Source organism: Callorhinchus milii, unplaced genomic scaffold (genome assembly GCF_018977255.1).
Source record: "Callorhinchus milii isolate IMCB2004 unplaced genomic scaffold, IMCB_Cmil_1.0 Scaffold3, whole genome shotgun sequence".
Taxonomy (NCBI): domain Eukaryota; kingdom Metazoa; phylum Chordata; class Chondrichthyes; order Chimaeriformes; family Callorhinchidae; genus Callorhinchus; species Callorhinchus milii.
In genome coordinates, this window is record NW_024704744.1 from 73,057,557 (window position 1) to 73,201,735 (window position 144,179).

General features: G+C 40.0%; 1 protein-coding gene, 1 long non-coding RNA gene and 1 other non-coding gene across 5 annotated transcripts; all 3 read left to right on the forward strand.

Moving 5' to 3' along the window:
• The first annotated feature begins 19,755 nt into the window (after nt 1–19,755).
• Nucleotides 19,756–23,095, forward strand: foxa2 (forkhead box A2). Of its 2 annotated transcripts, none has more exons than XM_007898355.2 (2): nt 19,756–20,272; nt 21,075–23,095. In XM_007898355.2, the coding sequence occupies exons 1-2, from the start codon at nt 20,186–20,188 to the stop codon at nt 22,278–22,280; spliced, it is 1,293 nt and encodes a 430-aa protein (XP_007896546.1). In that variant the 5' UTR covers nt 19,756–20,185; the 3' UTR covers nt 22,281–23,095. The 2 variants fall into 2 exon arrangements, with proteins under 2 accessions (XP_007896546.1, XP_007896547.1); XM_007898356.2 differs by lacking the exon at nt 19,756–20,272 and adding an exon at nt 20,782–20,920.
• A 3,425-nt stretch (nt 23,096–26,520) lies between these two features.
• On the forward strand, nt 26,521–84,087 carry LOC103181696. 2 transcript variants are annotated; one of them, XR_488232.2, is made up of 3 exons: nt 26,521–26,650; nt 82,643–82,747; nt 82,870–84,087. It is a non-coding gene; the product is annotated as an uncharacterized LOC103181696 (long non-coding RNA). The 2 variants fall into 2 exon arrangements; XR_488233.2 differs by lacking the exon at nt 26,521–26,650 and adding an exon at nt 82,021–82,200.
• trnag-ucc lies at nt 35,177–35,248 on the forward strand. The gene has a single exon. It is a non-coding gene; the product is annotated as a tRNA-Gly (tRNA).
• Nucleotides 84,088–144,179: the final 60,092 nt, after the last annotated feature.

Consider the following 144,179-nt stretch of genomic DNA (forward strand, 5'->3'; position numbering starts at 1 on the left):
CATGATCTTATCGAATGGCGGGGCAGACTCAAGGGGCCGAATGGCCTACTCCTGCTGCTAATTCGTATGTTCTTATGTTCTTATGTTGACATAATAAATAATAATCCTAGCATTTTGAAATAATGCTTATCACATTATTGAGACATAACTAAACGCTTCACTGGATTTACTGTGAAGTGTAGTGACTGTGTTTTTAAAGGCGAACATTAATGCCAGTGTGCACACAATATTGTCCCACAAACATGAGGTGAATGATCAATTTTACTTTGAGGAATTGTTGTCCAAGACACCTTAGAGTATCTCCCTTCTCTTTTTGAATCGTGCCACAGGATCTTTAACCTCCAATTGAACAGGCAGATGGGGCTTCAATTAGGAGCTACCCATCTTTTTCAGATAATAATAATAATAATCCTTGCATTTGATATAGCGCTTTTCACGTCTTCTGGACGTCCCAAAGCGCTTCACAGAATATACTGTAAAGTGAATTGACTGTAATAATAATAATCCTTGCATTTGATATAGCGCTTTTCACGTCGGGAGGACGTCCCAAAGCGCTTCACAGAACACACCGTAAAGTGAATTGACTGTATATTTGTGGGCGAACGCGGCAGCCAATTGCGCACAGCAATGTCCCACAAACAGTCGTACATTGAAAATGACCAATTTTTATTATTGTTTTTGGTTTTGGAGGGATTATTATTAGGCGTGTGGAGTATGGAAACTTGCCCAAGGTTTCGCCCTTTGCCTGGAATTGAAGGGCGCTCGCTTGCAAAGCGAGTGCTCTAACCACTGAGCTACAGGACTCCACAAATATATTAATTCACTCTAATGATTCTGTTTCCAATTCTGAATCCAATTGCTAGACCCACATTGCAAGTGTTTTCAGGATCCAGAGATAGAAATGAGTAACTATCGTAGAAACATCACAAAAACTTACAGAAAATATAAAATGCACCTTACGACCCCTAAGAAAAAAAGCAGTTCCACATGTAAACCCAGTCTCCTAGACTCTCCATCCCCTCCTGGTAACCCATTCTAAAGAAATATTGACTGGTGTCTGTCTTGAATACAGTTGAAAACATGTTGGTAGCCAAGGTCAATTTGCCTGTGATAGGAGAATTACTGCCTGTATTTTTATTTTGTAGTCCATCCTTTCCCCCCGAAGCATTCTTTACACGCGGTACAATGATACAGTTTCAATTGCTGTTATACGTGCAGAGCATCACAGAGCCAGCTCAGTCTAGGCTTTGATTAGCAGTTGAGCATTCTGAATGTGTGCAGTTGGCTTCTATGTAATAGGCCTCCACCTAAGTCTCCAGGACTATATTCCGTTTGCTTCATCCATGTCAATTCAGTGCATCTCCAGGTGCAAAAGGTAACATTGAGCACGATTATGGCATTTTCTTTGACTTAGCTCTGAGGCCAACCGTCCAGATAAACAGGAGAACATATTTGCTTTGCACTTAGCATGATACCAACTGTTTGTAAAAGCCCAATTTAATTAGTAATTACCCCCTTTGTGGGTCCCTTAAGCCATATAATTTCAGTTTTAAGCATCTTAGTAAATAGCATTCCTCCATACTGACAACTTTGTGTCTTGTTTCTTTCATTATATATTTGTCAAGTAAAATAATTCCGAAGTAGCGAGCAGTGTGTGACAAAACTGCCCTCTAACCTCTAGGAAGATTCCAGTCTCACAAAGAAAAAAAGAGCGAGAGACAGGCAGACAGAATTTTTGAAGAGATATGAGCATAGGGAATTTCAATTCAGCTCTCACTAAATTACAAATCCATAGAACAAAAGGATTCTAATGCTATCATACTTTAAGACTGTGTCTACATAATATTCTACATTAAGCACAAATTGTCCAGAATATCATCCCATATTTTGATTGTGTTATTAGTTTAGATTCTGCCTGTCTTGTGATTCAGGCTGTTTGAATTAGCAAATAGCTGTCACTATTTCAAGAAACAATAGTCATTCGGGTTTGCTTGAATTATGCTCCATCCTCATCCAGATTCATTGGCTTCCACAATTGCCTACATAGCAACATTATCTTTCATTTGTAACCTTAACTTTATTTGAAAAGGTGCTTAGAGACATTTATTTTACATGATGCCACAATATAAATGCAAGTTATTATTATTATTATAGGAGCTATGCAACAGCACTAATCTCTGTCCAAATAAGCATCCTTCTAACAGTGATCCCCATTGGAGATGTGTAAAATAGACACGGGTGAAGCAAATGAAAGCTAGTCTCAAAGGCATAGACTAGGCCCATTCATTGAGAGCCAATGTGGGACACTTAATGAGAAATTCCATGACTGATACATTAGGTACCTCTAAACGGTATTAAAGAAAGGAAATGTGTTGGAAATCCTTGCAGCCGCTTCTGCTCCATTCTTTAAATGCAGCAGTTTTGTCCATTATAAATAATTGAAATGAAATGTTGAATTATAAATAAAATGAAATTCTAAGCATAAGCTGCATTTGCCATTATCAATAAGTGCACAGTGAGCAATTTGTGAAGTCTAGAAACTAGAAATTAGTCCAATGCACATCGACAAATGTGTTGCATTTATCAAGTGGAACATCTTATAGCAAATAATGTGCCATCCTTCTTTATCTCATATAAAGTGGTGTTTATGTTTTTTGCAAGTCTTTTTCTCCTTTAATTACCTCCACTCTTTAAAGGTGCTGACAAATAATAAGGTACAGTTCCCACAGTCACCTAATACCAACAAATGTTATTGTTATTATTATTATGCGGTTTGTACAATTACGATCTAAAACTCTACAAATTTCTACATTTTATAATCATACTCTTCAATCCAATTCTTCACCAATACTGATCTAATTCCCTCTTGAAATTGTGACACAATCTGCCTCCATCGTCCCCCCTACGATCTATTCCTTATATTCACCCCTCTCCCTCTCTGAGTAAAATAATCAGATCTGTCTTTCTTGGTTTCACTATGACCCAGGAATCTCATGTAAAACTGGAGTTGTTAACTCTGGAATTTCCCTGACAATAAGTCGTGTCACATCCTGCTGGGGTATGTTTGCTCTTTTCTCAATGTGCAGATCAATGATCCAGAAGGATGGTAAGTCCATTGACATAAACATTCTCCTTGCATTTTATTAATAGTAGTTATAGGAACATGGTAATGTGCGTGACTGGTAAATGCCAACACAGTCCATCTGGTTAAACTCAAAACTAACTAAAAAAATCATCTTACACTAGTCCATTTCTCATGGCCCTCAATTAAGTGATTCATCAAATAGCTATCTAATTCCCTCTTCAGTTTGCTGTCACAATCTGCTTCCATGGCTACTCTAGTCCATAATTACCACTCACTGAGTAAAACAATTACATCTGAATTGTCTGTTTACCTTCCCTCCATTGAATTTCAGTCCATATACTCTTGTTCGCGATGGTAAACCAAGTTAAACTTGTTTCAGTGTATCTATTCCCTTTAGGATTTTAAATATGATCTCCCCTGAGACATCTCTTCTGTGGTGTGAACCTTCCAGTTTCCGTCAACTCTCTGTACAAATCACAAGTGCCTAATTGCAGCTATCAATCTTGTTGCCCTTTGCTATACCCACTACAATGCCAAAATGTCATTATTGCATAACAGCAATTGGAAATGTATGTAATGCTACAGTTGAGGTCTGACCAATGCTCTGTATAAATTCAGTATAATTTCCTCTGGTTTACTTATGCTCCAGAATATACCTCAAGCTATACTTTTCTAACTATGCACATCAAGCTATATTTCTCTAGTTATATGCCTCAAAATTGTTTTACTTTCTTCATTGCCATCACAACAACAACAAATTACATTTTTATACAGCCTTTCATATCAATGGCTTCAACAATCTATCCATCAGTATCCTTAAATCACCTCTCCTTAGTCATTTTCTGTAGATTAATGCCATTTATTGTTTACTCCCTATTTGGTGGAGTCCTGTAGCTCAGTTGTTAGAGCACTTGCCTCGCAAGCGAGAGACCTAGGTTCGATTCCCAGCAGGGCAAAACCTTGGGCAAGTTTCCTTACTCCACACGCCTGATAATAATCCCTCAAGAGGAAAAAACAATAATAAATTGGTCACTTCAATCCACGACTGTTTGTGGGACACTATTTCAAGAAATAAATATTCTAAAACTGTATTTGAGCTGCTAAACGCCTTAGGACGTCCTCCCGACGTGAAAGGCGCTCTATAAATGGAATCTTGTTGTTGTTGTTGTTGTTGTAAACATCACTTTGTGACGATCAGCATGGGAGATTCATGATGAGATCGATGGTTTGAAAAAAGTCTGACCAGCAAAACGTGGACCTGGAAAACATTCCCGGGCTTTTCTTCGGATTTTGCTGTCATGATATTCATAAACCAGAAGTCATACTCGAGCCTGGTTTGCAAACATCACATTTTCAACCCCAATGTAAAGGTGATGTGAATTGTCACTAGGGATCTAAATTGCAATATTCCTTGGTAAAGAATCCAAGGAATTCCTTACTAGCACAAATTACACCCAATATGGCTGGGAAGTGGGAGCAGATTATATTTTAATTATTTCTTCCCAAGACAGAACATGTTATTTGCTGAGAGTGAGTTTTTCTTTAAACTGTGGACCAGACACTGTGACACGGGGATAATGCCAACACAAGTGTGCAAAATGATAACATACTTCTCAGCATCTTGGCAAAACCAAGTTTTGCTGAGAGAAAAAAAGAAAACCTGGTCTGAAAGGGGAATCATAGGGCACGAGCTGTATTTGTGTTTGAAATGTAAAACCTTGCTTACATCTGTTGTAAACAGTGTATTTGCACCCCACCACATTTATAAATATTCATCAACCTTTGAAAGCATTTGGTTTGAGGGTGCCCTTTTAGCGAAGTCATCCCATTCTCATCTGGACAAACAGCTGAGGCCCACTACTTAACCATTAAAGTGTCTTTAAAATCTTTATTCCTGCCTTAAGTTGACCCAGGTGCACTCAGCACCCATGTGATCAAGATAGTGGGGACTTAGTCAAGACACAGACACTTTGAAGAGTGCGCAGAAGGAGACAATAGCTGTGGAGAAAAGGGTCCTTATCTCAGCCAAGCTGAAAGAAGTATCCATTCCTAAATGTTGCCTGCGTGTTATAAATCACATGAGAAGTAGCCAGAAGTCAATGGATAACATATCTGTGACTTTTGTGAAACATATCTGGAATGCTTAATATGCTTCAGACCAGTTTCCATGTGATCACTTTGGAGCAGGATGAGCTAATGACTACCAAATACAGCCCTAAAGTGAATCAATCATTATTGATTCTTTCTGTCTTATACCCTGAAAAGATATTAAAGAGGAAACTTATTGACCAAGTGGCGGTGTTTTACTATTGTCTTTATCTCAGTTAAGGGAATTTTCTGGAGGAATGCTACACTTAGCAGAAGTATGTACTATACTAGATGTCATTTAAAGTTTCACTTCACCAGTCTTTTGTCTCAATTTATCTCCTTAATGTACATTCCTCGACTGCACATAGTCACCGACTTATTCTTTACTCTTCCTCATATTCTTCCCTGAAATGTCCATTCCTCACATGTAAGTTGTGATAGTGAATATCAGCAATTTTTTTTGACCATCGAGGACATCAAAGTCAGGCCTGTTGGTCACGTCCATAGCTCACATCCACACTTGCTTCCCAGCCTAGATCATGGGAGAGCAATCATAAATAGGGGCCCTGACTAACCCAGAAACTTTGGGGACAATTACTGCATCCAGATTGCCACCTTATTAAGTTTGAGAGCCAACTCAGAACAAACCAATAGCTGAACTTTGGACCTTCCTGATCTACATATCTCAGTATCACTTTGGGCAGTATATTTACTGATCCACATCAGGGAAACCTAATCACCAAAGCATTTACACAAATTAAAATGCTTTTTTAGGTTTATTGTAAAGAGGAGGGCAAACATTAGACCCCATTGGATTAATATTCTGTTCTAATTTCTTATCAGACAAAACATACAGTGGGTTTCTAAACTTGATGTATTGACCAGAAGAGTTACAAGTAAACTCTCCATGAACCTGAATATCCTCAGTCTTCAGACTTTAAACTTCCCACTTTGTTTGTTTCTCAGACAAGGAACAATAATTGCCTTAATCTCCTTGTTTCTGCTCATTGGCTCTACTTTGCTTCCATGTCAACACTAACACTAGTGCAAAAAATCTCTCACCTACTTTCTAAGTGAACTTTATTTCTGTGCTGCAGTGTGACATTCACTAAAACTAATGTTTATAAATACTGCACTAAACTGGCATGTTTTAACCTATCATTTTACAAAAACACTGATATTAAGTTTTTATTATATTTACATTGTAAGTATCACAAAATTGTTTCAGCCATCTTAAATTTGATTTCAAGTTTGAACGCTACATTATTAAATTATTAAATATATTTTATGCTTTTATTTGCAACTTTGCAAGATGCAGTTGTTAAGTGGTTTGATAGCAGTTTTAATCTGATAAGAGTGGCCTATGATTAAAATGTCACTATAGTTAACTCTTAAACGTGTGGCTTGTTGATTCATGTGGTTGCCTACCAACTAAAAGGTTGTGAGTTTTGAATTCCAGGTTTGATGGTCAGTCAGACTTGTTTGCTAAGTTGAACGAGGTTTTTGTTTTTGTCAACATTTGGACACAGAAAAGTGCCTCCCAAAAGTATGACATTCCATTTTGAGTGGATGGAAGATTAACATTGCCTGCCTTGTTTGCATGTTGAATTACTATTCCAGGGAAGGAACAAGGAAGGAGAGAAGCAAAGAATCAGAATTCAACACTTCTTTTCCTTTTCACCAACTTTTCTCTTCTGATTGGGGGAGAGGGGTGGGTGATGTAGGTGAACATCATAGGAGAGCCCAATCTTGGCCACGCTGACTGTCCACAATTTCCATCACAGACATCAATTACTTGGCTCATATTCTCCCCCTTTTCCTTGAGGTAAATTGTAGCTCCCAACAACTGAGTTTTTGCTTTACCTAATTAGTTTTAGAAATGCATATGTTTTTCAAAGCAGTCACTTTGTCAACCCCAATGTCTGCTTCCAGGCTTGATCTATCCAAGGCAACAGAGCAGAGCAAAATATGGGAGTCCACTGTTATCTCAGTTAATAGCATTCAGCACTATGGTGAAATTTAGGAAAACTTACTTCCCTTTATGTTTATTGCAAACTTGTCCACTTCCTGGTAACTGTTGATACAACATGTTTGCAAATACCCTCAATGCAAATTGTTGGCTGCCCTCTGAGCAGAACACTGTACTTGGCACAGACAAAGCACAGAGAGGAGAAAATGGAAAATGCCTTATTATTGAACTTGATTTGGTTTACACTTTGGGTTCGTTAGTCCTTCCTTGATGTCAGTCCGTTATTAGTCTTACAATTAATAACTTGTTAAAGTATTTCAATCTTGGCATTAGGGACAGTGTAGCAAAGAGCAACCATGTAATAAATATTATTCGCCTTATCACACTGTCAAAATTTCTCAAAGTGCTTCACAGGTTATACTGTGAAGTGTAGTCACTGTGCGTTTGTAGGCAAATATGACAGCCAACTTGGGTGCAGCAGTGCCCCACAAATGACAAGAATGTTCAATAGCTGGAAGTAGGTATCTAAGTAGTGAGGTTTGGCTACAGAAGCCGTGAATGGTCACACTAAGAATAGAAAGTTTAGCAGAGATCTCTTTCAAAATATTCAAGATCCTAATATATAAAATGAACCCTACCTAGCAGTCATAACAAGGGGACACAAACATAAACTTAGAAAAGGGAAATGAATTAATAATTTAGAATCAACCACTTTAAGCAGAATGTTGAATATTTGGAATGAGTATCTAGAGAGATAGTCAGGCAATTTTGTCAACAAATTCAAGAAGGAATTAGACAATAATAAGAAGAATCCTTCCAAATGATATAGCGCCTTTCACATCTGAAGGAAATTTCAAAGGCACTTCACAGGATTCACAGTAAAGTGCAGTGATTGTGTATTTTGTAGGTGAAAGCTATTTGTTGAAGAAACCTCTTGAAAGGATTTGAGAAAATGAGTAGTGTGTATTAGTTTATTTTGGGACCAGCCAGATGGACCACAATGAACCTTCCAGTCTGAACATTCCCATGTTCCTACAGAATTTATTTTCCATTTGGACTTGAGTTATCAAACATACTATGTTGCTAAATCAATTTTGATTGCACAATGAGCTGATCTGAATCTTTCTTGAATGCATTTTGTATTATCCAGGACAGATTAGTTTGAAATTGAAGGGATTAGGAGAGTAGAATTTCAGTAGTATTCCTGTGTTTCTTAGCTCCTTCCTTCCTGTGATAGTTCTAATGTATGCCCACAAGCAGGTGATTAATTTGTACTGTTTACTAGTTGCCAGCGGGAAGTTGGAGCAAATCAATGTGCCCATCATTAAGTGTGTGTGGCGTAAAATGCCCAACAATGGGGGCCTGCCTGCTTGACACTTTGAGTATGCAATCCTTGTTTACGCAGCCTAGAACCCCCTCAGATCACACTCATTGCAGGCTGTGGATTGCACTGTTGTTGGGCACTGACAGCTTGTCAAAGTAATAGAATTACTTTAATATTCAGCAGATTAGCACCTCATCAGCTCCCTGCGGTCACAGCCAAAGTTGGCTTTCCTCACGTTGGAAATGATGTGGTTGTTGTGATGCATAGACGCTCAGCGGGGGCATTCGAAACTTCCTGTTTCTATCATAGTGCAGCTGCCTGCTTTTCTCCCTCACATAATCATTTTTCACACAACAGAGTTTGTGAATTGCCAGCCCACACCCCATGGCTGTAATGGATATATTATTTTCAATAAACTCAAGAACAAATCGCATTTATATAGCGCCCTTCAGTCGGGGTAGCATCTCAAAGCATTTAAATTAACCTCCACTTGAAGATATTCCTAAAGAATCTTTTAACCCAAAGAAAGAATTGTTGATAGTTTGAAAGTTCTCCTATAATGTGAACTGTCTGCCTTTGTCAAATCACTTATTAGAGGCCGGAGTGTTAAGAGGGCCAGAAAGTTTCACTGAAGATGTGAAGCTTGTTGCACAGAAATTATACATTTTTGCACTTTGAGTCTAATTTGCGCCTTTTTTTTAACAGAATCCATGTTGTGCAATTGGGAACTCCTCTCTGTAACAGAACATGCATCACACTGACTTGCGAGGACTCCACTATATCCAAATTAAACCCTATTGTAGGAGTGTGTCTCTGTATGATGTTTTTCGTTACTTTCGCTTTGCAGTGGGGCACCCTGCAGGGGCTATATTAAAAGATCCATGTCCTCCAGAGTAAGAGGTATTTTAAAGAAGTCAAATTTGCATCATGCGAGAAGGAGAACAAGATTATAACAGATAAGCTTGTCAGCACATGACTGGTTGTGCAGATGCATATTCACATTAATGTCCCAGTTATGTTGCAGGTGGTTATTAAATGGACCATTCATTCCAATTTGGGATTTGGGTTATCAATTTCACAGCCATCATTCATACATTACCCATTCTTCTTGACTAATCTCTACCTGTCTCTTTGTATTAGCATGTGCTCATGATCTGTAACTGGGTGGATTTTAATACTAAAGAGAATTCTGGGGGAGATACAATTGCATTTTGCAAGATTCTAAAGGGCATAGCTTAACCTTAAATATTTTTACAATCTAAAACAGGATATGTATTCAACCTCAGCAAAGGGAATGTGAACAGATATGTGAATTTTAGATGCACTGTAACCCTTCACAAGTATATGGAAAGGATTGCATCGGGTGACAGATTATGCCAGCAAGTGCAAAAGGGAATTAGATAATAATAATAATAATAATAATGCTTATATTGGGTGCAATGCCATTAAAACAACAATAACTTGCATTTAAATAGCTCCCTTCATGTAGGATAACATCTCGAAGCACTGCATAGTGGCGGGGTTTCGGACAGGTGAAATAATTGAGGCAGAGTTCCAGAGGTTAGCAGTGTAGTATCCCAAGGTGGAAATATCTCAAATTGTTTTTATAAGTAATTGCTGTCCAGTGTAGTGACTATGCAATCATAGATAGCTATTTGGCAAATAAATTGAGTGACATTAAAGATAGATTGGTGAAGGAATATTTATTTAATTTTACCTTGGAACCATCAGCTATTTTATTTCTGGTCCTGTATATCCATATGTTCCTAATAATCCAGTTCCAATTGGGACGGAGAGCTATAGAACAGTCGACCATTTATGCATCGACACCCAGGCTCAGAGCACTTTGACCTGGTCTCAATGGCAATTCAAAAAAAGTCTGAACATTTTAGTGTTAGCAAAGTCACAGCAACCAGCAGCACTGATGTTCACCAACAAAAAAATCTAAAAACAACAATCGAGAGGATTACTTTCAGATGTTTCCAGTTTTGTATTGACAGTGTGAAAAGCTTCCTCTTCAGTTACACTGCAGCCAATGACCAGTTGAACTAATGTGAGACCACCTACCTTAAACTGTCTCACACCAATTAAGGATTTAATTGCACCAAATAAATCTTGTAAATCCAGGTGTAAGCAGCTTTAACGTCAACTTAACTTCAAAATCCACACTGCATTAATAAAATAGTTATAATGTCAGTAGGAACCTGGTTGTTAATTGATTGGCAGATTGCTTTCTGGTGGTAATAATCCCTCCAAAAAAATAATTTGGTCACTCAGTCCATGAGTGTTTGTGAGACACTGCTGTGCGCAACTAGCTGCCACATTTCACTCACAAAATATACAGTCATCCACTTTGCAATATATTCTGTGAAGCGCTTTGAGGCATCTCAAGGATTTGATAAGGCGCTATATTAAATGCAAGAATTATTATTACTGTATCATAAATGGCCTATAAATCAGGCTTCAGATCAATTCAAATCAGTTTAGGTGTCAACCTAGCTCAGTTGGTAGCATTCTCAACTCTGAGTCAGACGTATGAGGATTCAAATCCCACTTCAGGACTTTGAACTCACAGGCTAAGTTGACTCTCCATCAAAACTACATTGTTGGAGATGCCGTTCTTTGGATGGGACATTAAATCCAGGCCACATCTGAGTTCCCATTCAGGTGGCCATCAATAATCCCATGGCATTATTTGAAAAGAGAAGGATGTTTCTCCCAGTGTCCTAGCCAACAATCCCCCAGATAAAACTGGGCATTCACTTCATGACTGTTTGTGTGGACATTGCTGTGTGCAAAATTGGCTCCTGTGTTAGCCAACAAAATACATAATCATTATATTTTTCAATGAAACCTGTGAAGCACTTTGAGAGATCCTGCCAATGTGAAAACACTAGACCAAATGCAAGAATTATTAAAGAAATCTGTGATCTATTGGTTCAATTAGGTCTGAGTATTATCATTTTGATACTTTATTCAATTTACTTTGTTTTGTTTCCTTTCCTTGACTATTCTTGCATTGCTTCATTCTGAGCAGATATTCACAGGTGTCTTGAGGAGAGAAGCGTAGATAACAAGTGTAGGCATGCTGTTCATCTGTGGGAGGCATTGTAGCCAAATCTGATCCTTTTCTCACTTGATGTTCAAATACATGCATTTACCAGCATGGGTCATTGAATGACGATTAAGAACAGATTTTTTCCCTCCCTAGCCCAGTGGTGCTCAGGCAATTTGTAATAACAATCTATGCAATTGATTATTATCTCTTATTATTATCACTTTATTATCTCATCAAAATGTTTCACAGTACTTTAAACCACAAAATATACAAACAATTCACTTTGCAGTATATTCTGTGAAGCGCTTTGAGACGTCTTGAAGATGTGATAAGGCGTTATATCAAATGCAAGGATTATTATAACTAACAATGTTGATACCTGAGCTAAGCTCACTCCACCATGGCACTGACTGAAATCAACTCTCACTTTTGCCTTGTGGTTCTGAAATGTAGCAGAAAAGGAAAGGTAGTGTTTGATAGATAGCACGAGCTGCAGACTTCCAAAGACTCCCTTTGTTGTGTGTGGCTAACCCATAAGAATTTTATTTGTGATATCTGCAATCCAATATAAATTACCTCCTAAGGTAAGTTTGCCTAAAGTCAGGAGTCGAGACAAACTCACAGTGTAAAAGCAGTCTCATTCGACACAAATCAAAGATCATTCCTGGGACCTTCTTGATCTGCCTAATTCAGTTTCACACTAGACTAAAGCTTTACCAACTGAATCATCCAGAGAGCTTTTGTAGTACTGCACTAAACTCTATTAATATGAATGCTGATAATTAGGGTGCTCTATGCCATTGATGTATTATGATGAAGAAGAATAACTGTAGCATTGTTACTGGAAATGCATTTATTCAAAATGATGAGTAGATAATAACTAGGGAATTCAAAGTCCGTCAATTAGTATTTTTAAAGAAGAATTAGAATGCACTTCTCACTGTAATAAGAAGAGGAGATGCGTGAAAGAGATATAGTTGGTCTGGGAATGGAATGTATTCTGTTTACTTTGGAAATTGAAGAACTCTGCAGCACACCAAAGCTGAAAAGGGGAAGGCTACAGAAGCAATTACACAAAGCTTAATGGCATCATTTGCTCATAGAATGGGTCGGACATGCAAGGACAATATAGAAACAACTATTTAGGGAACCATATAGTTTGGTCCACATGCAAAGTATTTAGTTGCTCATCTGTCAGAATTGTAAACTTAACAATTTCTTCAATCGTGAATTGAGTAATAAATTTCAATCTATATGTCTGTCAATCTCAACCTTCACTTGGATGGATCTGTTTGAAGTAAAAACTCATTATTAACCCTATTGTTATCGCTATTTTGTTGTAATATGTCAATCCCTTTGATGCCTTCTCATGACATCTGGTTTCTTGTCAAGAAAACCAAGTAACGGGAAGCAGTCAGCCATGTGCCATGCCAATATCATCACACGAGTGCAACAAATGCAATAGTTACAACCTGTATTCACAGAGGATTTATAACATTGAAATCTTCCATGAACCAGATGTGCATCACATTGACTAATGGGAATTCCTCTCTAATATGATTTCCTTCAAGGGGTATTGGAGCAGAGTTTGCAGCGTGATGCATATCCAGTTAATAGCATGATTTAATATTTATGAACACTCTGTGAATCCTGTTGTCACTCCCTTTTTTACTCTCTTTTCGTTGGCTTACAAAACACAGTCACTACACTTCACAATAAATCCTGTGAAGCCCCTTGAGATGCTCTCTGAAATTAAAAATGTGATGTATCAACTGCAAGGATTATTATATATTAGTAAATGTATTGGTATTTATTAGTAATTCCATGTGTAATGTTGTGTATCAATAGGTACACACCAATACAATGTACAGCTCTTAAACAATCCAGTACATTGAATTACTTATTTGTTTTACAATGAGTGTTGAAACTTGATACAGCAAATAGTTGCTCAATGCAACTATATATAGTATTTAAATCTAAAGTGCTTGTTTTCACAAAATATATAAATGGTCATAAGAAAGCATTAGCTGAATCTCTGTGAACATCATGCCTTCTGCAAAGAGCAATAAGCAAGAAGCAGCCATTTGTCTGCATGTAATTCTAGAAACGTAAAGCAGAAGCATGAACAATAATGTCAATAATGTACAATCATTCTATTACTTTAACCAGTGAAAACATATATTTATATTTAAGTTTAAACAAGCTCTTGTCCTGATAGGTCTAACATGTTTTCCCCTTGCTCTTTTTATTCTCGGGTGAAATGACAACAGTTCACATGAGCAGGACATCTTATGACTAAGGTATGTGTGAAATCAAATAGGAACACAGGAATAATAATAATAATCCTTGCATTTGATATAACACCTTATCACATCTTCGAGACGTCTCAAGGCACTTCACTGAATATACTGTAAAGTGAATTGACTGTATATTTTGTGGGCAAAACACGGCAACCAATGATGCACAGCAGTGTTCCACAAACAGTCGTGGATTGAAGTGAGCAATTTATTATTATTATTTTGTTTGAAGGAATTATTACCCCCAGAAATCTGTCAATTGACTACCAGCTGGGTTCCTACTTACTGCTAGGTAAACAGAGGCGTGGAGAGCAAGGAAATTTGCCCAACATTTTGCCCTGCCAGGAATCAAACCCAGGTCTCTTACTTATGAGACGAGTGCTCTAATCAGTGAGCTATAGGATTCCGTATTTAGAAGAATGTAACACACCAGGAAAGTCCATCTGGCTGATGGGTCTCAAATTTGAAAAAAAAATTGTAAAATACTCTACCTCTCTCAACTGAATTCTTCACTAAATAACTATTACAAATAATTGAATATGAATGTCAATAAACTTACAAAATGATTGATGGGACTTTGAGCTTATAGTCTAGGCTGACACTCAGTGCAGGGCCAGGGGAAAGTTGCATTGTCTTCAAATGAGATGTTAAAATGAAGTCCACATCTGCCTGTTCAAGTGAGCATTTATATGACCATAGCACTATACCAAAAGTGAAGTGAATTTCTCCTGGTGTCCAAGCTAACAAACCCTCCAGGTAATGTTGATCATTCACTTTGTTGCTGTTTATGGGACATTACTGTGTGTAAATTGGCTGCAATATTGACCTACAAATACACAATCGCTACATGTTATAGTAAATTCTGTGCAGCACTTTGAGATGTCCTTTTTATGTGAAAGGTGCTCTATCAAATGTAAGGCTTTTTTTTTATTAAATGTGTCTCTCTCCAATGAAGCGCAATTTCGTGGAGGGTCTTGAGATGGATCTTGAAGGAGGCAAGGGAGGGGGCGAGGGCACTGCGTGATGGAATTCCAGAGGGTGAGGACAGAGTGGCTGAAGGCCCGCCCACCAATGGTGGAGTGGGTGAGGTGGGGGACGTGAAGCAGGCCCGCTGAGCGGAGGGAGCGGGCAGGTTGGTAGGGGATTAGGAGGTTGCAGAGGTAGTGTGGAACAAGGCCATGGAGGGCTTTGAAGGTGAGGACAAGGTTCTTGAACTGTATCCTCTGTGTGATGGGAAGCCAGTGGATTCGGGCGAGGATGGGGGTGATAGGGTCACGGAGCCTGGTGCGGGGGAGGACACGGGATATAGAGTTCTCGATGATCTGCAGCCTATGGAGGGAGAAGTTGGAGAGACCGACAAGCAAATATAGCACCAGGAACAATTTTTTTGCATATACTGGAAAGAAGAAAGAATGTTATTAAACTTGATGAAAGCAAACCTTTTCAATTTCAACTTCAATTTAACACTAATTCGGAGGCAAGTTTGTGAGAGATGAACCGCTAGAGGGAGCCGAAGGACCCAAAACCAAGTACAGTTCCTACGAAAAGTGAAAGCAGGCCATACTTAAGGAAATCAATTGCATTCAGCAGCTTCATAAACTCATTTTAACATAATACCTTGTGTGATAGAACAGGCACCAATAATTTGAAAAATCGTATGTTATTGCTAAGTCATGCTAACCATACTACAACATAGTTACTCCAAAATGTGTCATAATATTTGCTAATAAATAATTGCTAATAATAACACGGTTATTAACACATTTTTTATTACATTAGAAAGCAATGAGAAAGTAGACAGATCTGAAGAGCCAGACTAAATGTACAACTGAAGTCTGGCGCTTTCAGAATTCCCTTCCACAGTTACTGTGAATTTAATGCATCAGAACATCCATGCAGTAACAAAAAAACCTTTCAAAATTTGGCTGATGCGTTGTATCATTGTGGTGCAATGGAGAAATCTGTTGACAAACTTTTAAAAAATGAGGTTGGAAAATGTGACGCAAAATAATGTAAAACTGAAGTCCAGGGAATCAGATATAGAAGATTGAGTTAAAGAGGTATCAGGCTGACCAGAGCAGTGCAGGCACGTAATGCTATTGTACCTCATGATCATACATTGCATCGTCCAACAAACCTTCACACATAGATTCGACAAGAAGAAAGTTACAAGACCTTTAATGTTAGAAGGGAATCCTCTTAATAATAATAATAATAATAATCTTTGCATTTGATATAGCGCTTTTCATGTCAGGAGGACGTCCCAAAGCGCTTCACAGAATATACTGTAAAGTGAATTGACTGTATATTTGTGGGCGAACGCGGCAGCCAATTGCGCACAGCAATGTCCCACAAACAGTCATAGATTGAAAATGACCAATTTATTATTGGTTTTGGTTTTGGAGGGATTATTATTAGGTTCTGTGTGGAGTAAGGAAACTTGCCCAAGGTTTCGCCCTCTGCCTGGAATTGAACTCAGGTCTCTCACTTGCAAAGCGAGTGCTCTAACCACTGAGCTACAGGACTCTTCGGATCGTTAACCCATTGTCACTCTGAGGAAAATATAGTTCTGTTGTGTAAAATAATGAATTGAAGTTGCATGTTTGCATTCAACGTATTATGTATAACAATGAGTGTGTTCTATGCAATAAGATGTGCTGCGATTATGAGTTATTTCCATCTTTAGCGCTATCTGCAACTTACTGTAGGTTTTTTTTTACTGGGTGGCGTCTCATTCAACTCATATCAAGCGCTTTGGGGCGTCCCCCTGACGTGAAAGGCGCTATATAAGTGGAAATTGTATTCTTGTTGTTTCAGGAAAATCCACTGATGGATTTTGTTTTGGAAATGTCACCGCTTCAGAACAAGTGCAACAAAAGAGAATAGGAAATGCAGGAAAAATGCTTTTAGTAAAGGGGCGGTCAGTCAGCCCCCCAGCACAGGAGGTCCGGCATGCACAGTTGATCCAATGTTATGTTATGTTATAAAAGGTTTCTAACAGGAACTGGAGAAATTAAAAAAGGTTTGGGAGTTTTTAGATGCTGAGATCGGAAGGAATATTTGGGAAGTAGAGTGGATAGATTCAGTGGTCTAAAATTGTTACCATACTAAGTTACTGTGTTCCTACTAAATACAAGAGTTAAATCAGAAGTCAATTGATTATCCCAATGTGAGTGTGCATATTTACCCAAACCAAACCGTGTTACAATATTTAGAAATAAGAAGAAAATCTGGAAATCTAACAGAATCCAGAAAGGCTGGAAATCCACAGCATCTAAAAAGAAAAAAAAATATCGGCTAAGCTTTCCTGCTAACCTACCATTCTAATTCCTGCTGTTGCAATAAGCAGTTCAAAAAACTCCCTGTTTTAAAGATCGTGGGTAGTAACTTCAGCATTTATACGGGTTACATTTTAATAATGGAATCGTTTTTAAACTTGTCAAAATCCATCCAATATGCAGCACAGTCCAGGTCCATTAAAATAGTTCCTGCTCGGGACTCACACCTAAAAACGACGGCTCAACCTGTCCTTTTCGTTGGGTTTGAAAAGAAAATCTTTTTTTTTTGCAATCGCTCGGTACAGAAGGTATAGTTGATACCGAACATCTTTCTCTGACCATTGGTGGCTGCCCTTTAAAAGGCTGCGCCTGTGTGTGAGCCGGAGGCTGATCCAGTTTACAGACCAGTCATTAGGAGGAGCTCTTGGACAACTTTGTTCGTGGTTATTCAGCGATCAACATCACTGTAAACACCACACTCAACATAACTCAAACCAGCACCTTGATTTGTAATCCCCTTTACTAACTGAAGCACTGACATTTCATGAAATATCGTGTTGATTTTAATTCACGGTTACAACCGATCACCGTTGAGTAGATGCGGCGTCTCCCGTTGCAAAAAAAGATGCAAAGCTCCCCGAGAATCGTTTCTTTTTGAATTTCGCACAATTTTAGTTTTCCAAAGCAGCAATAACTAAAAATCGGTCAAGTAGAATCCACCCGCGGATCACTTGCAGTTGAGGGATACAGGGCTTGGCGATCAGACTGGGAGTATACTGTACAGCAAGTCACGTCTCTCTGGGTGGGGATGATAAATATTTACCTCCTGCAGTCACTATGCTATTGCAGTTACAATAGGTGTGAATAAAGTACGACCGATACTGAAATGCCACAGAATGGCACAGGCCAATCTAACACCCCAAACAAAACAGCAAGCTCGTTGTGTTATTGAAACCCCTGGTTACAATGCCATCAAATACTACCACCCGCATATAACCCCTCATCACGTTATAAAGCTCACATTAGTTTCATAGCACAGAAGTGTTCTCAGGTACACAAGACCACGAGACTTGGAGTCAATGTTATTTATTTCGAGGGCTTGCAGTGCTGTGATCGACGCCCCTAGATATTATTATTAACAATAACACCAGTTTCGTTTTATATTTATACTTGCTTTTTTTAATATATTGCATATGCTGGTGTCAGAATCACGTTAAAAGCCCGCACAAATGTAAATATTTTAAAAATCCAATAGCAGATGATAATTTGGGAGTCATATTAACAACGCCTTTCAACTAAAAAAAATAAGCACGCCAGGAAACGCTTGGCAAAAATATATAATAGGTCAGAAATAAAGTGGGGGTTGTGATATAAGCAAACAAGGCGGCTAATCCGCCTCAAGAATTGCACAGAAACAACAACGAGACGAGCAGCCAATTCGTTTGAATTCAAGGGTAAATTTGAATTGGGAAGGGAATATAAACCAGGATAACAAGGATACAGGCTCCACCTTTCATTGAAATAGCAGCAACACGGGCGGTCCCTTTATGCCCACCTGAATTACAAATTAGTGTATTACTTACAAATTAGTCACAATAATTGCTATTTTAAGCATTGCTAATATTTTGCAACTGCGGTTTGGAGTATGGGACGAGGCGATTGAACCATTAATCCCACATCAAAGAATGTAACGTTTCTGTCTGTGTGTGTGTGTGTGTTTGGGGGCATTTATGTACCAATACTCATTTAGTGAATCCTTCAAATCTCTGTTGATAAACACATACACGTGGGGGGGGGGGGGGGGGGGGGGTTGTTTAATATAAAGGTTACCTTACTTAATATATTTAAACAAGGACCACTGTTTTGAATAAATAAAAGGAATACTTGCTAGAGTCCAGAATATTTAAAAAAAAGCCAAACAAGAAAAAAAAACAATAATTATGTTGCGATATTCCAGCAATTGACCTCAGTGTTCACCGGAGAAATGAAACCTCGATTTTCTTCACCGGATTTTAAGTCTTCACTTTGAATTATTTGGACATTCTGATTATTTTTTGCGAGTTTTTTGTTTTGTTTCGTGTTTCAAAAAGAAAAGAAAAAAACCACACAAAGATAGGACGAGGCGGTAGTTAGAATCGGGCCAGTTTCATTTTCCAGCGAATTTTCTTTCTTATCCTTTTTGTTTGTTGGTTGGTTTGGGTTACGAAATTTTACAGAGAGATTTCAGCGATCGGGGGTAACCTTGGAACAGACTGCACTTGTGCTCCACACAGCGAGACCCAGCAAAGCCACCAGTCCCATCTTTTATATATATATATCTACTTTATCGGCTTAAAATGCTCCGCACACCTGAACCATCCGTACATGTCGGTTCAGGAAGTGGTGTGCGCGACCGCTTCAGCAAAATAATTCACACACTTTTCGTAACTAAACTTGATTGATCAAAACGGATCGATTTCATACCCAAAAAAAAAGGGCCAAAGTGGACTTGCCTTCTGCAGGTCATTTAAAAGCACCGCAGTGTCGTCAACGAAACGTAAAACCGCCGCGATAAAGCCCACTTGTGCTTAGAAGTGTCGGCGGTTATAAACGTGAAGGGCGAAGACTGGACTTTGGAGAGAGGGAGGGAGGGAGGGAGGGAGAGAGAGAGAGAGGTGGGGGGGGGGAAGGGGGGAGAAAAAAAAACTCGCTTCTATTGATGGAACAAATCAGAAATAATAAGGTTTTTAATGGATCTGTTTCAGACGCTCTCCTTTTTTTTTTGCAATACTTGTGGCAGGTGTGCAACGAGGGGGCAAAACTGAATGCTCTCACGCCGAGGTGTGAGATGATTATTCAAATAGGCAGTAAGGAAATTGGGATTGGAGGTTCGCCCTACGCGCACACAGCTATATCACCTTCCACCGCCCGCCACCAACGTCACTTTGACTCCTGTCATCATCAGACGCCTTAGATCGCTTCCAGCGGCAGTTTACAACAACCCGCAGACCCACCACTTCCCGAATAACCTATTCCGCAATCCGACACGGAGATCCATCGCCCACGATCTTCTCGGCAGGAACTTTTTTTTTTCCCAGAGCCCTATAATGCACGCTGCTCCCACCATGCTGGGCGCAGTGAAAATGGAAGGACACGAGCACACGGATTGGAGCTCCTACTATGGAGAGCCCGAGGTAGGTTTCGGCAAAGCAATCCTCTTTATGTACAAGATAATATTAGCCTTAAGATAATATTAACTTTGCGATCAAATATTGACTTGCGGCGCCTCCAATTCCTCCTCGATTTGCACGCAACAGTCTTTAAACAAAGTTTCTGTTTGACTTTTCAAAAAACTTCTGTGGCGCATTTAAACATTTCCAGACGCTTTTTTAGCTTTTTCGTGTTGTCCTTCCCGATGATGAGAACACAGCCTCGAGTATTATTTACGAAAAGCGAGAGGCCGTGTATTTGTTGGGCGGATTAAGTTAAGGCTTTCAGCTCTCCTCCACGCGATTGAACACTTTCCTTCCCTACCCCGGGGGTTGCTTTGGGCGGTGCGTTTGCTGAGGTCGTCTTTATATTTTTAACGATCTCCTCCGTGCTTTAGGATATATATTTTTTTAAAAAAAAAATAATTTCAAAAGTTCATCGACTCATACAGACAAATGTAATAACATGGATCGATAAAACAAGCAATGCGATGGCTCAGGCTGGCAATGAGAAGCCTCCTACGCTTTGGTGGATGGCTGTCTGGTTAGCTGGGTCTGTTAACACAAAAGGGTAACGTTTTCTTACCAAAAATAACAAATAAACCCCACAGAGGTCGACGAGCTTTGCTAGTGGTAAATATTGACGATATTTATTGAAAAATTGCAGTTGATAAGTTACATAACCGGCTGTCGATGCTAGATGTGAATTCTTTAAAAATCTAATGATTTTTAACACGTTTTTTTGCGAAAAACAATAACAGTGGATTTTTGGAATTTCTTTTTGAAGGGTTACCCCACTGTGAGCAATATGAATCCAGGGATTGGAATGAATAGCATGAACACCTATATGAGCATGTCTGCGATGAGTAACGCGGGCAACATGGCAGCAGGGTCCATGAACATGTCATATGTGAGCACCGGCATGAGCCCCTCAATGACTGGTATGTCTCCTGGTGCTGGGGCAATGAATGGCATGGGAGCTGGGGTAACGGGCATGGGCACTGGCCTTAGCCCCAACATGAGTCCGATGAGCGCCCAGGCTAGTTCCATGAATGCCTTGACTTCTTACACCAATATGAGCATGAGTCCCATGTACGGGCAATCCAACCTCAACAGATCCAGGGATCCCAAGACTTATCGCCGCAGTTACACTCACGCCAAGCCTCCTTACTCCTACATCTCGCTCATAACCATGGCTATCCAGCAATCTCCCAGCAAGATGCTGACCCTCAGTGAGATCTACCAATGGATAATGGACCTCTTCCCCTTCTACCGTCAGAATCAACAACGTTGGCAGAACTCCATCCGCCACTCTTTGTCATTCAACGACTGCTTCCTCAAAGTCCCCCGGTCGCCAGACAAGCCGGGCAAAGGGTCCTTCTGGACCCTACATCCCGACTCGGGCAACATGTTCGAGAACGGCTGCTACCTCAGGAGGCAGAAGCGCTTCAAGTGCGAAAAGAAGCAGGCGCTAAAGAGCGCCCAGGAAACGACCAGGAAAACGTCGGAGACGGGGTCAACGGGCAGCAACAGCAGCTCGGAGAGCACCAACGGGAATGAGTCCCCCCATTCCAGTGCTTCTCCAGGGCGTGAGCAGAAAAGGTCACTGGTGGACATGAAGTCAGCCTCAGCCCTCAGCCCCGAGCACAGCCACACCAGCTCCTCGGTGGCACAAGCCCAGCAACATCTGATGCATCAACACCACTCGGTCCTGTCTCACATCGCATCTGAAGCGCAGGCTCACCTGAAGCCGGACCACCACTATTCGTTCAACCACCCGTTCTCAATCAACAACCTAATGTCGTCCGAGCAGCAGCATCACAAAATGGACCTGAAAGCTTACGAACAAGTGATGCACTATTCTAACTATGGGTCCCCAATGACCGCTAACCTCCCCATGAGTTCCAAAACCGTCTTAGACACATCGGCCATTGCGAGCGACGCGTCTTACTATCAAGGTGTGTATTCTAGACCTATTATGAACTCCTCTTAAAAAGGCTTTGGACGCAGAAATGGACTTTGTCAGCTGTGTACATTTGTAAATGTTGATGCGTCCATCCATTCCAGATACTTGTTTTTAAATGTTTGAAATTGTTTAGATAACCCAGTTGTTGATCAGATTGACTGTATTGTGTTGGGAGCTCAATTTTCATGTTTTCCACGAAAAAAAAACACCCGAAAAGGCAACGTTTACTGTGTAAGATTAAAACGCTCTCCACGCGGCTTTCCGCATGGACCCGAACCAGTGCTGTTTCTTTTTTTCTCATATTAAAAAAAAAGGCGATGAGATGTTTGTTGCCGTTTTCTCTCCCACCCCCCCAAAAAAAAATCTACCAGTAATTTATCCTTTGTATATGCTTTATTTATGGCTTGTGAAACGTTCTCTTCTTGTAGTTTTACCGGGCTTTCAGAAACTATAATAAAAAGTATTATGTTTGTGTAGTAGATGTTCACAGATTTATCCTGTCAAGTGCAGTGGTTACATTATTCGCTATTTGGAGGGGATGCTGTCGGATGCCTTCTAGCCAGAGGTTAATTGTTCTTGAATTGTTGCACTTTTGGTAATTTCATAAACCCAGTTCCTTGGTAGCCCGGGATCGCAACTACATACGATTAAAAATCCCCCCCCCCCCCCCCCCCAGTGGCTATTTGGACTGAAAAAGTGATTTAATTTATTGTTAAAATTTTTAGATTTTAGTGTGAAGGATTCTTTCCGCTGTAAGAAATCGAAACCGTTTTCGTTGAAATGTTAACATTTTATAAAGATAAATGTAACAAAACACACACACAAAAAAAATAAAACGAACATATTTTGATCCAGTGAGACGCGCTGTGATATTTTTGTCAACGCTTTTTGTGTTGTGTCACTCGGTTGTTGGCATTTTAGACTCTCGTCGAACCATACAAGCAGAAATAAACTACATTTTCGACAAAGTGGTAGCATTCAGCGCATTCTACCTGGTCATGCGAAACCTCCGCAACTCGATCTATCTCTACAGGACATTCATTGGTGGGTGTTCCCAATCCCAATCAGTCGTTAAAGTATATCCGGCAAGTATTCCAATTTTATTTCTAATATATTATGGAGCTGCATTGATAAGGCAAACATTTCCTGCCTCGAATAGCATCGTCTTACTTTCGAAATGACGGCTTTAGCAATTACAGTACGTATCGTTGCGCTATATCAACTGAGGCGTCCTGGGGCGTTGCAGCTTGTAAACGTTTTGATGCAATGGATTTGAATACGCGGCGAGTGTCTGTTTGTCCCTTTTCCAAGTTAGCACTGCGCTGTGTGCACTTGTATTTTTTTAGTCATGGTACTGTTGCAACCACGTAAAGTGGCGCCAGGTAAAAAAAGCTGTCCAGTCTGCTGTCGTCTGCCTCTGGTTCTTGTTCGAAAGAAACGGTGTAGGTTTCCCATCTACGAAACGAATTACTGCAACTCCATTGAAAAGGTATTTAAGAGGAATGTCCAGCACGCAGCGTTCAGACGAGGCTCGGTGTTGATGGACATTTATTTCCCCTGTTAGGTCTCCCATTAGTTAGTGTAAATCTAAAAATGATCTAATTTTTGTTTGTTATTAATACTTAGCTCCCGGTACACCTAGATATGAATAAACACGTTCGTGTTCGCTTGAAAGGCAATGTGTGAAGGAGAAATAATAATAATAAACAAAATTACTATTTATAATATTTTACATATACAGTAAAATATAATTATTTCTGGTAGGTTCATGCATTGGTAGGACATCTGTGGTGGGATATTTCTGTGGCATTGGGTCATTTTTAATGAACAGCGGGATACCTGAGCCATTCTAGCAGTTAAATAAGATCATCCTTCAATCATCGTTTTATTCATTTACAAGACCACTTAACACCATTCATACGTTCAAAGTGTATCACCGCTGCCGAGAGTTGCAATACAATGACGAGTCAGCCTCCAAATCCGATTATAATTTTCACTATTATTCTTGCGGATTTTAATTTAATTACAAAATATGTCGGAGATTTGGCAAGTTTCCTGTTTAACCAACTGCCAGAGCCAAACAGGCAGCGCGATTTGTTTTGCGCTTCAATAATTTATAACTGTTCTTTCACTGACAGTGCAAAGCCCGGTGTTCATTTGAATTATTAAAATTGTCTTTTTTTTCCTCCTTTGAAATGATTAATATAATCCCGTTAGTATTGGTAATGTTATGATCTATGCAAAAACCGGGCCTAGATATGTCAGGATAAAGCTGATATCCTCTAAAATATTTTTTTTCCGATTGCACATTCGCTTTCGACGTTTGTTTCGGCTTTCTTGTGAGAATGGTCCTCTCCCCCTCTCTCTCTTTCTCTTATCTGCTTCGTTCAATCTCCTAAATCTCATCATTGTTCGGTGAGATAATGGGTCCATTAGCTATCATTTTGTTCTGCTCCTATCTAAACTGATGTGGTTAATACTGTAGTAAGTTAAAACAATCTCGGGTCATGTTAGTTTTAATATATAAAAGGTTAAAACCTGCCCCGTGCCATTTGAAAACCTTCGTGTTGAAAGCAGAATGCAACATGACCAGTCTGATAACTCAAACCACACACAAGAAATACGGTGCATCTAAATTGCTAAACGCAGCCATACGTGTAGAATAAATGACCTGTCTTAAATGCTCAATGCACTTTATAACGTGTCAAACAAAAACTTATTGGAACTCTGAAACCAGTTTCAATCAGATTATTTTCTTGTATTTTTCTTCATTAAAAAGCATATCCGCTTTCTATGACCACTTGAAATAGATATTGTTTTAAAATTAAACTTAAGAAACCAGGGACCGCAGTCAGCAAACTGGAGACTGCACTGTGTTGTCGTAGCAAATTGCATAAGGCTCGCTGCCTCTATATCCAACCTATGAATCCGGGTTAAAGATAGAGACAACCAAACCATTATCAGTTCTATAACGACATTAATTATGCAATGGATAAATCAAGCAACAAAACCTTCTACAAGTCTCGTTTCAACACGTGCTGTTTTTTTTTTGCCATCGCCAGGAATGGCAGGGGAAGGCGAGTCAAAATCGCATTGAAAGTTTAACCTGTCATAACATGCAGCGAGTGAGTTGGCTGTGTTTCCTCTCTGTATAGATATTTAAACGGAACTATTTTCCAAACTACAAAACCGCATACTCTTCTGCATAATGTTTTGCATAACGTTAGAGGTGACAGTCAAAAAGAAGCACAGCCATAATCTTTCAATACTTTATAATTTGCTGCATATAAATATATTCAATGTTCAGAAGTAGCTGATGGAAACTTAATCCAAAACTGGGGTAAAGAACATGATAATTTGAGGAAGATGGAACATATTGTTTTAAAAAATCCTTAGTTCAGTTGCTCGCCCTTCCCCCAGTTGGATATGTTTCCCACGCGTCAGCGAAGTAATAGAGTGCTGTTGAGCAAAATAACAACATTAAATCCTCTGTTAATTCCGCATTGTTCCAACACACCGTTCGCACTGCAGTTACCCAGGAATTACTTGTATCTCGACCCCCAAGGACACACACGTTGTGAACGAACCATGAAATTTGTTTCATTATCACATAAAAGGCTCCCGGAGCGAAGCAAAATGCAGCGAGAAATGAGCCAACTTTGCCAACAATAGCGTGTGAATGCGATGCTCTAACCTGCGTGTCCCAAATCACAGAGCCATTGCCGGAGGTTGGTTTTTAGTGTCTCTCACTTCAACAGTCCCACCAGAGAAGCTTTATCATCGCATCAAACCTTGCAATATATACATGTATATATATACATATATATTTATACATACATATAATATTGACTCGTAAGAACGTTTCTGTCATCGTTACTCAGTCATCACAATCTTAAAGGTCATGTTAAAACATGATCAGTGTTCAACTTTTGCCTCACGTTCAGATTATTTCTACATTTATTTCAAACTTCGATCCTTGTGAGCCGGTATATGCTTTCTGGAGCGGGTGGGGGTGGACAAAAACTCGCGATCTGCAAATAAACAGAATCAGTAAACAAGAAGATCTGGAATCAAATTCCAAGCTTTCAACAACACGTCACACTTCAGTCAATTTACGCAGATTTCTTTCCATACTGCAGATTTTTTTTTGCCATTATACTTAAAGGAATTTTGTAACGTAGATCGATATCTTGGTAAAATAATCATTTTTTTTTAACCTAGCTGGGCAGTGAAATCTTTGCTTTGTGCTAAAGTCAACACTGCCTGAGTTGAGCTCAAATAATCCTGCAATGCCTCGACTTCTTTACAGTCTGAGCGGCTTCAAAGATGGACTAACATCGCTGAAGAACCAAGAAGCATCGGGCATGCTGTTTTGGGGAAGGAAAATATAATTTAAGGTAAAACAAAATCAATAAGAACTGTATCAATACATATTAGGTAACATGGTAACATGATCCTAAATGGAGCGCTTGCATCTGACTCAGTCTAACTGTTAATGCCTCACCTGAGCAGATAACATAGTTACTACAGGTCATTTCAATCAAATACCGGACTGCTCTTGGATTAACATTCAGAAACCCGATGACAGGAACTGTGTATTTCTACGGTAGTCGTTAGATTCGATTTGAGGCGGAAATTGCATGGTTACCTTTCTCTTTGGTGCTTTGATGAACATTGCTAGTTTAAATCAGTTTGCCTGATATGTTTTTATATCATAAACGAGACACCAAGCATTCAATCGATATGTTTAATTTGTTTTGCTGCTCACGAAGTGCATGGTTTATTTTAAATGTCATCGGTGGCTGTAAGGTATTAGCATCTTTTGCCCTTTTAAACCCCAAATACTTCAGAGAACAAATGGTATTGGGGAAGTTTTATTTTAGACTAAGATTTATTTTGCTGCCTTTTGTGCAATGCTTAATTTGCGTTCCATTACATTGATGCAAATTGAAATATTATCTATTGCATGTAGTATAAAAAACCAGCTACATTAATTGACAATAAAGACATTATTGTTTTTGAGCGTTATAATAAATGAACGCTGAAAATGTGGTGCACTGACATAACAGATAGCAGATGGATATAGAGATAGTTAGATAGATGCATACATTTATAGAGATAAGATACGGGTATAGGTGATTGGGATAATACATTTCTGGGCTTCACTTGTTGGCTGAATCGAGAAATAATATTCTGCATATTCGTGGCATTGTGAGTAAACCAGTTTTATATTTAACAAACCTTTCGGTGAGCTGCGCATAAGTAAAATTAAGGGTTTTAATTGCAAAATGCACCCTGATGTTGAAGGGGTTTGTGGGGGAGGGGAGGGTATATAAACTTGATGAAATAAAGGTGAACAGAAACTAAAATAGACCAGCACAAAACGAGGCAAGAAGCTCGGCGACACGTCTTAGTCGAATCCGAGATTGTAGAAAATCAATTGATCCCACTGACCTCTAAATATATATATATTTGATGGAAACGAAGAAATAAGAATTATCTCTCGTCGGCGACAGCTTTGAAAATGAATGAATCATTGTCGGCGCTGTAAAACTTCGCAGTGAGCATCGACACAGTATCAGATCAGCAAGAAACGGGTTCCTCTGCTCTACTGAATCAAAATTCCAGCAGCGGTGAATATCGCTGTTGCTTCTCGTCACTCATTCAGGAACATCATACAATAAAGCAAAATCCGTCAATTAAGTAAAAAGTGTTATTCCTTCTTCTGTGAGGCTACTTTATTAAGCATACCCTATTGGAATGATGATGCAAGTATTGCTTGTTAATTAACCCCTTGTAATAAGATACCCATATGCTTACAGCTGTTCTTACCACATCTACAATACAGTGTATTAATGGTATTGTATCACTGTTTCAATAAAATAGAAAGGATCCCTTCTTGAACCAACCTTTTTTTTTAAGCCAAGGCTTTCTTGAAGTGCGGTTTTATATATTGACTTTGACGTGTTTGAGATATCACTTCAATTCAGTTCGTTTTTAATTGACCAAAGATACCATTGCATAGAATCGGTTGGGGACTTTTGGACCTTAAAGATTTCATGACAGATACAGAGAGTGCACATGCACCATTGCATTGTCAAGCTGTATCGGACACGACCAGGCCACTTAACTCAAAGAGACAAAAGATGTGATAGAGATTGGAAGGGATCAATCGATTCAACGCACAGGCGAACTACAGCTCCTCTAACAAAACTGGACGGGAGCATATAATGCCTTCCTTAACCACACTCATATATATATGTATATATATATATTACATACACACATGTATGTCATATATATTATATATGCATATGTAATATATTATATATGTGCGTGTTTGTGTGTATGATAATATATATAATAAGCAGTATATTTAAAACAACGACAATTATCTTTCAGGTTGTATCTATTTTATTTTACGTGGGTCTATCTCAGCGAAGCGGCGCTCTTTTGAACAAATAAAATGAAACGTTCAACCTTTAAAGGAGAAAACAATCAAAAAAAAACGAATAGAGGCATGATTTAGACTGAGAAACAAAACATGAAAAGGTATCGTTTAATATGTCGTCGGATTTGATAAATGCGAAAGCTCCAGAAAGCATTGATGTTTGATTATTTAACAGAAAGTGCAATAAAGAAAACATTTCATTTTGACTCGTTTCACACAGACAGCTTATATTTCTTAAAATGTAAATTAAAATTGTTGTGTGTATCAATTAGGTGCGGATGTGTTGCAATAAACAAAATCAATAGATTATTGAAAGCCTACGAGCATATCATTGTAAATGATTTTAAATCAATATTTTACGTCTTTCAATATTTTAGATTTCATTTGAATGTTATCCAGTTTTGCGGTTATGCCATATTTTGCCCTCCAGCTGGTCATATTTTCAGTACACGATCAGTTCTGTACAGCACAAGCTGAAAGGGTAATGGTTGTTAAATAATTAATACAGTTCTATTCCTCTAGTAATGCGAGTCTTCGGATTTGTCAATTACTTGTCATTAAATGAGTGTATACCCACGTACTTCATTTCACATTCTTTGATGGGAAATAACCTTTGTGAAGCCCACTCCAGTGCTGAATTAAATGCAACTGGCCTTTTGATATGTAGGTTCAAAGTAGCCGGCTTCTTCCACGATAAAGCCCCTCTCCAGTTAACGCCATAACATTAATGACTAAAACTTGCTCCGCTCAGGAGATTTAATTTTAAAGTCATATGGGATAATGAATGTAAAATACTGAAAGGTCATTTAGATTTCTGAAAGAAATCCACGATATATTTAAACCTAGGAAGCTGATAAAAGAAAGTAGCTCGGGAGAGTGGAGGAATAATGAAGCACTATAGCAATGAACTTGGGTTTATACTGTTGTAAAACTAAGCAACATTGCATTTTGTTTGATAGGAGACATTTTATTTAGCCTATATTGGGCAACCCTTCGGCCCCGTCCTTTAAACCGGTCAACACCAAAGGACTCCTAATACCTTTTGATGGGGATTGCATTAATTATCCCCCCAAAAAGGAACAGAATTGTCCACAGCCAACGAAAAGAACAAAGTAATACCTTCAAAAGCAGAACAGTTCTTTTTCCGCTCTCAATGCACTAAAAAGAAGAGGATTTCTGTACAGACATAACTCGCAGCCATGGTGCTAAGTGGAACAGAAAACTGTTCCAAATGCCCCAGATCAGAGTTTTTTTTTAAGAGAGAAAGTTTAATTAGGTTATAATGTGGCGGTGTTTGAATCGTGAGTTAACCCAGCAAAGAAAGTGCACTATTACCCCCCACCCCCCTCTCACCCCACCCTCTCTCCTCCCCAACCCCCAGCCCCAGGACCTACAACAAGTCACACGTAGGGATTCTCTCAGAAAGATTTAAATGGTCAGAAAAGGCTGCAAATGCCTTCAGTTAAGACCTGGTAGGTTACAGACTGTAAGCTTGGACGGTTTACTGTTGTTATGGCAACAGTACACAGCTACCGCCTATATGAAGGGGTTTGCTGATCCGTTTACTTCTGTGAGCCATTTTAATTATATTTTTTTTAACCATTTACGTTATTTGCATATGGGTAGTAAATATCGCCGGTCGCCACATTTTTGCACCGGTTGGTTGTGGGGCAATAAATTGCAGGGGTTTCTGGGGGGTGGGTGGGGTGGGGAGTGGGGGGGGAGAGGGGCAAGTACATGAGCCCCCCCCCAACCCAACCATCATCCACTGTAGACTCAACCTCTGTGACTCCTGTTCAGAAATTTGCTGCTAGTCCCAATGCCGATCTCAGCTCTCCTTCACTCTGGCTGTGATTGCCACTGAGCCTTGCAGACTGCCGCAAAGCTTGTGTGCCTAAACAAAAAAAAATATTTTTAAATCACCCGAAATGGGTTAATAAGAATCGTGGCCACCTAAATATAATTGACCAGCCCATAGAAACGTTCTCACATATTATGCTCCTATTTTGTCGAAGTGGAGATTTTCATCGATGCAAAATAATCCAGACACAGGGGTCGATTCTATTTTAAAGAAAACAAAGATAAACAATGCCTTCGAAATACCAGGCGTTAAAAAGTTGCACCGAGTTTAGAAAGTCAGGGATGGACACGGGGTTTAAGTAGTTAACTAAGGTCTGGAACACCCAAGTTGTGCAGTCTCCAGGGAGACTGATGGAGACGAAACTTACAAGCTGTAATTCTGCTTTAGCCTATTGCAGGGGTGGGACAGTTCACACTATACAGCATTAACTCTTCTTTCTTTTGAAATATTGCTAATCCTCTATCTGTGCCGGGGAAGCAGCCGGCGCGCAGTACATTAAAGCTTCAGGAGGAAGCTGGATGTGGTTGAGGGCAAAGAACGTTCTTCAAACTTGATATAAATATAACACCCACAACACACAAAAAAAGTGACACAACCCATCACTAACTACAATCAATGCCTTGCTGGGGTTTTTTTTCCCAAATGCATACACACATTTTAAGATGCGATGGTACGAAAATGTTTTCGTTAGGAAATATTACATTCCAATATTTCATGAACGCCACATTAGTGGAACGGGACATTGACGATATCCAGTGTTTTCTGAAATTATATTCATGTACTGCCTACAATTAAATAATATCTATTTTGTAAGGGCGCCTTGTAAACACACCATAAAAGAGAATCTATTTCAAAGATACGCTCTCTCAGACTGGCTGTGTATCCCCCGACCAGCTATACTTGACCTTCTCGTAATAAGGCAATTAAATAGCAATTTTTGTGTAGAATGATAAAGCGACCTATTACAAGTCGGGAGGAGAGAATGATAGCACAAAGGCAATGAAAACCCGTAGTGCCGGAGAGAGAGAGAGCGAGAGAGAGAAACAGACTGCTCGCTTTCAATCCGAAATAACTGATTATATCCTAAAACAGCTGAGCGAAGTTTACAAGAATCAAGGACTACTGGAGGGGAGGGGATGGGGTGGGGGGGGGGGGGGGGTCCCACCAGGGTGTACATTTACTCTATTTATGTAGCATTTTAGGGCGTTCGGAATTGGCAAATCGTCGGATTCAGTCTTAACTTCGAAGCCGATTTTCTGCAGCTCTTAAAATAACGTCTACGGATCACGGATGTGGATGTTGAGGGGTTCGATCCAAAACGGGAGAATATTCGCGGAAGAGCCTTACGCGTATGATTTCTCCAGCGCTGTCACGGCTATTTGGTGGAGAGCGTCGGTTCAGCTTTCAGAGTAGCAGTGAGATGCCCTGTCACCCGACGCCGTCTTTCCTCCATCCTCGTCTCTTGCAGTCACATTGCCAAGAAGATGTCTGTTGATGTCTTATGTTGTATTTTGGTTTAAGGTGAAACTGTCACCAAATGGGGCAGCTGTAACTCATTGCCGCTGTACGAAAACACGGGGCAGCGATCATTTCGTCCCAATTAAGGTGTTCGAGTATTATAATCTATAATTTTAGCAGACGTTGAACCAAGGTTATTTCAGAAATTCGTAGGGCGCACGGGATCTGGTTGCTCGTCAATACGAAAAGATCACTAACGAATCTGCGTTGGTTTAAAGGCAATCGCAGAACAGGGTCAATAATGGGAGAGCTCAGTGACTGTAACTGTCTACGGGCTTTGATGTTTAATATAATAGATCGGAAGCTATTAATATTCTCTTGATGAATTTATACTAAAATTCAAAAATTGATGCGGATCGCGAATTTAGTCATTGAATCGAAATCGACGATAGCAAGTAAAGCAGCCCCTCCTTATTAATTGTTATATTCCGCCAGGCATGTCATTTGCAGATGACTTTTTCCACTCGTTCTCATATTTAAGATGTTCTGAGTCTGCGAGAGGTTACTTCTGTAGGTAAAACAAAGTAGTTTCGTTCACTAAATTATGCCCGCGGATTATAAATATTTCTTCAATCTCCTGGTTCTTTAGCAGCCAACGTGCTGTGATTTTCCGTGGTGTCCATCGATATCATCTCAATATTTGGGACAATTCTTGCAAAACATTCAGCACGGAAAAAAAATGCTATCAAAAGGAGCCAATGTCATAATATTGTACAGGACTTGTACTGTCGGTTATCCAACATCCTCACGCGGTTAATACCGCCTATTTATGAGTTGTGAGAACGGCTATTTATTTTCTGTGTCCCTTCAAAGAGCAAACCTGTGTAGAGAAATATCCACTGAAACAACCCCTTATAGCTCGGGTTCATTGCAGATGCGGCTGCCAGCAACACCCTGCGCTGAGAAATTTATATCTAAAATACAATGAATGTGTCTCGATCCAGAACATAATAAAAATAACCGAATAATGTAAAAAATGGTACCACATCGTGTGTGCTTCTTAGAAATCTGTGCGTTTTGTTTTGAATTTCTAAAAAGGAAAACTTTTCATCCCAGTGGTTTTTGTGGCTCTTAAATTTAGTCAAATTTACGGTCGTTGTCGAATCCATTACTTGTGCTAATTAACACAACGAATGATTTCAGAAAGGACCGCAGATTTGACTCAATGCATATTGAAACCCACGCAAAGAGCCTTATTTTTCACGGAAATCTTTAGATGTTGTATTAATTGTTAGATGGGTTCTTCCGCGTGTGAGATGAATATTCAGCGTGTCCATAAGGCTCGGGCTTTTCAATTGGATTGATTTTAAGGATGTGGTGTTGCACTGAATTCGAAGACCGAGACGAGGAATTGTCTTATTTATTGCTTTTATTTAACAACTCGGCCCGTTTTGCACCTGGATTCGGCAAGATAACCTTCTCGGCCGTAATTGTATTTACAAGAAGTAACAGATTGGAGTCTGTCGGGTGTAACAGTCAAGTCCACGCACTGCACTATCGAGACAAGCATCGAGAAGTAGCTTCAGAAATGCGGGCAGCATTTTTGTTATTTCTATTTGCAACGCCCTGACTGTGGTTCAGCTTCAGCACTGAGCTTCTGTATCAAACCTGCAGCATACACGCATTGCAATAAATACAATTGCATCCAGAGCCACGCTGTATATGTGTGCCTGTCTGTACCCAAGTGTTTTTGTGTGTGTGTGTGTGTGCGCGCTATATAGATATGTACATACATGTTAGTATATGCGTGTGATTTTGTGTGAGTGTGTGTGTGTATATGTATGTATATATGTATGTATGATGGTGACAAAGTTAGTGGATTGTGCCTGTTTTACATGCATGGGACCTTTGTTCGTGCCTGTTGTATTAGTTTGTGTGTGCGTATGTAGGTATGTGTGGGAATGTGCGATGTACTTGTGAGAATGTGTATATATATTATACGAGAATTGACAGGCCCTCTGTCAGTGTGAATCTGAATATGGCTCAGACAGTCTGTGTATAATGGAGCAAATGGCATGGCAGACACCGATTTGCAGGTACTTTGTGCAAATGCTGACAAATTGGAGCGGTGCTGGTAGCTCTGTGTCACTCGCAAATGAAGCGGAGGTCTGGAATCACACACCCAAACACATGCAAAAAGCTCCACTGACCAGTTCAAACCTCCAGTTAATTGTTTAATCTATTTTAAAATAGGGGAGTCTTTCTCTCTGTCTAATGACGTTTAAACGCTCAAGAATGGGTCAAATAGAACGATCGACAATGTAACCCGTTTCAATTAAGTTTAAAAAGTCAGTTTTGCATTACAGACAATCGGATTTCCAGCCAAAGCAAAGAGGAAAAGGTGTGAAACTGTATCCCTGTGCACATCACTGGCATGAATCTTGGTACTTGGTTACTCTAACGTATGCTATAGAATTGAGTGATTTCAGCAAAAAAACATACCATATTAATGCAAACTGGGCACTCCAAACGCACTATAACTGTGCACATGTGTATGAGTGCGAACGTATGTAGTGTGCACTGTGGACGTAGGTGTATGATGGCATATATCACCTCATGGCTGTTTGCAGGAAATTGCCCACTGCAAATTGGCTGCCCCATTCTCCTACAAATACAGTCACCACTCTTCACAGAAACCTTGTGAAATGCTTTGAGACAGGCACAATATCAAATGCAAGTATTCTTCTTATTCTATTGGTGTGTGAGTTCTCAATTTCAATGTGTGTCAGCAGGTGTTTTCTGTGAGTGTGTGAATGTATATCACAAGATCAGAAGAGGGGGTTCAGATGAAGAAAGCTTTTCATCCTACTTAATCTCAATTTTCCAGAATACCAACCCTCCTACTTCACACCATCAAGAAGTTTCTTAAATGAGTCCAGTGTCCCGGCCTCTGCCATTCTTCCTGGTAATTTGTTTCACCTGTTGATCCCTCTATATAAAGAAATACATAGGTAGTCTCTAGTTCTAAAATTGTCTTTCATAACCACGCTGTACAGGTGAATGCATGTGTGTATTAATATGTTTGTGCGTGAATTTGTGTGTGTATGTGTGAATGGGTGAAAGTGACTTTGTGTGTGGGCGGGAGTGTTGTGGAGTTCTGTAGCTCAGTGGTTAGAGCACTCGCCTTCCAAGGGAGGGACCTGGGTTTGATTCCCAGCAGGGTGAAACCTTGGGCAAATTTCCTTACTCCGCACATCTGATAATAATCCCTCAAGAAAAAAANGCATGCGCAATTGGCTGCTGCATTTCCCCCACAAATATACAGTCAATTCACTTTACAGTATATTCTGTGAAGCGCTTTGAGACGTCTAGAAGACGTGAACAGTGCTATATTTCATTTATATTTTCCATGTACGAATAGGTTGGGGGTGGGTGCGGGAGGGAATGTGTGCATGTGAGAGTGATTTTGTGTGCATGTGATTGTGTGGGTGAAAAACCTGATACAGTGATTGATGGTGTAGGTGTGCTGCATACACAGTGAGTAAAGATGTGTAGGCTGTGTTGTTTTATCCTTGTGACGTGAACAGATGGAAGGCGCTCCTTTTGGTGAAAATATTCTGTCATTTACTCAAGTAATGCAAGGTGAAACAAGCCTGCCTTTGACCTCAAAGTGACCTTACCTGAAATACTCTGTAACCAATAGCCACCCGCCAACTATAGATGCTGCCAGAGTCAGATAAGTCAGTTTTAACTTGTAATTCCATTCCATGAAATGTCAGGGACAATGTATTAAGCAGAGAATGAGCAAACTGCAAGAATATAGGAAACTGTAAATGCAGTACCTTGGCTTCTGTTTACACAAAATTTGAGATTTTGATCCAATTTTCCTTGCTAATTGTTTGGTACAAAGTAGGGTTTTTTATGTAAAGATAAGCACAAAATCATTAATTTATATAATTACATAAATATATAATTTAAAGTTTTAACGTAAGAAACTCTTTCAATAAATAGTCTCTCCATTTTACAAAATATCATATGAAGCTTTGAGATGTCCACCTGATATGAAAGGTTCTATATCAGATATAAGAATTATTATTACTTTATTTCTTGACAGTTGCTGACAGGAGAACACCATCCTGAACTTGATTTGCTCTCTCTTGTCTCTGGTAGGTTTGAGTCCACCTATTTGCTCTGACAGCACCTGCTGGTACCATCTTCTTATTGTCTCCTCATGTTTAGTACAATTTGTCTCTGAGATTCTGCTGGTAGCACAAGCCTTTGAGAGGCAAGAATACTGACGTATCTTGGCCCATCTATTTGCAATCATTGAACATACAGCATATGAATAGTTGCCATCTTAGCTTGAAGCTTAATAACCCATCTTAGCATTGTGGATGGCAACAAGTAAAAATTACTTTCCCTTTAAACACTAAAAATGGTTATCATATAGTGAAGAATTCCATAAGGAAGAACTTCGCAATTATTGTCTTGTGGCAGCCAACAATCAGGGAGGGGCAATGCCCTATTATATTCATTTTCATTTTTGAACTGGTTTTGAGAGGTTAACAGAAAATAATCTTGGTATTTTTACAAAAACTATAGTTCTGAAAGTCCGCAGATCAGTGTTACGATAGATTCTATTTTCTCATTTCTTAATGATAGAAATAAAAATGAAAACAAATATCTTCACTGGTCCCATGTTAAAAGCAATTGTTTCTCATATGTCTAGTGTTTATTTGGTTCTGTGTGAATGATCTATTTGAAAGAATTGGCTGCTTTAGGTATAATTCAGAGTGTCACTTAACTGTATCTGTCATTATGTCTTTTGATTCTTGTTTCAAACAACAAATAATATTAACCCCTGCATCTTATATAGGTATCAGTCTTGCTCACTTGGTAGCACTCTCCCTCTGAGTCATAAGGTTATGGTTCAAACCCCATGTCTGGACTTTGAAATCACAGTCTAGGCTGATACTCCAATGCAGTGCTGGGTGTGCTCAGCGCTGCACCGGAGTATCGTAATACTCAAAAGAAAGGGAGTTTTTTCTGGTGTATTGACCAACAATTCTCCAGATAAAGTTCGCCATTCACTTTGTGGCTGTTGGTGGGACATTGCTGTGCGCAAATTAGTTGCCATGTTTGCTTACATAATAAAATACTGTGAAGTGCTTTAAACTGACTTAACAACATGATAATGCACTATACAGAATACAAGAATTATTATACAGTGGCATTAAGGTTGAAATGTTTCAAAATGTCTCACAGAGTTTTTTTATATATAAAGTGTAGTGACTGTGTAGGCAATAAACAAATGTTTTCCAAGTTCTCAGATGAAATAAACATGATCAAAGGCATCCATTCCGAGCTTTTAAAGTTATTTGCCGCGAGAGGAGGAAGCAAAATGAAATGATAATTAAATGTGAATGACTATAATAAAAGAAAACAAGGATTATGGTTTTTAGCACAAATGATAGATTCTAGAAATGAATCCATTCCAGAAATGCATTTAGAAATTATTCATATTATCATTTAAAGATGTATCCTAAAGTACAGAACATCTTCCCAATCAACTATAAACTAGTTCTCACTAGTTCTATAAATGTGCTTTAATTATATACAATTATAATCATTCGTAAAGCCTAATATTTCATCCAGTCCTAATTTGTAAGACCATTTTGCTTTAAAGTTTGAAATCAAGTGGAGTTGTGGGATATTTCTAAATTCAATCTTAAACTGGAATTTAATCTGTCTCAGTTAGCACCCTCACTTATGAGTCAGAAGATTGGGGGTTCAAGCTTTCCATTGGGATTTTGAGCTCACAGTCTCTACAACAACAACAACAAAATTACATTTACAGAGCGCCTTTCACGTCGGGAGGACGTCCCAAAGCGCTGAACAGTCAGATATCGGGGCCCGAGCATGGGGAAGGGGTGGTGTAGGGGTGAGGGAAGGCAGAGAGGTGGGAGGGAGACCAAAGACACGGTCGAAGAGAAGGGTCTTGAGACCGGCCTTGAAGGATGCGAGGGAGGAAGCGATGCGAAGGGACTGTGGGATGCAGTTTGAGTGTGGGGGCAAAGAGGCTGAAAGCCCGGCCACCGATGGTAGGGCGGGTTGGGCGGGAGAAATGGAGCAGGCCGGAGCCCACTGAACGGAGGGAGTGGGCAGGTTGGTAGGGAGTCAGCAGGTCAGAGATGTAGGAGAGGGCAAGGCCATGGATGGCCTTAAAGGTGAGAACGAGGATCTTGAACTCGATCCTCTGGGGGATGGGGAGCCAGTGGAGTTGGGCAAGGGTGGGAGTGATGGGGTCGAGGAGCCTGGTGCGTGAGAGTACACGAGCTGCAGAGTTTTGATTGGCAGCTTGTGAAGGGAAGAGATCGGAAGACTGACACTACAATGCTGGAAGAGATCTGCACTGTCAGAGGTGCCGTCTTTGATTGAAATGTTAAACTTAAGCCCTGTCTGTGTTAATGTGGAAGTTAAAGATCTTAGGGCACTATTTGGGAAAAAGACAAGAGTTTCTCCTGGCTAATAATCCCCCAAATAAAATGGGACATTGTTGTGTGAAAATTGTTTATACATTTGCCTACAAATATATAATCATTACACAGTAAAGTGTGAAGTGAAGCATTTCCTGTGCATGCTTTGAGAAGTTTTGATGATGTGATAAGGTGTTATATTGAATGCATGGATTATTATTATTATAAAGCAGTTTTTCAGAGTTCTTAAAAAAGAAACTGATTTTCATGTTAAGATTGAATTTAAGAATTTTCCACGATTATACATTATCTTAAACTTAAAGCCAAAATCATCCTACAGATGAGGAATAAGGGGAATTTGAAGCCTATAGAATCTTAGAAAGTACCACTTTACTCATTGACTATGATGGTAGTGGCTTCTCTACTGCATCTTATTCAGTATGAATGAAGATGGAGTCAATGTCAATAGAGAACACTAATTGTCAGTAACACTGATAGCCACTGATACCAGAAACTACTTTCAAAATGGAATGAAACTGTCCCGTAAAGTTCAGTGCATATAATAAAAAGTAGGAATTACTGTGGAGCGATTTTAAGAAACAAATCGAACCTCAGAGCTGTCCTGCTGGAACTTTGAACCTTTGAACCAGATTACTGCCTGAAATCACTCACGGGTGTCTATTATTCTTCAAATCTCATTCTTAAAAGATATTGCTGTTTTCGTTTCTGAGTCTATTCACTTCCCTCTGCAAGCCAGCATCCTGAGTAATGAATTGCAGAGAAGCAACTGAACTATATATTAAGCATTTGTCACTGCACAGAAATTGGACAGTTAAAACATCATGAAAAACTATCACTGAATAACTACAGTCCATTTAGTGATCATTTCCAAGTAGACTTTTCAGGCTCTCACTCCTGAATCAACACAGATGAACCAAGCAATAACACTTAGGCAATGGATTCCCATTACATTTTAATGTTGACGGAGCACTTTCTTTTACAGTAGCTTCTCATAATATTTGCTATGTTTATCTTGTAAGGCTTTAATACTGTGTGTAAGACTATATTTTTGTGTATTTTATTGGCTTCAGACATAATTGTATTGTAACATATTTAAAGCTCTTTTTGAACAAATTCCTGTGCATTGTGTTCTATAAAAATATTGTAAACTGCTTAATGAATGATCACTTCCAAGTGATACATTCTTGGAAATGAATTGCAACCAGTTGGTCAAAGACATATTATATAACAGTCTAAGACTAAGGCTTCCAGGCTTCTAACTGAGACAGCTAATGCTAATGCAGGTGGAGAAATTCCAATCAGGTTTAATTTTGTTTTATTTTCTTGACATTTCAAAGTGTCCAGAAATTGGCAAATTCTTAAATGCAGTTTTAATTTTGAAGCTGTTTTTATACAAGTTCTTTTGCAAAAACAAATAACTAATTTCAAACTTAAGACTAAATTCAACAATTTTCCAAATTCTGCATGTTCTGAAATGCTAAGAAAATAGAGTAAAACTAGACCAGGTTGAATTTCCTCCTCTTAGTGTTTTTCTGCACAGAATGCCAGGCCCAAACCTCAGGAATGATCTTCAAAAAGTTCACATCAATTTTATTAATCCAATCAAGGAAGAATACCATAGCAACCGACCAAACAAATGTCGCAGTGATCGACTGCTCTCTCAAAGGGACATGGAAAGAAAGATAGTGCAGAGCATATTGCAGGAATAATGCGGCATCTTGCTTTCAATGCAATTTGTAACAGCATTGTGTGCAGCAACACTTAAAACCATCTGTAATGCATTATTCAGAAAGACAGCAAAGACGTGAAGCGGCCGAGAACTTAACAACACCTTTTTTTAAGGACATTCCTGGATTTTATATGATAAAGAAAAAACAGACTTGTGCATTTTAAGTATATAATCGCATTGAAATGTCTCAGAGCTTTATAACAATTACTGTCAAGTATAGTGACTGATTTTAACGGGCAAATGTAATAATAGCCGTTTTGTGCACACCAATAGATGTCTGTGATGTGAATGGCCAATTTATCTGGAGGATTGTTGGCCTTAGCCTCCCCAATAATGCATTGCTTTCCCCAATACTGCACTGTAGTGTCAGCCTAGACTCTGAGCTCATGTCCCAATGTTGGGCTTGAACTCATGAGCTTTAACTTGCTGGTTTCACCCTGGGAACAATTGAATAGTGTTTGATGTGGCTCTGGAGTCTCTTGCAAAGATTTCCCCATCTACTTTGTGGGCCTTCCTCTGGGACTAAAATGTGTGATCTGAAGATTGCAATGTGCAAATATAGTATTGTGCATGTTTGTCCTGGAGAGTCAAGTCTCTGCCATGAATGGAAAGTACCAACTACAGTTCAGGCATTTCACCTAGGCAGAATGTGTCGTCTGAAAATCAGACATTCCCTGGAGTCACCTCTAAGTATAATAGTAATCCTTGTTTTTGATATAGTGTCTATTTTGCCAAAATGTCTCAAAGAGATTCACAGTGAATTGGTATCCAGTGTTGTGACTGTGTATTTGTAAGGAAATGTAGCAGCCATGAGGATTGCTTGCCAGGACATAATGAAGAAAGTGCTGTTCTATTGTACCTGATAGACAGTTTTAATCTCTCATCTGAAGGACTGCACATCCGAAAGTACAGCATTCCCTTAGTACTGCACTGGGGTGTCATCTTAAACTGCAAGCCCAGAGTAGCAACACATCAGAGTTTATTGGTGGAGCTATTTGGATCAGGAAGCCTGACTTTATCTTTTGACAGGTCAGGTACCTGACACAAGCAGAACTCCTTCACCTTAATGCTTAAGAGTATCCAAACTAGATAGAAAATTCCACATAAGCATGCCACCTATCCGTGGAAATTTCCTTGTGTCTGGAATGGAATGTGCACCCTTTCCTTGCATGGACGCATCCTGTTTACTTAATACTGCTTCAGAAAATGGCTTCTAATTGACAACATTCCCACCATCTGATTTTGTCTCTTGCAAGAATGCAGCATTCAGAAAGAGGAATGTGGCACCATTACTGTTTTAGCACCAAAACATATGCAAACACCTGACTCCTTTACAACAGCACTGTTTGTCGACCTGAACTTCTACATCACTGAGCCTTGCATGGGGGAATTTTCACATAAATGGAGGCGATTGAATCAAATCCTTTGTAGAATGAATCCATTCCAAGCAGTGCTTTCCAGACTGTAATTCTGTACACTCTAAGGGTTCCTGTGTGTAAAAACACATCAAAAAAGACGTTCATCATCTCGGGTCAGTGACATCAGGAGTGTTGCAAACACCAATACATCTATCAATGGAGTTTGGGATAGCTGGGCATCTTAAATGGAGAAAGTCTTTAGGAGGAATCCTATCAACCTATAGGAACTCCACACCAGAAGTAGATCTCGTAGCAGATTTCCTGATGTACTGCTGGTTCAAGGAATGAGTCTCTGTTTGCATGAGCCGGATTTCTTATTAAGAATTCCTATTACAAAATAAGCAAAGTCAACTCTGTTAGGTTGAATTGAACAAGTTACCACTTACCAAAGCAGCTTATTGCCAAAACAAGAACTACTTATTGTTGTAAAATCTGGCAGAGCAAACTTCTGTCAATATTGCATATGTCACTTTGTCCAGTCACGTACCACAGTGTACCCAGATGTAACACACATTGGTATAATGAATCACACTCCATCTTAAGACAAAACGGTACATTTATTGCGACATTCTGAATGGATTCAAACACACTTTAAGGACAAACTGGGGGCGAGGGGGGGTTGGGGGAGTGGGAGAACACAATTGCACACATTCAGCAAACATAGGCCTGGGATTGCTGTTTACAGATTGTCAGGTTTTATTTAAAATGTCGCGCTCAGTAACCTGAGCTTGTCTGATTTGCTTCTGATAGTTTAAAGTGACCAGGTGATTGTAACCTGTCCTCCCTCCATTGACAATGACAGATGGATTATCTGATTTTTTTTCTTATCTCTATGAAACTGACTTCTCTCTGCTTCCTTCTCGCTCCTTCACCCTCTTAGTAATCCCCCCCACCCCAAGCCAAGCACAGTGTGATCAGGTGTTGGCTTGGTATTTTCTGTGATCAGCAAAAGGTAAAGAGAGGCTACACATTCACATCAAGCAAATGACATACAATATGTCTTTGATTTGGGAAAAGAAAAAAAGCGTTAAAAGAATGGGAAGCAATGATGTAACTGTGCAGCTTATCGTTTGCTTGCGAGGGTCCTGTCTGATTCTCGTGTCATTATGGATTCAACTCAGCCTCTGTCGCCTGGGTGGCCGTCTTGCAGAGAGGTGCAAAATTCTCAGCTTCCCTCTTTCTTTTCCTTCTCTCCCAGGCACATCTCTTAACCAGGCGTGTAGATGAATTACGATGAAGGCTGTTGCCTTGTGGAGGTTTTTAGGAATAGGAAATGTGGCTCCCTGAATCGTATCCCTGTTCCTCAGAATTTAGTAACAATTGAAGGCTTCACTTTTAATGCCTCATGCTTCATGAGCTTGATTTTATTCTGGACAGAGTCACATGTAAGTGTGACAATTAACTTGGTAATTACTTTTCACCTAAAGCTGCAAAATCTGGCTGGTCCAGTAATGGTACTACAACGACAACTATATAAACTTAGATTTATATAGTGCCTCTCACATTGGATAACACCTTAAAGTGCTTTACAAGGACAATGTGGATCACTGGGTAGAGTGAGAAGGGTTGATGGTGGGGAGAATGTTAATCGAAGGTAAGATCAAAGTGATAGTTAATTAGGGGAGACCAGATTTGGGGAGATCATTTCTAGAGAGAAGCAGAATGGTGGCTGAAAACCTTGGCCACTGGTGGGATATAGGGGTTAGCGCCTGGATGAGAGCTAACCTTTTACAGTTGAACGTCAACAAGACCGAGGCCCTCCTGATTGGCTCCCGTCAGTGCCTCCACAGCTCAGGCGCTGACAGAACTCTGCAGCCCGTATACTCTCCTGCACCAGGCTCCGTGACCCTATCACCCTCATCCTCACCCGACTCCACTAACTTCCATCACACAGGGGATACAGTTCAAGTTCCTGGTCCTCACCTTCAAAGCCCTCCATGGTCTTGCTCCCCCCTACCTCTGCGACCTCCTAACCTCCTACTAACCTGCCCGACTTGGAATACTGGTTTTGGTGCACTTATTACCGATTGACTCCACATCCATCTACCTCAGATCGGTTGGACATGAACATATAAACTGAATATAAAAAAAAGTTATATTTATTTAGTGCGTTTCACATTGGGAGGACATCGCAAAGCACTTTACACAGCTGACTGGGAGTCTCAGCTGGGAGGGTGGGGGGAGTATATAATAATAATAATCCTTGCATTTGATATAGTGCCTTATCACGTCTTCAAGACATCTCAAAGTGCTTCACAAAATATACTTTAAGTATTTGTGGGCGAAATGCCATAAATGGTACTGTGCGATTAAAACTGGAAGAGAAATACTTTAGTCAGTTTCTGCAGGATTAGTAGGTAAATACACTGTCTGATATGGTCCTGAGCCATCAAGACCCAGTATGTGTTTTGATCTTAGCTTGAGCAGTGATAGATAGCATCAATACAATTGGTATTGTATTGGAGCATTTAGTCTAGGGACAGAAGTTGAATTAGCCGTGGCCTTGGCCAATAGAAAAGTGTGGACACTTTTGCAAAAAATTGCGGCACGCTTTGCACAGACTCACAGACAGACACACAGACAATCACAACAACAGGGACTCTGAGTGTAGACCATTTGCTGCTCGTGCTGCACTACGCAAGTGCGACCGGAGCCGCTCCACCCACAGTGACATCAGGTAAACAGCATGAGTGGCCCGTGGGCCACAAACTATATCCATGTCGGATTTGTAGCGGACGAGGGTCGTTGTAGTGTGGAAAAGGTGCGACCGCACATTTCTATTGGCCCAGGCCAGGCCATGACTTGCATTTCTAACCAATCGCCACTGCAACTACAGGCCTGAAATTCCACACAGTCTTAGCCTGCAAAACCATTTGGAGTGGAGTCCTGTAGCCCAGTGGTTAGAGCACTCGCCTTGCAAGTGAGACACCTGGGTTCAATTCCAGGCAGGGCAAAATCTTGAGCAAGTTTCCTTATTCCACACGCCTAATAATAATCCCTCCAAAACAAAACAACAATAAATTGGTCATTTTCAATCCACGACTGTTTGTGGGACACTGCTGTGCACAATTCGCTGCCGCGTTTCACCCAAAAATATACAGTCAATTCACTTTACAGCATATTCTGTGAAGCGCTTTGAGATCTCAAGAAGACGTGAAAAGCCCTATATCAAAATGCAAGGATTATTATTATTATTTTGTCTTAAAATGTAAAATTGTGGAGAATTGTGGAAAATTCTTATATAAATTTGGAAGCTGGTTTTCTGTAGGTCTTAACAAGAATGAACAGTATCCCAACACACACTGGGGATCCCAAGCCTTGGCTCTTGCCAACTGTTGTCTAATTTCCACATGTTTGCGGATGACACCCAACTCTATCTCTCTGCCTCCACCCTCAACTCCAGGATTACTGACATCCTGACCGACTGCCTGTCCGACATCAAGTCCTGGATGAGGGACAACTTTCTCCAACTCAACGTCAGCAAGACTGAGGCCCTCCTGATTGGCTCACGCCAGCGTTTCCGCACCTCAGGTGCTGGCAGCATCAGCTTCCACGGCTGCACACTCCACCTCACTAAGCCAGTCAGGAACCTGGGTATCTTGTTTGACCCTGAACTGTCCTTTCCTCCCACATCTGCGCCATGACCTGCACTGCCTACCACTACCACCGCAACATTGCCAGACTCTGCCACTGCCTCATCCCTCAGGCTGTCGAAACCCTCACCCACGCATTCGTCACATCAAGGCTCGATGACAGGAACTCCCTCCTCATCGGTCTTCCCAACTCTTCCCTTCACACGCTGCAGATCATCCAAAACTCTGCAGCTCGTGTACTCTCGCGCACCAGGCTCCGCGACCCCATCACTCCCACCCTCGCACGACTCCACTGGCTCCCCATCTCTCAGAGGATTGAATTCAAGATCCTCGTCCTCACTTTCAAGGCCATCCATGGCCTTGCCCCCTCCTACTTCTCTGACCTGCTGACTCCCTACAAACCTGCCCGCTCCCTCCGTTCATCGGGCACCAGCCTGCTCCATGTTTCCCGCGCTCTATAAATCTAATTTTGTTGTTGTTGTTGTTATAATACTCATGGTAATTAGGTGTGCAGGATCCATCCCTCCAGAGACATAATGCACTACATTCCAATAAATATTACTGGAATTTCCACCTGTAGGTGGGATGCACAGAGCTTTCAGTTTGGTTTGAAAACTCTTAAGCATGGTGAGATTCCACATGTCAGTCATCTGGATGATCATAAAAAAACAGCTTTTAAATCGAGACCGTTTTGAAGAACCTTACACAATTCTGCACATTCTTAAATTTGGAGACAAAACCGTCTTACTGGTTAAGAGTGGATGGAATTTCAAGCCTCGAATTCAGCTAAAGAGTGAAAATGATTCATTTAAAGTGGAAGCAGGTGACCATGGCTACCTGAAATCATTAAGAAGTCATAACAATACTGGCTGTCGTCACTGGCTGTTTGCAAGTAAAGTGAAATATTAAACTTTTACATAAGAGATGAAATAATTTAGCAAGCTTGACATGAAAGAACAATCATTGATTGAGAATATATTTTAATTCATACTAACCTGTTGTTTTGCCTTGTTGGTAAGCCACAAATAAATCTGAACCCATAACTTCTGACCGAGAAGTGAAAGTACTACCAACTGAGCCAAACTGACATGATGCCTTATTCTCAGGTGCACCCCTATTTAATGCTTGATTATTGCAAACCACTCTCACGAGCAGAACACCATCTACTTACATTAAATGGGAATTGAAACTCCCTTGATGTTTTGGGGTGCTGGCAGGGAACGGAAGGAATGCTATTACATTTATTGTGTATCTACCAACAATTGTGAGCCTTTTGGAAGAATGTGACTCAGTTTCTTGATTCTCCCCTTGAATGCTTATGTATAATACTGATTAATTTAGTATACTGAGAGATTCATTCCTTAGGACGTATCCTGCAATTAACTTCAACACCTTAGGCAAGAAGAGGAAATCTGCTCTTCCTGTCCCGATCCATGTCCAGAGATACTGGTTAGAAAGATTGGGCTTGGCTGTTATTACCCCCTACCCACCCCCCCACACATACACATATATACTTCCGATGCTCGAGCTTGCCAACTGGTTCAGAACTGGGTGAGATAACAGAGGACAAGAGGAAACTATGAATCGGTATTCAAATAGAAGAGGAAGGGATTCGTATGTGTTCAGACAAGGAGAGGAGAAAATTGGCACAGAAACAAAATCCAATGGTGAAAGAGGAACGTTTTACTACATCTGTCCATGTAGTCTGATCTTAGGCTGAACAATTCTCCCAATCTCTGTGTGGCCTTGTAACCTGTAACAGCCTAGCAAGCCTGTGTTAGCAAACAACACCCTGCCTCCAGAATCTGACTGTTGGAAAATAAGACAAGTCTCCTCTTTCTTATTCTCATCTGCAAAGCTGTTGCCCTCCCTCCCTCGCATACTGGTGCCAACATTTTGCAAGGTTCAAGAACTTCCTTCTTAGAAACTGATGACTCCCTTTTTGTCCACATCAAATACTTTGAGCTGTATAAGAAAACAAAGAATCTGCTTGTCTGTGTTCTTCTGAATGCAGTCTGCTATATGTGCAAGCAATCTATTAGAGGAGACTGTGTCAGAGTTAACGCCAATTTTAAATGAATGAGATGCTGATTCCTACTTATTACTGACTGCTATATTGTTACTTATGCTGGAACTTTTTGGAGGTGATTACAGCTCTGCTGTTATTTAGCATCTTGATAGATTTGTAATATATCAGGTTTCACCTGTGACAGACATAAAAGATGATTAAAGACACTTATCAAAATCTTATCAACTGAAAATGTAACGTATTATGGCCTTGATTTTCACACTTTAAAAAATATGTGAAAGATTCCTATCCATTTGAGGCAAATATGGAACATAATGTTTTGTTTTAGAATAATTTGCATTTCCAGCATGAGGAGTAGGCCATTCGGCTCCTTGAGCCTGCCCTGCCATTTAATAAGATCGTGGGTGATCTACTAACCTAATTTCATTCACCCGCCCTATCCCCACATCACTTAATCCCTTTAGTTTTTAAAAATCTATCGATCTCAGTCTTGAATATGTTCAATGACTGAGCATCCACAGCCTTCTGGGATAGAGAATTCCATAAATAACTCTTGGAGTTTAAAATGGGCCAATTTCAAAGGGGTTTGTGTGGAAAATTCCTTATTTCAAGAATTATTAAGGAATCCGGCTGTACATCACTCCAATTTGCAGGAGCTCCCTCTGATGCGAACTATTTGGAGCAGAGGACCTGTGAATCAGTGTGGCGTACTTGCTGCCAGAATAGAGAAAGTCTCATTCAGATCCCTTAACTTAGGAATCCAGTTTCAAATGTTTGTATTTTCAATTTCATTAAGCTGTATATCTGACTATGTGTATGTGCAATTCACATATATACATCCATACATCCATCCATACATCCATCCATCTAATAACAAGATAAAACTACCCAGGTTGATTTTGTAAATACTGTCTTGGAAACTTCCTGTTGCTTGTCCAGCAAGCACCATCCTGTTTATTTGGGCTTTCATTCACAGGATTAACAGGAGCCTGATGTGAACAATCTCTGTCCCAAGGGATTGGTCTGCTCCTTCAAGACCTGCTGACAAACCATGTTGATTGGTTTGTCATGAGGGATGCCTTCGAGAACTGTGGATCCACTTGGATCAGGAGGTGGACTACCAGCATTGGCATAGAGGGTCAACTCAATTTCGATATTCCATTGCAAAGGTACGCCACCTTGGAGCAACCTCAACAACAATAACTTCCATTTATATGCAAGTTCAACCATCAGGAGACTCTGCTTACCTCCCCTCCTCACAAAAGAGGATCAAACTGGTCAGGAACCTTCAACAGAGCTAAAGAGCAGCAGATATAAAAGGCCTATTGACCTCCTCTGTGTCTGTGCTGTAAACTCTATGACTGTGATATTGTGAGGTGAAAACTAGTATTCCTATATATATTCAATTGTACTTGGTGATAATTAAGGGAATGAATGTGTTTAGAAATTTATTACCTATATGGTTCAAACTAAACATATTTTTACGGCAATAGGGAGAGCTGTAAAACTAAATGCACAAGATATATTAGGTTGGGGCTGGTGCAGTTTAAGCAGAGCTTGCTGTTCAGTGGACAATGACAATCGTTTGGTGTTGTAGGTGGCATATTTGATAGAAAATGCAGTGATGGAATAGGAACAATGATAATAGGTTACAAAGTTTGCATTTGCAGCTGGAAGAATAAACGTGATATGATCTGAAAGGTAAGCAGAACAAATCTGGTGAAATTCAAGGAGCATTATTCTTATTGATTTGTATGCTGTGGATGCCCACATTGAAAATGCTGCCGCTGACAGGCCAGCAGCAGACTATCTTTACCTGCAATTAACTTACACATTGGGGGGCAATTCTCAAAGAGCTTCGCAAGATTTGCTGTAAAGTGACTGTATTTTGCAAGCGAATGGGACAACCAATTTGCACATATTAATTGAACAATTTAGAAGGAATTATGAATACATTTTTATTTACAATAGGAATGTGGATTGTATTATAATCAGAATAATAAATGTTATACAATCTATATCACAAATAGAGGAAAACATTTAAGATTCATTTGGATTGACCAAAGTCTTGGTTTGTTTTCTTGCCAATCTGCAACTACGATCACAGTTGTAAACTCCATACAATAATAATATCAATAATAATAGCAATCCTTGCATTTTATACAGCACTTTATCCCGCTATTGAGACATCTCAAAGTGCTTCACAGAATACTTTGTAAAATGGATTGACTGTGGTTTGTGGGCGAAACGCAGCAGCCAATTACATACAGCAATGTTTCACAAGCTTTGGTGGATTGAGTGACTACACCGTTTTGTTTTTTTGGAGGGATTATTACCCCCGGAAAGTGATCCACCAAACGTTCCTACTAACTGATAGGTAAACAAAGATGTGTGGAGTAAGGAAACTTGTCTAAGGTTTCGCCCCACCTGGGAATCAAACCTCCTTTAAAACTCCTTTACATGAGTTACAACTGTGTTCTCCACCAACTTCAGGAAATTGACTTTATAAAGTTGGTTTCCTGTGCTTCTTAAGTAACTAGAAGATGTCTGACTTTGGAATACAGCTATCAGGGAACAGATTGGTGCACCAATTGCAGGTAAGTTCTTCATTGGAATACTGGCACCAATTTTAACCAAAAGGAAGGAATTTGCAGGTTTTGTTAACTCATTCCTTGTGCTAATTACCATAAAGGATGTGTTGAGAGACTATTTCAAATTTTATTCCATATTTCTGCTCTAAAATTCCCATTCACACAGACTTGCTCCCTTTTATCCTCTGATGTGGCATATCTTCCAGGACTTCTAGGTGAGACCAGCTAAACCTGCACATAAAAAGAACAGAACCTTCCTGATCTGCATGGCTTTGTAACACACCACATGGTCAATTTACCTCATGAGCTATTAGGGAACTCACATGGGCGTTTTAATAATCATGATAAGGGTGTAATGACTATCCATAAAATATTGCACACAGCTTACTAAATAAATCAATAGTTTGTTATTTAACTTTGACATGTTTTTTACTGGGAATCAATTACCAAAGAAGTTATGCGAACAGTAAGAATGGTCCTTCTTAAAGCTTAAACCTATTCTCTCCATAGTTCAATGGGTTAAAGCCTCTAGTGGTACTGTACAAGGCCATGGAAATGCAAGTTTGAATCTACAAACTGGTGAATCTGTAAGTTTGAATCTGGTCTGTGCTGAGGTGATGGAAGAAAGTGAATAAGAAGAAGTAAGAAGTAAGTGAGTTCTGCTTGGAGCTGAACTGGCTTCAAGGTGACATGTCTGTCATGGAATATCGGAATCGATTCAATCTCTGTGACTGACTTATAAATCCAGTTCCTGAGGCACACAGATCTGCAGTACTCAAGGACATTGCTGATTAAAACCCAGCCAGCATGGTTCATTTTTAGGACTTGGAAGGGCAGACTAGTCACTGGGGGCCACTTCCACTCAGCTTCTGTTAATCCTGCTGGCAAAAGCCCTAATGGCTAGGTATACTAGCTGGACAACCAGCAGGAATCAGGAAAGCGTATTAGGTAGTACTTTCAATGGCAAACTATGTTGTTTCAGCTAGTTACACTTTAGCAGTACTCCAATGGACATTCTTGGCCCTCAGGGTGGCTTTTGCCAGCCTATGCCAAGTACTGTCTAGAATTAGGTAACCAGAATGCATCATTTCAAGGAGAGAGTGTGGATTCCATTTTAATAAATAGCTTGGGAATTTCCATGCGTAGGTGGGATGCATGGAACTTCCAGTTTGATTTGGATACTCCCCAACACGGCAATAGATTTCCACATGGGTCAGACACCCGGCTGACCAAATAAAGTTGCGTAGTGTGTACAGAATAAGTAACACACGGCTACGATCTCCCTGCAGTCAAAAAGTCTGCCAACGCTCTCTGTGAAGGTCACTAGTTAAGATACTGAAGGTTTACCCAAATCTGTAGAACAAATGCCTCCTTTTATAGAGAGGGGGAATTGGAGATTTTTTTTTAATAAAAACAACAAATAAAAATGTGAGTGCTCAGATGTAAAAGGAAAAGTAAAAACCCAATTCCTTTTTTATCAAACATCAGGCAATAAATATTTGACATTGGAACATAAACTTTCAAGCTGAAAACTCCTAGCATTGAACAGCAATTAATGGTTTATTTAATTATCGGCAAATATTCACACCACAGAGCAATCAAGTGCATTTAAATGACTTACACACCTCAGCAATGGCTACAAGTCCACTTTGTTCACAACAGAAAGTGGCCAATGACTGGAAAGCTCTTCATGTGGCTGACAGCGGGAGGTTGATGATTAACAGTCAACAGGTGATCACAGATACGGTGCCCAGCTGTCATCAAAAACTTTCAGTTAGTCAGTTCTGCAGCTACCAAGACCTTTTTTTTTCACAAACAAATGTAACCACAAATAAAAGAGTTTGGGCACAGCTTTTCATTATATCCCCAAAACTCACAGTACTGTGCATAAGTGCTTGACAAAAACTTGTACAACATAATAGCTTTATACCATACTGTGCATTGAACTTTTGAAATTAGCCATGTTGGAGCCAAAGTTTCAGAGTGCAATAAAGGATTAACATATTGACAACCCAAAGGGGTGACCCACTGGTTGACACACTGGAATTCCTCTCAGATGGCAATCTTTTTAGGGAGACAGGACGTAACTCGGCCTTGATATGCATTCACTGGTCTCTGCACCACCATAAGTGACTGGGCCTTGAGTTCCTACACTACTACCCTCCGGAACTCCCTCCTATCTCTTTATCCTGCACACTTGTTTTTTGCCTTTAAGTCCTGTGTCAAATCCAAACTCTTCAAACACAACTATAGCCACCTCCCTTCCCCTTCTCCCTTGCCTGGCATCCAACTCCATCATGAAGAGTACTGTATAAATGCAAGTTGTTGCTGTTGTTTGAAGAAAACTTTTTGGTCTAGTTGATCTCATCCTTCCAGAAAACTCATCCTACTGTCCTCCCATCAAGATCATGCAGTGTCCTAGCCGCAACCACTCTTCCTGGCAACTTGTTCCAGTAACTAACTAACTAACTGACTGACTGACTGACTAACTAACCCTAACCTTAAGGATAAAGAAATTCTTTCTTGTGTTTTGGAAATTCATAAATTCCAACATAATTTGGAAATCGGTTTAATGCAGTTAGTAGGATAATTGCGACAACAAAACCCTGCTATCATTGAAAACTGTGATACAGAAGTAGGATGTGTGACCTGGATTCATGGAAGTCAGGATTAAGAAAGTTGTCGGGAAGGCATGGGATAGGGAAGGACCTGGGGAAAGCATCAGCTATGGTACATCCAGATAATTATACACTGACATGCGAAACATTTCTACTATATACAGTATCAGGTCTTCAGCACCTGCGAGAGAAAGCATCTTTGTGTTTTAGTTGCAAACTGTTTTTCCTCGAGCTTCATTGTTGCAATGGTCAGAGGGTGTAACTCTAAAGCAGAGACCTGTGAGACACTTGGAAAATGTTAAATAATACTTGCAACTTACCCTTTACAGTCAATGATTTATTATCCTCTACCTAGCACACAGTGGCACAGAAATCCTTTGTCACCTCTACCACGGAGATTAAACTGACTCTGTTGTTCATTAGTAATGCAGGCAGCCTTGTGGTAGCATGGTCTGTGTTTAACAAGGATGGAAAACAAATAAAACTCTTCCCCTAAAAGATCATATTTGTACTTGATATCAATAAGAAAATGTGTTTGGAAATTAATGGAAGAACAATTTTACAATATAAATTTACATTTATGTTGTGCCTTCACATCGGGAGGATGTCTCAAAGTGCTTGACACTGTTAGCTAAGCATCGAAACTGGACATGGAAACCAAGGGTGTTGGGAAGGGGAAAGATGACTGAAAGCTCAATCATAGTGGTATGTCTCATATTTAAATTACTTTTGCCTTTTTCATGTATTCCCTTGGTAGCCACAAATTTCCCAAGTCTATTACCCAGAGAAAATTAATGACGGATCCCATGTGGTTCAATTAAATTTTCCAGCGACACTAAAGAGGAGCAGATTGTAAAGGTGACATATACTCAGGAGGAAAGACTGATTTCTTTGTTTTGCAATTTACACCATAAGGACCCCCAAAGGGGAGACTCTATTGTTAAGTGGAAGGCTGCATAAATCCATGACTTAATAAAGTTGCCTGTGTAAGGAGAATCTAGTAGAACATGTAAGAGTGAACAGCATGGCTCAATTGGTAACACTCTTGCTTCTGAGATTATAGGTGTTACATCAACTGCAAGAACTATTATTATAAAAACAATCATAATAATAATCCTTGCCTTTGACATAGCACCTTATCACATCTTCGAGACGTCTCAAAGCTCTTCACATCACATCATGTAAACTGAATTGGCTGTATACTTTGTGGGTGAAACCCAGCGGCCAATTGCACACAGCAGAGTCCCATAAACAGTCGTGGATTGAGTGACAAATTTATTATTTTTTTGTAGGATTTATTATCCCCAGAAAAGCGATCCGCCAATTGGCTAACAGGATAATATCCTCACTGAAGAAAGCAATAAATTAAGATGAATCCAGAGGCAGTTCTTCATATTATTTAAAGTAATTGGTGTCAAGGACAACAAAAGCATCACATTTAATTCAGCAATTAAAGTCATAACTGCTGTATTATGCAGACAATTGATCTGTAAACAGAAGCCCTCTCGAGCTTTCCTGGCTCGTGTTTGAGCAGTTTTCTTCACTGCCCAGTCCAACAGGTGAAAAATATCTCTCGCAACAGCTTCATAAAAATTCCACTTTCCTGTTTGCAGTTTGAATCAACTTCAGTGTTTCTAGGAAGTGAAATGTTGACATTTCTTCAAACCATCACCCACAGCCAGCATTCAGCAGCCTTCTAATTAGTATGAAATGGAAGCTTATCAGCAGCAAAAGTAATCACTGTTCAGCGTGACTATATAGATGCCCCTACGCAGATCTACGTGCAACAGACTAATGGAAACAGACCATCCTCAGCCCCAGAGCAAAATTTTCTTTGGGTTCACTGACTCCCTCCACCTCTCTCCCTTCCCCCACAGTTCCTTTGTATTTAGGCTGAAAAGTCACAGGAGAAGCATGTTTGCAAACATATTATAGAGCACACATACATTCATTGCTGGGAAAAAGAAAAGTGATTCTAACCTACAGATTCAAATAATTCTTCTGTTTGCAACCCACTGATATCTCCTCCACATCCTCTCCATCCCCAGCCACAGGTATTCTATGTTAAGAGTAAGAAAGCCAGCCAGGTTTCCTGTTCCTGCTCTTGATCCATTGCTGTTCAGGAAAAGACATTTCATTTTTTCACCTTAGGAACATGGAGGCCATACAGCTCCAAGCCTGAACCGGTTTATTAGATCATCACAGCAGATCTTTTTCACCCCTCATTAATCCATCTTGCTCAAAAAAATAATAAGTTGGTCACTCAATCCACAATTTTTGTGGGACACTGCTTTGTGTAATTGGCTGCCACGTTTTGCCACGAAGCACTTTGAGACATCTTGAAGACATGATAAGACGAGATATCAAATGCAAGGATTATTATTATTATTATCCATATTTCGCATTCATCTATGTTGCTTTTAAACATTCCAGTTGGTTCAGCCTCCTCCACCACCATCTGAGGCAATAGATTCTGAATATGGAGATCAAACTCTAAAGTGTGAGTTCTGGTTGCTCAGTATGCTGTAGTTTCATTAACACAGTGAACAGAGGAGCTTGGCTGGAGCATTTTATATAGTCCTTTTATTTACTTTTGTGAGACAAGTATTAAAAGATCATAAATATTAAAGTTGTGTGCTTGATCAGAATTTTAGATAATGAATTAATATACACAACCGTATTTATCAGTTTTCCCATGCAATCACATGCAGTATTTTATCTCCTTGGAGTCTGACTCTAACATTTTTGTTTTTAACTCCGGTATGCCTTTCCAAAACTTGTCAGTTTAATAAATTCAAAATCAGCCAACCAGTAATCTGTGTACTCGGGCAGATTTAAAAGTAGTTCTATCAGTGAGCAGATTGACTAAGCATTTAAATTACATTTTAAATGGAACAGCCAAGAGAATGCAAAGTAATTCTGGAATTTAAAAAAGGAACGATTTGTACTTTATATGTTACATGGTTAATGAAGGATACATAATATGGTAGTATAGAAAGAAGAAATAGAAGGACTTTATTTTTGTGAGCATTGTCACGTAGATACTAAAAATCCCATGACTTTATAAGAGATAACAGTTTCTCCTGGTGTCTTGGCCAAGAATCCTCCAGATCAGTTAGTCATTTACCTTACAGTTGTATTGACAAAAGCAGTCGCTACACTTGATGAGCAAGTACTTGGGATATACTGTGAGTCCACAGTTCACCTGTGATACAAATAGACCTCAAATTCTGCCTTTACATTATTCCTGTGAAGGATCCTTTCAAGTTTCCTTTCACACATTGCAGTTGCATGAAAAAAAATCTTTAACAGAAGTGATGTGTGGACTGAATTGATAGATTTTCCACACTTGTGCATGGTCTTAAAAATAGTTTAACCGTCTACACTGAAACAACAACAAGATTACATTTGTAGTGCCTTTCACATCGGGAGGACATCCCAAGGCGCTGGACAGCATTTCAGAAGCATCTTATAACAAAATCCAACAACACTTACAAATATATTAGCCCACGGCAGTATTTGAAAAGAGAAGGAAGATGGTTCCAGTGTCCTGGTCAACAAACCCCCAGATTAAAATTGGTCATTCACTTCAAGTCTGTTTTGGGGTATTGTGCGCAAAAATGATTGCTGTGTTCACTTATAAAATGCACAGTCACTACACTTTATCATATATCCTGTGAAGTGCTTTGAGGCACCCTCCAGAAGTGAAAGGCACAATATCGTTAGTGCTAAAATACACCTGGGTTAACAATGACTTTGGTATTTAGTCTTATAGCAAGTCTTGCAACTATAACTATGAAAATGGGAGTAGTTTTCACTTCCCATCCTCATGTCAACACCATTCATGACTGCCAAATTAGTTCCAATTGTGCCAACTTGGAGAGCAATGACATGTCCACTGGGAATATGATTTGAGTCTATCCAAACTCATTTTGCTTAGAAGCTTTAATAGCCCTCAGAAGCCCGATTAACATTGCAGCTGGACATTTGCATTTACTGTGATTTTTTTTACTGTAGCTGGTTTACCAAAAATTCCCATGTGTAAACAGCATGGGTTTATTTACTCCTGTCTTTGTTGAAAATAAAACTTCTGCTTACTAGAAATGGAATGTTGATCAGAGACATGAAGCAAGCCTATGCAACCTTGGAATCTCTAATGTGAATCTTGTATCAGACTGTTTGGGCTAATTCAACTCACAGTACATATCTGCTGCCTTGTCAGGCTGGTGCCTTAGGCATAAACTGAAATGGAGTGAATGGGGACAAGTAGACAGAGGAACAAGAATAAATCATTCAGCCCATTAAACTTCATCACAACTAATTTCCCTGCCTTTTCTCCATTTCCTTCATACCTTGCTTCCTAACCATCTATCCATCTCACTTTAAAAGATCTCAATTGATTCTATGTTGACAAACCTGTGCTTTCAGTCGCTGTGCACTTCTGCAACTCATTTCCAAAAAACTCTCTACCTCGCCTCCTCTCTCCTTGCCATCAGAACCCTCTTAAAAACACATTGTTTCCACCATTTTTTGATCAACATCCCTAATTCCTCTTCTTACCATCCTCAGTTAAATTCTTGAAGACGTGCATTCTATATGAAAGGCACTGTAAGTGCAAGTTCTTAAATAAAGAATATTTTCCAATCTGTTATACAGTATTGGATCATCATGAAATGGACCGAATGCAGTTAAGCACAGTTAGCTGTGCTTAAGAGTATCCAAACCAAACTGAGAGTTCCATGCATCCCATCTACATATGGAAATTCTCATGTAATGGAATGGCCCCAGCAACTAGTCTGCTGCTCTAAGCAACGCTGTTGAGGAAGTGTGGCTGATCTGTTATCAGAGGTGCTTTGAAGTGCTGCAGACCTACCTGGCTCAGGAACAGAGACTGCCACAGAGCCTTGACTCGATTTCAATGCTCTATTGGTAGGCACATCACCATGGAACTCCGTCGAAGCTCAGCCTACGTATACCACTCCACAAAGAGATTAGTAAAAAAAAATCAAATGGTGGTTTGTGTGTTGGTAAATATGGGGACATCATAGTGATAATTATACACAGAACATTGCCAGATACCCTCACTCCAACAATAACACTTTTCACTATCAAGCCTCATTTCTTAGATCCAGCGGCAACGGGAAATGTGGCAGGGCCAGTTGCTGGCAGATCCAGAGCTGGGAAAACTGGCAATTTGTAAACAATGTAGTTACCTTTGTAGACAAACTCATAGTGCAAAAGCAGTTTCAAATTCATTCTATATGGAAGTCCTGCAGCGTATTGTTAAGAGCGCTCGCCTCGCAAGCAAGAGGTGGTTCGATTCCTGAGCAGAGTAAGAACAACAACAACTTGGATTTATGTAGCGCCCTCCACGCCGGACGGCGTCTCAGTGCACTTCACAATAAGGATCCCGGGACTGAGCCAGGGGGAGAGGGAGGAAGGTAACCAAAGGCGCAGTCGAAAAGAAGACCTGAAAATAGGAAGGGAGGGAGCGAGGCAAAGGGAGCAAGGAATGGAGTTCCAGAGCCTCAGGACATAGTGGCTGAAGGCACGGCCGCCGAGGGTGGAGAGGAGGACTCAGGGGACAATGAGAAGGCCAGACCCAGAGGAACGAAGGCAACGAGTACTGTTTTGAGGAGAGAGGAGGTCAGAGAGGTAGGGGGGTGCAGAGGAGTGGAGAGATTTGAATACAAGAGTGAGGATCTTGAATTTGATCCTCTCTGGGACAGCCAACCAGTGCAAAGGACTGGGGTAATTGGGGAGTGGAGTTTGGTGCGGGTGAGAATGCGGGCGGCAGAGTTTTGAATCATCTGGATTTTATAGATGGTAGTGGATTGGAGGCCGGCAAGGAGGGCGTTAGAATAGTCCAGCCGAGAGGTGACAAAGGCATGGACCAGGGTTTCAGCGGCTTTCGGAGCGAGGTATTGGCAGAGACGGGCGATGCGTCGGAGGTAGAAGAAAGCGGTGCTGGTGAGGGACCGGACGTGGGGGAGGAAGGATAATTGGGGGTCAACCTGACATCTGATTACGTATAGATTCGGAGAGTTTTAGGGGGAGGTCAGATAGATGAAGGTGGTGAGAACTGTTAGATTTTAGAGGTTGACAAGAGCAAAGAGTATGGCTTCCATCTTGCCAACATTCAGCTGAAGGAAATTTGCGCTCATCCAGCCCCTGAGATCTGACAGGCAGGCTGACAGAACATCAGGGGACTGGGGGTCGCAAAGAGAGGTGGAAAAATAGAGTTGGGTGTCGTCCGCGTAAATGTGGAAATGTATCCCATGTCTGCGGATGACATCCCCAAGAGGGAGCATACAGATCAGAAAGAGGAGAGGGCCAAGGATGGATCCTCGGGTAACCCCGCAGGTAACCGGGTGAGAGCGGGAGGAGAAGCCGCTTGTGCAGATGTACTGCTGGCGGTTTGTGAGGTAGGACTCGAACCAGGCGCGTGCGGTCCCACTGATGTGGATGACGGAGGAAAGGCGGTGGAGGAGGATGGCGTGATCGACTGTGTCGAATGCGGCGGAGAGGTCCAGGAGGACAAGGAGGCAGAGGGAGCCCTGGTCACAGATAGAGAGGATGTCGTTTGTGACTTTCACAAGCGCAGTCACTGTACTCTGGGCAGGGCGTAAGCCGGACTGGAGGGGTTCGAAGAGGGAGTGGGAGGAGAGGTGTGTGTGGAGTTGATTGGCAACAACACGTTCTAGGACTTTTGCGAGGAAGGGCAGGTTAGAAATAGGGTGGAAGTGGCTGGGGTTTGAGGGATCCAGGGAAGGTGTTTTGAAGAGGGGGGTGATGACAGCAGTTTTGAGGGGGACAGGGACTGATCTGGTCTAAACGTTAGGCAAGTTTCCATACTCCACACTCTTCTGTTTACCTAGCAGTAAGTAGGAACCCGGTTGTTAGTCGATCGGTGGATCGCTTTTCCGGGAATAATAATCCCTCCTAAAATGTTCTTAAAATAATAATTTGGTCACTCAATCCACAACTGTTTGTGGGACTCTGCTGTGCACAATTCACTGCCGCGTTTCACCCAAAAAATATACAGTCAATTCACTTTACAATATATTCTGTGAAGTGTTTTGAGACGTCTCGAAGACGTGATACGGCGCTATATCAAATGCAAGGATTATTATAAGCAAAGTGGACCGCAATAATTTCAGATACACCTCATTGAAAGGCAGTCAGAATGGGACATTAATCATGTACCTGATGCTTGGTGACCCAACAAACAAAAGTAAAGGCAAAACCTGTATGAACCAGTTCAGCTAAACTAGGGCAATAGCACCGCTACCTCTCAACAGTTACTTATTAACTATCATTCATTTGACAGAATCAATATATCCAGCTAAGGAGTAAACACTCCACTCACACAGACTGCCTGTCCCCTTTTTTTTCAAATTTACGAAAGGTAATTTGTTTCAGAAATATCCCACTGGCAACAAAAGCACAGAAAGAAGCAGGATTCTTTTATCTGAAGGGTATGTAAAGCACTTTTAAAAAGGTTCTGCGTTTACCTCACCCTATTGTGTGATGATCCTGGCTGTACAGAAGCCCTGGCTTTATTCAGGTGGACAATGAAAAGTCAAGTGGAAACACACAATGGCATTTGGGAACTTCGTCTCATGGGTGGCTTTTCTATGCACACTGTGATTGGTATATCTGATTTCGCTGCAATCACCCACCCTGTACCCTGACATCATACAATAGCCATTGAAGTGTTTTTTTTTGAAGGGATTAATACAGCCCTGGCCTGTTTATTCACAACTTTGATCCCCTGCTTACCAGGGCTTGGAGTCCCATGTCTTATCGGAGGTGAAATCAGCTTTATCTCCTCCAGTAGCAGTGCTTTACAAATCCAGTTCTGGGATGAGTTGCCAAACATGAGCCATAAAGTTGCTGTGCTGTTCTTCACAGTGGGTTGTGCGCACGTAATATTGGGAACCAGGCAAACAGCTAATGTTGTTAAACAAATGTCAATTTTCCATGATAGGACTCAAAGGTGAGTGATACTCACAAAACATACCCCAAATAATTCAGTTGCCAAGTTCACTGTTACAGAACAGAAAGGTCCCTAGTTCAGTCGCTAATGGGTGCTGGGTTAGCTGATTTTGATGGAGGTGTTAGTCGGTGGTGCCTACTAATGATAGTACTAATAATCCTGCATTTGATATAGCACCCTCCGAATATAAAAGGTGCTATGTAAATGTGCATTTGTATTGCATTGTAAATGTGGCAACTAATTTGAGCACATCAATGTCCCATAAACAGCCATTAAATGAATGGCCAATTTTATTTGGGGGATTATTGGCTGGGACACCAGGAGAAACTCTCTTTTCAAATATTATCATGGGATCTTTAATGTCCACCTTAATAGGAAGACGGGAGCTCGGTTTAATATTTAATCTGAAAGACAGTGCCTCCAACAATGCAGCACAGCCCCCCACATTGACTGGAGTGTCAGCCTTGACTTGTAAGTTCAAAGTCCTGACGTGGGGCTTGAACACGTAACTGTCTGATTCAGGGATGACAGTGCTACCAACTGCACCAGGCTGAAACTTCAACTCAATAATGACTGCATGAAGCCATACGGATACGTATCAGTGTAAAGAACAAAAAAGCTAACACACCAAATATGATCATACAACAGTTAGAGGGGTGCAGAATATTCATTGAAAAACCATGGTAATATTATTGTTCCCTCCCATAGAATAAACAGGAAATCTCCATGGTGACAGTGAGCTTGAGATGTACTTTTATCTATGCAGCTTTCATGTTTAGGGCTCAATCACACCCATGAAAGAAAACCACTGGCGTTTGTGGCAGTCACTCCATTGCTGTTCACACTAAACAGGCACCTGAACGTAGTCTTCACTCTGCTTCTTGTAGAAGAGCAAAAGCTCACAGTGCAGGCTGACACCCCATTGCAGTGCTGGAGTGCCTTTTGGATGAGAGGTTAAGCTGAGATCCCGTCTGTCTGTTCAGGTGGACGTTAAAGATCCCATGGCGCTATTCGAAAAGAGAAGAGAGTTTCTCCGAGGGTCCTGGACAATAATCCTTCTGATAAATTGGTCGTTCACTTTATGGCTATTTGTGAGATTGTGGTATGTGCAAATTGGCTGTTGCATTTACCAAAAATACACAGTAATTTGTGTACAGCACATTGAGACATTTTAATGTTGTAAGCCCTATATAAAATACAAGGATTATTATTTTTATTATCAGTTTAAAGTCACGCACATGAGCAGTGTTTTAAAGAGATAGTGGTGGCTGGAGGAAAATTAGCAGGCATTTCACCCAGGCTGTTTATTCAAGGCTGAGTTGAACTACACTGATTCACAGCTGGTTTAAAACTGGCTGCTGGAAGTTGGCATCTTTACTCCACAGTTACAGTGTAGCAAACAAATCTGCACCCTTCGCGTGGTGCATCCTAATGTGGAGTAGCTACAAGCCAAGGATAAACTGAAATGAGCAGCTGCTGGGCCAATGAGGCTCACAGCACAAAGTGATCTGACACAAAGCAGCTCGAAATGATCGATACCAATATGCAAGCTAGGGGATGGCATCTTGAATTCGCTCCTGGGAAGCCAAATGAGAGAAATTGACCTTCTAACAAGCCTGAGCAATATATTTTTTAAAAATCATCACGACTACCAACGAGTTATGATACTCGAATGAATTAATAGAATTATAATTACATATTCTTTTTATTTGATGGCTAAAATATTTTATTTTCTTGCAATTCCCCAAATCAACAAGACTAGATATATTTTAGGTGTAACTTTACAGATTTAAGAGGGGCATCGTTGCAGGAGGAAAGCATTTGAGGGCCGAAACACCACAGTTTCAGCCCAAAAGACTGATCCCTGCTGTGTTACAATTTAAGACTGCAAGAAATTCTGGAAATGCCTTGGATTTAATCTTAATTTAGAAACCGGTTCCTTTCACACACTGCAGAAAACCACCTACTGAATTGTAAGAGTTTTCCACAATTCTGCACAATCTTCTATTTTCACACAAAGTTGTTTTACAGACAATAATTTTGGTTCTGCCAGAGTGCAATAAACTGTGCATTTTACCATTGACAGAGTCTCACTGCTTTCCAGAAATGTTTTCTGTCTGAAACATTTGCAATTGGTTTAAAAAGTGCAGAAGCTTTTCGGTAGGATTTTCTTAATTGTGAGCTTGCACATAAAAACAAGTTTAACTGAAGTAAACCTGTTCTCTTTTCAATTCGCACCAGCCAGGAAGCCCATCGCTACTCACAAAAGAAAAATCTGACTTTTCAAAACGCAGATCAGTGCATTACAAATGAATATCCAGCACCTTTTTAGCACCATGCTGGTTAGTAAGTTGCACACTATTGCTCGGGTAATAACTGAAACACACGGAGTTAGATAAAGCGTTGAAGTTTGGGGATTTTTTGTGGGATGGACGAATGTTTTGTGACAAATATAGTCTGTCGCTACTTAAGGCAATTAATTCAGGATACTGTCATAAACTCTTCAGCTCTCTGACAGCTTGAAGCTGAAATAAAAATGCTAGTTCTCCAGGGAACAGGGAGAAGATAGTTGGCTCTTTTCTGGACTGTTTGCTCACAGGCCCAGAGAGCAATCTCCCTCGCAGAATGAAATGCAAGGACACAAACAATGTACCAGAGAGAGAATAGAAGATGGGAATGAACAGTTTGAACTATTTGCTCAGCAGAAGGGCAGCCACAATGGTCGGCCAATGGCTTTCCCATGTATCAACTGGGGCTTTTTAGACCCTTTTGTTACCGAGCTTCTTCCTCTGGCCAGATAAGAGCACAGCTGCCAAGCTGCTGCGAGTAAGGCCTCATACTTCTCCCCCCACCCTTTTAATTCCCTTAATAACATTTACTGTATGACATTTTATTTATTCGGCCCTTTTCGCTATTCGTAGCTTTCAACTTTGTGTTTACCAGCCCAAAATAATGCCATTGATATCTTAATACCATTTAACTATCAGCTGGCAAACGGTATGTTTTCACCTGCATATATCGTCTTTATCCGATCAATTAAAATTTTTTGAAAATACAAAGATTTCTGGAACATGGATTTTCTACTTTTTCAATTACAAAACGATCGTGTCCATTTTTAAATCCAAAACAGGGAAAAGGGGATCTGGATATTGTTAGCATGCCGTGGTATGTAAGACCTTGTTTTGGTGAGACTATCTTGAGCTTTGTTTGCACTGCAACCCACCCCCCCTCCCACTCTGTCCGAGATTGCAATCAGTTCAGATAACAGTGATCCGAACTGAATGTGCTCTTGCACTGTCTACACTCACCTCTGCCCCGATTTGGATCATGTACCAGGTGGCATTAACTCTTGGAGTCCTGTAGCTCAGTGGTTAGAGCACTCGCCTCGCAAGCGGGAGACCTGGGTTTGATTCCCGGCAGGGCGAAACCTTGGGCAAGTTTCCTTACTCCACACGCCTAATAATAATCCCTCCAAAAAACAAAAACAATAATTAAATTGGTCATTTTCAATCTACGACTGTTTGTGGGACATTGCTGTGCGCAATTGGCTGCCGCAGGTTTCCTTATTACACACACCTCTGTTTACCTAGCAGTAAGTAGGAACCCGGTTGTTAGATGATTGGCGGATCACTTTTCCGGGGGTAATAATTCCTTCAAAAAAAAATTCTAAATTGGTCACTTCAATCCACGACTATTTATGGGACACTGCCGTGTGCAATTGGCTCCCACATTTCATCAATTCACTTTACAGTATATTCTGTGAAGCACTTTGTGACGAGTCTCGAAGATGTGATAAGGCGCTATATCAAAAAAATGCAAGGAATATTATTATTGGAGGATGAGAGAAGCAAGTCTCCCCTGAAAGGGACCTGTTTAAAGGAATGCTTCCTTCATTCATTAAAAAAATTGACAACTTTTTTTGTTTACAAGCACCTGATGCAACATTGGACATTGAAACGTGTTACCCCCAGTCACTTCCTGCATCAATACAGCAGATTCTCTGTCAGCTCCTCTTTCTCGCCAAAGAAAACAAAAAGTTTTGTCAAGCACACTTTTAATTTATTACCCTTATTAAGAGTAAAATATTTGCTGTGAGAATATTATAAAATATTATCATAGTGTCTTGCATTTCTCTTTAATTCTGCTTCAAAACAACTCAGAATTAATATGCAGAAAATGTTCATTGAATAGTGGTGCGGGGGGAGGAAGTAGGTTGGGGGTTAGTGGAAAACGAAAAGGCTTCAGATGTGCTGTGATTTGCAGCCCCCACACCCACACCTTTGAAGAAATTAATAGGATATTCACATCAGGCATCTCTTCTAGACATGAGGATTCAACTCCAAATAAAGAGGACAGCGAAGGATTCAGATCCAATTGCACTGACAAAGTTACTGTGAATAAACAGAACATTTACTCATAAGGAAAGAAAAAGATGGAGTATATTAAGTGGAGGGGAACATTGGAAACAGAAGAAGCTTTATCAGCTTCCATGCAACATTTTATGTTTTAGTTATGAATTTCCGTTCATATTTTTTCATTAATTACAAAATAAATAATTGAAGACGAGTTGTTTTGTAGCTGTTCAATGGGATTTCTGTTGTCCCCCCCTCGCCCCCCCCCAGCCTCCCCACCCCCCCAAGAAACAAAACCATAACCAATAACTCTGCTTCTAACAGGGGAAGTGTGACTTTATAGAACAAAGCTTAACTGAAGGCAAGACACATAAAATCTGTCTGAAAACCTGGCAAGGCTTCAAGTCAATAAAAATCTAATAAAAAGCCATTAAATTCTTGAAGACTTTTTTATACTCTGTCTTTGAACAGTGTCCCTGCATCAGTTTCTGGTTACAGGAATGCAGTGCTTGGGCACCTCTTTGAAAAGTTACAAAGTCAGCAAGTCAGTGCTCAATGATAGAAACTGAATACGATTCAATTAGATCACATTAAGCATTAAAATAAAAGAAAGGATCCATACACCTGCAGCACATAGGAAGATCAGACCATTTCCTTGGAGCTGCCTGAATCTTTACTTGAAAAAAAACTTCAGTATCTCTTTCCTGCTGGGTGGTCAAAGCTGAGCATGAAAAGCTAAAGGATTCACATTGTCTAAGTGTAGCCTTAAGAACTGACCTCGCGTGTCTCTAGAGAAGACAAGCACCTGTCTGTTTGTCCCTGATGATCCATTGCTCATCTTTGCTCATCACTGTCCCACAATCACCATTGCACAACACACACACGACTGTGTTTTCCTGACAAAACGGCAATGACATAAAGTTCTCTGTAAACCCTTGGCAGCCACATATTTTTCAATATTCCACCTTTGTGTTGAGCTTTCCCTTGGCCAATATCAGGACAGCAATTTTATTTTATGTGAAAGTAGGTCTGACGTAGGTCGAAAATAACATAATTGTTCTGCTTTTAGATTTAAAGTAGCAAAATGTCAATTAATTTTACCATTGAACAGTATTAAGCTAAATTTTCCCTGAATGTGACTAACACTGAAATGTATGAAGTCCGTGTAGAGCAGCTATGCATTTTTACACTTTAATATTAATACTAGTGAAAAAAATATTATTCTAATGACACAAATGCAGGTTTGGAATGCCTAAAGGATTTTTTTATATACAAAGCATGTATGTGTGGTTGCAGGAAAGGCTTTGGTCACAGGGCACTTCAGCAGGTATGCTCATTTCTTTTTAATATTCAATTTTTTTCCTCCTTCTGTCCTCAAGGGGATGACTTATATGAGGATATAAAGTTCCACAGCTTTTCTAATACAGGATCAAGGCAGCATTTGTGAGTTTAGCCATTGAAAGGGTATTGGGACGTGATCAGTAACGGAGTCCAATTGAGGCTTGCCTTCACCCATGTATGCTTTCCAGCAGGGGTCTCTGGATAGACATCAATAGCACAGAGTACCCTGGCTGATATTTTAAGTCCACTAGCTCAGAAAGACTGACTCCAATGTATGGGTCTGAAATTTGTGGAGTCCTGTAGCTCAGTGATTAGAGCACTCGCCTCGCAAGCGAGAGACCTGGGCTTGATTCCCGGCAGGGCAAAATATTGGGCAAGTTTCCTTACTCCACACTCCTCTGTTTACCTAGCAGTAAGTAGGAACCTGGTTGTTAGTCAATTGGCAGATCACTTTCCTGGGAGTAATAATTCCTTCAGAAAAATAATAACAATAAAATTGGACACTTCAATCCACGACTGTTTATGGGACCCTGCTTTGCCAATTGGCTGCTGCATTTCGCCCACAAAATATACAGTCGCTTCACTTTCCAATATATTCTGTGAAGTGTTTTGAGACATCTCGAATACGTGAGAAGGCTATATATACGTGCTATATCAAATACAAGGATTATCATTATTATAAATTGCATCAAATCTTTGTCTGTAGGATCGTTTCATCTTAAAACTTTTGATTGTGCAGGATTGTGGAAAATTCTTCAATTCAGTTATAATTTGGATACCAGTTTTTTTGAATTTCTTAAAAGATCTGCTTTCAACATTAAAACTGAATTAAAAAATTAGTTTTCAATTTTAAGTCTTATATTTTAAGGCAAAATTGTCTCACAGAATAAATCCAGGTGGAATTTCAGAGATATATTTCTCCCACCACTGCTCTGGCTGAGGTCAGCAAGCTTAGCACAGAACAAAAATGTTACCAAACTCAGGACTGTTCTGCTTAGTGCAGCTCAATACTGCAGCACAGAGTAAATTTACCTCATGGCTCAACAGAAGAGCTAATCAGCTGTGTTTTTTAAAGTGCGATAACATCAATACCTCAGTGTAAGTGATCTGGTAGGTTTTCAGACAAACTGGTTTCAGGTTATTTTTCCTGTGCGAAAAGTTGCGACAGAGTGGGAAGGCTATTACTGTGTTTCAGCAGACAACATCCACATTCAGTGCTTTGACAAGCAAACGGTCTGGTTTGAAATGCTGCTGGTTTCGGGATTACCAATAAAGAGTCTCACTGCAATGCTGCTACTGTAATAATAATAATCCTTGCTTTTGATATAGCGCCTTACCGTGGAGTCCTGTAGCTCAGTGGTTAGAGCACTCGCTTTGCAAGTGAGAGACCTGAGTTCAATTCCAGGCACAGGGCAAAACCTTGGGCAAGTTTCCTTACTCCACACGCCTAATAATAATCCCTTCAAAACAAAACAATAATAAATTGGTCATTTTAATCCACGACTGTTTGTGGGACACTGCTGTGTGCAATTGACTGCCGCGTTTCGCTTACAAATATACAGTCAATTCACTTTACAGTGTGTTCTGTGAAGCGCTTTGGGACATCCTCCCGACGTGAAAAGCGCTATATCAAATGCAAGGATTATTATTATTATTATTATTACCACGTCTTCGAGATGTCTCAAAGCGCTTCACAGAATATACTGTAAAGTGAATTGACTATAAACTACAATGATGAAGAGCACTACTATTACATGACGTGGACAGTGGCTAGTTCTAGGAATCCTTTCCTTTTGCTGGTTCGCTTATTTGTTCATTTTCTGCAGATGTTTCTTGAAATGTGCTGAATATTGACCTAGCATGAATATCCTTGGTTCTTCAGGCAATGTACTAATGTGGGACATTGCTGGGCACAAATTAGCTGCTGCATTCACCCACAAAAACACACAGTCACTCCACTTTACAGTATATCCTGTGAATTAATGCTTGATTAAGGATTCCAAACGGAATTCTTACTCAAGGAATCTGCTTTGAAATTTTTGGGTGTTCCACCTCTAACATCAATCTTTATTAGAATAAGCATAATAATATCGTAACTGGACCACTTCCTCAGAAACACTATGGGTGCTGGAATGCAGTTAATACACCAGCACAAACAGTACTTCAGCATACACTGTAGATTATATATATATATATAGATAAGAGCTACAAGACCAATGATTCACTAGAATAGATACAGTAACAATAACACCATATTGCAATTAATGGTTGAATAACAACAATATTAGTGCACATCTGGGACTCTGTAATGTGGATTGGATACTCTTAAGCATGGTAGTATGTCTTAAACAACAATTTACATTTATATAGCACCCTTCACGCGTAGTGGCATCTTGGAGCACTTAACAGTGGCGGAGCTGAGCCCGTTGTGTCAGATCCTCGACTGCCAAAAAAAAACAGGATTTCTTAGTAAGTAAGCTTATTAATAAATAAATATCACCAGGTATCTTCTGACTTGGGGATGGAGTCTGAGTGATGTAAGGCAGTGCAAGCCCAATACCAACCTTCCCTCTCTTACGTCCACATGGCCCAGCCCATCTCACTTCCATAGAGAATCTGAATAAGTGGAGTCCTGTAGCTTAGTGGTTAGAGCACTCGCCTCACTAGCGTGATTCCCGGGCAGGGCAAAACGTTAGGCATGTTTCCTTAATCCACACGTCTCTGTTTACCTAGCAGGAAGTAGAAACCCGGTTGTTGGTCAATTGGCGGATCGCTTTTCAGGGGGTAGCAAGCCCTTTAAAAAAATGTGGTCACTCAACCTACGACTGTTTGAGGGACACTGCTGTGTGCGCAATCGGCTGCTACGTTCTACCCACAAAATATACAGTCAATTCACTTTACAGTATATTCTTTGAAGCGTTTTGAGACACTCAAAGACGTGATAAGGCGCTATATTAAATGCAAGGATTATTATTATTAGTAGTATAATAAAAAGTCTGAATGAAACGTAGGTGGTCACATTTTCATGTTTGTGCTCAGGAATACAAAATGCCTTCAGGCAACACACGGGTAAAAGTATAAGAATTATAAAAATGGCAGTGCTCACTTTCAGATTAGATACCTGATAGGTGAAGTTATTGAAATGCTTGGCTAAACTGGAGAACTATACAAGATTAGCTTGTGTTGAAAGAAGTGGCAGTTGAAAAAGAAAGCTCAGGATTTGATGATACAAAGAAGAAGCTACAGCATGTTAAGTGACTCGCTGCTTGCCTCAAGATAATGTCATGTTAATACAACCACTCCAACAGTTATCTTCAAACGTCAAAGAGCGAACAGCAACATTTCAATTAGAATTATTTATTAAAATTGGAAACATTGTAGATTAGCAGAAGACAGTGTCACTACAAATATTTTTTCAAAACAAAAAGTTCCAAAAACCTTCATTGTGAAAGTTAGAGAAATAAACTCTGAGGTTTGACCCAAGGTTTTCGCTGAAATTACTGATCTCAGCGAAGGCAATCATAATGGTGTTATGATTGGCCTGGGGACAGGGATTCTTCCCATTCAGCTCTTGTCATCCTCTCAGCCAAAGCCCTAGTAGGTAGGGTGGTCCTTGCTAGACAAGCAGTGTGGAGCTTGCCAGACAGTGACAGGTTATGAGATTTTAGCTGACTAAACTTCAGCAGTACCCCAACGCACAAGTTGAGGTTCTTAAGCCTTGGCTCTTGCCAATCTGTGCCTAATACTCTCTGGAGTTAGGTAAACAAGGTGCAACCTCCCGGGAAAGAGTGTGATTCCATTCGAGATACAGGGAAATTTCCTTGTGTAGGTGGCATTCCGGTACATTTCTACACTATAATAAAAATCTTTGCATTCGATAGAGCACTTTACCACAATTTCTAAATACTTCACAGGATATTGTGAAGTATACTGACTGTATAGTTGTAAGCAAACACAGCAGCTGATTTGCACTGAGCAACATCCTGCAAACTGCCATGAAGTGAATGGCCAATTTATGTGGGGGATTGTTGGTTGTGTTATGTACCCTGCTATCTACGATCTGCTCTTCTATTTTCAAATAGTGCCATGGGATCTTTAATGCCTACCTGATGGAACATTGGTTTAATGGCTCATCCAAAGGATAGCATCTCCAGCGATGCAGTGCTCGCTCAGTATTGCATTGCACTGTCAGCCTAAACTATGATCTCAATTTTCCAATGGGGAGCTTAAACCCACAACCTTCTGATCCAGTGGCAAGAGTTCTACCATTGAGCTCGTATGTGAAATGGAATGTATTTATGCTAAAAAAANGGATTCTATACAACATCTACAACAAGAAGCCCTTCACATAGGATGACATCTCAGACTTCTTCTATAAGGAAAAATATGACTATGATCTCGCTATTGTAAATAAACAAATGTAACTATGTTTTAAAAGATACAAGGAATCAATCAATAATGAGGACTGAAGTCTAATGAACTTAACTAAAAGAGATATTAGAAGAGATAAGAAGAAAATAGAAAGGCAGATTGTAGATAGCAGCATACATAACACATACATATATATATATATAAACATTTTGAGATGCTACCCTGCTTGAGGGGTGCTATATAAATGCAATTTGTTATTATTCTATAATTATGAGTTTATACTGAAGAATAACACAGTGTTAATTCATTGACTAAAGATAGGAGTTACAGAGAAACAAATTAGGATTTTGGCCATTTTTAAAACTAATTTCACTTGAAATTTTTTGGACTGATTATTCTTTTGCAACCCAGTGAGCAAACAGACAACCTGCCCCACAGCTGCAAGCCTCTGCAGCTTTGAAGTTGGCCATTAGGAGGAGGTAAACAACAACAGCAAAATTACATTTGTATAGCACCTTTCATGTCAGGAAGACGTCCAAGGTGCTGGTAAAGAGCAATTTGTTTCAGTTGTCCTCCAATGCTCCCCCCACCCCGCACCCCCATCCCTGCTGATCAGTACCTGACCTCCGCTTGAACACTCCCTTCCCAAGATCACAAGAAAGGTCTGTGTGCAGTAAGTTCTTTGCTCCATTCGATTTCATCCTTCCAGAATATTATATCTAGTATCCTCCCATCAGGTTGTAAAATACAGTAATGCTTGCATTTGATATAGCATAGCACCTATACTATCGAAGAGTCTCAAAGAGATTCACAAAGTTTCTACAAAGTGTAGTGACTATGTATTTGTAGGCAAAGGTGGCAACTAATTAGTGCACAGCCATGTCCCATGAACAGTCGTGAAGTTAGTCTGAAAGATCACAGGCCAGGACATTTCAAGAAACTCTCTTCTCTTTTCAAATATCATTGGACCTTTAATGCTCACAAAAAACAGGCAAAGGAGACTGCTGTTTATCATCTAACCAAAAGCTTTTTTTAAAAGTGATTCCAGTACCCTGATTGTAACCTAATTTAATCAGACTGGTTGAGACTAACAGTACACAAGAGGTCTGAAATTCTACGTTATCTTAATTTGCAAGGTCATTTTTTTATTAATAATTGGAACAGGTTAGCAGGAAAGATTGTTGAGGCTAGGACACTGGACTCATTTTAAAAATCTTGATGCTATGATAAGATGACAGTAAGGTATGTATTCTGCAAGGATGTCATCAAAGAGACTTAAGGATCTTCTTCATGAAAGTTAATTTTGTGAGTATTTATGATTGAACAGAATTATATAATACAAATTTATGTTTATGTAGGGCCTTTCACATTGGAAGAACATTCCAAAGAGTTTACCAGTATTGTACCAGCAGAAGGTCGACAAACCTATAATAGAATTTTGATTAGGGTAATTTCCACACCATGGAGATAGTTGATCACTCACAATTTCAGAATACTTACACAAGGAGTGAAACCTTTACAGAATTAGATGTTCTGACTTCTGTGTACTTTATGGTTGGGTTTTACGTGCAATATGTTGAAATGAATCCTTAACAAAACAGACGGTCGTGATGGTGGTGGGGGGGGGGGGGTGTGGAAGAATTATTTGATTCTAGTAATACACAAGATGTTGCAGTTACCAAGGTGACGCGAGTCAAAGGTCAAAGAGCTGAGAGCTCAGCTAGTTCTGTTAATGGAAAAAAGAAATGTGTTTACACGATCACTGCAGAGCAGATTCAGGAATCTGGTTGAAAGTTAAAAATTACACCAACTGTCTGGAGAGCCAGCGTTCGGGTGGACTAGAAAGTGTTGAACCATTCCATTTGAGGCACTGCTGTATTTCTCCCATAGACAGTGTTTTGGTAGGAGGAACAAGAAGACATCTACACGTTGTATGGTAAGAACCTCAGAAAGGTAGAGGAGCTAGTGTAGATTCATAGCGCTCTAAAAGCAACAACACAGGTGGACAAGGTCATAAGGAATGCAAATAGAGTTCTTGGCTTTACATCCAGAGGAACAGAGTAAAAAAAGGAAGGAACTAATGTTAAAGTTATATAAAATATATAAAACCTTAGACTACATTTGGAGTACTGTTTGTACTTCCAATACTACAGGAAGGATATTGTATCAATATTGAGAGTGCAGTGTAGATACATTTGCTAGGATATGCCTATCAAGAAAGACTATACAGATCAGATTATTTTTCTGAACATGAGACATTTGAGAAGAAACCTGATAGTTATTTACAATTATGAAATAGTTCAAAAAGGTGAACATAAATGGGCAGTTTATACTTTTTGGTGAGTCCATAACAAGGGGGCATAATATAAGATAACGAGTAGCAGAAATAAAAGGGAGTTAAGTAGGAACTTCTTTTTACAGAGCAATGTGAGAATATGACTTCTCTAACTTTGGGGTGCTAGGGCCAAATGAAAAACTCAGCAGTCCCATTTCAGAGCAAACGTAGCACAGGTTGAGATTTAAACCTGCAATCTTCCAGTTAGGATAACCCGGGGTCACACCATCATTTGAGTGGGATACCTCAGAGGTCTCTACTGGGATCCCTGCTGTTCTTTGTATATATTATTCACATGGATTCGCTAATTCAGTCCAAAATAAATTGGAACAAGCCATTAGTACTGGTGGTTAAGGATAGGATGCTGGATTCATTTAAGAAACAGCTTGAAGCGTGGTTGAGTAGGTATATTAAAAAGATGAGATCAAATTCCTTCAAAAAAAATTGGTTACTCAATCCCGACTGTTTGTGGGACACTACTGTGCACAATTGGCTATTGCATTTTGCCACAAAATATACAGTCAATTCACTTTACAGTATACTCTGTGAAGCACTTTGAGAGTCGCGGAGACATGATAAGGCACTATATCAAATGCAAGGATTATTATAATTATTATAATTATTATATTCTTCTGATCTTGTCAGTAGGGGGAGGTGAATCAAATTATTTTAATTGTTTTCATAGTTTACATGCTGGAATTGTATTTGTTAAATACAGAGAGCAAAACCCAGAGAGACAATTGTACTTTAACTGAGAAGATCTGATAAAGGGACACTGTATCAGCAGACACATTATATAGGCAGAGACCTAAATCTATTGCTTTCATATCAATATCAGGGTGCAAAACAAAACAAAACCATGTATCACATAACTTGCAGTAAACGGGATATTAGCAAAGGGGAGTTTTAACTCTATCTATTATCCAAGGTAAAATCAGTTTTCAAGGGTTAGGTCCTAAATAGTTGTCTTAACTAAATCAAACAATGCACATTGTTTGGCTCCTGATAACACATCAGACAGTTGGACTGGAAAACACTAATGTCTGGGGAAGAAATGGTATGCTGGAGTCGGTGACTAACGTGATTTTGTGAGTAACAGAGACCAGTGAGGAAACAAGTGGAGGAACTGAATTAAACATGAGACGTGAGCTCCAGACATGAACTCAGAATGAGACGAGATCACCAGATGCAAATTCAGAGTGAGGGGTGAACTCCATAATGAACTCAAAGTGAGGGGTGAACGCCAGGAGTAACTCAGAGGTGAGGGGTGAACACCAGATCTAAACAACCAGTTATTGTAGTTATGTTCTTATGCACTCCAGTAAATCAGAGAAATGAGGATAAGGTTTGATTCCTGGCAGGGTGAAACTTTGGGCAAGTTTCATTTCTCCAGTGGTCTCTGTTACTCACAAAATCACGTGGCATTAACTCCAGCATGCCATTTCTTCCCCAATGTTTCACCCTGCCAGGAATCAAATACAGTATATACTGTAAAGTCAATTTTCCTTTCTTTCTTTTCACCGAGCAGTAAGAAGAAATCCGGTTGTTAGTCAATTGGCAGATCGTTTTTTCGGGGTTAATATTTCCTTCAAAAATATAAAATGAATAAATTAATAAATAAATTGGTCACTCAATCCATGACTGTTTGTGATACACTGCTGTGTGCAATTGGCTGCCGCATTTCGCCCACAAAATATGCAGACAATTCTCTTTACGGTATATTCTGTGAAGCGCTTTGAGACATCTTGAAGACATGATAAAGTGCTACATCAAATATAAGGATTTTTATTATCATAACCACTCCACCAATATATAGCTACTTTAATCTGATGTAAGGAGGGACAAAAAACAACAACACGCATACCAAATTTGAGGTTTAGCATAGGTAAAGAAGGAAAATAATTTGGTGTATTGATTGGTCATCCATTTATGTTCCCAATCAGTGTGACACTCTTTCAACAGAATTAACGAAATACACTCCTAGTTTGCAACTTAAAGTCATGTGATGAAAAGTCAAAATATATTTTTATAATTCTTTGCAGATCACTGGTGAGGCCACATTTAGAGTATTGTGTGAAGTTTTGGGCAATCTACTTTCAAAAGAATATTGAAGCTTTGGAGAGGCATCAAAGAAGAGCATAAGGGTGATTCTGAGATATTAAGATATAAGTTGTGAGTAGAGATTTGCAAAGCTGAAATCATTTTCATAATAAAAAAGACATGAGACATGATTGAGGTTTTCAAAATGACAAGAGGAATAGATGATGTGTGTGTCAGCAGTCTCTTTCACTTGTCTTAGACCATGAGAGCAGAATGAGAGGCCATAAGCTTTAAATTGCAAAACCTCAAGTAGGACTGGAGAGTAAAATATGTAATTTTTCTTCAGAGAGTAGTGGATATGTGGAACAGAAATGGGCATCTATTTAATAACAGCATTGGAGTATCTGAAAATAGGTAGAGACTAGGATGGACACATGCTCTAAAGGACACAAAGGATTCTGTCTAATGGGGCTGGAGAGGATGGGGGTAGAGTGATGAATAATGGAGAGATGGGATGGCTGAATATTCTGGAGCTTTTACTTGATTAATTTTGAGATTCAGAGATTATCTTGACTACTTTCCCCCAGAAGATAGGGTGTGTGACGTCCATGATAGAGTAAGTTTTGGAAAAAGCAGGAAGATGGGCTAAAATATCCTCTTTTGCCCAAGTTTTCAAAACCTATCCTTGATTGTTATTTACTTGTTTCTGCTCTGGGACATTACAGTGATGTTTCTTGAATTTTAATAAATATTAATGGTGAATACAGTTCTCCAACATGAAGCACTGGTATGTTTGTTGATATGTCCAGCTAATACTGCTTTTGCAGGATTGAAGACCTGTTTGCATGTCCTAGTCTCATTGATGAGTTAGACAGACTGGTGAGCCAACAAGAATGCCTTTTGGAGACAGATAAACCCTATTAAAACCCAGCTTGCTTCTCTCATCCACAAGAGGACATTCATCAACTGGTCAATGAAGTAAAGAGACGGGAAGGAGAAAAAGTATGTTTGCGTTCTGCCCACAAAATCCTGTCAAGTGGGTTATGGGACCTATGGGATGCTATTGTGTAAGAAGTTTGTGACTCAGACAATTGAGGAGGGATGTGTAAGTAGCTACACTGAAATTAAATCAGAAAAAGCTGTGAGAAAGAAGCTCAGAATTGTCACAATTTTTAATGCCCGAAAATATATTGCACAATCTAGTTTTAGCAAGTTCTATTCCAGATAAAGTGCAGATAAAGTGTTTAAATCTCAAATTAGCAGCATAAAGTGAACCTCTTATCCACATAGTAAAAAATGCCTTATATCAATAAGCGTGAAGTTGTGTGTTTGCTTTCAACATAATTGAAAGCTTTAAAGTGGTTCTGGCCTTATGGAGTTACTTGAAATAAAGCAATTTTCCCTACAATAAAGTCAGCTAACAGTACTGCGATTACTTCTCTGAGTTTACAGCTGTTATCATATAAAAGACAAGGCAGGTTAAAACAGTGGAATATGCTGTTTACAATGGCACTCAGTTTAAACATATCATCATGGGAGGAGGCAAGAGTTATTGTTTTAGTGCGGTTGACTTTTGCAAATGTTCAATTAAGGAATAATTGCAAATCATAATGTTAAATTGCAATTGCATACATTTCCAAACTTATGTACTGGGTATTTTACATGAAGTGGATCATTTTGCATACTAAATCCAATATTTGAAAATGTGTCGGAAATTTGAAATCCAACCCCTTGAATATGTGACTCACCACTGGATCAGAAGGTCGTGGTTTGAATCCCCATTCAACGATTTTGAGCTTGCAGTCAAGATTGACACTCTAGTGCAGTGCTAGGAAAGCACTGTATTGTCAGATGTTCCATCCAAAAATCCTCCAAATAAGTTAATTATTCAGTTCATGGCTGTTTGTAGGACACCGCTGTACACAAATTTGCTGGTGTGTTTGCCTACAAACTGTATTTCACAGCAATTAGTTGAGGCTCTATATTAAATACAAGAATTATTGTTATCAAGCAAACCTCAGAATATCGGCTACATTGGTTGATACATTGCCATTTTTTGTTCATATGGTGACATATCCTTACTCTTTGACAAACAGTGACTATTAAAGTCATAATTGTATAGGATGAGCAAAAAGTCATAATAACTGCTGTATTATCTAAAAAAAATCAATATATTCTGTGAAGTGCTTCGAGACGCCTGAAGATGTGATAAGGCTCTATATCACATGCAAGGATTATTATTATTATTAAATTATCAAATGCAAGGATTATTAAAATATTAACATTTCTTTAAGACTTATTAGACATGCAATGGTATCATAGCTTTTTGGTCACCCTTTTTATACACTTAATATTTATTTTCTAGGGTTGATCGGCCAAGGAAAAGTGAAATCCACACTCTGCAAAGCCAAAATTTTACACTGAAACATTTTTGAATAGCTTTTATTTTAATTCCCCTATATACAAAAGCCCACCAGTACAATTTTATTATCATAATACTTGTGAAAATGGCATACTAACTGCCAAGCCAAAGATCTGTCACTAATGAAATATGATTAATTTAGCAACTAGCTTTCCTGAATTGTCAGCAAGATTTGAACACAAGCAAAAAAAGCAGAAGTAACAAACAACAATGAGTTTAAAGATTAGCTTAATGTCTGGAGTAATTGTCCAGCGGTTGTTCTTTGTCCATACAATAAATGAATAACTTCTCGAATTCATCTTTATCAAGGCAGGAATAGGAGGCTTCCCACACTTACACTTAAGCGTTCACTTACTGTACTTTACAGTATATCACGTGAAGCTCTATGTAATACCTTCCTGATGTAAAATACATTATATCAAATGCAAGGGTTATTAATATTATTAGACCTTAGTACTCTACAACTCTCAATAATGTTAAGTGACAACACAGGCGTGCTTTGATGACTTGATTGTAAATAAACTGAATTTTATAACAACAATACTTCTAAATGTAACTCTTTATCCCATCGAAAAGCAACTCACAATGTTTCATGCAACAAGCTACTTTGAAATGGAACAGTTATGAAGGGAAACAGGTAATTGACCCTAGCAAACAGCAATGAAATAAATGACCTTAAGCGGTCTAATTATTTGAATATTGCAACAAATTAGTCAGTAAAAGAAAACTGGTTCATATTAAATTGGTGATAACATACATTTGAGCAAATAGGGTCAATGCATTAAGCCTAATGATATTCAATATTCTTGGATATAATTTAATACTTTTTCAAGATTTAAACTAGGATTTAGTACAACTATAGGGTTTAAAGTGGGGCAAATGAGCAAATGGGGAGGTTAAGGGAATTTTTTTCATGCATAGAATAGTTAGGCTATATAGAATGCCCTGCCAGGTCCACCAGTGCAGGAGGAATCCATATTAGCTTTCAAAAGGGGACCAGATAAATACTTAAAAAGGAATAAGCTGCAGGGGTTTGGGAGGAAGGCAGGTAAATGGGACTGAAAGGATTAAAAGAACCAACACAGACATGATTGATCAAATGGCCTTTTCTGTAGTGAACAATTTCTATGGTCTTATAGCTCCATTTGTGAATTGCCTTCTGTTTCATGATGAAAATTGTAGGAATTGAAATGAAGTAATGATTCTAAAGCCTGCAAAAGCTGTTTTGTGACCGTCCTTTTGCTTTCTGACCTTTAGTTGGACTTTGGTTGGTGCAAAAAATGTGACCATAGGTCAGAAAGCAAAATCCTGGGTGATTTCGTCAGCAAATTCAGTTGCAAAGCAAAAGTCATGTTTAGTGACTTTTGGGGGTTTGTGAAGTCCACCTTTTCTACCCCAATATCCCAAAAAAACTTCAAGGGATATTAGGATCCCAAAATGCTAACCAGGTAAGGTGTCTAAGTGAACAAAATCAACTGCTCTATTTGACATGGCTGAAAGAGAGCTGTTGACATTATCTTGTTGATGATTAAACTGCAAATGAATGACACAGAGGGAACAGTGGTCTGAAAAGCATGAAGACACCACAATGCACAATAGCCTCACTTTGGGAAATACCTACAATGCATGAACAAAGCCTCACTTTGCTGATCTGAAAGGAAACAAAGCAAAATGCACCTGCCACAAACTGGTCAGCCAGACTCGAGTAATATTTCACACTTTATTGACTCCGCACCTGCACCTTGCCTTTAATGACACTTATTCATCAATTGAATCTTATTAGCAATAAAACCTACCTCTTGTCACGTGATAGAATCATAGAATTATACAGCACAGAAGGAGGCCATTTGGCCCATCGTGCCTGTGCTGGTTCTTTGAAAAGAGCTATCCAGATCCGAACAACTTGCTGTGTGAAAAAAATTCTCCTCACCTACCTTCTGCTTCGGTGTCCTTGGGTTACCGACCCACCTGCTAGTGGAAATAGTTTCCCCTTGTTCACCATATCAAATCCCCTCATAATTTTGAAAACTTCTATTACGTCTCCTCTTAACCTCCTCTGCTCCAAGGAGAATAATCCTAGCTTCTCTAGCTTCTCCTGATAACTGAAGTTCCTCATTCCTTGCACCATCCCGATAAATCTCTTTTGTACCCTCTCCAATGCCTTGACATCCTTCCTAAAGTGTGGTGCCCAGAACTGAACACAAAACACTCTAGCTGAGGCCTAGCCAGTGTTTTATAAAGGTTCATCATAACATCACAACTTGGCTTGAATCACAACTGTTATCCTACTTGAAGGACGTTATATGAATGCAAGTTGTTGTTGGTACTGATTTAAATAATAATCTTTGCATTTGATATAGCACCTTTCACTTTGGAAGGAAGTCTCAAAGTGCTTTGCAAGAATTACTATGAATTGGAGTGACTATTTTGTAGGTGAGCTAGTTCGCAATTAAGGTACTACATTGGCTTCAACATTTCTGAGTTCAGGAAGGAAAAAAAATAAGACAGCATTCCTATCAAGTGATCTTTGCTGACCTGCAAGAACAGAATTGCACTTGGCCTTGATATACTTCATGGTCAAATAGACTGCAGATGATTTAAGAGCTATTAAAAGTAAGTTACCAGAATTGCTCAGTTAGCAGCACTCTCACCATTGTATCAAAGGGTTGTGGTTTCAAATCCCAAATCAGAGCTTTGTGTGCACAATCTGGACTGACACATTATCAGAGTCACTGTCCATCAGGTTTTAGCTGGTTAAACTCCAGCAGTACCCCAACTCACAGTCTGCTCTTGGTAACCTTCGCTTAATAGTTTCTGGATGAGGTAAGCAGGATACGTCCCTCTGAGAGCGAGTGCGCATTCCAAACCTGGGAATTTCTATTTGAACTACAACAACAACAAGATTCCATTTATAGAGCGCCTTTCACGTCGGGAGGACATCCCAAGGCGCTGTACAGTTGGGTCGGGACCTGAGCAGTGGGGAAATGGTCACGGTGAGGGGAGGGAAGGGAGGGAGCGAGGAGGGGATAGAGAGTCGAGACGGGAGCTGAAGGCATGGTCAAAGAGAAAGGTCTTGAAGGAGGAAAGCGAGGAGGCAAGGCAAAGGCACTGGGGGATGGAGTTCCAGAGCCTAGGGGCTGAGAGGCTGAAGGCCCGGCCACCGATGGTAGGGCGGTTGGGGCGGGGGATGTGGAGCAGACCGGAGCCAGAGGAACGGAGGGTACGGGCAGGTAGGTAGGGGGATAGTAGGTCGGAGAGGTAGGAGGGAGCAAGACCGTGAATGGCCTTGTAGGTGAGGATGAGGATCTTGAATTCGATCCTCTGGGGAATGGGAAGCCAGTGGAGGCGAGCGAGGGTGGGAGTGATGTGGTCGTGAAGCCTGGTGCGGGACAGTACACGAGCTGCAGAGTTCTGAATGACCTGCAGCTTGTGGAGGGAGGTGCAGGGAATGCCGGCGAAGAGAGAGTTCCCATAGTCCAGTCTTGAGGTGATAAAGGCATGGACCAGAGTTTCAGCAGCGTGAGGGGTGAGTAGTGCCGTAATCTGGCGATGTTTCGGAGGTGATGGAAGGCGGTGCCAGTTGTGGTGCGGATATGAGGAAGAAAGGACAGCTCAGGGTCGAACAGAACGCCGAGGTTCCTGACTGGCTTTGAGAGGTGGAGAGTGCAGCCTTGGATGCTGATGCTGTCAGCGCCTGAGGTGCGGAGGCGCTGACGCGAGCCAATCAGGAGGGCCTCAGTTTTGCACACGTTGAGCTGAAGAAAGTTGTCTCTCGTCCCGGAGGTGGCATGCATGAAATTCTCAGTTCGGTTTGAATACTCTTAAGCACGGTGATATGTTTCCGCAAGTGTCAATCATCCAGCTGACGCCCAAAAAATCAGTTGAGATGTTTAATTGACTCATATTCCTTTTTAGGTTGATTCTAACATTTCCATAGGATTGAAAAAGGGGAGTTTCCAGAAACATTAGTCATTATGATTGCGGGACTTTGCTGTATGCAAATTGTTTGTGTACGACTACAAATTCATTCCATTTGACTGCAATTATATATGAAGCACTTTGAGATGCTTTGGCATTTTATATGCCATATTAGATGCTAGGTAAATTGTTATTATCGTAATATAAACTTTCTTTGTAACATCAGATTCAATGGTATTGCATTACAGATCATATTACCATACTAGCCTTTGCTGGCTTCCTAATTCTCTTGCAAATAAATTCACAACCTTGAAACTGCCTACCAGCCCATAAAATACACAGTCACTCCAGTTACAGTATATCCTGTGAAACATTCTGAGATGACTTGTCAATGTGAAAGGCGCCATATCAAAATGTCCTCTATTTTGACAATTCTAATAAAGATAGAGACCTAAAAGAGCAAAATAAATGGTTAGAATATTGCATTGATATAACATCTTTCATGTACATTCATTGAAATGTCACATAGTGCTTCCAGAATTTTCTGTAAAGCGCACTGACAGTGCATTTGAGGGCAGAGGCGGCAGCCAATATGTGCACAGCAATGTCCCACAAACAGCCATGAAGTGAATGGTGGAAGCTGATAAACCTTCACAATCTGACAATTGTGAATTATTAACCTTTTTTCCACTGAAAGGCATTTCAACCAAAATGAGTGGATAGGTTGTTGCCTTTTCTGGTTGGGAACAGGTTAAAACATTCACAATTGTATGACTTTATGAGCAGCATATTAAAAAAAACTGTACATTCATTAATAAACACGCTCGCATTGCCCATTCATGCACTTTTGTCCAGATAAAAGCTAGGAGGCGTACAAGAGGTGCAGCAGAGACTGAGAGCATTAAAGGCAGCAATTCCATGGAGGTAAGGAAGGCGAAGAGATAAGGCAGAGAATAAAATTGGCCCAAATTAGCACACTGCACCTACAGCACAAGGCCCTTGTTTCCACTTGCTGTGACCGCTGAATGGCACCCAAGAAAGTATGCTGGCAATGTTTAACAAGCCATTCATCTCTTACCTGTTCTCATTAAACAGAAACCCTTGTTTGAACCATGAACCCATTAGGCTGATTTGCAGTCTGTTATCAGAAGGATTAATCTTCTTATCAGCACCACATTAAATTTGCAATAAAGTCTACATTTTATTTACATTCAAAGAGAATTTAACAATATTTATCATAACCTACCTTCAGAACAATTGATTCAGAATTGTTTGCATTTAAAAAAATCCTTATGTTGTATGCATGCATTAAACAACTGGAGTGTGCTTAAGTTTCTTTCAATATAACATTATTTCGTTTCTACAGGCTGCACATTTTCAGGTGATACTACATGATTGATGTAAGGCAATTGAAACAGAGTGAGTGTCATGCGACTGATATGCATTATCAGTCTATCACTGGTATATAAATGTAAGTGCTTTTGCAAAGGTTTCACAGTGAGCCAAATTCAGAAAGACAACAACGAATTATTTGTTATGCAGTTCTAATGAAGTGGCGCACCTGATATGCTAACCCATCTTTTCCTCTTTCAGATGCTGATCGATCTGTTGTACTATGGATTCCCAGGCAGCATTTTCTGATTATGTTACCGATTTATAGGTTCTCTTTGTAAATCGGGAAAGGGAGAAATTGCCACTGTTTTGAGGAGAGGAGGAGAACAGCCAGCAGAGCATCAGGCCATCTTTATTGCAATGAGATCATTGGCAAGTAAGGCAATGATGTTTCCATGACTCAAGCAATGCTCTTTACTCAGAAGTGATCTTTTTGGTTCATAGAAATTACAGCACAAAAGACAGGCCATTGATCTTAAATTCCCTGCCACCCCTCAATACCCTTTTAATTTGTTCCTCTGCAAATATTTATCCGATTTCCCTTTAAAGGTTTACCTGTTAACAAGCAAAGGAAAAAAAAATTACCGAACACATCATTCTGTTGATGATGGCCTTTTAATATATTGTTAGAATGGATCACCCATCCTATTGTCAGAGACACTCATATTTTAAGAGACTGACGTAGCTCAGAACAGTATCCCAGCAACCCAGAAATTCAGCTGACGCGTAGTCTTGTCCTCTGTATTTTTGTTTACAATCATCTAGGTCATTACTTGGTTTGGGATCACTAGTTCTTGGTTTGCTGTATTTCAAGATATTGTTCTAGATCTAAATTCTCAATTCAATTTAGAATCTTAAGTACCTCCATAATGTTCCCTCTGAGTGTCTCTTTAAAGTCTGACAACTTCAAGCTGATTTTCCCATTTTTCATAACTCATTGTTCTGCTCTGTATTGACTCTAGGGCCTGGGTAGGCCACCTCTTTTGATTTTTTTTCCAGCCGTATTTCTTATATGCGCAGAAATTCAGCATCATGCTTAAGAGCAACCAAATCAAACTGAGAGTTCCACATTTGTATGCCAGCTCCGCTTGGAATTTTTCCTGTGTTTGGAATGGAATACACACTCTATCCCTCGACACAGGTTGGCAAGATCCAAGGCTTGGGGACTCCACAGCTTTTGTTGTAGCTACTGGAAATGTATACTATATTTAAGATATGGCCTGGCAAAAGCACTGCACACTTTGGAGGATTTCTACCATCTGCTCCACAATAAGAGGGATCATCTTCAGAGGGAAGCAGAGGGGAAATTTGTTGGAAATATAGAGGGGAAAAAATACTTGATGTCCTGCATAACAAATTGACTTTTGTGACTTATTGACATTAAAACCAAAAAGAGCTCAGACTCCAGAGTTCAACATACAATTGATTCTGAGTCATGTTTCTAGCGATATTACAACACAGTGACAAAGTGTCTATGACTGGTATTTCTTGTTAGATTTTTGTTAATCAATGTTAAAGGCCAAATGGGAGGAAGAGAGCAAATGAACAACAACAACAACAACAAAACTACATTTGTATAGTGCCAATAAAGACACACAATATAAACCATTTGGCCTACTCATTCCACAACTATTCACATCACATTCATTCCACACAGACTACTCCAGGGCAATTTGTATTATCATGTTCTCTAATCCCAATTCTCTGTGTACTCATTGTAATGGGATAAAATAGGCCGTATCACAAGATCACAAGTTTGGTTCAGATGAAACAGGCCCTTTGATCCATTTGATCTCATCCTTCTAGATTACCCACACTGCTGTCCCATCACAGCATGAAGCTGTTCTTCAAATGAGTCCAGTGTCATGGCCTCAGCCACCCATCCTGACAACCTGTTCCAGTTGTTAATTACCCTCTGGATAAGGAAAAACTTCCTGGTATCCGTCCTGAAATTGTGTTTTGCAACTCTAACCTATGCCTCTTGTTCTACTGTATTGGTGCATCCTAAAGTAGTTTAATCCTGTATTTATTATATAATGCACAGAGGGGAAAATTGGTAGTTTCTAATATGGGAGAATGTGAATAGCTAACTGCTTAGGCTGTTTAAAAGTGCCATCTTTATTCAAAATCTTTCTTGTAAACATATTTTAAAAAATTCATCTGTGTGAAGCATGGCTTAACAACAGTCACACCACTACAAAGTGACTCATTATTTGAAGCAACAGTTTGAGTACTATATGCAAATTATGTGAAGGGTCAGGGTCTTTAATGCAATACATTACCAAGTTGAAAGATTAGTCGCAAAATGAGATAGATTAAGAAGTAATAGAGAACACTAAGCTTGGCGTTTAAAAGCCTTCACCTTACAGGATAAGGGGGAATAATCACTGCCTCCAGTGAGTGGTAAATGAGGTTTAATTTGTTCTATTTCTTTATAGAATTACTTATTCCAGAAGTGCACATGTGAAGATAGGATCTGAAACATCTGTAATAATAATAATCTATATAATAATCCTTAATAATAATCCTTTGTCAAATATTCTGTCATCATTTGCTAGCAAGGATCATATATGAATGATGGCCATTTGGGTAAGGAATTACAGGTGATCAACACCTCCAGAACCTTACACCAGCAGAAAGAAAAACAAGTCAAAAGCCTTTAGGGGAGGAGAGCTGAAAGGAAGAAAGGTAGTGAAAGTGAAAAAAAAATGGGGACAGAGAAAGAATGATAAAGAATGAATAGGAGAAAATAGAAATAACCGAGAATGTTGAATTAGGATCCCATGATTAAAAAATCTTAAAGAATCATTAGGTATAACTGTAATTGATATTATATTCTTGGTGTTCATTTTATCTACATAGGATTAATATTGCAGAAATTAAACTGTGTGTAATATTGGAGTCATTTTATTGCTGTACTATTAGTTTTTATCTGCAATGGTGTATAGGACATGGAATGTTATAATCCAGGCCAACTATTCTGGGCCAGTGTTTATGCTCTATGTGAACCTCCAACTCGACTATAAATACAAATTGTATTAAATTTACAATAAATCCTGTAAAGCATTTTGAGATGTCCTCCTGACATGAAAGGTGCTGTATCAACTGAAAGGATCATTATTATTATTAAATTCCCTACTCCCTCATGGCAGACGGTCATTTTTCCCTGGCTTTGGTAGCAGACTAAGGGTTAAAAGAACCACATCTCCATGAAAGGTCTTTGGCAAGCCGTATTTATTTACGGAGGAAGAAAACTCATAGGAGTCCATGTGTCAGCTATTCACCCCGCACCCACCCACCAACAAGAACATCACAGAAGTGACGCGATGATGTGATTTGATGCATCATCAGATTGTTTGTTTGTAAACGTAATAATTTTTCAAAAGACATTTTCAGGAACAAGATGAATAGCTGTGCGCAATTGGCTGCTGCGCTTTGCCCACAAGATATGGTCAATTCACTTTACAGTGTGTTCTGTGAAGCGCTTTGGAACGTCCTCCCAATGTGAAAAGCGCTATATCAAATGCAAGGATTATTATTGTGTGAAGTGCTTTGAGATGTCTCGAAGACGTAATAAGACGTATATCAAATGCAAGAATTATTATATAGATGAGCTTTTAATACTTCTTTACTTATCTTTTGCTCCGTTCTTATTTTTATAACAGATATTGAATTTTTGTTTCCTCCTACATTTTTCCAAAAGTTCAGTGAAGGGCCCAAAATTTCACCAGGTCTTAGTGTGGAAGTTCAATTTGTCTTAAGATTCTTAATATAGGGCAAAATGATGCAAAATTCTAACTTTTAGTCTTAATTTGGAAGCCAGTTTCCTGCAGTTATTAACACAAATCTTGAAAATTAAAACTGAATTCAAGAAATTTCTACCATTCCACGCCATCTTAAATTTTAAGACAAAATGGTTCTACAGGCTAAGGGGAAATCATGAGCCTCCTAGTTTTCTTGTTATTTTGTCATTGTGATGGGATTGTATTGTTCTGTTCTTGTATGCTGACTGGTGAAGAATTTGCAATTTTCGCTTCGATCTAACTGTTTGTGCCCAGGATTGACAGTTGTCATTCAGTCAGTCCCAGTTTTCATTCAATTATGTACTGAAATATTGCTTGAAATAGGTTTTCCAGTGCATTGGGCAAGATAAAAGCCTTGATCTGAACCAAATTTCTATTTTCAACAACAAATGTACATTTGCAAATATATGACGGCGCACAAAAAGGCTGACATTTTTAACCTTTGCTGAGCCGACCAAAGGAATAATGTCTGTTTAAAGTGGGAACAATACAGGTTACTTGAAGTGACCTTTGTACTATATTCCCTGATGCTGTATATTTATCAGTAATGATGAACTGACAGAAAGGCAGAAATGAATGAGCTACAAGACTTGTATAAAAACAACAGCCATTTTCCATTACCTATCATTATTACGTTTTATTATTCTGCAGGTAGATACAAACCCACAATAACCTGCATCCGGCTAATGTTGCCTATATGAGCAATGCAAGAGGCAGCAGCTATAAGCTCTGTTCACTCGTACCTGCTTATAACTGCAACTGACCTGATGGCAAATATGAAATATCAAAGCGCCTGTCAGCAATCCTGAATGGGACAAAGAAAAGCTGCATTAATGATTAACTGTGCTAAAAGCCCAGGCTTTTGTATTCCCATGGTGCTCGGACTATCTCGCTGCCATGTGACATGCTGAGGCCATTTTCTAGCAGATTGAGGAAAGCTAGTGAGCAAACACAGGTGGTTTGGAGTCAGCACCGCTGTCAGGGACAACCACAAACACCACCAGCTATGCTTGGCTAAATTAGCTTCACTGTTTGCCTCCCTTTCTGCTTCCTGGCGATTTTACATTTCAAGTCCAACGTTTCTGGCCCTTATTCGCAAACCATTCATACGCACACAGCTAAAAAGCAGAAGAAAAATAGGATTTTTCTTAACAAAAAAAGGAGAGACAGAGACGGGTACTCTCTTTGAAGCAGCAGCATTTGGTGACCAAATGTGCAGACCGAGTAAACTAATTAAATGTCTTCAAGTATTTAGTGGAGGAAACAAAGCAAATTTATTTTTCTCAAGTGGGACTATTTTGGTGACCCTAACCAAACATTGGAAAGCAATGATTGTGCCATAAACATGTGGGGATGATTTCAATCTTCCTGCAGTTACTTCAGAGACCACTATTTGCCCATGATATTTTGTAAGGGTCACAAGTAGCAGAGAAGTTAAACGGAGATAATTTTGTTCTTGGGAGTTCTTGGCTGCTCCCCTCAGTTGCACTTTTATCTGACACACATAAAAGGCATACAATGTATGCCATGCCTCCCATAATCCTTGCAGACATGCAGTGGAGATCTATAGTCCCCCTAGTGGTATACCACTCATTTCTATTCCTATTATGGCACCAAGTAGACTACATGCTGTCATATACTGTTCAAATATTTATATTTGTATATTATTGCACTGTGTTCAAACTCAAAGCTGTGGCAATTACATTGCCCAATAAAATACAGTCTATCAGTAAAAGATGATAAAGGAGTTTTAAGTAAACACGAAAAATCAACAGGAAAAGAAATAAAGATATAAAAAGTTGCAGAAGGATATAAATGACTGAAAATAATCAGCATATTGTGCACTGGGTACACAAACAATAAGGTGCAACGGGAGCCTAATTGGATCTAAATAACGCCATTTAAATAATCTCAGAGGTTAGTTGCTCAAAATATAAACATGCCACTAAATTTTTGAATAGGTAAACAAGGCATCTGCACTGACTGTATGGAGAAAGAAGCAATAATCTCATAAGCCTTCAAAGCAACGTACTACCAAATAAACTAAAGATGACAAGTTCTAAAGCTTGACATGTTTTCTCCAGCATCAATTAGACACCAGTTGGAGACTTCTGAGATATTTTGTTTAAGACCTAACTTTTCCCAGAAAAGTCAATCGAACAATGAATTTTAGAGAAAATATATGTGCAAGTGGAAGTTGGTACAAAGGAGGGATTACCCTTTTAATAAAAGTCTTTGATATAATGGAAATGCCTTGAAGGTATCATCCACCCTTTTTGAAAACAAATTTAAGACAAACTCCAGCGCTGTATGTATTTTGAGATATTATACAGGATTTTAATTATTAATAATGCTATGAAGAAAAATGCTGAAGGAGACTTATTGTTTGGATCTTATAAAACAATAAAAAATAAATAATAATCCTTGCATTTGATATAGCGCCTTATCATTTTGCCAAAATATCTCTAAGCACTTTTATTTATGGTAAAGTGTGGTGACTCTTAACACAGCAACCAATTTGTACACAGCAAAGTCCCACAAACAGACACGACCTGAATGACCAATTTTAGTGGGAGGATTGTTGGCAAGGGCACTTTACTTTGATAATACTTTGATAACTTTTTGATAATTAAAGATCCCATGGTACCATGGGATCTTTAACATCCACTTGAACAGCCAGACAGGATCTTGGTTCAATATTTCATGTGGAGTACAGCACCTCTGACAATGCAGCACTCCCCAACATTATGTTGGAGTGTGAGCCGAGACCCTGAGCTCATGATCATAAGGCTGGCAGTACTATTTCAAATAAGTTTTGCAGGATATTTCATGAAATCCGATTATTGAGTTTCGGAGATAACACTGGTAACCTTGAATGTTCCAATGCTGAGAGTCCTGCACTGTCATTTGAATAGATGCTTTATTTATTGATGTAAACTAGACACATGTGTTTTAAAATGTTTTAACACTAGAACTTACGTCAGTAATGTTGATTGAAGCAAATTTAGACAAATATACCCTGGAATAATCCAAGGTTCATGGCAACTTTATATTAAATAGTAATATGAGCGCAAAGTCTGTTTCTTCAAGGGATGAAAGTATTATCCAAATTACTGGTGTGGAAAAGCTGGTGAGGGTGCTTATTGCGGTGCTCTTTAATTGTCAATCAGAATAGATAATCTTACACAGTATTGCAGTGATAGTCACCATGTACTTTGGGCTTGAAAATAGTTTCAATCAGAAAACTACAGTATAAATGGTGCCTTGCCCTGGAAAAAGTGTCCATTTTTGTGCTAACAGATAACCCAAGTGATCTCAAGGTAACATTAGTGTTACTAGAAATGCATGTTCAGAATTTCTTTGTAAATCCCACTGACAATGTTTTCTGCCTAGATTGATGTTAACTTCTGCTATTTGGGTGGTAACTTTGAGGTGATTATGTATATGTACTGCCCAACATTCCAATATTGCAATCTCCAATCTCCATCCCACTTTTCCATCTCTTTGAAATTTACAACCGTTCATCATATTAATAATAATAATGATGATAATAACAATCCTTGCATTTGACATACAACAACAACAACAAGATTTCATTTATAGAGCACCTTTCATGTCGGGAGGACGTCCTAAGGCGCTGGACAGTTGGGTCAGGACCCGAGCAGGGGGGAAATGGTCAGGGTGAGGGGAGGGAAGGGAGGGAGCGAGGAGGGGGTAGAGAGTTGAGAGGGGAGCTGAAGACACAGTCAAAGAGAAGGGTCTTGAGACCGGCCTTGAAGGAGGAAAGGGAGGAAGCAAGGCGAAGGCACTGGGGGATGGAGTTCCAGAGCCTAGGGGTTGAGACATCTCAAAGCGCTTCACAGAATGTTCTTTAAAGTGAATTGACTATATTTTGTTGATGAAACACGTTGGCCAATTGAGCACAGCAGTCATGGATTGATCAATCATATTGCTAAAAAGAGTGATCCTTCTGATCCTTCACGCTAGCAACCACTCACAACCTCTGTTCTTTCTAATGTTCTGGCCGATGATATCAGCTATTAAATTATTTATAACCTTGAATGTTCAGGCCTAATCCATGACTGAAGATTACTTTCAATGTCTCTTATGCTCTCTGGGGCTCTGATCTTGGAGCATTTTGGTGATTGTATTGTTATTGTCTTGGAGAGCTCCAAGACCTTTAAAATGGCTTAGCACCATATACTTCCAAATAAATTATTCTCTTCTACCAAAGAGATATTTATGACTACCTAGTTTCTCTGTAATCCCAAACTGAAATTGAATATGTGACTATTCTTCAAATACTTCCCCCCAAAGGTGTGTTCTCTCTCCCACTTTCTTTCTTAACATCAGTGCTCTCCACCACTCTTCATCCAATACCACATTCTTCTGTTGATAATAATAATAATAATCCTTGCATTTGATAAAGTCCATAATCTTTGGAGGCGTCTCAAAGCACTTTGATAATTTGACTCCACGTTTATCTTCAAATTGCCTTCTTGCTCCCAATATACACTTTTAAAGTGTAAATGTTTGACTTTCTACGTACTATTTGATGGGTCACCGATTATTTGTCTATTTCACCTTCCTTTATAAGATCTGCTTTAGACAATCATGCTGACAGCGTATCAATTTCATTGAGAATGCCAAATCTTTGTTGGTAAATTCTCTGAAAAAACTAGCAGTGCCTCATCCTCCAGACCAGATTATTCTGGTCCTTTCCTTTTTCTCAGCAGCTGTGGGTCTGTAGCTGCCAAAACAAGCAAGTCATTCACAGACCACATTACTGTTACTCACTCACATGCCCAAAAGAGTCAGTGTTGATGGTGCACTGCAATGAGAATCCCTTATTGACATTATCACATGCATTCTCAGGAAATCAGGAGACTATCAAACAAAGTTGTGGTGTAAGCACAATACTGTAATTAATGACATTAAAATGTCCAAGAGCATGATATCACAGCATGATACCCCCTTACACTTTCCACTTTCACCAATGTTGGATGAGTAAGTGTTCGTATCAATCAAATATTTGATGATATACGGTCACAAGAGTTTTTTAAAAATTAATTTGGGTACTTGTCAACATCTGACACTTTCCCTCTTTATCTCAGCAACAACTTTATGTAGTTTTAATCACAATAGGAGCATGGCCATAGCTTTTAGAACAGCCCAGTGAGATATCTGCAAATGGGTGGGAAAAAATCTCTGATTGATGTAAAAACTATAACTTTCAGGAGCACTGTTAGCATCACAGAGAATCAAACAAAGAGAATTGTTCATATTGCGAACTATCAGTTATCAATGATATAAAAGGGGTCTGGTGAGAGGTATAAAGGGGTATAGTGATAGGTATAAGGGGGTCTGGTGAGAGGTATAAAGGGGTCCGGTGAGAGGTATAAAGGGGTATGGTGAGAGGTATAAAGGGGTATGGCAAGAAGGCAGGGATTAAAAGTTCTAAAAAACTGCTGGAGTAGGTTCAATGGCCTGAATGGCTTCTTCGTGTTCCTTTTCTTCCTGTGTTCCTATTAAAGTGCCACATATTTGAAAGTTTGTATTTTGTCAATTGGAAACAAAANTAAAAAACTACATTTAAAATATGTCTGGCAAGTGACAATAATTTAACAGAATTCTGTGATAACACTAAACTCAACCTGGTTTAATTCTTTGTCATTTTGAGATTGGGTTTGTCATGTACGCAAGCCGGCTATTTTATTCTCATGTTTTGACCTCTCCTTTCCAAGGTCCCACTTGTTTGTAGCAATGAAGGGCACAACATGATCTCCAAGAAAGACTGGTGACCTTCCATTTGATCAAGGGTGAAGCATAGATCCTCGGTTCATGGCATTTGTGATGAGTTTGGATTATTTTAACCCATCAATCATGAACAAGGTTTTCTGTAGAGTAGATGAATGAAATGGAAGAAGATTGAAAGGGACTTGACTGGCACCCTCCTTAGTTTACATTTCAGTTTGAATTGAATAGTAATTAACATTGAAAATATGGTTAGTAAGATTAAAAGTTGCCTGATATTTAACTGGATTTTCTGAGCTCCATTACCATTGTTGCATGAGTAATCATTTTTGCATTTGATATAGCGTCTTATGATGTTTTTGAGACATCTCAAAGCGCTTCACAGAATATACTGCAAAGTGAATTATATTTTGTGGGCAAAACATAGCCAATTGCACACAGTAGTGTCCTAGAAACAGTTGTGGACTGAGTGACCAAATAATCTTTTTAAAAATGGATTATTACCTTATTGGGCAATGGAGAAATCAAATTCTAAAGGTTTCCTGCAAAGCACATAACATCAATTCTTCATTTAGGTGATAATGTTCAATACATGGAATGAAAAAAATAGAAGCCTTAGAGTTAGCAAATGTAAAAGAAGGAGCTGCACTAAAGAATGGTTCTTAAGTGCTAGATCCTCTGCTCTTCATCCTTCTGTCCCAGTTTTAAAACACAACAGACAAAACCGTAAACCCTAAATGAAAAATGGAGCTTTCTACGATGGATAAAGATTATCAGACAAGGATATTCACTGTGAACAAAAATATAGTTTGCTTGAAGAAAGCCTTTTTCCCATTTGATCTCATTCTTCCATAATAACCATACTACCGTTTTTCCATGAGTGAACTGTGTTTTTATTGAATCCTGGCCTCAGCCAATCTTGCTGATAACCCGCCCCAGCTTTTGATTTTCCTTTGGAATAATTCCTGGTATCTGTCTTAAAATTTCTCTCCAAACACCTGAACCTATCTCCTCTTTTCCTTGCCTGGTGCCTACATAAGCGCAGTATTAATCATTTGAAAAATTCTTTATTTACCCTGCAAAGTTCTTCCGCCCATAGTATAATCTATCATGCAAATAATTTGATCAGTAAATAACAGGTGGTAGGCTCTTTGTTTGGGTCATACTACCTTCATGTTTGCATTGGAGAGGAGTGGACAAATTAAAGAAAATGTCAAATTGTGCCAGCTTCAATGTGGAATATATTGATACGAAGGGCAGTGTTATGTGATGTACACTAAGGATCGTGGATGTTGGGAAACAGGATGTGGCTGGCTGACTAATAGATTAATGCCACTGAATAACTTATTAATATCACATGTTACATTCAGAGAGGCGTTGTAAAAAATCACAGGTTCAGTGAAAAGAATTGCATCAGGATGAGGTGAGGCAGCGTGTTAGTATGCTTCCCTTTCATACCTCTGGCTCAGCTGGTAGCACTCTCACCTCCAAGTCATAAGGTTGTCGGTTCAAACCCTATGTCAGGACTTGGAACTCATATAGTCTCGACTAACACTCCAATGAAGTGCTGGATGTGCTGTCTTTTGGATGAGACATTAAACCAAGGTCCCATCTACCTGTTCAGGTGGAAGTTGAAGACCCCATGGTGTGATTTGAAAAGAGAAGGGAGTTTTATCCCAGTATCCTGCCCAACCGTCCCCCAAATAAAAATTGGTCATTCACTTCATTGCATCAGTGAGACATTTTTCCAAACAAATTAATTGGATGGCCAAAGCAAAAGGCCAATCTAAGCAATAATGCAACATTTAGTGTAAGTAGTTTTTGATCAAAGTCAGACTGGTAGGTTCATCGATGTCCACAGAGTGACCTTTTGTTGATGGTGGGGTTACTTTTCCAATTCATTTAACAAATGTGTTTATTTTAGAAAAAAATAATTGTAAAAGGATATCTCATCAGTGCAATCATTTTTAAACATCAAAAATGATGACTGACTTTCATATCTGTTGTGTTAGCATCATATTTCCCACAAATCCTGAACCACTGTTTCTACCAATATTTTATTTTGTGACTTCTCTTCTTTTGCTCCAATAAGCTAATGATATTTAGAAACACGGGAATGTACAGGACCAGAGAAAACCTTTGCGGACCATCTGAGCAGTCGGACAAATAAGCCATTTTTACCTCTTACTTCTGTCAATTTCTTTGCCAATTAATTTGCTGAAACAATTTCCCTCTCTTGGCACATTATTTGACATCATCTCCCTTTTATGTTCTATCCCTCTAGATAGAAAGCCCAAGACCCCAATTACCTTTTTTTATATAGCTTTATCTATTTTTGTAACTACTATTAGAGATTTAGGAACATATGAACGGGAGTATGCCATTCTATTAGATTATGGCTGATCTGTACCTCAACTCTGGATTTGTGGATCTGAGTGCCATGATCTCTTTGCTCCTCTTAGGTTTGTACCATCTAGACTATAGATGGCTTCTTTATTTTTCCTGCCAAGGTGAATTACTTTCATTTTCCTACATGAAACTTTATTTCCATCTGTCTGTCCATTCTGCTAGCCTGATTATATCTTCTTGCATTCTTCTGCAATCCCCTTAACTCTTTACGTACCTTCTCCACCCAGTTTGGTGTCACCTGCAAATTGTGACACCGCACCTCCTAAACCTGAATCCAAATCACTTATGAATATCGTGAACAGTAATAATCCTATCATGGATCCCTGTGGAACATCACTTCCTATCTCGTGCCAGCCTGAGACCTCCTTACCTCCTACCTTTGCTTTTGGTTTCATAACCATTCTTTGGTCCATTCTGCTACCTCTCCCACAATTTTGCATGCCCCTATTTTAGTCATGGGTCACCTCAGGCGCTGACAGCATCAGCATCCAAGGCTGCACTCTCAACCTCTCAAAGCCAATCAGGAGCCTCGATGTTCTGTTCGACCCTGAGCTGTCCTTTCTCCCTCATATCCGCGCCATAACTGGCACCGCCTTCCGGAATGTCGTCAGACTACGGCACTACCTCACCCCTCACGCTGCTGAAACTCTGGTCCACGCCTTTATCACCTCAAGGCTGGACTATGGGAACTCTCTCCTCGCCGGCCTTCCCGGCACCTCCCTCCACAAGCTGCAGGTCATTCAGAACCCTGCAGCTCGTGTACTGTCCCGCACCAGGCTTCGGGACCACATCACTCCCACCCTCGCTCGCCTCCACTGGCTCCCCATCCCCCAGAGGATCGATTTCAAGATCCTCATCCTCACCTACAAGGCCATTCATGGTCTTGCTCCCACCTACCTCTCCGACCTACTATCCCCCTACCTACCTGCCCGTACCCTCCGTTCCTCTGGCTCCGGTCTGCTCCACATCCCCCGCCCCAACCGCCCTACCATCGGTGGCCGGACCTTCAGCCTCTCAGCCCCGAGGCTCTGGAACTCTATCCCCCAGTGCCTTCGCCTTGCCTCCTCCCTTTCCTCCTTCAAGGCCGGTCTCAAGACCTTTCTCTTTGACCGTGCCTTCAGCTCCCCTCTCGACTCTCTACCTCCTCCTCGCTCCCTCCCTTCCCTCCCCTCACCCTGACCATTTCCCCCTGCTCGGGTCCTGACCCAACTGTACAGCGCCTTGGGACGTCCTCCCGACGTGAAAGGCGCTCTGTAAATGGAATCTTGTTGTTGTTGTTGTTGTTGTTATGTGGCACTTTATCAAAGGCCTTCAGGAAATCTGAACATCTATTCCATTTCCTTTGTCTCCATTATCAATGTACAGATGTGATGCAAATGAAATGGGAGTACCACACATGTTACATTAGAATCATAAGACCGTTTCAGCACCACAAGGAGCCATTTGGTCCATCGAGCTCCGCTCTCTCTAGGAATTATTTGTTTAGTTCTACTCCACTGACTTTCTACCATATTGTTAAATTACTCCAAGCAAACAACAACAATAACTTGCATTTATATGGCACCCTATATGCAAGATAGAATCATCAAGCTCTGCAATACCAATAGGGGGAGGCATTTGCCATTCAGCCCACTCCACTCCTGATTCTCCCTAAATTTTTTCATTGTTTTTATTCACTCTATAAGAGCCAATTAACTTTATTAAGGGCCAACTGTTCAACTGCCTAATGCTTCGGGTGCCATTCTCCCTGCTTCTGACGTGATTAAGCTCTGTACCGAATGCAAGGGTTATTATTTATTATTTCAATTTGTATTATTTAATCGTAGTTCCTGAGGTGGGTGAACTGTCAACTGTAATAACTGAAAGCAGAGTTTAACAGCTTATTGTAATAGTTATTTTTTTATTGTAGTGTCATGTAACTGTACAATAGGAGTTAGCATAGCATGAAACAACAGGTTACGCACCATGTTGTACATCTACAGAGAGGGTTATCATTTGCTGAATGGGCAGGTGAGGTGCAACCAAATGAAAACAAATCATGCTACTCCCAATTATTCCTGGTGGGAGACACGACTGCTTCTCATTCTGTCTATCTTCAATCATTATTTGAGGCCATCAGAAGAGTTGACTGCTTGGGTATCTGAGCCACCCTGCTCAACAGGGGTTGATAATACCAGTAGTCCATTCCTTCTCTCTGACAGACCACACTTTCCATTCAGTTTTATATCAAGCAAACCTTTAGCCTTCTTAGACAAGCACTCTGGGGATTGCTAAGATGTCTGACTGTCGGATGCAATTCTCTTCTCTTCCACACACCCCCTTCCCACCCAAAAAAAATCAGCAAGATTGTGTAATTCAAGCTCCTTCATATTGTGACTGCTGACAATTCCTGTATGTCGGTGCTTACTCACTGAACCATCGGAGTAGCTTGGGTTGTTCTTAAAAACAAATTGATGTTTATTCCGCAACAATTTCAGAGTATATGGCAGTGATTGTGTTTATTGTGGGCTTGACTTGAGGGTGAGCCATGAGGCAAAAGGGAACTGCAGTTGTCTTGAACAAATGCTATTGCTATCTGAAACCTTCAGACAGAAAGTGAGTTTTTGAAGTAAAGTTATCAAAATGCAGTGAATTATTTCTTATACATTCTTTTATAAGAATGTTGTTTCATTCTTGTATATATTCTTGGACTACTGGTATCATGGTTTTATTAACTTACTTGACTAAAAATATCCCCTGTTAATAGGTCACCATATGATGATCAATACCATACCTTTGCCTCAGGGGAAGAGGAAAAAAATCTAAGGATTCTTGTTATGTCTCCTAGTGGCCAGCTCGAAGCAGAACAAGCACAAGCGTGGCACCAGGGCCACTTATCTACCCCCTGGCCTGGGTACGGCTCAGTGTAGGAGAGCCAGATAAGACAAAATGGGCAAATTAATTACCTTTTTGCTCTCAATAATGACACAATGCAGAAAGCTGCCACATTTACTTTCAAACTAAGTTCTAAGAACTCATGCTTTTTGAGTCTGAAACCTGTGTTTACTTTCTCGATCATACAATGTTATCAATTTCTCAGTAGGGTGGAGTGCAGAAACAGCAGGAAGTAAAAAAAAAAGTCCGCCCGTAAATATAAATTATGTCAAATCTGCCTGGGACGATATTCAGCGTTTTGCAGCTGGACTGTATTAAATGCCAAAGTTCAATAAAACTCCAAGGTCACAACTGACACATAGTACAACATAAAGCCGAGCCACCCAGAGGCAGGGCATTTTAAGTGAGTGCAATAAAATGGAAGCAAATGCCATTATTAACCCTTCAAAAATCTTAGGACGGTTCGTTTCATGTATAGAAATATGCATTTCATTGATATTACATTGTCAAAACACTGCACATGAATTTACTATAAGAGGGTAGTGACTGTATTTATCGCAAATGCAGCAGTTAATTAGCTCATAGCAATTTCCCACAAACAGCCACAAAGTGAATGAGCAATTTTATCTAGGGGATTGTTGGCCAGGACCTTGGGAGAAACCCCCTTCTATTTTCGAATAGTGTCATGGAATCTTTAATGTCCACCTGAACAGTCAGCCCAGATTGTGGTTTAACATCTTATCCAAAGGACAGGACATCAGACAGTGCTCTCATACAACTGCCTGGACTATGAACTCCAAGACCTGACATGGTGTTTGAACCCACAACCTTCTGACACAGAGGTCAGAATGTTACTATCTGAGTGAGGCTAATACCAGATTTCAGAGTTAAAAGTGCACCATGATCCCCCTCCCCTTATGGTTGATTAAAGCATTGCATTGGTAACTTCTTCAATGGCTTAGTTGATAAGGTTGCTGCCTAGTGTGAAATTCAGCCATATTGTATACTCAGATGTCATCAGGTTTAATCCTCCATGTCTACTGAGTTAGCTCCTCCAGGGCAATAGTATAGGTTCTACAGTTTGTCTCCGTGACACAGAGTTGGAGAAGGGGATGGATCAGCTGAGATCCTTCCTACTGAAACACTGATTGTCCAGCGGCTTGGAACGTCCTCCCGATGTGAAAGGTGCTATACAAATGTAATTTTGTTGTTGTTTGTTGTCTGTGCTGGATGTCCCAGTCAATATGTGGCCCCTTCACCTTTAAATCACTCACTCAGACAGCAGGCTCCACATCACCTAAAACTCACCTTATCACAGGCGCTGGAACCATTGAACCGAACATTATCTCATCCTCTTGGGCTCATCTCTAGGTCTGTCTATGCCTCCTAGAGCTACAACTTCAACCTCTGACAGCACTCTCCAGCCCACCACCACTTTTTCCATGCCTCCAATGTCAGCTGGATCCTTCATACATTTGACCACATTTTCCCTCATTCCTCTTCTCCTTCATGAAATCCACCATCTGCTCCCTTGATACCTATTTCCGCATAACTCTGTGCACCCAGCTACCATTTCTCACCCCTCCCTGTAGCTCTGCCTGTCCCCGCATCTTCAGTACATTGCTTCTAACAGTTTCTCTTCCTACCCCTTTATGATCACATGTGGTATTCCTATCCTTGATGCTCCCCTTTTCTTCATCTACATGGTGCCATTATCCATAGGCATAAGATTCGCTTCGATATGTTCAGAGATGACAAACAACTCTACCCTTCTGTTTTCACCCTCGACTCCAGGACCACTGCTGTTCTGACAGATTGTGAGGCATCAAAAATATAACAACGCGTTATTGGCAGGTTCTCTACCTACCCTTTTAGTTAGCACAATTGGTGTCATGACAAGGTGAGAGAAAGCAGGAAGGACATTTTTGGGAATACAATTTATAGCCCATGGCTGATAAGAGTCAGCTCCACCCATCCACCTAGCATTTGGCCTGTCCATCATTGCCTCTGAGCTCTGCACGTCCATCTGTTGTCTAAATGAGAACTGAGCAACCTATACAGAACTCTTAACAAAGGAGCACCTAAAGATAATAAAGAGGGTGAATCAGAATAACTGACGTTTAAAGGTGTTTCTGGATCATTGTAAAATGCAACACTGCACAGAACTGCTGCACATTTGGCATCTGATACAACCTGTATTTCTGCATTACCTCAACTCCTGATGTATGAACATAGTAACAGAAGGAGGCCATTGAGCCTTACTATTCTTTACAGTAAATCATGCAAAGCGTTTTGAGACATTTTGATGACACGATATTAAAAGCAAGGGTTATTGCTATTATTATCTTGTGCAGTATATTGTGGCAAAGGTCTCACCAACATAATAATAATAATAAGCCTTGCATTTGATATAGTGCCTTATCACATCTTTGAGATGTCTCAAAGTGCTTCACAGAGTATACTGTAAAGTGAGTTGACAGTAATATCTTGTGGAAGAGAAGGGGCAGCCAATTGCGCACAGCAGTATCCCACAAACAGTCGGGGATTGAGTGAACAATTTTTTATGTGTTTTGAAGGAATTATTAAGTCTGGAAAAGCGATCCGCCAATCAACTAACAACTGGGTTCCTACTTACTGCTAGATAAACAGAAGCGTGTGGAGTAAGGAACTTATCCAACATTTCGTCTTGCTGGGAATTGAACCCAGGTCTCTCGCTGCGAGGCGAGTGCTCTAACCACTGAGCTACAGAGCTCCTGAAACATAGCTCGTACAAAGAGTGGGAGCTTGAGTTGGGTGAGTGACAGGATGGGGCAAGGCTGTGGAGGCATTTGAAGGTTAGGACAAGGATCATGAAGTTGATTTGCTGGAGAAATGGGAACCAGTGGAGCTGGGTGAGGAAGGGATTGATCTTTTCATCTTTTAGCAGCCTTTAAATGGAGATGGAGGACAGCACAACAACTTATAGGTCAGAATTCAACAGTTGTTCATAAACAGAATTATTCCTACTAATACATTGAACACAAAAGAATCTGCATGCCATGTATTTGCTTCCCCCTTTCACCCAGAATCTAAACGTGATTAACATGCGATGTTTCAAGTGATATATAAGGAAAACCACATTCTCGCCAGACTGCAAATGCAGAGCTGAAAGGATGATAGACTTTCATCTTTGAAACAAAGATGTTTCATTTTATTTCGGGATTTCAATACTACTTGTTTGTACAAAGACAAACCGCAGGATTTTAAGTCAAAGCCAAAGACATATCCTTGTCTATTATTTCTTTACGCTGTGAGGCACAAACCCTGGGCTCGATCCAGTTTGCAGGGCTGACTTTGATCTGAGGTTTCACATCAGCCAAGCACGCTCGTGAATGGACGGGGTTCTTGTTGTTGGTTTTGGTCTTTGTTTTAAACAAAAATCAGCCTGCCGACAGGTGTGCAACCTTCGAAAAAGCTGCTGAACACGGACCCTCACCAAGCGCTGTTCCACCTATCTGTCAGCTGTCTTAAGCCAGTTCAATTAGTCTAGAAAGAGAAAGAGTGAGCGAACGAGCGAGCAAGAGAGAGAAAGAGAGATTCTGCTTCAGAGCAAACATGTAAGTGCAGGTGGCAGTTGCCAGTAAAGTGTTGCATATGGCAATGGAGACGGTGGAGCTGCAGATGTCAGGGTTCTGCTTGAGGTCCATTGAATGAAGCAAGAGCAAGCACATGAGGGACCCCTTGTTTGATGTCAGCCTGCCATAGCACAGCTGAATTACTGTAACTGTAAAGAAAAAATGATGGAGAGATTACTGCAAAGCAATTGTCCATTATTTATCCGCCTGTACCCAGCCACCACCCAACCGGGTCAACTGGGTGTCTGATACACATGAAAACCCACCACCATGCAGAAGAGAATCCAAACCAGACTGAGAGTTCTACATAGGCGTAGAAATTTCACTTTGTCTAGAATGGAGTGTGCACTCTCTCCTAATCCCAGAATGTATTAGACACAGGCTGGAAATATCTCTACATATGTGGAAATCTCAGCCTGGTTTGGATACTTTTAAGCATAGTTTCCATATGTGGTGGACACTCAGCTGAATAAAAATCAAGTCAAAGTTTCAGTTTGCTTGTTAAGTAATGGAAGTGGTTTGTTTGTTCATGCTGTCTGTCTCCTCCAGCAATGGCTACAGGAGGCTGGGTGGCCATTCACGTCCTATACATGTGGAGTCCTGTAGCTCAGTGGTTAGAGCACTCGCTTTGCAAGCGAGAGACCTGAATTCAATTCCAGGCAGATCAGGGCGAAACCTTGGGCAAGTTTCCTTACTCCACATGCCTAATAATAATCCCTCCAAAACCAAAAACAATAATAAATTGGTCATTTTCAATCTACGACTGTTTGTGGGACATTGCTGTGCGCAATTGGCTGCCGCGTTCGCCCACAAATATATACAGTCAATTCACTTTACAGTGTGTTCTGTGAAGCGCTTTGGGACGTCCTCCCAACGTGAAAAGCGTTATATCAAATGCAAGGATTATTATTATTATTATTATTATCTTCTCCTGTCCCACTCCTCTGCTCGCCCCCTCAGCTTGGCTAATAATAATAATCCTTGCATTTGAAATAGCATTTTTCACGTCTTCTAGATATCTCAAAGCGCTTCACAGAATATATTGTAAAGTATATTCTGTTTGTGGGCGAAACGTGACAGCCAATTGCGCACATCAGTGTCCCACAAACAGTCATGGATTGAAATGACCAACTTATTATTGCTTTTTTTTCTAGAGGGGTTATTATCAGGCGTGTGAAGTAAGGAAACTTGCCCAAAGTTTCGCCTTCCCAGGAATGAAACCCAGGTCTCTCGCTTGTGAAGCGAGTGAGCTAACCACTGAGCTACAGAACTCCAATGTGGGTCTGCTGTATATCCTCACCCTCTCCATGCCATCATCGGCTCCTCCTTGACGTGAAAGGCGCTATACAAAGCTAATTTGTTGTTGGTGTCCGAACTTTCAACTCCTATGTCTCTAACCTCCGGAACTGTCTCCCTCTACCCCTCTGACTCATCCCCTCACTATCCATTTTTAATTCTTACCCAAAAGCGTATCTCTAAAAACTCTCCTATGATCATCTAGCCTGCCTCCCTCATCATCTCCCTTTTCCCATGCTCACCATCTCACCCGGGTCATTTTGAAGTGCTTCGAGCTATTATCCTATGTGAAGGGCTGTATATAACGGCACATTGTAGTTTTGTTGTCGATGTTGACATGTACCTCTGACCATGGTAGTCAGCGCATTAGAGACCGAGCTGGAACAAGCAAACTTTTCTGTATTCACTAAGGGTTAATCAGCCAAAGAATTGAACGTGGAACCAGATGTAGAACACAGAAAAAAATCATCATTGTTAGGTGTGCAGAGTCTAAAATAACTACAACAAATTACATTTGTATAGCGCCTTTCACGTCGGGAGGATGTCCCAAGATGCTGGACAGTCACGGATTTGGACCCTTATAATAATAATAATAATAATAATAATAATAATCCTTGCATTTGATATAGCGCTTTTCACGTCGGGAGGACGTCCCAAAGCGCTTCACAGAATAGACTGTAAAGTGAATTGACTGTATATTTGTGGGCGAACGCGGCAGCCAATTGCGCACAGCAATGTCCCACAAACAGTCGTAGATTGAAAATGACCAATTTATTATTGTTTTTGTTTTGGAGGGATTATTATTAGGCGTGTGGAGTAAGGAAACTTGCCCAAGGTTTCGCCCTCTGCCTGGAATTGAACTCAGGTCTCTCACTTGCAAAGTGAGTGCTCTAACCACTGAGCTACAGGACTCCACTATAATGGGATACATTTACAATGGGACTTATAATGGGATGGAACTGAGTTAGTAGACCCATTGAACAGCACAAGTTAGACACTACCATCTCACCATCCCCCCGCCCCCACCCCCATACAAAATCAATTTGAAAGTAAATTGGTGATGGAAACATTTTAAAACCATTTGAAAAATCATTCCTAAAAAGCATTAAAATGAACTTGTAGTCCAAGGTGAGAACCTAGTGAGTGGGTAACAGAAAAAAACAAAACAGCCAAAGACCAAATGCAACAAGAAAATGGAGAGGCACTATGGTGGGTTTGTCTCAGTGGTCTTTTCATTTCTTAATAATAATCCTTGCATTTAATATAGCGCCTTATCATGTCTTCAAGATGTCTCAAAGCGTTTCACAGAATATACTGTAAAGTGAATTGACTTTATATTTTGTAGGTGAAACATTTTAAACATTTCATGTTTATAATGTTAAACAAAACAATTCCAATTAGCAAGAAAACAATTAGCAATTTGCATGTGATAGAACCTAAATAAAGGATTGGAGACATAGGGATAAATATACTAATATCACTTGAGGGTTGGTGAGTTACTTTATTTTTCAGTTCTTTGTCTCAGATGGGAGCTCAGTGAAGATATATAGGGTGACAAAAAAGTAATGATAACTACTCTATTATCTAAAAATATCATAATTTCTTTAAGACTTATTAGACATTGTAATGGTATCACGATTTTTTGATCACCCTGTAGAAGATGCTAAATTTGAAAGAGAAAATAAACCAACAATACTTTCAGAGGTAACCCAAGAAGTTATAGGTTCAGGGCTGTAAAAGGCAGTTTCGAATCAGATAACAGGAAGGTAATCACGGCAGATTACCAGGATGAGTAGTTGAGGTTGGGGTACAGGAATTTTTCAATAAACAGCTGATGAGAAAATACTTGATTTGGTTTTCTGGAAAGATGAGATCAAGTGAGTTGAAAGGCCTATTCCATCTCATCCTTCTAGAATACTGTACCAACCTACTACACCTCTCTGATGTGTATGTGAATTGTGCAACAGCTGCAATATAAATACAAATTGTTGTCTTTATATACAAGTTACTGAACATTGTAATGTTCAGCATTGGGATGTCCTCCTGACGTGAAAGGCGCTATACAAATGTAATTTGTTGTTGTTGTTGAACGTGAACTAAATGAGGAGTGACATTTTCAAGCTCTACCTTACTGACCACCATTATTATTAATTGATATTCACCACGTATGATTTCACTTTAGATTCCTGCACCAAACCCCACACGCCCATTATCCAATCCTCACCAGACTCTCTTGGCTCGCTGGCTCTCAGCGGATCATTTTCAAGATCCTCACCCTCACCTATAAATCCCTCCATGCCTTAACATCTCCCTATATCTCTGGTCTTCTACCCCACTCTGTACCACCATGGTTAGCTGAGCCCTCAGATACTATGCCTCTAAACTCTACAACTTTCTTCTACACTTCTGTCCTCCTCTCTATCTGTTTTTATTCCAAAGGATCGAGTTCAAGATCCTCATCCTCACCTTTAAGGCCATCCATAGCCTTGCCTCCTCCTACCTCTCTTGACCTGCTGACTCCCTACCAACATGCCCGCTCCCTCCGTTCAGCGGGCTCCAGCCTGCTCCATATCTCCCACCTGACTCGCCCTACCATTGGTGGCCGGGATTTTAGCCTTTCTGCCCCCATACTCTGGAACTCCATCCCACAGTCCCTTTGTCTCGCTTCCTCCCTTGCCTTCTCTTCGACCATGCCTTTGGTCGCCCTCCCACCTCAGTGAGGCCTTCCCTCACTCCTACACCACCCCTCCCTCATGCTCAGGCCCCCACACCTGACTGTTCAGCGCTTTGGGATGTCCTCCCAACGTGAAAGGCGCTCTATAAATGTAATTTTGTTGTTGTTGTTGTTGTTGTTTAAATCCCTACCTCTTCAAGAGTGTCTATATTTACCTCTCACCTTCCCTCTCCGTCGACCAGCATCTAACCCTATCTTCATAGAGAGCTCCACATGGCTGACTGGGACATTGCTTTACGCAAATTGGTTGCTGCATTTGTCAACAAATATGGAGGAGTCACTACACTTTATAGAAATCTGTAAAATGTTTTGACATATTAGGGGCTTTATGAAATGCATGTGATAGTTACCACACTTAAAAGATTACATAATTTCCCATTGTAACTGCTTAAGGCTTCCGGGCAAATAATGAGAGTGCCTGACTCCAGTAAATATGGTGCAATTAACTATCTATAAAGCAATGGCAAAGCAGTTGGATGGGGAGCGGCAGCATTTGATAGCAGCTGGTGGGAGCACTTCGTGGTTTCAGCTCCTGCCAGATACTCTGATCCATTCTCTCTTCTGGGTGCAATTTGCAGCTGTAGTCAGGTGTGACAGAGAAAGCAAGTCGTCTCGAAGAGCAGGAACGTTTAGTAAAGGTTCAGTTGGACGTTTGCCACAGTTTGGAAAGAAAAAATGCTTTCTTCTGACACGAAATAAAACAGGGCATAAAAGTCCTGTAAAAACTGATAGATGTGTCTTGCACTGTCAGAATATGTAGAACATGCAATGAGTGCCTTGTTTGTTACCCATTATAATTGTACTAAAAAAGACAAGCAATGTACTGTGATGTATATTGCACCATGTGGAGCTGTATGCATTTCTTGTCTCTATATCATGTTGGGTAATTGATGAATACTGGACATAAAGAACCATTGGATTCATAGAAACCCTGAGGATGTCATCGAAAGCCTGAGGATTTTTCTCCAGTTAGGACCATGAAGATCTTCTGGGGAAATTCTGCTATTTCCTAAAGTTACCAACTTTGCCTGTGTGCACTTATACCAGGAAGAACACAGTTTAAACATACAATCATATATTCTGAACCTTATTAACTACTGCAAATTTACACTCTAATGTGGAGGAGGGGTTTAAGGTTATGCCTTAACCTTACTTTTACTCAATCCTCAGTAGAGCTGTCTTTCACCACTGCTTATAGCTGCCAATTTAGGAATTCATCTGGTCAAGAGCAAAAGACAACAAGGCTGAGTATCTGAGCAGAGAGAGGAGAAAAGCCTCCCACTTTAAATATTATTGACAAAAAAGGTAGAGCAACAACAACAACAACAAGATTACATTTGTATAGCGCCTTTCACGTCGGGTGGACGTCCCAAGGCGCTGGACAGAGTACAGCATTTCAGACCCGAGCTGGGGTCAGTTGGGGAGGGAAGGGAGGGGAGGGGAAGGGGGTGGCCGATGGCTTAGTCGAAGAGGAGGGTTTTAAGGCATAGCAATATGCAGTAGAGCAGCATAGCAATATGCAGAACCAGGAAAGACCATGCAGTCAGCTTGGTCAGTCCCAACTATAAGTACCCTCTCTCCTCTCCTTCATGTAGGATAATAACTCAAAGCGCTTCAGAATGACCCGGGTCAAATGTTGAGCATGGGAAAAGGGAGGAGGAGGGAAGATTACCAACTCCCTTTATTATTACAAAGCCACCCAATTACCTCTTGAACTTGTCTACGGCAATTTGAAAACATGTCCTAGACACCATATTCACACATAAAAGAAAACTGGAAGGATAAAGGCTAGCAGATTTTTGAAAGACCATTGGTTCACAGGCTCTGTGAAGTTCCTTTCACATTAAGGTGTGAACAAGACTCATGTAGTTATAGAGACACTGCTGTAAATAACACGCAATGTTAGTGTTGATGGTCATCTGCTTTCCTCCCACGAACTGAATAGATCTTTGAAGTTCATAAACTTGAAGTGCAATAAACAAAGGGCGAGCATCATTGAATGGTTTGTTAAAGTTCAAAGAACAAGTATCGAGGTGCAGGTTGCAAACAACTTGCAATTATGGAAACAATTATCAGTAAGAGAGAACCAGGTAATATGCACAACACAGAGGACCACACTTCTGTCAGCAGGTCTGCAGAAAGAGAAAGAGAACTATCTGTTTGGACTCCGGGATGCTACCCCACTTGAAGGACACTATATAAATGCAAGTTGTTGTTGTTGGTCCAATTAAACCTTGCTGTTGAAGCCACATTTTGAAACCAGTCATTTTTATATTTTGTTTTCTGTTATTTTAGATTTGTTCCTTTTAACATATCCTTTATATTCTGGACTTTATATATATATATATATATTCTTTTTCTAAGTAGATCATTAATAAAATTACAATTGAAAACAAAACCTGTTAGATTGCTGATATTCTCAGCTCCTTAAACAATCCTGAGAAACAAAGGGTCCCTAGACAAAGTTGACTGTACCCAGGCAAAAGCAACGCACAATGCAAAGAGTTTGAGAGGCACAATACTGGGCGCAACTGAAATTGGTAGCCACTTTTTTTTATTTTGGTGCAGTGTAAATGCTTGGGTACAATTCTGTAGTAACTTCCAAAAACGTCATCACTTACATTGTCAGTCAGCAATTTTCTAAACAATCTACAGGATTGCTCTGCACAGTCAAACCGAAGCGTACTGCCCTTTATTACTGCTTCAGTATAATCCTAGGGAAGTGCTTTATTGGTGGATGATGAAACTTAAAACTGAGATCCTCTCTGGCTGTTCAGGTGGACATTAAATATACCGTAACACTATTTGAAAACAAAATGGGGTTTCTACCAGTATTCTGGACAGCGATTCTCCAGATAAAATTGATCATTCACTTCATGGCTGCTTGTGGGATATTGCTATGGGCAAAATTGGTTGCCATATTCACCTACAAGGTCACTACAGTATACAATAAATCCTGTGAAACGCTTTGAAACGACCTCTTGACTTGAAAGGCACAATATCAAACCCAAGCATTATAGGACTATAGATCCTGTGAAACACTTTGAGAGACATTTCGACAATGTGATAAGACGCTGCATCAAATGCAAGGATTATAATATTCGATTGAATGCAGGCTTCAAATAAAAAAAAGATACAGGATGAAATAAAAATACAAGCTAGATGCCAGTGAACAAAACTCCTCAAAACATACATCTCCTACTTTGGTTAAACTAGTACAATGTGATGGCAGACATGATAGACATCTCACGGTCAATATTTATTTTTTGTTTACTGTTCACTCTCTCTTTCTCCTTTTTATTCCTTGGTTTCATTTGAAGTACTGAAGCCACAAAACACAATCCAAATATTTGAAGTTACTGAACATCAATATTTGGTTATTTTCTTTTATAATCCCCTCAGAGATACTGCCGTAGAATAGTAAATTTGCACAATAATTTACACTACGCCATGAATTACATTGGTAACAAACAGTTCAATTTATTTGCTCTCTTGTTTATATATGTTTAAGTGGGATATTACTTCAACACAAAGACGGCATCAGTGACACTAGTAAAGGATGCCTGCACTTGAGCTCACAGGCCAGATTGACAGTCCAGTGGAGTACTGGGGAGGATTGCATTATCTGAGATTCTTTCAGATGAGATGTAAAACTAAGGTCCCGACTGCCTATTTTTCAGGTTGACATTAAAGATCCTAAGATAATATGAAAAGAGAATTGTGTTTCTCCCGACATTCTGGCTAACAATCCTCAAGGTAAATTGGCCATTTATCTCAAAGCTGTTTGCGGGACTTTGCTAATGGAAAGGGCAGCCACTAAACTTGACAGTAATTACCTGCAAAGCATTTTGAGATGTTTTGACATGAGAGGGATACTGTAAAAATGTAAGCTCTCTTTTCTATGTGTCAAGTGAGCGACCTGGGTTCAATTCCAGGCAGGGCGAAACTTTGGGCAAGTTTCCTTACTCCACACACCTAAATAATAAACCCTCCAAAACAAAAAAATAATAAATTGGTCATTCTCAATCCATGACTGTTTGTGAAACACTACTGTGCGCAATTGGATGCTGTGTTTTGCCCACAAATATATGGTCAATTCACTTTACAGTCTATTCTGTGAAGCGCTTTGAGACGTCGAGAAGATGTGAAAAGCGCTATATCAAATGCAAGGATTATTATTATTATAATTTAAACTTTCAGATTTGTGACACTACAGAATGGTGAATATTTGAAGATGTGTCACTCTGAGATCTAAAGTAGGGAATTCAGAACAAGTTTGGCAAACAGAGTGCTGATAGTTTTTGGATGTGACCTGCTGGAACTTCTCTTGACATAATCTATTTCTGGAGTGTACTTCCCTCCTATCACACTGCCAGTTACTGGCTGGGGTCTTACATCTTTGACCGTGCTTTTGGTTACCTTGTCCGCCTCCCCCGTACCCACCTCTTCATCTGCTTTCCCTCAATCATCTTGGGTGACAAGCTAACTGTGTAAAATACTTTGAGACTATCTCCCAATGTGTATGATGCTAAATAAATGTAAATGATACTGTTTAATATTGGAGTCTCTGTTTGTAATTCCTGTTATGAATACCACATGTTATACCCCAAATTTACAAAGGGAGCTGTATGTAGATCTAGATTTCAGGGATATATTTATGCCACGCAATGCAATGATGCAGTTAATACTAAGTGTTTCAAAGTCATTTGCTTATGATATTATTGTGAAACGATGAGATTCTTTTCTTATCCCAACCAAACAGATTCTAATGATGGGAATGCACCTTTAAGATAGTACCTTTAGAGACAGGTGGGTACATGGAATTCTGCTCTATTAGAAAGGAAGAACTTGTATTTTTATAACATCTTATCACATCAAAACTTTTCAAAGTACTTGACAAACAATAAAAGTCAAGTGCAGAGATTGACTTTGCTTGAAAAAAAGCAGCACGAGCAAGATCCAACGTTGCCACAAACAGCTATGTCTTTAAATCCCGCCTTATGGATTAATTATAATGCATTTACGGTTACCTCCCTTTCTCCTTTGCTCAGTGTCTGACCGACCCCGTCCCTGTGAAACGCTCCGAGCTGTTATCCTTTGTGAAGGATGCTATATAAATGCAAAGTATTTTTGTGAATGAGAGGAGCTTCAATACCTTTAATAAAAAGCTGACTGTGTATACAAACACAGATGTAAAAATGACTAACACACAAAGATAGAACCCACAATAAAGATAGGAGTTGCGATTGAAAACCCAAATAATATTAAATTCAAAGAGTCAACATCTGCCACACTTTTTCTAAGGACCTCCAAATAGACAGAGTTACTCTGTACACACATTAACAAGTGCAAGTTGAGCTTTGAATATGATGACCACTGCATTTTACTTCTATGGTGTTGTAATCCGACTGTTTAATTTTATATCGAGTTAAATTGTCTTTACACAACTCACACAGTTCAATTTATTTTTAAAAAAACTAACCCTTTCCCATCCGCCATCACCCGTGACAATATCAATCAACAAAACATTTGGTGCCACAAGACCTAGCACACTGCAAATGGACAGAAATTTAATATGATTTCCAGGCAAACAGAACCATGCTACAAAAAGGCTTAGCAAATATAGGACATAGGAACACGAGACCCATCAGCCCAATGAACCTGTTCTGCCAGTTTATGAGACAATGGCAGACCTTTTCACCCCATTCCCTTCCTTTAATCAATACCCTGACTTCCCACGTTTTTTGTTGCTGCAATACATTTCCATAGAGTTGAACCTCCAGTCTGATTTCAAACTAAAAAAAACTCCCAAATTTCCCATGCCAGTGGGTTCATGGGGTCCACGCATAACTTACCATTCTTTACTGACTTGGTCGCTTTAGCCTGGTCTGTGTGTCATTGAACTTTCCTGCAACGTTCATGTAATGCTGGGCCAGATAAAGATCCCAACACAAACATGCCTAAAAATCGAATTTGCGATCAGGAGCAGGCACCCTGGCTGGTTTTCCTGGGGGTATTAACCGTAGGGGGCTACCTATGTGATTTGTGAGGCCATAGTAGCCCCCAGGCCCGGGGAAGTGGGTTGGGGTGGGAGGGAGAATATGTGTGCATGTGCGTGTGTGTGGAGTGCAGTGCATATCAATCCTTGTAATTCAAGCATGCATTGCTCCCGCTGCTATGGATGCACTATAGCTCTCAGGGAGCACCTTGAGGGTGATTGCCCTTCTCGAGCCAGACGCCATGGGTGGGGGGAGAGCGTGACAGAGGTGAGATTGTGTGTACATACCTGACCAGCCATCAACTCATGTGGCACATCCTGGGAGCTGTAGTCCTGCCGCACATTGAAGCCACCAAAACAATGTGTTTGAGAACCACTGGTCTAAATTAACATGTGAAGGGTGACAGCTCAGGCAAAGTGTGGAGGGGGTAGGTTGGGAAAAACTGTGAGGTATGGAAGGGGGGGAAAGAGCTGCTGCAATTCGAACTTGTCACCTCATAGATCATTCTGATCTTAGAAACTGAATTTAAACAGGTGAACGAGACAACTTGTGACCCAGTTTACTGTCTCATGTTCTGCAAAAAATCATCTAATATCAACAGATGAATATGCTAAGGAGCTTCAGAAAAGCAGTCACTAATCACTTTGTTTGGCACAATTATTTGGTTTTAAATTCTGAAACGGTAAGGGAGCAACAGCACTTGACCTAAACCACAGCACATTCCGAATTGCTTCTGCCCTTTACGACATCCATTCAAGGTTTAAGGAAGCTCTTTAGATTTTGAGCTCCTTTAAGAGAACAGAATTTAGTTTCAATAAGGAAATTCTGACTTGCCAGCCTATTTGTTATGACTCCTGTGTCTCCTGGTGATTTAGTCAATACAAAAAAAAGTCAAATCCAGGAGTGGTGCACCTCTGCATCGCTCCTGATAATACAGAGATCTACAAAGAGGCTCATGGCATTAAGGAATCTGTGTATTTGTATTGATTTATGTGCTGTCATGCTGCATCTGTCACTCTCATATTTGTGGTTCACAAATTCCTCTTTAGAATGTCATGGCGATTTCATCATGGAGGCGATCAATACAGGATTTTTTGCTCTACAGCTGTCACTCATCCAAATAGTAAGTGATCCGCCAGTTAAGTGGATATCAGGCCCCACTCACAGAGCAAAAGAGCCTTTTGTCTCTTATCTTTCCCTTAAAGTCAGTCTTTTCTCTTCTGAACCACGCAGAATCACAGCGTTCAGGCTGTCAGATGCCTCTTGCTACCTCGGTCAAGTGGTTGCCCTTCAGGTATGAACCAAGGCAATGATCACAAGCAGGCTGTTTGAGGATATCATACCCAAACCTGCTCTTACCTGATTTTCAGACACTTGCTCTTTGAATAAAACCTCACTGGATATTGACTGAGAGCAGAAACCCTGACTGATTTTCCTATCCCAAGCCCCAGGTGGCTGCTGAAATTAACCAGGGACTTTCTAAATCTTAATGTTTTATAATAGTAATAATAACCTTACATTTGATATAGTACTTTTGCCATCGAAAGGGAATCTCAAAGTACTTCTTTGTAGGCAAATCCAACAGATAGTTTATACGCTACAATGTCCAACAAGCAGCAATAAAAATGAATGATCAATTTTATTTGTGAGACTTCTGACAAAGACATCAGGAGGAACTCCCTTCTCTTTTCACATAATAACATGGGATCTTTAACATCCATCTGAACAGGGGGACTTGGTTTAAACATCTCATGTGAAGGATGGCATCTCCAACAATGCAGCAGACCTCCAGCACTGCATTGGAGTGTCAGCTTAGACTTTGTGAGTTCAAAGTGCCAATCGGGTGTTGAAGCAACAGCCATTTAACTCAGAAGGGAGAGTGTTACGAATTGAGCAGGTTGATGCACATATTGGTTCCAGTTTGTCCTGTTTGCTGGGCAGTTTGAAGTATTGTGCTCTAATATCAGATAATTTTAAATGAGATTCCTAAAGTAAGCTGGAAGTACAGTATGTTGCACCAACTCACTGGAATTCTCTGTGACTCAATCTATTTTCAGAAATTATAATCCCAAACTGCATGCAATAATCTGCAGACAATTAATATGCTTAGTTTCTATGTTGCTGAAAAAATTATGTGGAGGCTACAAGATTCATACGAAGTAGTGAAAGCATAAATATCATGGCAAATTTTAAATAATAACAATGGCAAGCGCAGGGGAGTCAATAGTGTAACTTTACTGTTTGCAAAATCATTCCTTATTATAATCACAAAGTTTGCTGAGAGCCCAATAGTCAAATATAATAAACTCTTTAGCAAGCTCATGTATAAAAACAAAAGGAAAAAAAACATGCATGTTTGACATTTTTATTCCTGATTTTCTTTGCAGAAGGATCTGGAAAAAAATTGAGAGAATGTCTTCCACTATCTTTTCAGATTTTTAATCACCCTGTATCGTGTTTCACAGTGTCAGCAATATTTGACCCCAAAATTATGGTATTTTATACCTGTATGGTTTCGCTTTAGTTTGAATGCATTGTCTAGTTGTTCCAGTTTGTTCACATTAATAATTAATTAATAATAACAATCAATGTATTTGATGTATCGCCTTATCACTTTGTCGAAAAATCTGAAAGCATATGAAAGGATTTTTTGGAATGTGATGGGCAATGCCCTTGTAAGCAAACGGGGCAGTCAATTTGCACAAAGACTCACAAACAGCCATGAAATGAATGAACTATTTTTTGCGCTATATCAAATCCAAGGATTATTATTATTATTATTATTATTAGGGGTGGAGAAATTTCATTGTGGTCTAGATTTACTCTATTTATGTAGTGTTTCAAACTGTCCGAAATTTGACAAGTTCTTAAATACGGCTTCAAGCTCTGTTGAGAATGTAATTTTTCGTTTGGAAGCTGTGTCTTTTTAGAATCTATGCTTCTAAATTAAGACTGAATTTTGAATTTTCAACATTTCTTCACAATCTTAGATTGCAAGACAATGTGGTCTTGCAGGCTAGGTGGGATTTGAGGGCTATTATATCTTCTTTCACTCCAACTTATTCTTTCCTCAGACATTACTAGAATGTCTTACGAACCCTAATCCTTTCCTCCTACAATCTAAAGGCTCTAAAAGCACACGTTTGGCAAAACCTAACCGCTTTGTGACACGTCACATTTTCTCTCCTACTCTTTTCAAAGTTGGTGTTGTCCTGACATTGTGGGCCTTGACCCACATTTGCTCAATGATTAAAAAAAATCTTCTTTACTTTATTTACTATATTCAGCCTTGAACTTTCACCTCTGAGTCAGAAGGTTGTGGATTCAAGCCCCATGTTCACAGTCTAGACTCACTCTCCAAAACATTGTTTTTAAGTGTCTTTAATGAGGCATTAAACTGATGTCCCGTCTGCTTATTCCAGTGGACTTTAGAGCAACAACTTATACGTACATAGTGCCCTTCATGTGGGGTAGAGTCTCAGAACTTGACACTGAGCCAGGTTGAAAGGGGTATAGTGGACTGAAGGTATAGTCAAAGAGAAAAGTGTTCGAGTGCGATCTGAAAACAGGTAAGGAGGAGGCAAGGTGGAGGGAGTGTCTTTAAAGATCCCACAGCACTATTCAAAAAGAGGAGTTTCTCTAAGTAACCTGGCTAACAATTACCCCCCAAAAAATAGTTCATTCATTTCATGGCTGTTTGTGAGTCTTTGTTGTGCGCAAATTGACTGCCCCGTTTGCTTACAAGGGCATTGCCCATCACATTCCAAAAAATCCTTTCATATGCTTCCAGATTTTTCGACAAAGTGGTAAGGCGATACATCAAATACATTGATTGTTATTATTAATTAATTATTAATGTGAACAAACTGGAACAACTAGACATTGCATTCAAACTAAAGCAAAACCATACAGGTATAAAATACCATAATTTTGGGGTCAAATATTGCTGACACTGTGAAACAAGATAAAAGGTGATTAAAAATCTGAATAGATAGTGGACGACATTCTCTCAATTTGTTTTCCGATCCTTCAGCAAAGAAAATCAGGAATAAAAATGTCAAACATGCATGTTTTTTTTCCTTTTGTTTTTATACATGAGCTTGCTAAAGAGTTTATTATATTTGACTATTGGGCTCTCAGTAAACTTTGTGATTATAATAAGGAATGATTTTGCAAACAGTAAAGTTACACTATTGACTCCCTCAAACTCCAGTGTGTTTGCACTGCGAGCGGTCTGCACACTCGTTCAGCGAGATTAACAAACATTGTTGGAAATGCTGCGGGCGAAGCTACCATGGTTGTTTATAAAACCTTTACAACTCATCAGGTTCCACTAACACACTGGCACTGTTCAATTATCATCACTTTTCGAGAGCCTTAGCAAAACATCTGATGCGCATGTAAATAGACAAATTTCAAAACCGCTCCACCGGCTTACATAGGCAATGTTTCCTTTTGCTCAAATTTGTTCTGGGAAACTAATCAGCCTCTGATAAAGCCAACTGCAAATATGGGATAGATCGGCATCCACATGTCAAAGTTTGCACAGTCTGACCAAGACTACATATCTCACAGCTCGTGTTAGGGTCGAGCCATTCTCAGTCTGCTCAGACCCCCTTAAAATAGCTTAGGTTTCAGATGCAAAGTGGAGACATGCTCCAAGTCCACGAAATACAGTGAATAAACTATTAATGCCTAATATTATGTATTATTAGGGATGAATAAACCTAATTAAACCTAAACAACGCCTGGTTTCAGGGAGTCACTTATCGAAAGGCAGGGTGATTTTATTTTTGACCTGGCTTGCTCTATGAACAAATGAAATGAAACCATGAGATTTCACAAATGCTTTGAAATAAACCATGGCTCTATTTTATCTCCAAAAGAACCATGCAATGAATGGCTCTTGTCCCACAAGCTGGAAACAATGCTATGTTGATGGCTAAAGACTGGTTGTTCTATATAAATTCTCTTCATGTACATCTTCACTTGTCAAACCTCGATCAGGAGGCAAGGAGAAAAAAAGTGGCCGGAAATGCAGCGACGGACTGATCAGTTGAGATGCAAAGGCTGTTACTTAAGATTATTAAGCATTAAAGGGGTAGAAATTCCACGTGGATCTAGATTTATTTTATTTACATAGCATTTCAGAGCATCCGGAGTTTGGCAAATTCTTAATGCAGTCTTAACTCTGAAACCCGTTCTTTAAATAAAGGCAGAAAGCCAACTTCAAAATTAAGACCGAATTCAACAATTTGCTGAATTTTGGACGTTTGAAATGTAATATAAACAGAGTAAATCTTGATTCAGGTGGAAATGATCCCCAATTAATTTGGTATTCATTGATATGTATGCAGGATTTATTTACTTCACATGAGAGTTTACAAACTATACATGTGTGAAATATGCCTAAGAAATGAAGGTAGGCTGACATCAAAAGAAACAGAATAATAATCCTTGCATTTTTTAAAGAAAGGAACCATACAAATTGATTTCTAAAGGATAAACTAAAAGAAATGCAGTTTTAGGGAGCAAATGAGGTTTTTGCAGTTCTCAAAGAGTTAATGCAGAGTTTGTTTTTCAAGTTAGTAAATATTCAGGGTCATCTTTCCCAATGGTATGAACTGGTAGGGTTTGAACTCACAATAAGAGTCCCATACTGACCAAGGCTTGGCCCAAGATCAGTTTCAGCTTACAGACTTAACACCCTGGTTTCAGTCTATTTGCTGAAGATAAGTAACATGTGTAATTATTTTCATAACAAGAGCCTGTGGATTTTAATTCAGTTGATTTTTAATTACAGGGAATTTTATGTTGTGAAGCATAGTCTCTTGTGGAAGAACCAACATATGTTCTGCTGTACCAGCCTGTTTCAGTTTAGCCTCTGATTGAATGGTTGTGGGTTCAACCCCAATCTTAGTTTCAACTGACACTCTAATACAGTGCTCTTGGTGCCCTGAATTGTGCCATCCATCAGAGGAGACATTAAACCAAGTCCAGTGGATGTTAAAGATCCCATGGACCTATTGGAACACAAATTGAGTTTTCCCTAGTGTACTGGCCAACATTCCCCCAAATAAAATGGATCATTCACTTCTGAATGTTTGACGAACATAGCTGTGCCAAATTGGCTGCTACAATTGTTCATAAAATGAATAGTCACTATACTTTACCAACTAAGAGATGTAAAAGAGAATTTAGAAGGCACTACTTCATGCAGAGAGCAGTGAGATTATGGAACCTGCTGCCTGAAGTGGTTGAATCAGTTAGTGTCGATGCATTCAATAGAAAGCGTGAAGACGGGTGTGGAATATAAACACTGGGACAGAGTGGTTAGGCCAAATGGCCCGTTATTGTGCTGTACAATCTTTGTATATCTTTGTAAATACTGTGAAACTCTTTGTGACACCCCCCCTGAAGTGAAGGCTGACAACGTTTTCTTTAATACAGGGCACCTGAATTTTACAACTTGTCTTTTACAAATCTGTGCTGGTTGGTTTAAACTAACCCATGCCTGTGTGATGAGTAGAGGAAGGAGTAAAGAAATTGCTTGGGATCATTAAGTCATACAACACAAAAAAAATAACCAGGTTCATTGCTCCTGATCTTAACCAGCAGATCGTTGCTAGGAGGAATATGTAAGGATAAGTTAGCATAGGATAAGGCTCATTTGTGAAGCCCGCAGTCAAACAAGGCTGGTAAGGTTCAGAGGTGTGGTAGCATCAGAAGCCTTCAATGAAGTCTTCTCTTTCATTGTCGTTTCATCTGCATAGGTCTTAAGTATTTAACTATTCACTTAAAACATCAAACACAGTGAAATGGCCTCATATACACTGGCATTTACCCTCTAACCACTTGGAGCCCTTCACAATCAATTTCAGAATCCCTGGTAATGGCTGACTATGGTTAGGAAATCTGGGGGAATGCACAAATCAGCGAAGACAGCAGGAAAGAGCAGGAAGGCTGAGGGAGGGAGAGAGGGGAGTGAGGCGAGTGTACAAGAAACATATTTTTTAAAAAAGAAAGGCAGAAGGAACTCCACAGCAAAAAGGAAAATAATTACAATTACTATAGGCTCTTCATTTGGTGTTCTGGTTGAAGAACCAGATGAAGAAGTTATGTTTTTACAGTGCCTTGTGACAGTAACTGTGAAGTGCAGTGATTGTCTTTTTGCTGTAAGCAAAACAATGCAGTTCCTCCTGAAAAGAGGTAGAAGAAATATCTGAGGGATGGATAACCGAACTGGTCGTCTATAGGTTTGTTAAATTTGTTTTTTCCTACTTCTCCTGGATGTTCATTTACCCATCACAATAGCAATGTGTGGAAAATAAATAATAACAATTCTTGCATTTGATATAACGCCTTATCACGTTGTCGAGACATCTTGAAATGCTTCATAGGATATAATAATCCTTGCATTTGAAATAGCGCCTTATCACGTCTTCGAGATGTCTCAAAGGATACACTTTTATAAAGTGGATTGATTATGTATTTTGTGGGCGAAACACAGCAGCCAGTTTGTATACAGCAATGTCCCACAAACAGCCATAGAGTGAATGACCAATGCATTGTGAAAGACCGTCCACATCAAAAGAATATTTTGGGAACCTCCATTCATGAGACTGTAGGACAGATGATATAGAGAAAGGAAATCTCACACTTCTGTATGAGATAGGCTTCAGCACATCTTCAGCCACTATCCAATTTGTACAAGGAGCTCCTTGTACAAATGGAAATATGTAGGCTGCTCCTTGTACAAATGAAAATATGTAGGCCGCTCCTTGTACAAATGTAAATGGCCATTTCACAACAACCCTTTAATATGTGAACCCAGCGGACCGGATAAAGTCATTTTGAATGAATTGCATTCAATACTTGCCTGCCAACATGCCCTCAGATAAAACAGATTATTCATTTCATGGCTGTTTGTGGCATATTACGGTGTGCAAATCAGCAGCCACGTTTGCCTATACAATACACAGTCACTACACTTCACAGTTTATCCGATGAAGGGCTTTGAGATGTCTTCCCAATGTGAAAGGCGCTATATCGAATGTAAGAATCATTATCATTGTTACTACAGATAGTAAATTCAATATTTATACAAAACCCTTTCTGTATTAACCAAAATATGGCTAGAGTAGAGACAGTCAGATTTTGTGTACAATTGGCTGCAGTGTTTTGTTGACAAATATGCAGTCAATTCACTTTACACTATATTCTGTGAAGTGCTTTGAGATGTCTACAAGACGTGAAAAGTGATTTATCAAATGCAAGGATTATTATTATCATTTCTGGACATAGATAAGATTTAAATTAATCCACTTTAGCAAGCACCCACAGCTGAAGAGATACAATAAACCACTGACAAGCTAAGAACATGGCTTACTTTACACAGACACATGTATGAAATCCAGTTTAACTTATTATTAGTTTGAGTGGCACAGAATGTGACCTACACTTTTGTTAGCCGAACAAAACAAAGTCCAAAGGAAAAATTAACTGGGTGAGTTGGGCAAAAGAACAAACTTAAATCAGTCGATCAAGAGAAGCAGAAAAGCGATAGGCTTGCGCAAACGATTTTGAGTTACACTTTATAGTGACGTAAGAAAATAAAAGCAAAAATGCCTGTTTCACCATTAAATTTATCATTATTATGCTAGGTGTCAGTCTGGTTCAGTTGATAGCACTCTCAGAAGGTTGTTGGTACAAGCCTCACTTTGCGACTTTGAGCTCACAGCCTTGACTGACACCAAGTGCATTGCTGGGAATGCGCTGTATTATTGGAGGTGCCATGCTTTGGATGAGATGCTAAATTGAAATCCCGTCTGCCTGTTCCCATCTGCATGTTAAGAGATTCCAAGGCACTATTCAAAAAGAGAAAGGAGTTTCTCATGGTAGCCTGACCAACAATCCCCCAAATAAAATTGGTCATGAAAGTAAACACCTTGGTAAATAAAACCTCCAGCTCAAGTATCCAGTGAACAAAGTTACATCTCAGCTTTGAGGTCTTCTTTACGCTGCAAACAATAAACTACATGCATTTATTATGGGGAAACTACCTTATACTCTGTTTTAGAACTGGTGTAATAAATGAGACCTGATGGATAAAATGGTTTCAGATCAGAAAATGGCAAAGAGCTTTGGAAAGATTAAAACAGTTGAAAAATAGATGAAAGGCAATAATTCCGCTGAGGTGCTGCAGATTCACAAGCCATGCCTGAAGCTGCTTCAAATTCAGCTCAGCTTGGGAGCACGTCTGTCAAAGCAGCTCGATCACCTCCACGGCATGCACCAATTCAATTAACCATGGTAAGAGACTGCCATTATTATTCATAAATTAACGATTGTTCTCAAAGCAAACACAACTGGGATGCCTCATCTGATCCACTTCGTGCCCTTTGCCAGGACACAAAGGGGGTCTCCTGGAGATTGCAGGCAGGTAGCTTTGTCTGAATTCTGATCCGTATTGCTGGCTCACAGGCCGGTCATTCAGCTTCCTCAGCTTGAAGAGATAAATACTGGCTACATACAAAAGCACAGCAGGACTGAATAAAGTCACTGCAGAGGAGGCTAATTGTTGACGGGCAAGCAACTGAGAGACCTCTCGGTAAGTTATGAATGAAACAGGATGAAAGGAGGAGAATCAAAGTACTAGCAGTACTGTTTGGACATATGGACATTCTGACCTGCTCAAAACACAAATAGCAGGTTTCCTCTCTGTTATAAGCATGAAATAGCAGTTACAGGGAACAATGTTGAAAGCAAACCTTAAGGCATTTTATTGATGATGGAAACCAATTTAGTGGAGTCCTGTAGCGTGTTGGTTAGAACACTTGTCTCGCAAGTGAGAGAACCTGGGTTTGATTCCCGAGCAGGGTGAAACCTAAGGCAAGTTTCCTTACTCAACACGCCTCAGTTTACCTGGCAGTAAGTAGGAACCTGCTTAGTAGTCGATTGGCAGATTACTTTTCTGGGGATAATAATCCCTTACAAAAAAAAACAAAAAAATTTAATTTGGTCACTCAATCCATGACTGTTTGTGGGACAATGCTGTGCGCAATTGGCTGCTGTGTTTCATCCACAAAAATGTACAATTATTTCAACTTTACAGTATATTTTGTAACGCGCTTTGAGACGTATCATAGACCTGATAAGGCACTATATCAAATGCAAGGTTTATTCTTATAAGTGGGAAAGGTACAAGTCTCTGGCATGGAGACTCATTAAAAACATGGCTAATTAACAAAGGTGTGAGTAGATGGTGACCCTGGGGTCTATGTAGCAGTGTTGTATTAGGCAATGGGATATGCTTCAGTTGAAAGGGAAGCCCAGAGGCACAAGTGAAGACTCGCTGTATTGAGATCATCTCCACATAAGAGGGGTCCATGGGCTCAGACTGTCCTGTATGACCCTCACTGACCCTGGCATCCCTCATCCTGGCATTGGTTTTATGAATTGATAAAGGCAAAACTGAGAACAACAACAGCATTTATATAGCGCCTTCCACGCCGGGCAGCGTCCCAAGGCGCTTAGATACCACTACACCTCAACGATGAAAGGCAAACTGACTGCAGACAACATAGAGACTGAATGAGAATAAAAAGAGGATAGATTAAAAAAGAATCAAATCTTGGTGAACAAGTCGAGCAAAAATAAATGAGCTGGAAAATTATAATACTTATATTTGATAATGTGCCTTTCACATCAGGAGGGTGTACTTAAATAATAATAATAATCCTTGCATTTGATATAGCGCTTTTCACGTCGGGAGGACGTCACAAAGCGCTTCACAGAACACACTGTAAAGTGAATTGACTGTATATTTGTGGGCGAACGCGGAAGCCAATTGCGCACAGCAATATCCCACAAACAGTCAAAGATTGAAAATGACCAATCTATTATTGTTTTGGGTTTTGGAGGGATTATTATTAGGCGTGTGGAGTAAGGAAATTTGCCCAAGGTTTCGCCCTGTCTGGAATTGAACTCAGGTCTCTCGCTTGCAAAGCGAGTGCTCTAACCACTGAGCTACAGGACTCCACTGGATTCACTCTAAAATATAGTGTCTGGAAATCTTGAGAGTAAACATGGCAGCCAATTTACACGCAGCCACGAAGAGAATAATTAATGTCATCTGGTCATCTGGCCAGGATACCATGAGAAACTCACTTCTTTTTGAATAGTGCCATGGGATCCTCACAGTCTACCCGAATAGACAAATGGGAGGTCAGTTTAATGTCGCACCAGAAGAACGCCACCTCTAATAGTGCAGCGCACCCCCAGCACTGCACTGTAGTTTCAGCCTAGACGATGGGTTCAAGATTCCAATGTGAGACTTGAACCCATATCGTATGACCAAGAGGCCAAAATATTACCAACTGAGCCAGACTGACACCATATTAAGACTCCATTGACCATTGATTTCCCAGTGCTGTGATATGTGAAGCAAAGCAATGAATATTTGCCGAGTGATCAGATGGCAATTTTGTGGAACCCTGAACCAGTATCTGTTCATGACATTAAAAATCAATCCTCCCACTGTTAAACTTGCTAAAAGGGATCCTCTTAAATCACTTTCAGGTTTTAATCCTTCGAGAAAGGCATGGTTAGCGTTTGGTCATCAAAGCATAAAAGAGATACAGGCCAAAAGTGAATTAAAACAATTAAAGCAGAAAATATTGCTATGCTATTAGTGGTGAGAATATTGAAACCCCACAGCAGTTTGTGCTGTAAAATGTAGAACAAACGTAGCAGAGTGTAAATTCTGTATACTAGATGACATGGTTTGTTAACTTAAGCCTTTCCCCATCCCCTCTCTTGCACTCACGCCACCAGGGGCCTGCTTTACATTAGGATCATGTACCTACATGCACCTAAACATAATGAGTGTTTACTTTTCAGCTTCCCCAGGCATACACAGGTCTATTGCAACTTTTTTCTCTCGCTTCAATCAAATGTTCTCTCTTGTGTACAGCGCACAATTAACAAGAGGCCCAAAGGTCCGCCTTGTCTTTACCTGTAAGGCTCTTTTCGTCTTAAAATTTAAGAGATGAGCAGCAGTGTGGAAAATGTGTGAATTTAGTTTGTAAAATTGAAAGCTGTTTTCTACAGATTTTAAAAAGAACTGGCTTCCAAATTAAGAGTGAACTTAAGTATGTTCCACAATTCTGCATAGTCTTAAAGTTCAAGATGCAACTATTTTGCAGGCTAAGATCAGGTGAAATTTCTAGCATTATAAGCTCATTTGGTTAGTTAATAATGTCCTACATAAAATTGGTCATTCACTTCATGGCTGTTTGTGAGACACTGCTGTGACACAGTCATGACATTTTACAATAAATCCTGTGAAGAACTTTCAGACATCCTCCTAATGAGAAGAGCGCTATAACAATTGCAGAATTATTATTTTTGGATTTATATACTGTATTATGTTATGCAAACACAACACAAATCCAAGTATCTTTTGTTCAGCAGTAAAATCAATTCACAAACTATAGTTATCATTGTGATGGGAGGAACATCCTTGTATTTTGTAGAATACAATTTACATTTATGTAGCACCATTCACATTGGGAGGATGTCTCAAAGCTGGTTATAATATAATAATAATAATCCTTGCATTTGATATAGCGCTTTTCACGTCTTCTAGATGTCCCAAAGCGCTCCACAGAATATACTGTAAAGTGAATTGACTGTATATTTGTGGGCGAACGCGGCAGCCAATTGCGCACAGCAATGTCCCACAAACAATCGTAGATTGAAAATGACCAATTTATTATTTTTTTTGTTTCGGAGGGATTATTATTAGGTGTCTGGAGTAAGTTATTTTCTAGCTGGGCACCAGAGCTTGGGGTGCAAGCCGAAGGAGGTGGGGAGGGGAAAATTGACCGAAAAAGTGGTCAGAGAGGTAGGTCTTGAATGAGGTGAAGGAGGGGCTGAGTAGGAGGGCCTTCTGGATTGAGTTACAGCAAGTAGGTGCAGAATGTCTGAGGCAGACATTGAGCAAAGGAAGTGGCCGAAAAGCAGTACAGCTCTCATCGACAACAGTAACAACGTGTTTTGATGTAGCTTCTTCCTACGTAAAGAACTCAAATCACTTGATAAATAGAGTCATAGATACCAAGCAAGAGTGAAAGACTCAAAATTTTTGTCCAAAAGCAGAGTCAAAGAGACACCTCAAGGAGGTGAGAAATAATAGGTTTATTATGATGATTGCTGTACAGCCATAATAATGTATAGTAATAATAATACTCCTTGCATTTGATATAGCGCTTTTCACGTCTTCTAGACCTCTCAAAGCGCTTCACAGAATATTCTGTAAAGTGAATTGACTGTATATTTGTGGGCGAAACACGGCAGCCAATTGCGCACAACAGTATCCCATAAACGGTCATGGATCGAAGAGACCAATTTTATTATTGTTTTTTTTTCTTGAGGGATTATTATCAGGCATGTGGAGTAAGGAAACTTGCCCAAGGTTTCGCCCTGTCGGGAATCGAACCCAGGTCGCTCGCTTGCAAATCAAGTGCTCTAACCACTGAGCTACAGGACTCCTGTATATGTAATACTGGGGTGAAAAAATGTGGCATGTAGTATAATAATTGCCATGGTGTTAGCTATCATATTGTGGGTCATTCCACTACTGAAGAAGACTCAATTAATGATGGCATGGATGAAAACCTCCCCAATGTTTATAAATTGTTGTGTCCAAATGACTACAGAATCTGGATTGTCAGAGATCTAAACAAATGTTAGGATCAAACATTCGTGGAGTCCTGTAGCTCAGTGGTTAGAGCACTCGCTTTGCAAGCGAGAGACCTGAGTTCAATTCCAGGCAGAGGGCGAAACCTTGGGCAAGTTTCCTTACTCCACACGCCTAATAATAATCCCTCCAAAACCAAAAACAATAATAAATTGGTAATTTTCAATCTATGACTGTTTGTGGAACATTGCTATGCGCAATTGGCTGCCGCGTTCGCCCACAAATATACAGTCAATTCACTTTACAGTATATTCTGTGAAGCGCTTTGGGACATCCTCCTGACGTGAAAATCGCTATATCAAATGTAAGGATTATTATTATTATTATTATTCAAGAGGCGGACAATGTTAAATGTTCTTTTCAAAGTTTCTATATGCAGATACACACATACTGAACATGGCTATCTAATCTGCTCTTGAGAAAGGGAATCATGTTAAGCAAAAGAGGACTGCACTGTTCTGAAAAAAGATGGCCCCTAACTATGGAGGGAGAATTAGACCTCCCAGCGTCCGAGTCATTCAGCTGAAAAAAAGCCAAATGTCACGCACTGATTGTTTGCTATTCAGATGAACCTTTCCAATCTGCAAGTCACATGTAGTTAAATTGGTGACACTGCAGGCCTGGAACAGACTGCCTGAGTCGCAGGAAAATATGTATGTGTTGAAATTTCACCTAGGTCTATATTTGCTCTATTTCTGCAACCTTTTAGAATGTTCTAACTTTAAAGCTGGTTTTCTTTAAGCATTTTTCTAAGAACTGCTGAAAACAGTCTTCAAATTTAAGTTTGAATTCAACAATTTCTTAAAATCTGGAATGCTCTGAAAGCTACATAAATAAAGTAAATCTTGGCTCAGTTGGAATTTCTCCCCAGTAGAGGTTTAAATCCTTGAAACTCTCAAAGTATTCTTATACCTGTGACCCCTGTACCAAGCCAAATCAGTGGTGCATGCAAGAAGCATGTTGTTACTGACAGACTTGACACTTGTCTGTCAATGTTCTTAACATAATTAACAATATGTCTGAAAGAGATATATAGCCAATGATCCCGCTTCTACTTCAATGTGGGAAATAATAATGTTCTCTTAATAAAATAGGCTCTAAGCGCCTCTCGACGTGAAAGGTGCTTTATAAAATGTAAATCTGTATTATACTGAATTGTGTGAGGTAGGCAGAAAAGAAAGGCTTATCTGAGCCAGAGACCCCAGTTCCACTCAAATCAAGCTCAACTGCTGGCCCCAATTGCTTCAGTTGATAGCAGCTAATTCACTGAGGCACCTCTACCCACAAACCCATCAGGGAAGCTGTAAACAATACAATACAAATTTACATTTATAGCACCTTTCATGTCAGGAGGACTTCACAAGGCATTTTACAGTCCTGGTAGAGCACCTGAGCTGGGATGGGAGCTGAGAAGGGTGGGGGGGGAAGGGGAAAGATGATCAAAAAAGTAGGTCTTCAGGTGAACCTTGAACGAGGTGAGAGATAGAGGATGAAGTTCCAGAGAGTGGTGGCAGATAGGCTGACAGCCAAACTACCAATGTTGACGGTACTGAATACTATTTAATAGATTAATATTCTATTTCTTCACCTCTGAGATTCAGGAAAAGAAATCAAAAGAATTCAGATCACTTCAACACAGAGTTCAATCTGCAGTCCTGAAGCACAAAATCTCAATTAGGCTTAAGTTAAAAGTCCTTTTTGTCTTAAAATTTTAAATTGTGCAGAAATTAAGTAACATTCTCAGATTCAGTCTTTATTGGAAACAGTTTTAATTTTAGAAATCGTGGGAAACTGGCTTCCAAATTAAGGCTGAATATAAGAATTATTCACAATTCTGAGCAATCTTAAATTTTAAAGTCATAATAGTCTGATCTTCAACCAGTCTTTAGGTCTCCGTTAAAGCAAATCAGTGGTTACATTACTTGTTGCCCTTTGTTTGATCCTGGCCTCTTAAGCAACCTTTTGCCAATCTCCGTCTATTTTCAAAAGTTCCCAGAGCACACTCACCCTAGGCCAACACTTCACACAGCCAAGGATAGATAGATAATGGGTCCTATCATGAGCAGTGTATCGGTTACAGCTTCTTAAGCTCGTCATTCACAGTAGATGGTACCTTAGATTTCAATGAGATCAATATATCCAAGTCCTGTCATGCTTTTCATCACATCAATGGATCAGAATTTCCCTGTGATCAAGCTCAAATATCACCAGTCACTTCAGCTAATTAACACAAGATACATCAGTATTTACCCATGTTATGACTGCACGGAAGAGATTGGTTTCCATCGTATTGGTGGTTGCAGACCTTTACAACTACAACACCAGAAATTGACAGAATTGACCCACTCAACAGTTCATCTGAATAATAGTTTAATATTAATAATAATCCTTGCAATTGTTATAGAGCCTTTCACGTTGGGAAGATATCTCAAAGCATTTAACAACAACAACAACTTGGATTTATATAGTGCCCTCCATGCCGGAAGGTGTCTCAGAGCGGCGTCTTCAATGTCTCGCTAGAGAAGAGACTTTTAAGAAGGAACCTAATAGAGGTGTTTAAAATTAGGATTCAATAAAGGTTCAATATGGCTAGCATAAATAGGCTGTTTCCACTGTTGTAAAACCCACAACTAGGGAACACAAGTATAAGATAGCGACTAGGTGATCTAAAAGACAACTGAGGAAGAACTACTGGACACAGCGGGTAGCAGGATTGTGGAACTTGTTGCCTGAAGCAGTGTTTTATTCAGATAGTGCAGATGCATTCAAGAAGAATGCTTAATAATACTTGCATTTGGTATTACACCTAACCATGTCTTCTAGCCATCTCAAAGCGCTTCACAGAATATACTGCAAAATGAATTGACCGTATATTTGTGGGCCAAATATGGCAGCCAATTGCACACAGCAGTGTTCCACAAACAGTCGTCGATTGAGTGACCAAATTATTATTATTTTTTTGAGGGATTATTATTCCCAGAAAAGCAATCCCTCAATCGACTAACAACCGAGTTCCTACTTACTGCTAGATAAACAGAGGCGTGTGGAGTAAGGAAACTTGCCCAACATTTCACCCTGCCGGGAATCAAACCCAGAAAACTACTCTCGCTTGCAAGGCGAGTGCTCTAACTACTGAGCTACAGTACTCCGACTATCAACAACAACGACAAAATTACATGTGTAAATCACCTTTCATGTCGGGAGGACGTCCGAAGGTGCTGAACAGTCGGGGATCAGGATGCGAACGTGGGGGGGCAGAGCTGGGATGAGGGAGGGCAGAGAGGTAGGAGGGCAGCTGAAGGCACAGTCGAAAAGGAGGGTCTTGAGTCCTGCCTTGAAGGAGGCAAGGGAGGGAGCAAGATGAAGGCATTGTGGGATGGAGTTCAAAGGGTGGGGGCAGAGAGGCTGAAAGCCCAACCGCTGATTGTAGGGTGGGTTGGGCGGGAGACACAAAACAGACCAGAGCCTGCTGAATGGAAGGAGTGGACAGGTTGACAGGTCAGAGAGGGAGGAGTGGTAAAGCCATGGAGGGCCTTGAATGTGAGCACGAGGATTTTGAATTCTATCCTCTGAGGGATGGGGATCCAGTGCAGCCAGGTGAGAGTGGGGTTGATGGGGTCACGGAGCCTGTTGTGGGAGAAGGACACAAGCTGCAGAGTTCTGGATGATCTGCAGATTGTGGAGGAAGAGTTTCGGAGGCCAACAAGGAAGGAGTTTTCATAGTCAAGTTTGAGGTGACGAATGCGTGCATGAGGGTTTCGGCGGCCTGAGAGGTGAGGCTGTGGCTGAGTCAGGCAATGTTGCAGAGATGGGTGAAGGCAGAGCGGGTCATGGCATGGATATGGGGGAGAAAGAACAGTTGAGGGTTGAACAAGATGCCAAGGTTCCTGACTGACTTGGTGAGGTGGAGTGTGCATCCATAGAGGCTGATGCTGCCAGTGTCTGAGGTACGGAGCGACTGTCGCGAGCCAATCAGGAGGCTCTTGGTCTTGCTGATGTTCAGCTGCAGAAAGTTGGCTCTCATCCAGTACTTGATGTCTGCCAGACATTCTGTCATCCATGCACATGTGGAAGTTGACCTCATGTCTGCAGATGATGTCACCAAGGGGGAACTTATAGAGGCTGAAGAGCAGAAGACCGAGGACAGAGTCCTGAGGAGCGCTGTACTAGACTGTGTGGGGGCTAGAAGAGAAACCGTTGTCGCAGACGAATTGGAGACGGTGCAAGACATAAGATCTGAACCATTCAAGGACAGAACCTTGAAGGTTGAGGTGAAAGGAGAGGCAGTGCAGGGGGATGGAGTGGTCCTTGGTATCGTGAAGGAAGTAGTAGGAGAGTAAGGAGTGAAGCTGGGAAGCAATGACTCCTTCAAGGACCTTGGAAAGAAAATGGAGGTTGGAAACGGGCCAATAGTTAGAAAACAGGGATGGATCCAGGAAAGGTTTTTTTCAGAATGGAGATTATTATAGCTGTTTTTAGGGGGATGGGAACAGTGCCAGATGATAGGTAGAGATTAATGGTGTTGTAGAGTAGGGGTTGCAAGGAGGTTGAGCTGGGAGGTAAGGAGAGGGGTGGGAATGGGATCAAGGGAGCAGGTAATGTGCTTCATGCTGGATATGGTGATAATAAGAGAGGGGGGTGAGACAGGTTCAAAGATGTGGAGGAGGGATGGGTAGGGGTCGGAGTGGTGGGGGGGAGATGGGGAGGGAATGGCGTTTGGGAGGGTGGAGGCAGCTGAACAGATCCTATCGATTTTGGACTTGAGGAAATCCAGCATCTCCTCACATTAAGAGTTTGAGGAGAGAATGGGCGAGGCACGGGAGGGTGGACGGAGAAGCCAATTGGTGGTGAATAGGAGCCTGGAGTTGTTCTTCACCTCCAAGATTATCTTGGAGTAGAAGGACAATTTGGCGGAGGTGAGGACAGAGCTTCACATGGGGGAGAGGGGAATAGAAAGGTATGCCACAGAGTAAGGAGTGGGTGGAGACTCCTGTGGAGTATAAACATCACCACAGACTGGTTGGGCTGAGTGATTTTTTCATGCTGAACATTCTTATGCATTTTGTAGGCAAACATAGCAGCCAATTTGCAAAGAGCATTGTCCAACAAACAGCCATGAAGTGAAATACCAGTGAAATACCAGTTCTATCTGTTAGATTCTTGGCCAGGACACTGGGGGAAATTCCCTTCAATTTTCAATTACCTCTGTTTAACATTTCATCAGAATGAACGGCACCTCCAACAATGCAGTGTACCCCAGAACTGCACTGGGTTATCAAATACTGCTGTGTGGAAATTGGCTGCCCGATTTGCCTACAAAATGCAAAGACACTGCACATTACCATATATACTTTTGAGACATCATCTCAAAGTGAAAGGTGCTATACCAAATGCAAGGATTATTATTTATTATCGTTATAACTCCTCTGTGGTAGTGAGATTCACAATTTAGTGCAAAGTCGTATCCAATTACACACCAGTTTGTGCTTCAGGTTCATTGTTCAGTATGAACTAAGCTGAAAATATAAAATGTGTGTCCACATCTTCAAGCTGAAATAGATTATTATCAAGGCACCACAAGTAAAAGGAGAGTGGATTAACAATTGTGCCACAAATAGTAAAGACTCTTCTGATGTTCCCAAGTTATAGGAAATAATATTGCTTATGTTATCGCTGCATAATTCCTCAATGTTTATAATCCCTCCAAAAACCTCCAATAATAAATTGGTCATTTTCAATCCACGACTGTTTGTGGGACACTGCTGTGCGCAATTGGCTGCTGCATTTCGCCCACATATATACAGTCAATTTACTTTACAGTATATTCTGTGAAGCGCTTTGAGATGTCTAGAAGACATGAAAAGCCCTATATTAAATGCAAGGATTATTATTATTATTATTATTTTTAGCTACAACAATCCTTGTTTTATTTTGGTATTTTAATATGATGTTCAAGTCCTGTGATACCACAGAAGCAAATTTCTTTGGGGACAAGCCATTTTATGTATGAAATTCCATCTAGTCTCAGCCTTTAAGACCAGTGTGCATTGAAATGTAAGATGGTACAGAACTGTGGTAAATTCTTAACCTCAGTATTAATCTGAAAGCCTGGGTTCTGGAGTTTCATTGGCGGCTCTGATTTCCACATTAAGACTGAATTTAAGAAATGACGTTTACCAACCAGCACCTAATTGCTACCAGGAATAAATGAGCAGGGTGCATCCCTTCAGAGAAAGAGTGCACACTCCATTCCTGACAAATGAAAATATATGGATAACTCCCAGTAGTTTGGTTTGCCTACTTTTTCGCATAGTGATGGATTCCTGCGCGTATCAGACACTCGGCTAATCAAACAAAACCCAGTAAATGTATAAACTTAATTATGCAATGTTCATTTTTCCTATTAAAGAAACCAGTTCTCAGATTTTCCACAGAGCATTAATGAACCAGCACAAGTGGAATATACCCAAACATCAAATTACCTTTGCTACAATCATGCAATGATAATGTTAGCAATGTTATTAACTTAGGAAAATCAGAAGCTTCTTTACTGAAGGAAAGAGTAGTAAAACAAACAGTACAAGCGCGATAGAAATTGTACATGCAAATTGATTTCCATACTTTCAAACATTCTGAGTAACATTCAAACATGAAGTCTATTTCAGCTGCAAACCAAATATCACTGAAAGGCACAATATATTAGTTTCAGTCAGTTTGATTGGACTTGGCATATGCAATTTGCTTTGTGAAAAGGGACATTTTACAAATGCTCAGTTATTAAAGAGCAGGTGGTCTGAACAGTCTGGTTGGAATAATAAGGAGGTGCATGTCCAGGAGATGCATGTCATAGTCAATTCATTCACAGCAAAACATCTGCACCTTTCATTTTATCATTAAAGGTGACCAACAAAAATATTCCATTTTGGTCAAAACCTCCTTTGAATTGGAGTCCTGTAGCTCAGTGGTTAGAGCACTCACATCGCAAGTGAGTCCTGTGTTCAATTCCCGGCAGGGCGAAACATTGGGGAAGTTTCCTTCCTCCATACGCCTGTTTACCTAGCAAGAAGTAGGAACCTGGTTGTCAGTTGATTGGCGGATCGCTTTTCCGGGGGTAATAATTCCTTAAAAAAATAATAAATTGGTCACTCAATCCACGACTGTTTTTAGGACACTGCTGTGTGCATTTGACTGCTGCGTTTCGCCTACAAAATATACAGTCAATTCATTTTACAGTATATTCTGAGAAGCCTTTGAGACATCTCAAAGACGTGATAAAACGCTATATCAAATGCAAGGATTATTGTTATTATTATTATTATTATGAGGTGGTGGAATTATAGAATTTTTCAGCTATTAAGTGAATGACTAATTTTATCTGAGGGTTTGTTGGCCAGGACACCAGAAATTCCCTTCTTTTTTCGAGTGGGATCTGAAACAGACATGACCTCAGTTTACAATCTCATCCAGAGGGATGGCACCTCCAGCATTTCATTGCAGTGTCAGCCTAATCTGTGAGTATTCAAAGTCCTTACATGGGGCTTGAACCCACAACCGGCTGATTCAGAGGTATGAGTGCTACCAACTGAGCCAATCGAATTTCCTTTTAAAAGTTATTATGGATCCTGTTTTGATCAGCATTTGAATGGGATCACGATGAAGCAATCTCATGAAAGTACAAAGATATTGAATATGAAAAAGGCTGTTCAGCGCCTTGAGCATGTAAAATTCACACAGCCATGGGTCTTCTCCAATCTAGTTAATCTCCTGAGGAAACTGGATAACCATAATAACGTCATGGTAAAATGTAAACCATTCAATAACATGCTCCTTGTGCTAACTATCAGGTGTAACACGTGAACTATCAAGAGTTCTCAAACAATGCAAATGTGTTCCTTATTTATGGCTAATGTTAACTTGCAAGGTATTTAGCACATCTCACTGTGCTCTCCCCAAAACTGGCTGCTGCTGCCCGTCTGCTGCCCTCTTTAAATTTCCTCCCTGTGGCTCATGTAATCTGCCATCATCTCAACAGACATAATCAGGAACAAACAGAATCACAATAGAGGTAAATTGGGCATTGTTCTACATTTAAAAGATAAATTGGGCATTGTTCTACTCCATTTACCTCTCATCACTGCCTTACCTGCTAACACAGTGGGCTCTAATATGTGGCTATTTCTAATGGGATAACAATATAATCCTCGCATTTGATATAGAAGCATTGCAGGTACCTACTGCCTCTGGAACTCCAAATGTCTTCTGCTGAATTTTCCCAAGGGCTCCCAGTTACTGATATGATAACCTTTAAACCTGATGTTGAAATAACTGAAATTAAAAACTTATTGTCTAGTGGAAGTCACATTCCTTATGTTAGTTATATCATTCAATAATAGAATGAGAACTACGCGGTCTAATAAGCAATATTCTTAATGATAAGAATTCCCGACCCAAACAGATCACATTGCAACCGAGTTCTTCTAGACTGTACTTTTGGTTATTAGAATCTTCACTTGTGTGACTCGAATTTTTCATTTAGAAATCCCATCAAGAAAACTGCAAATTAGAAGCAGATATGACCATTATTCAATATGCTCCCAATTGAAGATTGTGGGCCCAGGATTTGTTTTGTTTCTAAGCGGCTGCAATGATGTCCCTGATAGGGAGGAACACACTGCATGTCCCTTAGCTGCTCTATTTGTTTGCGGGGAGGGAGAAGGGAGTCAACACTGGCATTAGCCTTGGAGTTGATCCATTATTCTGGAATGACACAATATCCCAGTACTGTTTACCTACAAATACACATTCACCGAACTTTACAGTAAATCATGTGAAACACTTTGAGATGTTTTGAAACGTGATAAGACACTATATCATAAGCAAAGATTATTATTACTACTACTATTGATCATTATTATTAGTATTACTACTACTAGTAATTACATAGCTGTAGCCCCTGAAGACACAGCTCCAAACATGGGGGATTAATTCATTAATTCCATTCACCGTTGTGCCAGACACTGAATGTGAGAATTTTTAACCCAAATTTTCAAGTAGAGAATTATGTTTAAATAAAGTACAATGATGGAGTAAGTAGACAAAAAGAAAATCTCATCTGAGACAAAGTTTAGAATGCTCGGACAGGGAGAGGATATGGACACTTAATGCATTTTGCCAGCACTGACCCAGGTGTGATATCACATCTGGAGTTGCTGGCTGAAGCCCTTGTAAGATTATTGCATGTTTCTTCATTCAAACATACATTAATCTAATGGAGATTTTTTCTCTCTCTCTATCTGGCTGAGCAATGAATGAAGATTCAGTACTTGGTCTCCCTTTGAAACTTCTGTGCTCCTCAATGCAGTACAAAGAAAGCAAGCTGCTAAAGGCAGCCGCATTGTCATTGTCTGCAGAAAAAATATATTTGTATGTGTTTGTTCGTGTGTTCAATGTCCAAACGGGTAACACCTGCACCTCTACAGACAGGCATTTTCATTTGAATTGCTATATAGAGTCTGCCCTGACCTTCGGAACAATACAAGATGCTTCAAGAACTTTTCTGAACTCCCTGGGAAGCAGCTGGAAGAATATCAAGGCTGGTTGAAAGCGAGCAGCCATTTATTATACGCAGACCGAGTAAGAGTGCCGCAGTAAATGTGCAAAGACTGCATACCATTTGACTGTCATAGTTTCTTTACGGCAGCTCAATTCACAATAATTATTGTGTGTTTAAAAAGATACACGGGACTCAAAATTGTGTGGGTAGCAATTGTTTTGTGTGGCTTACGTGAAGCGATTAAAGTGCAATGATTATTGAACAATCTTTGTTGCGAGTTCCAGAAGAGTCGAATGACTATCTGGGGGAAACACTATAAGAAGCTGGATAAATGGTACAGCTCAGGACCTGCACCTCACAGGGCTCTTATTCCTCCGAGCCGGACTCTCAACTTCCATGGCAACACCAAAGCATTCAGCCAGATGATTGGCCTCCAATGAATTGCAGATAAGACCGAATGGAAGTGAATTGATGTGAATTTAATGCAGAAGAAAGCGATGGAAGGGAGGTCCACTTGGTTCATATTTGAATAAAGCAAACAAGCCAAACAAAGGGCTGACAGCTGTAAATGACATTGTCAGTACAAAAATTATCAGCAAGTTTACAATCTGTTTGCTCATGTTGAACAAACAGAATGTGTGTGGCATCCTTTGCCTTCATGAATGGTAGAAATACTTGCAAGCCACAGGAGAAAGGCAGATATCCATTCAGTGGCAGCTCTGGCACAATTAGATAGCCATTTGACAGCCACACTAAAACTGAAATTCTGCTCTGTGTTTTTTTATGCTCTGTGACCAGCACTAAAGTTGGGGATAGATGCACTCCTATAACTGCAGAATGAGTTATGTTAGTAGTGCTGGTGAATCCAGGGCATTCATTAATGGATCTGACATTCCAAATGCCAAGACTTCAGTTCCCTAGCGAGGGCTGAAGTCAACATTCTAATTTTCCATTCCTTACAGAAAGCAGAATTGGAGATGGGTCTAAAGAAAGACACTTTTTCTCCCATTGTTTTGTCTGTCTTGTCACTTGATTTGCCCTGAACTTGTTAACTTTTCAATGGTTTTGTTCGTGAGAAGGGATGGGGCAGTATAGATAGATGCAAGCTTCTTGAGACACAAACTTGCACAAAAGGCACAGAACTACACACACCGCAGCCCCCTCCCTGCCCCCACCCCCTCCCCCCAACTCCCTTGAAAAACAAGCGGGTACAGGTTCAGAGCTTAAAATGCACGACTGCTCATAGTGATGTTCAGGCAGGCACTTGAATTATAGTCGACCTATTATTACTACTTGTAAGGCTTTGGATTCCTTTGCTAAGCAAAGTTTTTCTAATTTCTTATTACTGCGAGAAAACAACAAAGGAAGCAAAGAGGAAAATCTGACTGATCCGCAAACCTGATGAAGGTCAGAGTCAAAATTAGGCCAGTGAAGATCAGTAGCTCAGCTTTCCTTTCATGCTCTTAGCAAAAAGCTGTTCCATTAGAATGATGTCAAACTGTACACTTTCCGAAGCTTACTCTCAAGATTGCTGCGCTCCAGAAGGGAAGGGGAAAAAAAATCAACCATTTAAATGCAAATGTAGAAACTTGCGAGGCCTGTCAGCTTTCACTAAAGACCTATATCTTTAAAAGGTGATAAGTTAAAAAGATACCTCATGGACTGTAGTTATTAGAGTCTGCTTAATGGAAGGAAGCGCAGTCACATCAGAGAGCGGCAGGTGAATAAGGTCTGTTTTAGGCAGATAAAATGAACACAATAACCAGAGAACAGGGCAGCAATCATAAGCAGCCACTACAACATCAAAACACATTCATTTCTACCAAAAGTTTATCCAATTATTGCTAAACTGCCTGACAATAGCTACTCCACTGTGCTCCATTCATTTGAATCTAAATTGGTATTTCTTTTCCTGATATGGCAAGCGGTCATAATAGGGTGACCATCATTAAAGTTGTTTGATTTGGAGCTTTGTAGTGTTTGATTAAGAGGGCAAATGCAAATTTGATGAAAGAATAAGGATAAATTTACATATCAGCCCCAGCTCACACGGAGTGAGTAAACACTCTGTTTATCTCAAGTGTCATTTTATGATTTCAACAGAATATAAAACTGACCTTGGCCTAGTCAGTGCAGCAGACCTGAATGAAATATACTGTTGTCTAAACACAATTTACTCAAGTAGAACTTGTCAACAAATCCTCTGTAGCTCAACAAACAGCATGAGCTGCCAGGGTTATCAGGACAAAGATGCACCAGTGTATAAGCATCATCTACAATTACACAAAATGCTGACACCCTGAGTGACAACGATGGTCTTTTAGTTCTATTGTTTAGTGACCTAACAAAAAAAAGTTCGACAAAGTTCAATGTGTTTCTGAGTCAACAGTGACGTACTTGCAATTCTCGCCTCTCACCCCGCTCACTAAATGTGTTAAAGCAAACGGCTAAATACTAAACTCAAAAGTATAAAAGAGTTTTGAAGAAAGATGAGAAAAAAACTATGGACAAAATTTGCCGTGCTCCTTAAGGCATTCGTGGCAAGGCTCTGTGAACCTACGGATTGGAGAGTATCCCCATAGGTGCGTGAACAGAGAAAACCTTTCACTTTCCAGCATAGCAATACAGAGACAGGAGAAGGACAGTCATTCTGCCAAGCCTGTTGTAAGTTTTGTTATTAAATTTTGGTTGATCTCCCATTTTCCCACTTATTCTTCATATCATTTGATACGTTTCATTTGATACGTTTCATTTCCAAGTATCCATCTATCTCCCATTGAAACATCCCAATCAATTCTGTCTCTGGCTTGGCTCACCTGGTGTCTAGGAAGAATATCAGGGGCTCAAATTCCACAATGTTCTTAGCAGTGCGAGCTTCTGGGAGATGATAAAGTACTGAGGCATTCATGCTATTTGAAAAACAAATTGAAGAGATTACTATTTTTGGTGATGAATGTAAAACAACCTCAGTGTCTTTTACGACAATCCAGTGCAGTGTTGTGGGATCACTGCCTTGTTGGAAGAGCTATCCTTTGTTGTGAGATATCAAATCAAAGTATCATCTTGTGGACATTAAAAGAGAAAGGAATATCTCCCGATGCCTTGCCAAACATCCTCCAGATAAATTGACTATTCACCTCATGGCCATTTGTGGTTCATTGCTGTATGTAAACTGGTTGCTGTGTTCATCTACAAACACACCATCATGACACTCAAGGTAATTATTTTAAAGAGCCAGGAGACATTTCACCATTGTAGTTGCTGTACGCACTATTTATGTAAGTATTATTATTACATAAAATTCCATATTTTGGTGAACACAAAATTCTCCCAAAGTCTTGAAGAGAATCTTTCAATTACAATAAAGTACATTCCCCCTCTTGATAAAAAAAACAACAAAGAAGAACCATTCCTACATTTCAGTTGAGCAACAGAAGGGTGAGTTACTGTCAGTCTTATTTTAACTGTGGGGCTAAGATACTAACAATGAATTTCTGCCCCTGGAAGTGGTAAACCATGCAGATGAAAGTGTGTATTATAAATTATGAATCTTTTTAATAGGTTAAGCAGAGAAAGACTATTTTCACTTATCAGAGCAGCAATGTTAAGAGGTCATAAATTGCGGAGTATGACCAGAAGACAATAAGGAAAGCTTAGCAGATTTTTTTAATGTAAGTACCACCGTGCTCCCATTTTGACAGAGCTCTCCTTGTAGCTACCTTCTGTGCCCTTCCATTTAGCAAGTTACTAATGCATGTTCATGTCTTCCTCTTGATATCTAGTGACATGAGTTTGCAAAAGGAATCTTTCATTTTGATATTTTGTCAAGGGTCATTTGGAAGTCTAGGTATGTGATGTCTTCACAGTCAGTGGAATATCAACCCATAAAAAAGTCTATTAAGTCTATTACGTTGGTTAGACAGGATCTGGTTCAGGAATATTACAGCAACATCTTGTAAATTTCAGGCACCAAACATACCGTGATCTCCTGTATCGTCATCACCAAGCATTGTTGAAGCCCAAGAAAAATATCATCTCCTCCACCCCATCTCCACCCACTGCAATGCAATGCCTTAGGAAATATCAACAACAGCTTGGTTTTATACAGAGCCCTTCATGCAGCATAGAATCTCGGAGCAATATAGATTCCAGCCCTATGCGTTAATGAGAACATTTCTGAAACAAACTGAAATACAAAGGTGTGTGTTATGGGGAATGATGCAGCCTCGTAATCTTTCAGTTAACCTTGTGTGGATCCTTATTCTCTTAGGTCTTATTTTATGCATTCATCCAGGCCTGTAGGATCCACAATAACAGATACGGTCAAAAGCCTTACAACAGTAGACCCGAAATTAAACTGTCTTATCTGTTGAATGCATTACTTTGCATTACAGGGAAATATATTCTGCACATGTGCTGTTATGCACTGTCAAGCAGGAAACACAATCACAAAATATTGCTTCAGAAAAAAAAATTCCTGTATCAAGGAAGATTTAGACAGATGCACAGAAAATAGTGAAATCATTACCTAAGTTTCAGGATTTTTTTTGCAGAAAGCAAATAAATCGAATTAAGTTGAGCATAGAAAAACAAATGCACCTATAAGAAAGGTTAGATAAGAATAAAATACAATACGCATTTTTGGTACAGTGCCTTTCATATCAAGATGATGTCCCAAACCTCTTCACAGGATATACTGTAAAGTGTAATATTTGTGTGGGCAAATTCAACAGACAATTTGCACATGGCAATGTCCCCAAAAAAGTCCCGAAGTGCATGATCAATTTTATTTGGGGGATTGTTAGCCAGTACACCTGGAGAAACTCCCTTCTTATAAAAGAAAAGAAAACATGATAAGAAGAAAGAGCCATTCAACCTATCAAGTCCACCCCTCCCATATAATATTCTCAGGGTCCCGCTACTCAAACTTGGCCTTGTGGTCTTGACAGACAATAGCTCCCTCTCACTGTTACAGCAACACAAAGTTTGGATAAAGAACAAGAGAAAATAAATTCTGAATGCCAAAAGATGATAGAAAACACTACAGGAGATTTGAGCGATAGCATTTAAGGAGGGAAGAGATATATATATTTGGAAAAGAGGGAGGGAGGAGAAAGAGGGAAAGTAATCCAGTGAGACAGTTTGTAGCATAATATAATAATTCTTGCATTTAATATAGCGCCTTACCATGTCAGAGGATGCTGTTCACTGAAATTATTGTGAAATTGAGTGACGGCTTATTTTGAAGGCAAACGCGGCAGCACAATTGGCACAGCAGTGTCCAACAAACAATATGACCAATTTTATATGGGAGATTGTTGGCCAGGACACCGGGAGAACTCCTTTCTCTTTTTGAATAGTGCCATGGGATCTTTATTGTCCACCTGAACAGGCAGACGGGACTTCGGTTTAACTTCTCATCCGAACATGGTCGTATGACCTCTGTAATATTCCCTTGGGGTCTAGATTCTTCCCCAGCCAAGACAGCAGCAGGGAACCTGGTGTCAGTCTCTAGATACTACTGCTTTGTAACCAGCAAGTGTGACTTGGCTACCAATTTTTCCTAACAACCTGACCTCTGGTCAGCACTTTCCTCGAAGGCCTGCCTTTGCTTGTGAACTGATTGTGGGGTGAATCGTGCTTTTTCATCAAATGCCTCCAGATTACTAATCTATTGAGCGTCTCAGGTATCTAATAACCTTTTTACACGCAGATGTCTTTTTGGATCGTTCGCAGTTTAAATGCACCGTAAAAATGGTCCAAGTCCGTTTACTGCCATGCTGGCATGGAGCACAGACACCCACTTCCTGGTGCCAACTCTGCACTGGCAGATAGAGTAAATTGATCAAACCAGTCTGTTGTAAATGGGTGATTTAAGCCAGACTCATGTAAATGGCTTGATTTGAATCCCAACTGTTTTGTGCCACACAGTAAAAGACAGTACAGTATTATTCAATGCCATCTGCTAGATGTTACAGTCCAAAAAGAAGGTACCATGTAAACACTTTGAGCTAATTTTGCTGGAATTCAAACTTAATTCAATGTATCACATATAGAAGATTTATTTTTGAAAAGCTGTACATTAAGTGTCATGGCCTGCTGTAGGCAAATGTTGTAAGACTGGTGAATTTACCGTCTTGACTCCGGTGATTTCTGGGCTGACACAAAGACACTAAGAAACAGTGCTCGGGTTTCAATGTGTAAGTCAGAGATTTCCAACAATACAATGCACTCATCAACAGCCCACTTCATTAACTGATGACTTACTCTGACCCAGAGACCCAAATCTCCACCTAGCCATGGTTCATTTTACCTTTAAACTTAAGATTCTGCAGGATTTTGGACAATTCTGAAATCTAGTCTTAATTTGGAAGCTGGTTTTCTGCAACTTTCTTAAAAGAAATAGTCTTCCAAATTAAGACTGAATTTCAGAATTTTTCATAATACTGTATGATCTTAAATTTTAAGACAAAGTGGTCTGAGACAAGATGGATTTTTCAGCCACTTGTGAAGGGAGTAATTTCTCTTAATGTTTATTCAGATCCCCTTTCAACTACTATAAGTCAGTCCGAACTGTAATTAGGAGGCTACCAAAAGGGAAAATGTGGTCCTATCCCTGAATCGTACCATTCAGTGAAAGAATGCATTAATGCCCCTGATCATTGCTCTAATTTCCTTTCAATTTGAGCTCCAAATCTAAGTTGAGTACTGTGGGATTGCTGCATTGTTGGAGGTCCTGATATTCAGATGGGATGTTGAACTGAGATTTCATCTTCCTTTTTAGGGGAATGTTAAAGACCCCATAATACTATTTGAAAAGAGAAGAAAGCTTCTGCTAGGGTCCTGGCCAACAATCCTCCAAGTGGTTATTCACGTAACATCGTTTGTAGGGTTTTGCTGGTGAAAATGTTTGCCTACAAAAACATTTACTACACAAGACAGGTATTATCTGTGATGCACTTTGAAACATATTGATAAGATTAGATACAATAAAAATGCTAGTTCTTTCTTACCTTACATCTTGATCTTAGACAGGGTATCCAAAGAATAGCGGAGTTCATAAGCAAACAACTTTGACCAGTAACCACATAATGAATTTATATGGCACATTATGCAGAAAAGCAGAACAAAGCCATCTTGTAAAACCACTTGCAAAAGTTACAGACCATTGAGTTATAAGCTGTCAAGACAAGTTAAGGGGCAATATGGAAACTGAAGTTACAGTACTTATAAAAGATTTATGAAACCTTAGCACATGATGCAAAGTTGGATCCTTGAACAACCAGTTTGAGCTGGATTTTCATGTAGGCCCACAAAAAAGGAATCAGTTTACCTCCATCTGATAAACCTTCTCCACAACATCTTTGTTATACATTCACCTGAACTGAGCCTGTTGTCAGTATGCACAAGCAGAAGGGATGTAGTTCTGAGATAAGCAGAGCTCATGCAATGCCGCTTTTAAACTGCAGCTCCAGAGACTCTAAATTCAACTGGAGGCACCGCCACATTCCATCTGTCCATCACTTGGACGTTTCCTCTGGAATAATAACAAAAACAAATTGCATTTATATAGCACCTTTCACATCAGAGGGTATCCGCAAGGCACTGGAGAGTTAAGGGTTTACACTGGAGTTCCAGAGAATGGTGGCAGCAAAGCTGAAGGTCCGTCTGCTGATGGTGGGGTGGGCAGGGCGGGGGACATGGAGCAGGCCAGTACCTGCAGAATAGAGGAAGCAGGAAGATTGTTATGGTGTTAAGAGGTCGCAGAGGTAGGGAGGAGCAAGGCGGTAATAATAGAGGACTCTTTAGGCAACTGATCTGTATATGTCACATCCATAAACAGAGAAAATAAAATGATATCCTGTCTAAGTTTAAATCCATCAGAGCAGATGATGGATAAGTAGACAACAACAATTTACATTTATATAGTGCCTTTCACACAGGTTAATGTGTCAGAGGGCTGCACAGCATCCATAAGCTTGGACTGCAAGCAAGGGAGAAGGCGGAGGAGGAGGTAATGTCCATTGGTAAGCAGTTCAATTGAACGTATCTGAAAACTACTAGATACTTTGCACGAGCTCTAATCTGGTCAGCCAAAGTTTACCCACATACACATTCACTATTCAATACTGTGTATCCGTGAAGCACTTTGAGACTTCCTCCCGACGTAAAAGGCACTTTATCAAATGTAAGAATTATTATTGTAAGTCTACATGCAGATTCATAGGTCAACAACAACAACAACTTGGATTTATATAGCGCCCTCCACGCCGGAGGGCTCAGAGTGCTTCACAGTAATGGATCCCGGGTCAGCAAACATTCAAAAAAAGGGAGGGTTATTGTTGTTATTGTTTACAGCATGTATGCGGGAAAGAGAATTTTTGATCTACAAGTATAGCTATATTATAAAATTATGTAGATATGAGGTCCAAAGTTTCACCTTATCTTAGCCTGTAAGACAATTTTGTCTTAAAAACAGCATAGATTTATGGAACACACTGATAGTCACTCAATTTGGTCACTTAATCCAAGACTGTCTGTGGGATACTGCTGCACGCAATTGGCTGCCGTGTTTTTCCCACAAAGTACACAGTCACTCCATTTTGCAGGATATTCTATGAAGTGCTGTGAGACGTCTCAATGACATAAGGCGCGATATCAAATGCAAGAATTATTATTATTATAAGTCACTCTTAATTTGGAAGCTAATTTTGGTTTTAAAGATGACAGAAAGCCAGCTTCCAAATTAAGGCTGAATTTAAGAATTTTCCACAATTCTGCGTGATCTTAAATTTGAAGATAACATGGTCTTTGAGGTCTAACGCTGGGTGGAATCTCAGGTCTTGGTTTAGCATCTCATCCCATGAATGAAATTTGGTAGGTGGGCCGTGTGCTGAGCAGTGACTGTAGGAGAGTGCTATAAACCTGTTCAGCCATTATTAATCACTCGAACCAGAGTTTTAAAGAATTTTAAGTGAAACACGTGGCCAGACTATCAAATTACACCTTAGCAACCGGTGCATTTTTTGCCCTTTTAAATTAAGTAAAGTGCTAATCTTAAGTGTATAGAGACAGATTTTGTTTGGAGTGGTAAATACCTGAAGCCTGCAGACTGTGTTTGTTTGTCTGTGTCATGTACAATGGTATACTATCACTAGCAGTTTAAGATGGACCATTGTCAATAAACTGTAGCCCGTGATTCATCAGGTAAGTGACATGAGGTCTCTTAGGCAACAGGTAGAAAGAATCGTACCTTGAGCTGTTTATTTACCTTTGGACTCCAGCAATAAAAGTCCTCCCATTGTCCCTTAATTAAAATTTTCACTCTCTGAGAAACATCTTTTCATCACAGGGTGCCTGCTGGGTTTCAGTTTACCACTGTTGAAAATGTTAGACAAGTTGCACTTTACTGGGCTAAAGTCAGGAGACTGTATTGGAGGAAACTCTAAATCATTTCACTGCCCTGTCCAAGTCCCCCTCATTCAGCGCCACCCATCTTCCAAAAAATGCTGTTTTCATAAGATGCAAGTCTACCCGTGCTACATAAAAAAAACATCATTTATCAGCAAATGTTTAAAGTGAGTACAATGGGGCTTTGAAAAAACAGTCTGGGTGACATTAGCTTTTGCATTTGCAAACTTATTTTTACTGCCGGCAATCAAAACGTAAGGTGCAAGAAAAACAGGGCCTGCAGATCAGCACTGATCCTGGAG

Bases quoted from the DNA above. Each gene is read 5' to 3' on its own strand.
- foxa2 (XM_007898355.2), top strand. From the start codon at position 20,186: ATGCACGCTGCTCCCACCATGCTGGGCGCAGTGAAAATGGAAGGACAC. The intron at 20,273-21,074 runs GTAGGTTTCGGC...TTCTTTTTGAAG, and splicing joins CCTACTATGGAGAGCCCGAG to GGTTACCCCACTGTGAGCAA.